The sequence below is a fragment of the Rhinolophus ferrumequinum genome, chromosome 2, assembly GCF_004115265.2.
Source record: "Rhinolophus ferrumequinum isolate MPI-CBG mRhiFer1 chromosome 2, mRhiFer1_v1.p, whole genome shotgun sequence".
NCBI classification, from domain to species: Eukaryota; Metazoa; Chordata; class Mammalia; order Chiroptera; family Rhinolophidae; genus Rhinolophus; species Rhinolophus ferrumequinum.
In genome coordinates this window covers 71,911,627-72,055,805 of record NC_046285.1, presented here as the reverse complement: position 1 = coordinate 72,055,805, position 144,179 = coordinate 71,911,627, and the positions used below count along the sequence as shown (strand labels likewise).

Here is a 144,179-nt window from a genome sequence, read left to right as displayed (position 1 = left end):
AAGAAAACAAAAACACAACTCAAAAAGATATCTGCACCATGTTCTTTTAGCATTGTTTACAATTGCCAAGACATGGAAACAACCTAAGTGTCCATTAATGGTTGAATGGATAAAGAAAATATGATATGTATATATGTACATATGTATATATATATACATATATATATACACACACACATATATATATACATATATATGTATATATGTGTGTGTGTGTGTGTGTATATATATATATGTAAATACACACACAAAAGAATATTATTCAGCCATTAAAAAATATCCTGCAATTTGTGACAATGTGAATGGACCTAAGGACTTTAGGCTAAATGAAATAAGTCAGAGAAAGGCAAATACCCTATGATTGCCCTTACAGTGGAATCTAAAACACAAACACAAAACAGAACAAAACAAGCCAAACTCACAGATACAGAGAACAGATTGGTGGTTGCTAGAGGTGAAGGGTGGAGGGTGGAAGAAATTAGTAAAGGTGGTGAAAAGGTACAAACTTCCAGAGACAAGATTAGTCCTGGGGATGTAATGCACAGCATGATGATTAGAGCTCATACTGTATTACATATTTGAAAGTGGCTAAGAGAGTAAATCTTTAAAGTGTTCATCACAAGAAAAAAAATTTGTAACTGTGTAGTGATGGATGTTAACTGGACTTATTGTGGTGATAATTTTGCAAAATATGTCGAATCATGTTGTACACCTGAAACTAATATTATATGTCTTTTATATGTCAATTAAAAGAAGAAAGAAAGGAAGGAAGGAAGGAAGGAAGGAAGGAAGGAAGGAAGGAAGGAAGGAAGGAAGGAAGAAAGGAAGGAAAGAAATCCCCCAGGACATCCCCCTTAGGTTCTGTTTCAATTGATCTGGGATACCCTCCCACTACCACCAAAATAGCTTATAAAAAGCTCCTCAGTGATTCCTATGTGTAGTCAGAGCTAAAAGCCACCAGTGTCTGTATTGATAGGTGAAATAAAATTCTAAAACTTCATGAAATTAACACACTTTTAAGTAATTATTTCTCAAACATTTCAGGATTCCAGGCATTTAGAATGCTCATTTAGAATAATAGAATGAAAAAGTTAAAAAAATGAAATTAAGAAAACAATTCCATTTATAATAGCATCAAAAAGAATAAAATACTTAGGAATAATTTTAACAAAAGAAATGCAAATCACACTATGCAAACCACAAAGCATTGTTGAAAGAAATTAAAGATCTAAATAAATGGAAAAGACATTATGTGTTCATGGCTTGGAAGGCTATATATACGGTTGATATGACAATACTCCACACGCTGCTCTACAGGTTCAACACAACCCCTATCAAAATCCCAACTGACTAGTTTGAAGTAATTGACAAATCGATCCTAAAATTTATACGGAAATGTAAGAGACCCAGAATAGTCAAAACGATCTTAAAAAAGATAAAGTTGTAAAACTCAAATTTCTCTGTTTAAAATTTACTACAAAACTACAGTAATGAAAACTGTGATTTTTGTATTAGGGATAGCTATATAGATCAATGGAATAGAATCAAAGAGTTCAGAAATAAACGCTTACATTTTGGTCAATTGATTTTTGACAAGGGTGCAAGACAATTACATGGGGAAAGAATAGGCTTTTCAACAAATGGCACTGGGATAACTGGATATCCATATGCAAAGAAATGAATCTGGACCACTTATATTACACACAAAAATTAACTCAATATGGATCATAAACCTAAACATAAGAGTTTAAACTATAAAAGTCTTAGAAGAAAACTCATTGTAAAATCTTCATGACCTTCGGTTAGTCAAAGCCTTTTTAGACACGACACAGAAAGCATAAGCAGCAACAACAAAATAGATACATCTGACTTCATCAAAATTAAAAACTATCGTGCTGCAGATGATACACTCAAGAAAATGGAAAAACAATGCACAGAATAGATAATATTTGCAATCATCTAAAAAGGGACTTATTTCCACAATATATAGAGAACTCTTACAACTCAATAAAAAGACATAGGGCACCCAACTTAAAAATGGCCAAAGGATTTAAATAGACATTTCTCCAAAGGAAATATACAAATGGACAATAAAAAATGAAAAGATTCAACATCGTTAATCATTAAGGAAATGCAAATCAAAATCACAATGAGATACCACTTTCACAACCACTGGGGTGGTTATAACAAAGAACACAGTCCATAACAAGTGTTGGTGAGGATGTAAAGAAATTGGACCCCTCATACAAGGCTAGTACAAATGTAAAATGGTGCGGTCACTTTGGAAAACAGTTTGGCATTCCCTTAAGATATTAAACATAGAGCCACCGTATGACTCAGCAATTCTACTCTTACGTATATGCCCAAGAGAATTAAAAACATATTTCACACAAAAACTTATATATGAATGTTCATAGCATCGTTAATGTAGAATGTTTATACAATGAAATAGTATTTAGCCACATATGGGAATGCAGAACTGATATATGATACAACATGGATGAATCTCGAAAACATTAAGCTAAGCTAAAGAAGCCAGACACAAAAGTCCACACATTGTATGATTCCATTTATATGAAACGGCCAGAATAGAAAAATCCGTAGCGACAAGAAATACACTAGTGGTTACCAGAGGCTAAAGAGAGTGGGGAGTTACTGCTAATGAATGTATAGTTTCCTTTTGGGGGGATGGAAATGGTCTGATATTAGATAGTGGAGATGATTGCATAACTTTGTGAATACACTAAAAATTATTGAATTATATACTTTGAATGGACAACTTGTATGGTATGTGAATTATACCTCAATAATGCTGTTAAAAAATTATGGTCATGCTTTGCTTGATAATCACAACTAAAAGCTTTCATCATTCAGAAAAAGAAAACTTATTTATATGGTGGGATGAAGCAAACTATAAATATTTATAGATTCTTTTTGACGACAAAGTAAACAATAAGCCTTTTCTGAGAGAATGGTTACCTTCAAAGGATGCTATAAGGCCAATGATAAAGGATTTTTCAAACTGCTAAGGAATCAGTATCCAAAATAAAACGGTTTCATGCCTTACCTTTCTAAAGTCTCACTTCCCATATAGCAAAAATTTCCTTTTTTAGAGCATATAATGTTTAAAATTTCATAATGTCACAAGCATACCAACTTTTCCATTAGTCCAACTAAAATTTCACAATCTCATTTTAGAAATAGTTTATATTTCATAGCTAACTGATTCATATTTAATATGCTGATGGAGGTCCCCAAGTGCCAAAAATCCTGTTACCAAGGGAGAATTTCAGTGGGGACTTTTATTAAGAGCATATAATCCAAGTTTGTAGCAGTTGAAGAACATTATACCAGGTTAACTGTCACAAATATCTCTGATGAGTCAATCCCATAAGCCTATTTTATCATAGCAAAGACAGTTATTTCGTTAATTATTCCACCCTTTTAGCATGGGTTGGTACCAAGACTGACGCAGGGGCTGGATTCATGCTACGTCTAATTGCAGTGTGTGATGGAGCCAAGACCAGTGGAAAGGCAGGGACTACGCTACAAGGATAGATTTTTTATAATCCTTGGTTAGCCTGTGTTAACAGAAACAATGCTGATGGATGGATGGATGGATGGATGGCCGCAGGCATAAATATTCATCGTACACTTGTTCCATGCAATGGCAACATACAAGGGCGCAGATATGGGGGCCACGAAGGAAGAAAAATCAGTCTTCCATCGCATCTTCTGGTTGAGTTTCCACCTTTATTACATTTGTTACATTATTTAATTGTTTCCATAAAAGAGTCTATGCTAAACAGGTAACCAAATTTGTATTGCCAAAAAAGGCATTGTATAATTGAGATGATTTATGCAATTGGAAGGGAGAATTCATCAGAGAACAAAGTCTAGATCGTGACGAAGCCCAGTCATTTCCAGTGACCTCAGATGCCCAAGCTGGATTCAGGATTTCCACGCCAACAGTTCCTGGGGCGCAACCTGGAGACACTGTCAGAGAGAAGGCGGGGCGTTCCATACGTAAGGAACCTCAAGTCCCAGAATCCCCCGGGGACTCCAAATCCCAGAAACCCACACAGCAAATCTAGCCGAATCCCAAATCGGCTGGCCGCGGACGCGACCAAGTTAGGAAACTGGGGTGAGATGCCGCAGCACTTGTCCCCTACCATTTTCCCTATAGGGAGGGGGCTTTTTACAGAACTATAGTTACTCGAACCGTCGCATTCTCTCAGTCACAGATTCCACGAAAACCTCCCTCCCGGCGTATTTGATGTGAGCATCAGCGTCTCCCATTCTCTCTCCCCCTTTTTCCTTGCCCTCCGTAAGAATGGTTCAGCCGGGCATTGAGGCTCCTTGAGTTGGATAGGTGGTAGTGCCCGCCCTCCCGCGGAATGTGGGCCTTTGGAGCGAGCGAGGTGGGAGGGCCGGAGGCAGGGAGGCGTGCTGGGCCCGGGCGGCTGTAGAGGCGGTGGCGGCTGTGGGCAGTGGGAGGAGCCGCGCGGTTCCGGCTGCCCGGGCGAGGCGACCCTTGGGTCGGCGCCGCGGGCGAGGAGAACAGGTAGGGGAGCGGACTGCCGCGGCTCTGGGAGAGGCTCGAGCAGCGGAGCCCCCCGGCGCGCCCCAGGCACCCTCGGCCTCCGGCGTTGAGGCGGGGGAGTAAGGAGATGCCGACCCAGAGAGACAGCACTACCATGTCTCACCCGATCACAGGCGGCGGCAGCGGGGACCATTCTCACCAGGTCCGGGTGAAAGCTTACTACCGCGGGTGAGTGTCTGGGGGTACGGGTAGGAGGGGAGGGGGAGGGCCAGCTGGATTTGGCCTGGCGGAGGGGTGGGTGAGGGAGAGATGTTGTGGAGGGTTGATCTGAGAGGGCGACTCTGAGGACTCGGGATGGGTGACCGAGTGGTCGGGGGAGGAGCATGGGGCGCTGGATCGGGGCACCCCCAAGGTGTGGTGCAGGGCACCCGGGAATCGCGTGGCTGACTGTCCAGAGTAGAGTCCGCAGGAGGAGCCTTGAAATAGAGTAGGTCCACCTGGTGGGTTCGCGAGACTCGCCTACTAAGAAATTTACAAGGGTTTACGTCATTAGGTCTGGATGTATTTGGGGTTGTGAGAGTTGATTCCAAGTGATGCCTCAGTTAACTTAAGTTGCTATGGGCTTAAACGGCAGGACTGCTTCAGTTTGCTGCCCTTTTGATTTCCAGCAGGCCTAAAGCCTTGGGTTCTCCAAGTCAGGTTTATCTTCATCACCTGTAAGAATTCACGAAGTGTATCTGGACTGTGGTCAAGCTGCCAGTAAATTAGACATACGAGTTACTATTTAAGAGTGAAGTTGATGTGTTTTCAGGGATGTACCTTACGTACTTATGTTTCTCCAAGATTAGATGTGTACGTGTAAAGTAAAATTTTGTGAATACTTCTTTGTCATTGTGGCTTCAAGGATGGTCCCATAGGGTGAGATAATGCAAGGTGAGAAGAGGATGAGCCTAGGCAAAGCTTGAAAATCTGTGATCTTTACTCATGTTATTTATTGCCTAAGTTATAACTCTTGTGGTTACCAGAAATAATCCAGTCCTGAGATCATTATGTTCAGTCATATTCCATGATCAGTGAAGTGCCCCCCTTCCCTTGAATTCAGTTGTGGTTTGAAATTTCTTTGGGGTAATTATATTTAGGAGCATTAGAACAGTGAAATGCTATTGTGAGCCTAAAAGTTTGAAACTAAGGGTTAACAGAAAACCCAACAGCTTTGGCCTGTCTTAGTGCTTGTCGAAGCAGAAGTAAATTGCTTTAAAAAAAAACTCAAGCACTAGGAGGTTGAAACTGCAATGCATACTTTTACATTCCTGAGAGTATCAGTGAAGATAGCAAACTTTCAAAATGCCTCTGTTTTTGATTTCAAAGAAAATATAAGTCCCTAAATGTCGTATTGATTTGATGTAAGGACATACTGGTTTAGTGTGTTTGCTCCATGAAGCCTCTGACCTCTGTGTTAGCTTGACTGCATTCAGGAGTAGTTTACAGGAGATCTTTTGGACAGTATCAGTGATTTTGCTTAAATTGGTCAAGGAGGTCTTGATTTTAAAACAGTACCAAGAAGTGTGTGTAGGTTTTTAAAAAGTTTGTAGTTGTCACAGAGCTGTTTTGATTAAGGATGGTAAGCTATGAACTTTGCACTATGGGGAAAAAAGCTTTCCTCCCTTTAGCTTAACTTTTATTTGATAGATGAGATATTTCACTTTAGAATATGTTCCATTTTATAAAGTTGACAGTCCATGAGTTGTTAGGTACAGAGAATGAAATACAGTACATGTTCTTTTTTTTCTTTTTTTAAAGTGTCTGATTATTGACAATTTAAAAACTAGATTGAAAAATGAATATACGTGTACACAGATGGTAGGAAAGTGCAAATTGTACAGAGGTATAAAATAAAAAGTATTCCCCACCTCATCCTCCCAAACTCCAGAGGTAACTACTATTGACAGTTTATTTCTGGTTCTTCTGGAGGTTGCCTTTATTACTTTAAAAGTTATACTTCTGTTTTGTGATATATCAACTTTAGATAGTATCTGTTGATACTCTGAAAGATGAGAAATTGGGTGCACACAGCCTTTTGCTTTTTCTCCTCCTGGTGCCTCTCAATTTTTGATTGTTAAGCTATTATTTTTAGTTTTCCAGTTTACCTTCATGACTTTAAGTAATATAAATTCTTGACTTATTAAATTTAGATAGTTTCTAGTGATTCCAACTATGAAAGATGAAGAAACTAGTGCCTCTTTGTTTTGTTCCCATTTTTATTAATTTGACAATTGTAAATAGGCCTAATTAATAAATTAAAATCATTGTAAGTTTCTCCTTTGGAAAGAAATCAAAGCCTGGTATATTTCAGGAATGCATTATCATATTTTCTTGGCTCATTGCTCCAATTATTTAAAAAGGAATAAGGAGATAATAACCCTTTTAGTGCTTGACTAAAATTTCTCCAAGACATTAAAGTTAACATTTTCTTTGTTTTTTAAAACCTATGAATTTTTGCTAAGGAATGAAAGAACCCCTTGCTCTGTAGTGCCTTTAATTCAATGAAAGCTTTCTAATAGTGCCTTCATCTCGGGCCTCACTTAAAGACAGCATCAGCACTCTAAATTGTACCAATTTCTGTCCTCTGAAATTAGATCTGTTAAGATTATATGTTTATTAACAGTGGTCTAAACTGATGGGTACGATATGACACAGTCAGCTGCTCATTACTGCAGATGAAACTAAAATGAGTCACCAGTGAGGATAGTGAATAAACAGGTTGGCTAACTAGAACACCTACCTGATTTTAAAATAGAAAATCTTTCCTTTACATCAAGTAATGGAAGGACAGTCTGCGTTGGAAAAAGTTTCTTTTCGTTAGCTCTTCTGAATGGCCATTATCAGAGAGCTTTCTCCTTATACACTGCTAACAATATTTCTTTCCAGTGAATGTTGAACCTCGGAATAGCAGCATTTTTTAGTGAATAAATTGCCTTCTCCTTTCAAAGATGTGTATAAAGTTATATTTCTGTTAAATTTGTTTTTATTGCAAATGTGGTGTCTCCCTAGGTATAGCAGACATTTAATTAGATTTTTTTCCTAGTTTTTTAGTAGGAGTTTAATACTCGCACTGAGGATCTGATTTTATTGGAGACCGTCTAAGAGTGCCTTTGTCACAGCCTGTACCCCTCTTTCCTCGCCACGGTAGCTTGTCAGTGAGCGGCCTTCCTTCTTCAATCATTACCTAGTCGTGTTAGTTTGGAGGAAGAGAAACAAGTTTTGTTGGTTCCTGATAGATTGCCATTGTGTGTGATTATCCTTATATAAAGTTGCTTAATATTATGGGATAGAATTTAACAAATGTCTCAACTACTCATTTCTTTACATTGTAAGTGTATGGGAAATTTTGCAGAAAGCTTGTAAAAAAATGCTTTTTAAACCAAGGCTGTTGAGCAATTATAGCAACCCAGAGGATTTTTTCTGTGCAAACGTACAAATAAAAACATTAACTCCTGCACATTTGGAATGTATAGCTGGTTCAGTGAAGAAATATTTAGGCAGGATTTTTTTTTTTCACTGTTAACAAGTCTTGGCAAGACTTGTTTTTAAAAGCATTGCAAAATAATTTTAGTGATATACTTTAGTAATGGTTCTAAGGAAATACAAATAATATATTGAGTTGAGAATTGGGGGAATGTTAGTTATTGGTGCTAGAGCTTCTGACATAGCACCTAACCACAGGGCACTGATCCATAGCTTTAGCGGAGAGAAAGGGCATTGTGGCCTTGTGCTAAAAACCAAACCAAAACAGCCCTCTTAGAAATCTGAATGGGATAATATGGAGATAAATTGCTTGTTAGCTGTGAGGACTGAAGCTGAAGAGTTGAGGGAGAAGCTGGTAAGGCCAGGACCGCCCCTGTGCAGAGGGAAGGTCTGAGGACGCGGAGGAGAAAGAAGTAGCTAGCTCTCCACGGAAAAATTCTCCTCAGAGGTCCGGGATAGCTTTCAACTCCCAGCCCGCTTTTTAAGATAACTTGAGTGTCCGTTTTTCTGTGGTTGACATGAGCCTAATTAAAACATGAATTTTTAAAATTCCAGTCTTGCTTAGGCTATCACATATTACTTAAGTGTGTTTAAACTCAGTTTAATAAATATTGTTGAACACCTACGACAGGCCAGGCACTTGGTGCTGGGGTGGGTACAGAGGGTGTGGAGGTGGATTAATAGAAGGCTCTGCCCTTGAGGATGTAAGAGATTTGTAGGAGCAAAGACATGGAAGAGTTAATAAAGGTAGAGAGGTGTGTGTGTGTGCGCGTGTGCGTGTGTGTCAGTGTCACTGCAGGGATGGATACTGGAGAGAAGGGGTGAGGGAAGCCTTCCTGGAGGATGAAATGTCTGAGGCCTTTTAGAGGATAAGTAGGTTTGTTGGTGGGGGTGGTGTTGGGTGGGGCATGGTTCCAGGCCTTGCACAGCTGTGTGTTCTGTTTGGGGAATTAAAATCAGTTTAGTTGTTTAGACCCATGTGCATTCCTTATTAGTACATAAGCATGAAGTGGGCACTGATGAGAAGTGAGGTATTAAGAAGGTTCACAGGCACTAGTCTTTGAAGACTCTTGCTTCAGACTTTTTTCTTTGGTGAAGGTTTTAAGTAAGAGACAGACAGATTTTCATTTCAGACAGATCGCTCTTGGAACCAGTATGGCAATTGAATTGGTGATGGATGACACTAATTTGGAGGCTTTGGAAGTAGTCCAGGTGAGAGATTATGAGGGGGATAGAAAAGAGGACATGGATTCAGTGGCAATGAATTACAGACCGATTTCCAATGGGAAGGGGTGCGGAAATGACAACTCATTGGTGTCTTGTTTGAGAGACTAGGAAATATAGAAGAAAGAGATGTGTAGGAGAAGGTACACATCTGGATTACCTGGAACAAATAACTGACTTTTGAGCTCAAGGTGCTTTGGGGACATCAAGGTGGAAATGTCCAGAATTAACCGAACAATCACTGTGTGCTGGCTCTATATCCCAAGCACTGTGCCTAACAGCTAACCTATGTAGGAATGTGGATGAGAAGGATGATAGAAACAAAAATGCCACCAGTGGACTAATACAGATCACAGGGCAAGGAACTAAAGCTAAAAATTTAAAATACAGAAATACATAAAGTTGAAAGTTCCCCATCCCTATAGTCTTTCACCCACACCTCCTAGGGGTAGCCACTGTTAATAGTTTGGGATATTCTACGTCATATCAGTATATCTATCTGTAAGTATAGATATGTGTATATACATACACACAGACAGACCATTTTATTTTTCCAATAAATGAGTTCATAGTTTTACACACGTTTCTGCAACTTGAATTTTTTCATTTATGGTCATCTTTGTCATCATGTCAGGATAGACAGATAGATAAATGGATAGATACTTACATAGAGATAGAGTGATCTATCTTTTTCTTTATAATTGGTACATAGTGTTCCACAGTATTATTATGCCATAATGTATTTAACCTTTTTTTCTGATTTAAACACATAAAGTTGCTTCAAATCATTCTTTCAAATCATGCTGAAGGAACAGCCTTATATTTAATATATATTCTTGCAAACATGGTCAAAGATACGCCTAGTTTTAAAACTTGATGTTATCCTCCAAAAGCTTATGAATTTGCATTCTCAACGACTCTATGGATGAAGCTTTCCTTATGCTCCTATTGCATGTTATCAGTCTTTTAAATTATTGCCAATAAGATTGGCAAAAAAACGCTAACTTTTTTTTTTACAAGTATCTTTTTATACATTATTGATCATTTGTGTTGCCTTTGTGGGTTGTATATTCATGTCTTTTGCCCATTTTTCTCTTCGATTCTTTTTTTTTATTTATATATTAATTTGTTTGAAGAGACATTGATATTTTGTTTAAAAAGTTGCCAGCATTTCTGTAACTTGTTGCCTGTCTGGAGTTTTTCATTTTTATTTAATCACATCTGTCCTTTTCTTTATGGCTCTGGGTTTGTTTTCTTAGGTAGACGTGTTTCTCACCTAAAAATACTCTTATTTTTTCTGTTATTAATTGTGCAGCTTTTAAAATGATCTTTTCAATAAATCTGGCATTTGGGGGATTAGTTATTTGTGGGGTACTGATACACCTTAATTTTTTTCAAAATGTATTCTACTGATACCAGTATTGAATAGGTTGAAAAGAAAATTTTGTTACATACTGAGCTCAGATGTGCATAAGTACTTTCTATTCTTTTTCTGTTGCTTTGTGAAGAGAAATCTACTTTTACATCTACCATCATTGGTTTAATTATTGTAATATTGTAGTTAATTTTGATATATGTTATGGAAAGGCCCATTTCATTAATTCTCTATTTCCAGTTTTTCTTGGCTATTCTTGTATGTTTTCTCTTACAGATGAATTTTTTAAGGTTTTTATAGGTTCCAAAGGAAAAAAAAATCTTATTGGCATTTTGATTTAGAATTGCATTGAATTTATGGATTAATTTGAGAACTGATAGTTTTATAATAAGCCTTGCCTTACAAGTGTGTGGTATAATACCTACTTACTAAGTTATTTCATGTTTTTCAGTAAGGTTCCTGTCTCATAGGTCTTATACATTTCCTGTTAAGTTTATTCTAAGATATTTTATAATTATGTTGCTTTTATAAATGGGATCTTTTATTCTCGTAGGCTTATTATATACTATCTATTTTTGTATGTTTAAGTTGAACTGGCCACCTTTTTAGTTCTAATAACTTCTTAGTTAACTGTCTTAGAATTTATAGGTAGATAAAGACATCTTCAAATAATAGTTTTGCCTCTTCTTTTCTATGTAGCTCATTTATTTTTCTTATCTTAACCATTTGGCTAAGTTTTGCAGACAGTGTTATATTTTAGCAGTGATCAGTTATCTAATGAAATATGATCAATAGTTAGAAAAATTTCATAAATTATCTTCAAAGATACCCAGTCTTCTTTCTCCCTTTGAAGTATGTTAAAGAGCATAGAAATGAACTTTTATAATGTACCCACATATTCCAAGAACTGTAATAAGTGGCACTTATTTTTATTTAATCTTCACAATAGTATTCAGAGGTAGAGATCATTATCTCCATTTTATGGATGATAGCGTTGGGGTTTAGTAAGCAACAATACAAGGCTGAGTCTTACTCTTCAGAGAAATATTTCTTTTCCTTTTTTCTATATTGAAGCGGCTTTTTAAGATTACTTTTTGGTTTATTGTCATTCATTTTTCAGTTATTTTTTTTGAGTCAATTTTCTGTCTCCTTGATAAAGAAGATTAAAAAATGGAAGTTGCTTTATTATTTTTTATAATTAATATTTAATTTAAGGGGTGATACTGTAAGAATGTATGAATATTCTACTCCTCCAAAACCTTTCACCCAATAGTTTTTACCATCGATGGATAATCCTGCCTAAATCTACTACATTGGTGATAATAAACAGAATTTTTTTTCTGATTATACATTTAATTTAGAAGACAAGGTTATGTTGAGATAACGGAAGGGCTGAATGTGATTCTTTTTCAGGTTTATTTCTAAAAGCTATTAGCCCTAAGGAAAAACTTTAGATTCTGTATTTTAGAACATAGTAACATAATGAATGCTTGAAGCAGTTTGTCTTCTGAAATCCAACAGCAAAATTAAAAATGCTTTTTCCCCCTTTTTTAAAAATAAAATCCAGCCAAAACTATATCTAAATTTGTCATTTTGGGAATCTTTGTGGTGAAGCCAACTATAGTCTGTTGAAGACCAGTGGTAAGGTAATTTATGCTAACAGTGAAGTTAAAACCAGAAAAAAAATCTTTCTTGCATAACTTGTTTTATACCTTTAAAATGTAATATCTTTATTTTGCAGCTCATTTTTAGCTCTGGTACTATAATAAGGATCTGGTGATTGTGTAGTGTGTGAACATGATATTTTCCCAATTACTTAGAGAAGTGTTTATATAAAACTCCCTTAAATGTTTTAGTTCCTGGAACTTAAGGAGTGGCAGTTGATAAAGCATGAGTCCTTCATTGAGTCTCTTTAGGAAGAATGTACTTAACGTTGTTTAAGGATTACACAGATGTTTAAAAAATATTTATATGTTCTGATAAATATTTTTAACTCTTGAAAAGTAAGATTTCTGAAAAATCCCTGTTGTTTCTAGACATGCTTACGTATGCGTCAATTGTAACTCCATGCGGACCTTAATAAGGAAGTCATAGTTTGAGGGTGTCTGATCATACTAATTTTTTTCCCCTTGCACTCAAAAATGATAATGTCACGTTTGTTCTTTGCCAGAGAAAGTCTGTGGGAGCCTTTTTTCCTTCTAATTCTAAAATACATTCCTCCCAACCCTTACCCCCTTGTACTAGTAACCTCAGGGTATTTTGAAAGAAAAATTGATTTAAGATAAGCAGGTTCCCTTAATGTCATTAGAAGAAAAGAACTGTTTTCTGTTTTTATTTTTCAATAAAAACTTTAAATATTGAAAACAATTTTATTTATAGAAGTCATTCAAAATTTGTTTCATATTTTATTAGAGAGTAAATTTTATAATCATAACCTTTACATGGCAAAAACGTTAATAATCTATGCCATTCAGAAGGATCCAAGTACAGAGTACACCTTTCCGTCTGTAATCTTACTCCAATCCCCAGTTCTACCACCCAGAGTTAACTACTTTTGAAGTTTTGTTTTGTTTTGATCAAGATGAAAGATGAGAAATTTAGCACTTCTTTATTGCCTCCTCTCCTATTTTTACTTCTCTTGTGGTTAAACATATAATTTCAATGATACACCTTCTCCTGCTTTTCTTTTTTCTTTGTAATTGTGATAGAAACAAAACTATTAAATTTAGTTACCATCCTCACCATTTTAAAGTGTACACTTCAGTAGTGTTAACTGCATTCATATTGTAGTGCAACGTATCTCCAGAACTTTGCATTTTGCAAAACTGAAACTCTATACCTATTGAACAGCTCCCCGATACCCTCCCCCCAACACCTGGCAACTACTGTTCTACTTTCTGTTTCTATGAATTTGACTACTCTGGATACCTTATATAAGTGGAATCACATTGTATTACATTTGTCTTTTTTGACTGGCCTTTTTCACTTAGCATCTCTTTAAGATTCATTTCATGTTGTAGCGTGTGTCAGAATTTCCTTTTTAAAGCTGAATAATCCTTTGTGTTCATATATCACATTTGTTTATCCATTCGTCTTTGATGGACACTTGGGTCGCTTCCACCTTTTGGTTATTGTGAATAATGCTGCCATGAACATCGGTGTCCAAATAGCCATTGGAGTCTTTGCTTTCAGTTCTGTTGGATACATACCCAGAAGTGGACTGGCTGGATCATATGGAAATCCTGTTTTCACATTCCCACCGACAGTGCACAAGGCTCCTGTTTCTCCACCTCATTGTTAACATTTGTTATTCTGGTTTTTTTGGTAGTAGCCGTCCTAATGGGGATTAGGTGATATTTCATTATGATCTTGATTTGCTTTGTCCTAATCATTACGGATGTTGAACATCTTTTCCTAAGCTTGTTGGCCATTTGTATATCATCTTTGGAGAAATGTCTGTTCAAGTCCTTTGCCCATTTTTTACTTGGGTTATTTGCTTTTTCTTGTTCCCTGCTTTAATTTTAAAATTAATTAATTTTCGATAGAGCATTAACTCGTCACTAGGAAAAGAAACATTTTTGAATTTACACTTCCTTTCATTTTCTCCACATCTTGATTTTTTTCTTAGTAATTTTTATATTGTAAAGGTTTATAACATTATTCTATTCTTTAATTGTAATTTTTTCTTTAAAGCGATTTAAAAAGGCATTTATATTGAATGCTTATGTTAAGTGTCAATGCACTTGATAAGCCGAGTGGTGTGATTAGCTACTTGGAGAAGGAAAAGTAATCTTGGGTTAATTAAACTTCTCTTTTTAAAAGGTTCCTTTTAACTTTTTTTTGTTTGGGGCTGGTATGTTTCTTGGGTCAATTTTAACCCATCTGTTTTCAATAATCTAAGACTTTCTCATACTTTCTGGTCTGATGCTGGTACCTTTTTTGTTTTCTAAGACTTCAATAATTTGTCATTATCGAATGCCCTTAGGATGAAAGGATATAGATGTGCATTCCTTAAACCAGAAGCATCTGTGTGTTACTTTTAGAAGGTTGGATTATTTTTACTCTCTAATGAGGTTTCACTTCTATTTACAGTATTATATGAATATATAATGTTTTAAAAAAATTTAAAGCACATATAGAGTATATATGCTAGACACTATTCTAAGTGTTATAAATATTAATTCACCTAATCCATTAAATCCTTGTCATACCACATGAGATATTATTATTCCTAATTTATAGATGAGGAAATTGAGCCATGCAGAAGTTAAGTAATTCACCTAAGGTTACATAGCTGGTAAGTAAGTGATGGAGCCAGTATTCAAACCCAAGCATCCCAGCTTTAACTGTCATGGTCTTAACCATTATACTGTGGCTGCCTCTTACATGCCATTCCTTCTTTCTGGAATGCTTGTTATTTTTCACATTCCCCATGCTGTCATTAGAGTCCAACATGTGACACCTCCATTCACCTAATTTACTCACAGAATGTCCACTCTGGGCCAGATAGTGCTTCAGGTATTGGTGATACAGCAATGAGCAAAATAAAGCGCCTCTTCTCATGGATTTTACACTTAGTCTGGGGAGACAGACTTAAAATACGTGTAATTTATATATCCTGGCAGTGTATTTTCTCTAAACAAATAAAAAAATTAACTAGCTTCATGTACTATAATGTAGACTAATTTAGTCTCTAAAATAAGGATTACATTTACATATCATTAGTCAATCTCTTAAAAGGGAGATTGACTGTTCGTATCGATTATGTTTTTTTTGTCAAAAAATATCATCTGATAATAGCTATGCATTGTGTGCACGCTGCTGTGGAAAGTGGTATCTCAGATTAGCGTGCAGGAGGTTTATTCAGGAGTGCTCCTGGGATGGACAGCTGTGGAAGGGAAGGGAAAAGAAATGAAGGGAAGGAAGCAAGCTTAGGTAGGAAAACATCAAGATGCCCTGAAGTCTTAACAGAAACCTCAGTGGACCCTCCAGGGAGTTCTGAAGATGAGTTGACACTTCAGAGCTTTCCAGAGTCACATCTAGGACCTTTATACCCCCACATTGAATCAGTCATTGGTTGTGAGCAGCTCTAGGAAGGGGGTGTGACCATACTGAGGAGTCAAATCTCTGAAGGAGGCTGACAACTGGAGATTGTCTGCTGGTACAGCTCCCGTCAGTTGGTATAATAAATACTTCATTGCCAATGGTGGCTTTTGGGGGTGGGGGGGTGAGAGGGAGAAGGTCAGATTACAGCGCCCACCACTGGAGTCATTAGATTTGGATTTGAATTCATATTCTATTCTCCAATTGTGAGACTGGGGCAAATATTCCAGAGGTAAAAGTGTTTCGCTTTTTAAATCTGTGAAATAGGATTAGTGTATCTAGTTTGATGGTTAATTTGAAGATTATGTAAGATGAAGTTTGTTTAAATACCTGGAACATACTAAGTATTCCATAAATGTTTACAGGCAAAGGAAATATAAACAGTGATATTTTCTTGTCAAAAGTGCATTTTCTGGAAGATTGGTTTTTCCTAGAAAGTATTTCTTCTAAATTCAATTAAATATTTGAGTCCCAATTATGTTAATAGTTATATGAATATATTAAAAGGCCAAGAATTTTTGTCTTCCAGTTGTTTACAACTTAGTTGAGGATGCGTTATCAGTATATAATTAGTTGAATAACAAAAGATGAAACATAACATGTTGAACAGGTTTAGAAGTATAGACCATTGGACTTGTGTGATTGAAAAAGTTTTAATGGAAGTTGGTGTTGAAGTGCCTGTTAAAGGTTGATCCCCACCTTCACAAATGGCGCCTTAAACTAAGACAACATCAGGATTAAAGCTTGGATCATCAAGGTCTTATGTGTGGGGGTAAACCAGCTGTCTGTAGTGGAGTGTTTGTGTTGGGAATGGTAGGATGAAGTTGAGAAGAGCCATTACAACCAGATTCTCCAGAGTCTTAAATACCACACAGAGAGCTGGAATTACAGATTTAGGGGTCGCCTACATAGTGATAATAGTTACAACATTGGATGTGAATTAGGTTTCAGAGAGAAAGAGTGAGAGACAGAGAATGAATATGAGAGCCAGTGTAAAGAATGTCTTGTAATTGAAGGCAAAGGGAGACTTAAGTGTTCAGAATAATAGGAAGAGAACCAGGGAAACATACTGTTACCAAAGCCAGGCAAGAGGGTTCTAGGAGAAAGGGGCAGAAAGGGATGAGGTGCTTAGGAAGAGAATGATTATCAAGAAAAGGTCGTTCAGTTTTTCTGCTTGACTCTCCGCTAAACTCAATAGCCCCTAAGACTGCAGTTTTAACTCTTTACAGGTGGCTAAAATTTTTAATTTCTTCTTTACTGCTCTACATTCCAACACCCATGTTTCTTCCTAACAATGTCATTTCCTTCTTTTCATCAACATTTACTGAGTACCTATTCTGTACTACGCACTGCGTTTGGCCGCTAGGAATATAATGAACAAGACAAAAGCCCTACTTTCACTGAGCTTACATTCTAGCAGGGGTAGGTGGTGGGCTATAAACACTGGTTTGTCTGCCAAGTGGTAGAACAGATAGGTCAGAGAGGTAGCCAGGGCCGGTTCACACAGGGTCTTATAGACTGCTAGGGACTTCGGATTTTACATGAGAGACGAAAGGTTGAAAAGGTTAAAACAGGAAAGACATGAACATCGGTTTTGTAAAACCTTTAGAGCAGGGGTGTCCAAACTGCGGCCCGCGGGCCAACTGCGCCCACGATCCATTGTTAATTGGCCCGCAGCAAATTCCAAAAATACATTTAGTTTACTTAAATAAACCAGGTGAGGCAATGCGTACTTCACCTCGAGTGAGTGGCCCGGCTGTTTGTGTATTTTATCGCATATGGCCGTTGGTGAAAAACGTTGAAAAAAGTTTGGATACCCCTGCTTTAGAGTCTGACACATAGAGATCATTATAAAGTGTTTGTTAAATTAGAGTCATCTGTTTATTTGACCTACTTTTGGAAGGATGTCTGTGGCAAGCTACTGTGTGATTAGATCATAGGGAGCCTTCTCATAGCTCCTTGGAGGAAACCCCAGGCTTCTGCTCTAAAACATTTTGTCGCAGTTTTAAGTTTTATAGTGAATAGCTCCTAGGTGGACTTGTTTAAATACAGTTGCTTACACATTTATGTCTATTCCTGTGTTTTGGGGGTTATCTACCTCAAAATATGAATCATTTTAAAAGCAGTTTTGGCAAATGGGAATTCTTTTTGGAAAAGGTGAAAATGAAGGTGTGAGATCTAAAAAGCATCCCATACAAAGAATGGTTGACAGTCTCATGGGTGGTAATCTGTGGAAGTTAGGGCTGGTGAAGAGGGCATGGCAGATCCTTGTCAAATTGTTGAAGGCCCATCTCTTGGACAAAGGGTAGATTTTTTGTGGAGGGGAGACCTGGGACTAGTGATTGGAACAGTTTTCCATTAAATATAAGGCAGAAGCTTATCAATAATAGAGCTATTCATCTGTGGAGTGCAATGCTTTACAAAAGAGTCATCTTCTGATAACTACTATTGAAGCGAAGGTGGCACTACCATCAGAGCACTTAGGGTGGACTTGCTGAGTGAGGAGGGGGAATTGAATTAAGGGGTTTCACAAATCCACTATTTCTTTAAAGCTTTATTTAACGTGGATTTTTTTTGACACTGGAAGCAACACGTGTTGATGCACGCACAAAATAGCTGAAGTCCATCAAATTGTCAGGCATTCAGTCATGTGTAGAGCATTATTAGTTTTAGTCACTGTCAAACTTACAATTCCCTTTCTTTTTCAGGGATATCATGATAACACATTTTGAACCATCAATCTCCTTTGAGGGCCTTTGCAATGAGGTTCGGGACATGTGTTCTTTTGACAATGAACAGCTCTTCACCATGAAATGGATAGATGAAGAAGGTGAGTGGTGAAGAGTGGACTGCTGTGGAAGTGTTCAATTTAAGATGCTATTTCGTCATTTGTTTTTAAAATATAATAAAAATCCTAATTAAGGGAGGAAAGGTATATTAGAAATTTGATGCCATTCTTATTTTTCTTCAAGTATTTAAATTGAAAGAGTACAATCTCTGTTTCGCCCTTTCTACCCTAAAATAGAGTGAAATTAACATGACTTTTCCCCAGCACTAGTAACCATCTCATTTTTTAAAGATATTTTTTAAAGTTTCTCTAAAGTAACCTATGTTCACTATTTTGGGGGAAAAAATGTAGTAACAGAACTTTAAAACGAAGTCTTTTGTTTGCTCTTTCTCTTCTCTTTCACCAATCCCAGTCCTAAGAGAGGAAACCACTGGTAACAGCTTATATAGTCTAGAAATTTTCAATACATATACAAACATTCTTGCTTCCATATGTTATTTATGACAAGCACAGAAAAGAATTATATACAAACTGTTAAGCAATATATTCCTTTTACATTGTATGTTGGACATTTTTTCATTTCAAGGTGTATCGATTTGCATCATTACCTTTTTTTAACACTGCATAGTATTCCATAGTGTAGATATTTCATGATTGATTGATTTATGTAATCCCTTATTGATGTACATTTGGACTATCTCCAGTTTTACACTACTATGAACAGAATATAATGAACATTTTTATGTGTAATCTTGTGCTATTGTACGGGACTCTGTTGAGCAAATTCACAGAACGTGCACATCATTAATTTGGTAGCTAGTGACAATTTGCTGTCAAAAAAAGTTAAACCAACTTATGGTACAACTACATTGAATGAGAACATCTCTTCACTTTTGCCCTCACCATCCTCAGGTGTTACGAGTCCTTGACATTTTTTGAAATCTAATGAGTGAAATGCTAGCTTGGTATTTTTTATATTTTGTATTATTTAAGAGAAAGACTGCATATCTTTATTTATTCAACCACTTTTTGACCTATCACAAGGTTAGTTTACGTATTTTTAATTATAAATGGTGTAGGTGTCTCACATTATGTCTTTAGCCTGAAAATGAGGCTATTAAGCATAGTGCATAGAATATAGTTGGCATCAGTAACTGCATCTCATCATGAACTGATTTATTTTCATTTTAATCCTGATCATTTCATGCTATTTATTTGCCATTTAAGGTTTTTGCAATCAGTGGTTTTCCAACTAGAGTGCACATAGGAGTCACTAGATAATTCATTTTATTGAAAGAAATTGGTTTAGAGACATTCCACTAAAAAATGTTATAGTACTGTTATATTTTGTATTATCTTTGCCTGGAGAATTCTGTTCCCAGATTGTCACATGGCTGTCTCTTGTCATTCAGGTGTTAACTGAAACGTCACATCCTCCAAAGCTTTCACCCCATTCACTTTATATCTTACTTGCACGGTAGAATGTAAGCTCCTTGAGAGCAGAAATCTTGTCTTTCACCAGGGACCTCCAGTGCTTGAAGCAGTACTCAATAATAGTATGCACAAAAATACTGTGAATTGTACAAAAGGCTAATAGCAAGCCTTTCCACAAAATAGTTTTTTTAATGTCTGTTATTGAAGATTTAAGTATTGGCAGTTGTGGTTTATTCTGTTTTTTCTTAACAATAGCATATTTTAATTAACGATTCACATAATAAATTAAATTAATTATCTGATGAAACAGTCATATCTTTTTATAATGTAATTCCTGGTTCTTTCCCTTTAAGTAGCTATTAAGTGTCCTAATTTTCTGGGTGAAAACAAAACTGTAGCCTTTGCCTCATTTAAGTAAAATGTTAAACTTTCCATTAAAGTCTGTTGATTCCCATGTGATCCTTCTTACCTTGGTTAATTCTGATACCAGCCTTTTCTTAATTTTAGACAGTAGTAATTATTTTTAAGTTCCTTACAATTATTTTTTTCAGTTGTAATTTTGTCACCTTTATTTTTAGCCATATAGACATTAAGGCATGCTTATCTGGAGAAAAAATTTTCTCTAGAATCGGAAGACAACTGTAATTTCAATTCTCTGGTTTATGAGAAACACTATTCTAGAAGCTAAACATGTAATTGTGGGATTTTTATATTAGAGCAAATAAGGATCATAAGCTTACTTCATTCCTTTAAACAGATTTCATGACCACCGCCCTTTTTCTTGTGTTCAAAACCAGTTCTACTGATTTATTTTGATGTGCATGTGGAAAAACTGGTTTGCTTAATGTAACTAAAGATTTTAGAGTGAATAGTAATTTTGTAGCAATCATATTCCCCTATTTACAACCTAATAGTATTTTCTGAATTTCTGTTTTACAAATTTCTAATTTTTTGGGGGTCTGATTACCTGGTTTAGATTTAACCATGTTCCTTTTCTGTCATTTCTCTTCTGCTATAAAGTAGCCTTTGGATCTTTTGTTTCTTATTAAATTTTTTATTAAGAATAGTACATGTTTTTTACAAAAATAATTGATTTTATTTGAAGGAAAAAAATATCTCTGGGAATCCTCAGATCCCCAGCAATAGCTGCTATAAAGAAACTGATGATGTCTTTTTCTATGAATATACAACTAGAAGGACAGGGTAACAGTTTTTTCCTTAAAAATAGACTGATGTTGTACAGGCTGTTATTTAATCTGCTTTATCACTTAACGTCTTGTGGACATTTTTCTATATCAGTGCATGTAGATTGTCTTGTTCCTTTTATATGTTGTGTGGTGTCATGTAACATGGTTGTACCCTAATTTATTTAACAAATTCCCCTTTGATGGATATTTGGATTGTTTGCAGTTTATCAAAAATATTGATGCAGAGAATACCTTTGTGTGTGTATTTTTTTGGCCATCTGTACTGTATTATCTGGAAGGTAAATTCCCTGAAATGAAATGTATCTGATGATAGGTGGTACCAAATTGACCTCCAAAAATACTGTATCTTTTGTTATATTTTCACCAATAGCACATGTGAATTATTTTTTTTTTTACATTCTGTAAAAGTCTGAGAGAAAAAATTGATAGTGTATGTAATTTGCAGATAGTGGGAGAAGGTATTATTTAGATATAGTTCTTTAATTCATGTCCTGTTGGTTTCAATAAGTGAGATTCATGGAAATTTAAGGTGACCATAAGCCTTCTTTGACATAAAGAGTATGGAGTGTTTCTGAATTCTGGGAGGTTAACCTTCTTCCTGACTTGTGTTATAAAATCTGATATGTTATAGGGGGGCAAATTGAGTGCTAATATGTGACAAAGCCATACGTAGGATGGTAAGAAACATACTTCTCTTATGTGATCTTTTCCAAACATCTGTAGTCTGATGTAATTTTAGTTGGTGTGTTACGAACTAAAGTAGCCAATCATTCTTCATACTTTTTCTTTATCCCCCAACACTATGTACTAACCATGGTAATCATGTCAGAAGAAACAGAAGGGGAAAACTTTTTGACTGAATGTATGTGTATTCAGCATTATTTCAGTTGCTTAAATAGCAGCATTATGGCTCGAAACCTGAAAATTTAAAAATGAAAATCAACATCAATAAGAAAAAAAATCTAAGTACCTCTGAGCAGTTCTCATTTTATAACTGGTATTTTTTTTCTGCTTGGAGAACTTCCTTTAACATGTCTTGTGGTGGAGGTTTGCTGGTGATGATTTCTTTCAGCTTTTTCATGTCTTTATTTCACCTTTTTTTAAAAATGGCTTTATTGAGGTATAATTGACATACAACAAATGATACATATTGAAAGTATACAATTTGATGAGTTTTGACACTCAGGGAACCATCACCACAATCAAGATAGAGAACATATCCGTTACTCCCAAAGTTTCCTTGTGCTTTATAATTCCCTCCATCCCAGGCAACTACTGATTTGCTGTCACTGTAGATTAGTTTGCATTTTCTAGAGTTTTATAGGAATGGAATCATATAGCACGTTCTCTCTCTCTTTTTGGTCTTGCTTCTTTTATTCATCATAATTATTGATATATGCGTTGTGTGTATTGGTTTATTTCTTTTTATTGTTGAGTGGTATTTCATTGTGGATGTACCACAATTTGTTAATCATTCATCTGTTGATGGACATTGAGGTTGTTTCCAGTTTGGGGCTATTACAAATAAAAGTGCTATGGTATTCACGTACAAGTCTTCGTATGGATATATGTATAAGGGGTGCCATTTCAGGGGTGCCAAAGGAATACACATTTTAAGAGATGTCGTCTTAAAATGTGTATACATTTTTTTGTCACCCTCTGTATTATAGAAGTAGAACATATAGCATATGCTTGGGGTTTTTTAAAATATAAAATAGGAAAAGAAAAATTTGGAAAAGGTGAGGTGGGGTGCTGCATCCCAGGCACATTCTCAGGCAGATGGTTTTTAGGAAGGAGTTTATATGGAAGTAAAGGATCTGGAAATTGATACTTTTTTAAAACTCTCTATATGTGGTGGTCCCTGGAAAGTCTTTGTGCACGCCCAGACACAAGAGTACCCCATGTAGAAGACAACTGATTTAGAAGACAACAAGTACTTCTCTGAGTTCTGACCTCTGCCCTTCCGCTGTGCTGCAGACATTCTGCCTAGTCATTTCTGGCCACTACCATTTATACGGCTGTGTAGGCTGTGTAGATGCCTGAGAGGCAAAGGGATTGGGCTGGGGCCCACCTGGGAGAAACCCCTTGCAGTGGTGTGGTGGGGGTGGGTGGAGAGGTGAGGCAAGAGCCGCCACAGGAGCCTGATGGGACACCAGGGCTCCCAGATTCCAGCTTACGCTCTGGTTTCTGGGAAGGTCCTCGTTGTCTCCCTATCTCCAATTGCATTGTATTCCTTCCCTCTCTAAGAGGCAACTATCATCATAGGGTAAATTTATAATCCAAACTATTCTCTCACTCTCATCCTTTCATCCCCAGCCAACCACTGATCTGCTTTCTGTCATTATTCCATGTATATAAATGGCGAAGTGTAGTGTTTTTATGTGCTTTTAAATTCATATAACTGGCATTATTCACATAATTCTGAAAGTTCCTTTTTTTCACTGGGGATTATGTTTTGAGTTCTATTCATGTGAAATAAGAATTAGTATACTCCCTTTAATATTTTTTTGTTGTGGTGGTAACATACTTACAAGTAGAATCATACTCATACAACATTTGCCTTTTTGTGACTGGCTTATTTCTTTTAGAATAATGGCTTTAAGGGCCATCCACGTTGTAGCATGTGTCAGAATTTACTTTTGAAGGCTGAATATTCCTTTGTATGTAGATACTGCATTTTGTTTATCCATTTATCTGTCGATGGATGCTTGGGTTGCTTCTGTGTTTTGGTGATTGTGAATAATGGTGCCATGAACAGGGGTGTACAAATATCTGTTGGAATCTCTGCTTTCAATTCTTTTGGATATATATGCAGAAGTGGACTTGCTGATCATATAGAAATTCTATTTTAACATTCCCACCAACAGTGCACTAGAGTTCCAATTTTTCAATGTCTTCACCGACACTTATTTTCTGTTTTTTTCAATAATAGCCATCCTTATAGGTATGAAGTGGTATTTCATTGATTTGCATTTTCCTAATGATTAGTGATATTGAGCATCTTTTCATGTGCTTACTGGCCCTTTTCATATCTTTGGAGAAGAAATGTCCTTTGCTCTTTATTTAATTTTTTTGTCATCATTTTTGATGAGTTGTAGGAATTCTTTATGTATTCCGGCTATTAATCCCTTATCAGATACATGATTTGCAAATATGTTCTCCCATGGGTTAACTTTTCACTGTGTTGATAGTGTCCTTTGATGTACAGAAGTTTTTAATTTTGACACATACTAATTTATCAGTTTTTTTCTTACCTGTGCTTTTGGTGTCATCTCCAGGAAATCATGGCCAAATTCAGTGTCCTGAAGCTTTTTCCCTATGTTTTCTTCCAGGAGTTTCATAGTTTTTGCTCTTACGTTTAGGTCTTTGATCTGTTTTGAGTTAATTTGTGCTTATGGTATAAGATAAAGGTTTAATTTCATTCTTTTGCACATGGTTATGTTTGGATATTTTATAGTGAGTTTTTATTAGTTTTTATAGGTTTATATAATGATATTGTGATTATATTAAGGAATTTTTATCTAGAGTTACAGGGCTATGCTCACAATGATCTGGTGGAGGAAAATCAGTGAGTGGGTATGCAGGTGACACAAGATTTTGTAACATGTTTGAAAACTTCCAAAATAAAAAAAGGAAGAATTGGTAAACTAGGAAAAATGGTGTTTTAGAAACGTTTACACAGTTTCTATAATCAGTGGGCAACTTTGTTACATGCTACGAAGAAGTCAGCTAGACTAAAGGCAGAAAAGATGCCACTGATTTCAGCAGCTGTTTTAGTTGAGTGTTTGGACTAAAACCTGATAGCAGAATTTTGAGAAATACATGGAAGATAGGCATATGGAGAAAGCAGGGTGGGATCACTTTTGATATTAAAAAACTTATTTCTAATATGTCTAATAGGTTATAAATCTTTTAGGTGATTTAAAAAGTACAGAAGTATGAAGCAAAAAATCAAGGACCCTCTGTCCCTTTTTCTTTCTCATCTCACTCGCTCCTTCCAGTTTGAGTCTACAATTTACTCTTGAGATGTGTGGCTACTGAATGAATACAATGACCACTTGAGCAGGAGAGAGATTTTTGAGAGAGAAACTCAAACATGCCTTTGCCTGAGAAGAGCTAGTGGAAGGAAAGCAAAAATGAAAATGAAACTGAGGACTCATGGAATAATAGAAGATAGAGAAGATGGAAGGAAGCAGGGATTCAGTGGCCACGTTGGAGAAAAGAATAGAGGCACTCATTTCTCTGAGACAACAGGAAAGGAGATGACTTCATTTTTCTCAAATAGTAGACCAAGTTCTCTGTGGAGAATGGTTGAGGTTTGAACAAGGTTGGTGGCATGTAGTGGGGGGTAACATTTGGTGTAACCACAGGAATGAGCAAAAGAATGGAGTTGTGGAGGACACAGCTCAGGCTCTAGCTATGTTCAAAATAACTTTCATTGAGGAATGCCATCCTCCTGAGAGATGTGTCATCTCACTGATTGCCAAGGATGAGTCAGTGCTTTGGCTGGTTGACTAAGCGAGGGATTTCTTCCTTTCTCTCTCTGTGTGTAAGTTTACTAAACTATACATTTATATTGAAAAGAAGCTCAAATAGGACTAGCTCTTCAATCCAGAGTACTTTATTCGCCATGCTTCCTCTCCGTGAGTCTCTTGAACAGGCTCTCAGGTGAAGGGAGAATTTGACAAAATGGTTACATGGAGATCTCTAACAGACTATATTGTGGCAATGGAACTACTTTCACTTCCTCTGTTAAAGAAACAGGTCACAGAAAGCTTGTCCCTGGCCATTAGTCATATTGCAGTGACAGTCGAAAATGTGGTCAATGATAGATTGTGTTTGCTATATTTTGAATACATACATTATTGAGAATTATGATTTTATATGTGTAAAATTTAGTATCTGTGAACCCCATAATATTTTGTAGAAATAGAAATGGAAATTATATTGCCTACTTTAGAAAATAGAGTTGTCTAAATAAATATCTCAAGATTTGTTTTTGTCAGATATTTCTCTATGTGTATATGTATGTAATTTTTTTCTCAAGCTTTTATGTAATGGAAATTGTTTACTAACCATCACGTTTAGAGGATTTTAAAAGTGAGCTTTACTTTTATGTTTTGTAGGAGACCCGTGTACAGTATCATCTCAGTTGGAGTTAGAAGAAGCCTTTAGGCTTTATGAGCTGAACAAGGATTCTGAACTCTTGATTCACGGTAAAGGAGCAGTCATTTATTATTTTGTGAAGTAACCCTATACTCTTGACCATTGTAAAATATAATCGTGATGTCATTCTCTTAATTTCTATCGCTCGTCACTATGTAATTGTCCTTACTCAGTAGTTTTTCAATTGCTAGAGAAGATAAAATCAATCAGCTTCTTATAATCTTAGGAAATTTGTTACTTGTATATGCCTTCTTGGATATTAAATTGTGATCATTGCTCAGTGTTTCACAGCAGAGTTTAGGATAGAATTTCAGAATCGAAAGCCTAGTTGAACCTAAGTCATCCCCATGCAGTTTTGCAATGTATGCAAATAATGAGCTCCAAAGGTAAGGTACCTTCAATGTACTTTCTTTTGTTGAAGGGGTTAACAGTGAAACTATTTACAGAATTATTATAGACATTAGTGTGTTAAAGGTCCACAAGCCTGAGAGGGGGACAATAGTATAGAAGGAGAAAACCTAAACTCAGCCATCATGTAACTTGCACAGTGTAGGTCTGGGTTGTAAATTTAGGTATTCCGATTTAATCTGGTTCTTTTCATTTTACCATGCTGCCCCTCAAATTTTTATGCCTTGTAGAACCCGCTTAATGGATTGCATTTAATTGCAGTGCTTTGGCAATATTTTATGTAACATTTTTCGAAGCTTTATGAGACCAGACCTAGGGAACTCTTTAAAACTTGAAACAGATATAAATATTCCCTCAGTATAATGAATCATTTCAATACCTCCTTATAACTCCCTGTACTTTTCTATACAGTGTGTTTTTTTAAAAAACAACAATTTCATTTTTTTTCTACCTTTACAATTTGACATAGTGACTCCCAAGGGATCAGTAATCCAGCAGAACTTTACAAGTCTTCCGTTTTGGGGGTCATCTCTTTCTAGAATAAAACTACAATGACTGCTCCATAGTAGTACTAAACCGTTTCTTTTAAATTTTATTGCTTTTTGTACCTATATTGCAGTTCTGTTTTCAGAAGTTAGCTTATATTTCAACTTTTAAAAATGTATTAGGAACTGTGCTTCCCATGCTCCGTGCTCTTGTAGAGAGTCCTTTTGTACATGTCCTTTTGTACATCACAGACTACAGATAGTTGACTAGATATTCATAAACATACTATTTCTTTATAAAAATGGTCTGAATTCGCTTGTTTGTAAATATATAGTTCCTAAGATAAAACTTACATTTTGGAATTGGGTACTGTTTCTGGTGTTAATTTATTACTAAGTTTAGTATACATCTTTTAAAAACGATAATGGTTTATGTTCATATTTGTATACATTCTTATAATTTAATTCTTCATTGCAATAAACTTGTCACTACAACAAGGATTTAATTTAAGTAAATAGTACCAATGACTTCTCTAAAGACAAAAAAGACATAACGGGCTAGAATGAGTAATTTGAGCCTCTAATGCCTTATTTATGTTCACGTTCATAAAAATTCCTTTAAATAGCCTTGGTAAAATGGATCTTTTTAAAAAATAATACTGATCATATCGTATGCTAAGTATCTTGTGTCAAGAGAGGGTCAGGTTGAAATTTGGGTCAATTTTTTTGATATTTGAGTTTAAAATTCTATTTAGTTTGCATGTTTTAAATATGCTATATTAATTTTAGTTTATTTCTTTTTAGTATTTCCTTGTGTACCAGAACGTCCTGGAATGCCCTGTCCAGGAGAAGATAGTGAGTGTTTATATACTTGATACTTTTTAATAAAGTTATTTATCATATAATGGCACAAGTGAAAGGAAATCAGAAATGGAACTTTTAATTCATTTGATTTCTTTTCCATGTTTTATTCTAAGTTAGCATATGTTAGCAACTGCCTAAACTCTACTTTGCCAGATCAAAATCAGGCAGTTCTTATTTACAACTTACTGACATAATTGTCTATTATGTATTTTAAAGGAAAATTAAGTTAATTTTAAGACATGTGTCTTCCTGGTTTTTAATTTTGGAAATTTTCAAACCTAAAGAGAAGTTGAAACAACATTGAAAACAAAGATACCCATATATCCTTTGCCTAGATTCACCAATTTTTAGTATTTTCTGTTTGCTTTCACTCTATATCTGTATGTGTGCACTCATATGCATGCATGTGTATACATAACAAACACACTTGTTTTATTTTTATTTTATTTTTTTTGCTGTGCTGTTTGAGGGAAAGTAACTGTTATGACACTTCACCTCTAAATACTTCAGTGTGCATCCTTAGGAATTGTTACAGGATTTTCTTTTGAATGTCTATGTAAGCTAGTGGTTACCATTAATGAATGAACTGAAAGAGTCAAACAGCTATTTGGTTTGATGTAATTTAAATATGAAACTTACGGATGATCATAAGTTACTGCTTTTGATATACGGTATAATAGTTGTGGATATTAAGCAAATCATTTTCATTTGTAGTTTCTGCACATATCCACGATGTTGGAAGGAATTGTGGTAAATGTTTTGCTTTGAATTAAGTGAAAGAGTTCTACACTTTTAATTCTGTGGTTCTTCACACACCTTGGTGAAAAGGAAAAATTAAAGAACTGTGGGTTTGTCTATAGAGTTGAATGGGGGCCATGTGCTATATAGGAAGATGGGGAAATACAAGGACTAGGAGAACTCTGAAGCAGTAGCGAAAACTTTAGGTTTGGATTCAGCGAGGAGTATTTTGCTGGCATTCCAATGGCAGATGGATTAAAGTCAGTGTAGGCTGCCTTCACAGAGCTGTTGGAGAAGCAGCTATTCTCTCTTCGGCCAAGTCAAAGTTTTGAAAGACTTGCCATTGTAGCAGATATTGGCTCAAGTCCCGTCTCCAAATCTATCATGAGTCTGTAGCACACTTCCCAGGTAAAATATTATTTCCTAATTTTTCACTATATTTCATGCTCACTTTCCCTCTATAAAAATTGCTGGTGGAGATTTCTTTCCCCAGTATGATAAATATTACTAAACTAGAGCATGGAAGAAAATTAATAACCATGAATGTGGTCTGGGCTCTTTTAAGTCCTAGGCAACATTAACACATTTAAATTTAAGATACATCAAGTTGTAGTTCATGAAAGCTTCTGAAATAGGATGTTCTTTTAGGTTAACAGTACCTTTCTGCTTTGTTCACTCCTAACAGAATAAATAATTAAAAATAAAAGCATCTATGTTTAGTTCTGTATTATACTATCTTAAGATTTATAATTTAGAGCATTTCAACTATTCTTTTCGATTTTCATTTTGAGTAGCAAACCCAGTGCTACATTTGCTTTAACATGAGTTTAGAAACCTAATTGGAATCTTTCCACAGTATTAACTATTACTGTGGAATATTACTATTAATGACTAATAGACTATATATATATACACATAGATATAGATATAGATACATGTATATGTATGTGTGTGTGTGATTGACATAACCAAAATTACACAGGTAGTCTACAGTTAATTTTTGTGGAACCTCTTTGTTTAGGAAAAGTATTAATATAAAAACGATTGGATGTAAGATTGTTGGGGAAGAGAATATTCTTGTGGTTACCAAATGTCCCTTAGACATTTGTAAAAGTATTTACAAAAAGGAAAATGTACCTTTACAATGAAGAAAACTAGCAATCACTGCCTTTAACAGAGTAAACACCAGTAGTGGGAGTCACCAATCTGACATTTATGTATCTCTGGATGTGATGCAATAAGAAATACATATCACCTATATATTATTTTTGCCAAAGTGCTTAATACTGACTAATGAGGAAACAGACCAGTCCAGAATGTAGAACATAAAACAACTGCCTACATTCTTCTTTTTTTTTAAAGTTGCTTTTTAAAAAAATAAACAACAACAAGTAAGGCAGAGTGAATGTTTTAGCATACATTAAAGAGACAAAAAAGGTTTAGCCCCAAAATACAATGCCTGAGTCTTGATTGGATCCTCTGGAGAAAAAGAAAACTATGAAAGACACTTGGAAGGCAAAAATGAAAATTTGCATATGAACTGTATATTAGGTAATACTGAATTAATGTTAATTGTCTAAGACATGGTAATGGCATTGTGCTTACGTAAAATTAGTGGGAATGTCCTTAATCTCAGGCAATGGATACCTAGGTATTTATGGGTGAAGTGTTACAATGTCTGCAACTTACCTTTATTTTTATTTTTTTTGCCACTTTCAACTCTGATCTAGTTTAGTTTCAATTTAAAAGATCAATGATTGGACACATATTTTTCCATCGTTTTTATCACTGTCATCATTATTATTAAGTTAATGTTTCAAAATACATTCTGTATCAGACATTATTTTAGCATTTAATCCTCTCCCCAAGTTGAAGAGGTCTGGAGTAGTGGCTGTTGCAGCAATACTCATATTATGCAAAATGTCTGCAACTTACTTTTAAATGATTCAGAAAAAAAGTGTATGTGTAAAAAGAGGGGACAGCAAAACTGTGGCAAAATGTTAGTAATTGGTAAATCTTGGTAAAGGATGCAGCTGTTCTATTCTTTCAACTTTTCTGTGGGCTTAAAAATTTTCCAAAATTAAAAGTTGGGGGGAAATGAAAAAACAGAAATGCAATAATAGTTACTCAAACATTTATACTCCATGGGCTTTATTTTCACCTAGTCCCTTGATGGATGTTTTTTTTTTTTTTTTTACTTTCAGGTTTTTATCAGGATGGTTTTTTTCTTGCAATGAATATCATGAAAACACCACAGACTTAATTATAATAAAATGACTTTTATTCACACATGCTCTTTTTTTAATTTTTAATCTCTCTTCAGAATCCATCTACCGCAGAGGTGCACGCCGCTGGAGAAAGCTTTATTGTGCAAATGGCCACACTTTTCAAGCCAAGCGTTTCAACAGGGTAAACTTTGGTTTGTTGAATGTTGATAATATGAGACCTCTATTTTGTTCCTCTCTACTATGAAGAAAGGGAGTCTTGTTATTCCCTTTTAAAGGAGTAAGTAGGGTTACCTAACATTCCCAGTTACCTGTTTTCTTGAGGTAATTTTTAATAGTGTTTCCTTTCACTCTTAAAAATGTTCCAATTGCATTCATTATATGGTTGCCCTAGCTATAAGAAAGTTGGATTTTTTAATATCATTCAAGACAAAAAAAAAAAAAAAAAGCACTCCTAGAAACTTGGAATAAAAAGGAACTTAATTCAATTAAGAGTGGCTTGAGTAAAAATCAATTTAAATGGAGAAACATTACAAATATTCCTTTTTAAAGTAAGTACAATACAATATACAGATAATGTATTATAGAATTGTACACTTGAAACCTATATGATTTTATTAACCAATGTCACCGCAATAAATTTAATTTAAAAAAATGTATCATTGAAGACAGCCAGAAAATAAGCTAGGTTTATTTTGCAAACCATTTAATATTGTAATTAAAATTTTTCACTGTTTAGAAAATAATTGCAAACACTTATCTAGCTTATACTGTGTACCAGGCACCTTTCCAAATGTTTGACATATTGATTCATTTAATCCTTACACCAACCTTGTGAGATAGGTACAACCTATTTCCATTTTATAAATGAAGAAACTGAGGTACAGGGCAGAGAAATAGCTTGCCCAAGGTGACACAGCTAGTAAGTGACGGAATCAAGGTTTGAAAGCAGTCTTTATCCAGAAATTCATGTTTTTGATTACTCTTGATAACTATAAATTCATGGACTCCCATTTCCATTCTAAAACTAGTACCATGCTCTGAATTCATTAATGTAAATGGAAGCCACCACCCGAGGTTCCTAAACTCTTGTTCCCAATAGTACTGATACTTAAAAAACTTTGAAATGAAATGTCACTTTAGATATTGCTCTGTAAGAGAGCAGGGCTTTGGTTTGACCTCTGAACAGTCTGGAAGGTTTATTTTTGCTTAGGAATCCTTATACAACTTTTTCTCCCATACGTTTTTCAAATCACTTTTCCTATTTTTATTACTCTCAACCTAATTATGTGAAGACTGAAACTTCTTGGACTTATCACAGAAAACAACATGGTTGTAAATTTCACTGTCTCTTTAAAATACGTTCTCTTTTCTGTTAATTTTTGCCTGATTCTCATAGCCTTGGAAAAGTTATGTATAATGAAAAAAATTGAGTTGGAGAAGAAAGCCACTTGTAATGTAGGAGTCAACTGTTGGGAAATGAGTATGACCTTTTTTGTTGTTGTTACTCAATTCTGTTGAATTACTCTTTCCAGCGTGCCCACTGTGCCATCTGCACTGACCGAATCTGGGGACTTGGACGCCAGGGATATAAGTGTATCAACTGCAAACTCCTAGTTCATAAGAAGTGCCACAAACTTGTCACAATTGAATGTGGACGGCATTCTTTGCCACCGGTAAGACACACTTGTCTATTTGTTTTTAATAGAGGCTTTTTGATACTACTACTAGAACAGAGGGCTAAAATAGGGTGGTGGTCAAGAATCACAGCAGCGTTGTTACAGGATGTGGGTAGGAATACGTTACAGTCCTGTCAACGTATTGTGAATTTTTGAATTATGACAAATTTGTTTGTAAGATACAGTTGATGCTTTTGTTCTACCTGCTACAAAATCCTCTGGTGTAAATGAGGAGGATGGAGGGAGAACCATTTAAGAGGTTTTTTTTCTCTTCTTTAAGCTAAACTCGGTTTGTAGCTCCCATTCTTCTCACATCTACATTAAGCAGAGATCCGGTAAGAGTCAGAGGCTTTTTAAAGTGTCGGATTACTGGGGACATTTTGCATTTAAAATTTTTATTTTTCACTTTTTATTTTAAATATGTAATTGAAACATGTTCATTATAGAAAAAATAGAGAATACAGATGAATAAAGAAAAATTAATAAAAATCCCCCACCAAATCTTTCCTCCAAAGGTAATTGTCATTTGTGTATATCCTTCCAGAACTTTTTCAGTGCAAATTTATACGTATGTAGAAAAATTTTAAACACATATAAGAGAAGATGGAACAGTATAATGAACTTCCATATACCAATAAGTCACCCTGCTCCAACAGTTATCAACTCATGACCAATTTTGTTTCATCTGTACCCCCCACCCATTTAACCTGCCCTCACCCTGTATTATTTTGAAAGAAATCCCAGACATATTTCAGTGTGTACCTCTAAATGGTAGGGACTCTTTAAGAAACAGATTCCTTATAACTAATATCCATACAGGCAATGTTCAAAATTTCAGTTGTCTCATAAATGTTATGATTTTGTTTTTACAGTTTTCGTTATGAATCAGGATCCCATGAAGTCCATATTGTTGATTTGTGTCTTAGATATTTTTTAATTTAAGATTCCTCCCTACCCTCCTTGCTCTTTCATTCTCTTTTTTCCCTTACAATTTAATTATAGAAGAAACTGCATTGTCATTTAAAGTGTTGCTGAATTTTTCTCTTTGCTTTTCCATGGTTATGTCCTTTTTATTTTCTGTATGTTATAGTTGGATCTGGAAGTTTGATTGGATTCTGGTTTTTATTTTTTTGAGGGTTTTTGAGACTACTTCTTAGAAGGCACATCAGTTTGGTTATGTCTCATTCTTTTACATACTTCTTAACAAAAGTGAGATCATATATGTACTTTTCCTAACCCATTTTTCTTACTCAACAATGTATTTTGGTCATCTTTCTATATCCAGCTATCTATATCTTTATAATTTTTTAGCATAATATTTACATGTCTATACCATAATTTTTTCAATGTGGTGCCCATAACTGAACATTTGTTTTCTAAATTTTTCTATAAAGAAAATCATAATGAACTTTCTGGTAAATAAATCGTATTATTTCCTTAAGGATCCAGAAGTACTTGGTTAAAGAATATGCGTTTTTAAAAAGATCTGGATGGATCTTCCTAAATTGTGTTCTAGAATGATTATACCATGTTTACTCATTAGTAGTATCTTCTTTGGACATTATGAAAGTAGGTTGTTACTGGTGGCTCTTTGGTATTAGTTCATATAAGCTTAGAAATGGGTTTGTACTTAAAGAGGTGAAAATCCAATCTTAAGGAAAAACAGAAGGCCAAAAATTGTGAACATAATTTATCTAGGTTACTGTTGATATTCATGAGTATTCTTAGGTGATGGATGACTTGTATGAGTTTATAAATTAGCAGAAAAGAGGAACATGGTTAACGGTTATATTTAGGATGGGTGCTAAGCACATTGAAGAGGCAGCCTTAAAATTGTAATTGTATAATTAATGCGCCTTCTCAAGTTTACCCTTTCTTGCTGGTATTCTAAACTTGGTTCCAAGATCAACGAATTAGTAACATTTTGGTTTGAATTAGCTTTATCCTGAGGTTTTAGACAGTTGGTTAAGTAAGTTTCTAGAAGGTATTTCTTTTTCGGGTCACTGACACCTTTGAGAAACTTCAGAGAAATGGGAAGTCCACAAAATTTTATATATAATTTCAAGAGGTTTATAGACATCTTGAAGTCTATCTCTGGACTTCAGCTAAAGTCAAATACTAGAGACTCTTGCCAGAGACTTAAAATGAGTATATGGAGCTCAAACAAAGAATAGATAGTGTAGAAGAGAAAAAAATAACAGTTTAATTTGATTTATAATTGATGGTCTGAAATAAGTTTTGTGTTCTGTTATCTGTAAAATGTGACTATCATTACCTCATTCACAGGAATATTATATTGGTTTCATATAATAAAATTAAAAGTAAATGTAGGAATACAATTCTCACTTATTAAGTGTATTCTTTCAAATTTAAATTTTAATATGCTGTGTCTCATCACAATAACGTTGCTTCTGGATTTATAGAGGTATTGGGATTTAAAACGAATCCACTGAGTTACCATTTCTTTGGAAATGTTTGTAGGAACCAATGATGCACATGGATCAGTCATCCATGCACTCAGACCATGCACAGACAGGTAAGAATGTCACTCACCATCGTTCATTAACAATAATAAAGGATCATGTAAAGACTTCTTTAGGTCATTTTTTCACCCAAGTTTAAAAACATTTATGCCCTTCCCAAATAAAAGTTAGGAAACCATATTTTGTAGTGATAATATCGTCACAGTACTTAACATATATGTTTGGCATTTTAAAAGGACAACTATATAAACTACAACAAATGACTGTTGTCTCTAATTTAGATAATTTGTTTTGAGACCCCTTTAAATTCAGCAAACTTAGTTTTTTTCAGTAATGAAAACATACTGATTTTGCGGGCCATGTCAACTATGTTAAAGTGACCTGTTTTTATTAAATCTTTATTATCAGACTTAGAAAGTACGTCTGTAAAAGATACAGAGATACAGTATAGAAAATTCAAAAAAAGACCTTGTGAGTTCAAGTGTTAAATAGATACAAAGCCTTAAGTATATATCTGGGAAATGTAAAGAGCAATTAAATGCGATAGAGCTGCCTGATCTGGGATGAATCAGGAAAGGCAAAGAGTTTTTCTGAAAGGACAGAATGCAGGCTCTTGTTCATGGAAGAAGCTGGTTATATGAAATGTAGACTTTTCTTTTTTTGCTTCAAATAACTTCAAGGAATAGAAGCCTAGAGTCCAATCTTTGTAAGTTCTTAACTTATGTGGTATGGAGGTCAGGAACATTTTGAGTATGAAGGAAGTGAGGAGTGAAAATCAGAGACCCTCTATCTCCATGCCTCAGTCATACTAAAATAATTAAATAGAGTTTATAGAGTCACTGTTACAGAAGGAACTGATTAATTTGTAAAGAAAAGAAATATTTTTAAAATAGCAAAAATGTCATTTAAAATCAATACTTGGCTACTGATTGGTTCTTGCTCTCTTTATCCTCATTAAAAATTAGGATTTAACTCATATTTACATACAACGTGTTATTAGTAGGACAGATCTTTACTTTGATGAAGACTTAGTCAGAAATAAAAACAAACAAAAAAATCAAGAAAATTTTAAGTGAAACTCAGTTAATGAATGCTGTGTTTTTCTTCTTTTTGTTTTGTTTGCAATTGGGTTTTTAGTAATTCCATATAATCCTTCAAGTCATGAGAGTTTGGACCAAGTTGGTGAAGAAAAAGAGGTAAGATAATTAGTCTTATTGTACATTATGCCATTAACTTTTTAATACGACTTGACAGTGTAAAAATATGACAAATTGACTTGCCTAGATTTAGATCATAATGGTAAAATGCAGAAATGATTTTTAATGATTCTAGAGTTTTATTCTGATTTAATCTAATAATTAATTACTAATTTCTTTAAAATAAGAAATAATCTGGTAGAATAACTTACTTTCATTTATAAAATAGCATAATCTAAAAATTATAAAGTACTTAATTAAGAATGATGTTTAGAATACTTGGCAGTGTTTTTTAAAATAGAGATCCTTCCATTTTTATAGGCTAATTGTTATTTAAAGTATAAATGATTAAGGGTCTTAACTGCCACTATTTTTTCCTGACTATTAAACATTTTATCACTTATTAAAACAAAATAAAATTTTACTTAAAAATATTTAATTGAAATGATAACCAATTCTTTTAAAACAGCTTGTAGTAAAATATTTATCATTCCTCATACCTTCTGCTTCCACTTTGACTTCTGAGAGGCAACTCTTTGATCATTTCTAGTTGTGTCCATAATGTTTATACTTATGTTTTGCAGTATTTCAACTTTATATATTTCTGGGCATGAAAGGTTTAGTTCATACTACCTCCTGCTTTTCCCTTCTCTTTCTAATGTTTAATAATTTATTATGTATTATTCTTGGTTACCTTTAAAAAAAACAACTTTTTGTTATGGAAAATTTCAAACAAATAGAAGAAAACAAAATAGTATAACAAAGCCCCTGTTCCATTACCCAGTTAAAACAATGATGAGTACGTGGCCAGTGATGTTTTGTAATTATATTTAAGCTAATTACTGATCTGTGTTTAAATCTACCATTTTACTATGTTTTCCATATCTCATCTATTTCTTTTAATTTTTGTGCCTTCTTTTGGGTTATTTATTATTCCTTTTTCATTTCTTTTAGCTTGTTTGAGATGCCTTTCTATTCTATTACTGGTTCTAGAGATTGTCTTACCGTGTTTCCCCGAACATAAGACCAGGTCTTATATATTAAGGTTTGCTCCAAAAGATGCATTAGGGCTTATTTATGTTCAGGGGATGTCATCCTGAAAATTCATGCCAGGGCTTATTTTCCAGTTAGGTCTTATTTTCGGGGAAACACAGTACATCTTTAACTTACTTAAATTCAATACAAATTATTAATACTTTTACCATTTCTCATAATATGCAAGGACCTTAGAACACTTTAAATTCATACACTTTCCCTTCCTGCCTTTGGTGCTATTTTTGTAATATTTTAAAATGCTGTGTGTGTGTGTGTGTATTCGTGTTTTTAAAGTCAGTTCTTAGGTTTATCTACATTTTCCTCTTTTTGTCCTACATTCCTTTCTGTGTGTCTGCCCTTCCATATTAAATTATCTTTCTTCTTAAAGGACTCAATATTTCCTTTAGTGAGAATCGACTAGTGATGAATTTCCTTAGTTTTTGTTTGTCAAAAAAAATGTTTTTATTTTGCTTTTATTTTGAAGGCTAATTTTGTGGGATATAAAAGTGTAGGTCAGCAGGGGGGTTTTCAGGCTCCGTTTTCTGGATTCTGTCACTTCACTCAATCTTCTTATTGTTTTTGTGAAGGTACTGTGCTTTTGTTCCATTTGATTCTTTTATAGTTTCCAGTGAACCACATTTAAAGCTTGTACATTGCCTTATCTTCTAATCATTCTCTGCTTTTTTAATCTACCCTAATCTGATATATTTTCATTTATCCTTGGTACCAAATTATATAATTTAGAAAATTTATTTCTAAATTTTCATGTATGACCCTTCTTTTGAATAATCATTTTTTCAGTTTTCACAATGCCTTTTTTTTTCTGTTTTGTGCTTATTAATTTATCTTTCCCAAAATTTGCTCTTTGCTTTCCTTGATATTTTTCACTTCAGAAAATTCATGCTTAATTCTCATGGGTACATCTATTGATTGTATGCTGAGGATTTTGCAGCTATCTAATAAAAGATAATGTTTAGTCTTCTGTGTAAATTACCAGAAGCCTAAGTTTTTAGTTAATGAATTATAAGGCTGAGTTTATCGTTCTAAAGGAGCCTTGGTATTGTGTAGAAAATAATGTTTTCCATTAGCTGAACTGTCTCATGCTTCTTTTCTGCCTATAGCTTCCAAGACTATTTCTGAATGTGTCCTTTCATTAGTTCAGATTTCACATATCAAGCTTCTAGCAGACCCTTCCATCTTGCTATCCCATTGTAACTTTAACTTCAAAATGAAAAACCAAGCTCATTATCTCAACAACTCTGTCAATATTATCCTATCAGTGGTATCTCCAATCTCCCAGTCACCAAAGTTAGTGTCGTTTTTAATTCATGCATCTCCGTTGCCTTCATACCCAAAAGTGATCAGATCGTTTTTAAGACTTTTTTTTAACATTTCTCAAATTTCAACTCCCTCTCCATTCTTGTCACCCCCCTCTACTGCAACTCATGAATTCATCCTACCTCTTGAGTAGTTAGATGGTGTCATTTGGAATGATGTTAGAAAAGAATTGTTAAGAACTTAAATCAGAAAATATTTTTTAAATCATCATAAGTATAACTAGGTGCTAGAAATATAATTGTTATGCAAAATACTTCTAGGTATAATTCTTTGATATAAATGTTCTCAACAGGCAATGAACACTAGGGAAAGTGGCAAAGCTTCATCCAGTCTAGGTCTTCAGGATTTTGATTTGCTTCGGGTAATAGGAAGAGGAAGTTATGCCAAAGTACTATTGGTGCGACTAAAAAAAACAGATCGGATTTATGCAATGAAAGTTGTGAAAAAAGAGCTTGTCAATGATGATGAGGTAAGCACAATGATGTTAAATTGGCTTAAGTGCACCAGTTCAGTTCAGATAAAACCACAATATTTGTACCTTATTACTTCAGTCTACTTTTCTAAATATATGCCTCGAACAGATTTATATAGGATATATTTAAAGGAAGCTGATGGTTAGATTTTTTAAAAATAAAAAACTATATTATCAAGGGAAAATACTTGGTTAAGCTTTGTTAAATTTTTCTAGATTATTTAATAACATTGAAAGATTTACTGGTGATGTTTTTCCCTTTGTATATAAATTGTTTCATGATTATCAATGCTTTTGATATTTCGCCTAGTTCATAATTGCATTTGTGATCTTTGAATTGCTAAGAACAGATTTATCATAGTTTTGATATAATTTTAGTGTGACATAGATTTTTTTTCATATTTTAAAATAGGACATTGATTGGGTACAGACAGAGAAGCATGTTTTTGAGCAGGCATCCAATCATCCTTTTCTTGTTGGGCTGCATTCTTGCTTTCAGACAGAAAGCAGGTAAGATTGAAAGATAATTAATGGAATGATTACTGGGCTTTACACACTTTGGTACATTACACAATAAGAACCCTTCCTATTATAATTCCTGAAATGGAAGTCTTGGAGACAGACACAATAGTATTATGCTTATGATTTCCTGACACTCATACGCCAATCAATGATACCAATTTGGATCAACATGAGGAAATTACCTGCTTAAAAAAAATAGCCAGGTCGTAATTATGGTAATAGAAATCCAACCTTTTAAATTCCCTAAGATTTTGGTTTTAGGACTTAAAGTTTCCCAGAGTTTGAGTAGGGGGAGAAATCCTAACTTCTCACAGTTGAAAATGACTTGAAAATGCTAAAATTGGGGTGGGATGATAGGCTCTGGATTGCAAGTGGTACTACATTAGAAGTAACAGATTGCAGAATTGTTATGCTGTTTTACTTTCTTGTATCTTCTGTGATTAAAGAGCTTTCTACTCCAAGTACCCTTTGTTTCCACCAAATTCCTGAGATTTTTGTTAAGGGTAAATCATATAGAGCGCGTTCTCTGTTTTGACTGGTGTCTCCAGTGTTCAAAATGCAGAATCACACTGCCTTGTTTTGGATGTTGGTTTCATGTGTGCTCTCCTGTGTTTAGATTGTTCTTTGTCATCGAGTATGTAAATGGAGGAGACCTAATGTTTCATATGCAGCGACAAAGAAAACTTCCTGAAGAACATGCCAGGTAAGTTTTTAGTTTATTGTTTGTTTGTGTTGGATTTTGGTGGGGGAGCTGTGGGATTTTTTATGTTCCAGTGGTTGAAAATAATAGATAAAGTATTTATTTTGATACTGGTTAATTCTTTGTAAGTCATGTGGAGGCTAAGCTAAAAGTTAGTTTACGTTATAATATATAACATTAATATATATAATATATTGCATATATATTGGTATAATTAGAAGCAATTGGAAAATATAAACAGCATTAAAGAGGAAACTGTTAGTCTACTAAACCCAATTATTTTCATCAGCCTCTGAAATTGATAAATTTACAAACACTTATTAATCTTACCGAGTTTATAGTGATCTCTGACAGTTTTTCATTAGAAGATTACTATTCTAGTAATAAAATGATTCCTTTTAAGCTATTATGTAATTCTGTCTGTTCTTGTCATTTTAATTTCTGAATCGTTCTGCTGTTGACTTTTTTCCCTTTCGTACCATACATGTTGATGAGTAAGAGCAAATTTTATTTATTTGTTTGTTTAGTGCCCTTACTTTGATATTATTATACAAATTGTAAGTTGTTTATGTTGGTGGAATTAGGTAGGGAAGGGTCATGGCCTTGGATAAGAAGTTTAATTCATCAATGCCATGTTTTATTACTCATAGTTAGCAGTAATTCTCACCCTTTTGTACTTCATAAGAATAATGCCAAAACAAAGGATATGAAATTGTACATGTCTGTAACAAAGGTTAGAGATTTTATTTTTTTAAGAATAAATTATTTAGTGGAAATCTTGCTAGTTTATTGATTTTTTTTTTTCCTTGTCAAAAAGAGAACTATCCTTCAATTTCATAAGAAGGTATAAATTGTACTAATCTAATCTCAGGGCCAAACTGTTTTTTTTAAATTTAGCATATGTTCATTGTTTATTTAGGCTTTATCAAATGGTCTTTATTTAGGCTCTTCATAGCAAAGCCAAAGACGATATTTTGTTTTTTTGTGGTTTTTTTTTTTTGAGATTTGTATTAAAATATAGATAATGTACAATATTAGTTTCAGGGGTACATTATAGCTATTCAACATTTATATACCTAAAGAAGTGATCACCATGATAAGTCCAGCAACCATCTGACACTGTACCATGCTATCACAGTATCATTGACTATATTGCCTAGCTGTATATTACATCCCTGTGATTTACTTGTTTTCATCTGGAAATTTAAACTTATTCCCCTTCACCTTTTCCCCCCTTTTTTAAATTTTTCAATTGACATTCAATATTAATTTCAGTTGTACAGCATAGTAGTTAGACATTTATATAATTTAAGAAGTGATCCCCCTGACTAGTACCCACCTGACACCATATATAGTTATTACAATATCATTGACTACATTTCTTATGCTATAACCTACATCCCGTGACTACTTTGTAATAACCAATTTGGACTTCTTAGTCCCTTCCCCTTTGTTACATACCTGCTAACTCGCCTCTCATCTGGCAATCATCAAAATGTTCTCTGTATCTATTGAGTTTCTTTCTGTTTCATTTGTTTATTTTGTTTTTTAGATTCCACATACAAGCAAAATCAGATTGCATCTGTCTTTCTCTGTCTTACATACTCCACTCAGTGTAATACCCTCCAGGTCCATCCATGCTGCTCAGATGGCAAGAACCCATTCCCTTCCATGGCCCAGCAATATTCCAATGTATATGTGTACCACCTCTTCTTTATCTATTTATCCATCGACAAACACCCAGGCTGCCTCCACATCTTGACCATTGTAAACAATGCTGTAATGAACATATGGATGCCCACATCTCCTTGAAGTAGCGTTTTGGGTTTCTTTGGATAAATGCCCAGAAGTGGGATTACTGGGTACTTCTTTGTCTTTTATTATAGCCTTTGTTTTGAAGTCTATTTTGTCTGGTATAAGTATTGCTACCCCTGATTTTGTTTGTTTGTTTCCATTTTTATGGAATATCTTTTCCATCCCTTTACTTTCAGTCTGTGTGTGCCTTTGCATCTGAAGTGAGTCTCTTGTAGGCAGCATATGTAAGGGTTTTGTTTTCTTATCCATTCAGCCACCCTGTGTCTTTTGATTGGCACATTTAAAGTAATTGTTGATAGACGTGTAGTTATTGCCATTTTATTATTGATATTTTTTATCTTTTTTTTTTTTTTTTAGTGTTAAGTCCCTCTAACATTCCTTGTAATACTGGTTTGGTGGTGATGAACTCCTTTAGCTTTTTCTTGTGTAGTAAACTCTTTATCTATCTTTTGATTCTAAATTTGGCCGTCACAGGCCAAATTCAGCTGCAGCCTGTGCCCTGCCCAGGGCCACCTTGCATGAGCCACAAAGCAGTCCACAGATGGCCGCCACCCACACTGGACTTGGAGGTGCCTTAGTTCCAGACTTAGGGCTGGTCAGCAATACCTACGGGACACTCTGAAGCCAGATGCTACTTGTTTTGGTTTTGTGATCCTTTGAGAGATTTTAGGAAAGTCTGTAGTATGAGCCAAGACAGGCCATTTGTACAGAAAAGCCACTGGAAGTGGCTTGGGTGGGCCCACAAGTTAGGTAGGGAAGGGTCTAAGGAAACCTTAGAGTTTCCTTAGAGTCTTCATGGAGACTCAGATATGGTGGCCGCCAGTGTTTAGACAGGGAGAGAGGAGGGCTCAACAAAGAAACAATGGATTCTACCAGCACTTCTTTCTGGGAGAAATCTGCCCCCTCCAGCCCTCATCCTAAAGTCAGGCAACTTAGTTCCTCCGCATATGTCCTTGGCACCTTTCAAGCTGCTGCCCCAGCACTGGAGCTCAGAGTGAATGAGTCCATCAGCAAGTAAGTCCATGTGTGGGCGCTTTAAGAGGATTGCCTGGCATTCTAGCTGCCCTCTGTCTCACTCAGCAGCAAACTCCACTGGTTTTCTTTCACAGCCAGAGTTATGGGGACTTCTCTCCCTGGCACTGGAACCCTGGGTTCGGGAGCCTGGTGTGGGGCTGAGACCCCCTCGCTCTTCCAAGGGGACCGCCACAGCTGAGATATACCTCCTGATTTTTAATGGTCACATGCAAGTGTGGGACCAGCCTGTTCCACACCTCTGCCCTTCCTCAAAGAACTCGTTTGAGACTTTCAAATTAATGACTTTGTGAGAAGTGTGAGTTTAATTTATACTGGAACTTTTATAATTGTGTTTCGGGTTCAGATATTTTAAAGTGGTACTTCAATTCGTGTTTGGTATTATTCCTGAAAACATTGGGAGAAAAAAAATTTTTTGACATGATTTTGATGTTTTTGTTTGCAGATGAGAGTAGGACTTAAATACCTTCCTCTAGAAACTTATCACAATTTAAAAATTTGAATCAAATGAGTTATTTTTCATTTTATTTTAGATTTTACTCTGCAGAAATCAGTCTAGCATTAAATTATCTTCATGAACGAGGGATAATTTATAGAGATTTGAAATTGGACAATGTATTGCTGGATTCGGAAGGACACATTAAACTCACTGACTACGGCATGTGTAAGGTGAGAGAATTTTCTAGTTCTTCATAAGGTGTCAGTAGCTCATAAAACCGTTTTGGTAAAATAGCTTCATATTTAAAGAGGGGGAAATGATTTTACTTTGTTTAGGGTACTTTTTGGAATTCTAGCACACACACATATGTACTTATTTCCTAACCATTTATGAAATTCCATATTTTCTATGAATGTTATATGTGCTATAATGAGTTAATTTCTGTTTATTGTTTGCGGCTTTTTGTCTTGAAAGTTGTGACACTATTACAAATTTAGAAATAAAAATCGTCTACAGTCCCACAACTTTAGTACAACTATTTGTATGTAACCATACAGTTTTTTTGCCATTTAATTGTAACTCTTAATAATACATTTTTAAAAATAAAATAAATATTAATGCATAAAAGTAATGCATTAAAGATTTTCCTAGGAATGCTAACTTTTTTTTATATTTAAAATGTAAATATCTGACATAAAGTACAATAGAACAAAAGAAGAATTTTAGTTATTCTCAGGACATGTTCTTTATTTCTTGGTGTTTTATTCTTTTTGTAACAGTGTTTCGTTTAAAGGCCCAATTTTTCCCCACAAAATGTGTAGGGAGCTATATTCCTTGTTAAATTATTAGGGACAGAATTATTCTCACACAGAAATATGGCAACAAGTATGTAAATGTGTGAATTGCATTCCCCCATTCACCTGAGAGAAGTGCCTCCAGAGCCTGGAGATTATTTAAATGCTAACATGAAGTAAGACAGTCTAATAGGACTGCAGATTTAACCTTATTATTTGTTCATCAACATTAGAAAAGAAAATCTTCACATAAGGATTTTTGCTTTGATGTACAAAATTGAGACATTTATCTTTTCTTATATTAAATTTTTATTCCTTACATTTTTCTATTATACAAATTTTGATCATAAAGAAGAAGAGATCTAGTAGGTGATCTTGTGTATCCATCACTCATATTTGTGATACCTTTTGATCTCTATTGTTTTTTCCCCCAGTGGATTATTTTTTCTCATTTCAAAAGAAAAATGACAGCGGGATCTTGGCAGTATTTGGGGGTACAAGGACTCTATTCAAAGTCTTTACTGACAGTACTTTGTCTCTTTTCTCACTAACACATTTACACACTTGTGATGTTAAACCTTATGGGAAATGAGTCCCCCAGAAATAGGAATGTTCTTATCTTAGGACTTAGAGTCAGTATTTAAACTTACCTAAAGTCGGACCTCTGGCAAATACTGGATGAATTTCTTTTCCTTATAACATTTCCTTGGGAAATTTAAAACACTAAACTTTTTTTCATAGTTTCTCCAGAGTATTTCCTTGAGGTTTAATTAATTTCCTCAGTTTCTCACTAGATGCTTTTATATAAAGAGTACATAAGATAGTGAAGACTGGAAGAATATAAAAACGTCAGTTAATATCTTCAGGTTTATGTTTGAAATATTTTATGAACATTGATTTTATTGACTGAAGAACTGGCCATTTTATGAATTGATGTGCCTTTAATTCTTTTTTTTTTTAATCAGGGAAATTTTAATAATAACATCTCCGTTACACTGTACACAATTTAGCTACGTTCAGATATTCAGTCAACAAGTGAATGATTTAGCATAGCTGTTACAAGTTAACAAACTACATCCCTTGCTTCTGACTCTTGCGGTGAAAGTATATGTCATTTATCATTAGACTGTATGTCAAGCCATTGCTAATAATACAACTTAAGTGACAGTAATGTTTCTTGTATACAAAAGTAATTTATATATCACTATTAGGAATCACACAAAAAAATCCTTGGAGTCATAACATATTACTAAATATAGATGTGTTACATATAATAAAGTTAAAAGAAAAATATATACACCATGCCCAAAATATCTCTGGAGGGACACATAAGAACCTCATAACAGTGGTTGCCTCTAGGGATTTGGAACTGGATGTGTCAGGGACAGGAATGGGAAGAAGGTTTGATTTGCATGTACGAGTATATCTCCCCCCATTTTTTTTTTTTTTAATTTTATAACATATAATTTAACGATAGGGAAATGGTTAAATATTAGGTACATATGTTCAGTTGAATTTTGTATACTCAATAATAACAAGTCTTTATGTAGAAAATTGCATGCTTATAAAGTAAAAAAAGCAGATGGTTAATTGTATATTTAATATTCAGCTTGTTTTTATACTACCTTTTATTGTTTATTTCTTACTTAATTGCCTTGTGACTAGAGAATGGTCTGAATAATACTGGTTTTTTGAAATGTATAGAGATTTCCTTTGTGACTTAGTATTTGGTCAATATCTCATGTGTACTTATAAATAAGGGTGTATAATCTGTATTTTGCATACAAGGAGTCTCTATCTTTCACACACTCTCTCTCCCACCCTCTCTCCTCCTTCCTTTTCTCACACACACACACACACACTCACGCACACATACACATATTCTCTATGTATATAACTTACATATTATTTTAGCTCTAGATTTTGTCCAAATCTTTCTCTGCTTACTAATTTTTGTCTGTACGACCTATCATTTTCTGATGTAAATGTGTTAAAATCACCTGTCATGATTGAAGATTGTATTATCAATTTGGGCTTTGAAAACAAGGTACTATAGACAAGGTGGCTTCAAAAACAAACATTTATTTCTCATGGTTCTGGAGACTGGGAAGTCCAAGATCAAGGTACCCTGAGATCCAGTGTCTGGTAAAGACACTCTTCAGGGTTTGCAGATGGTTGTCTTCTTGTATCCTCACATGGCAGGGAGAGAATGAGGGCTAGTTCTCTTTCTTTTCTTATAAGGACACTAATTTCATCATGGGGACCAGACTCGTGACCTAATTACCTCCCAAAGGCCCCACCTCCCAGTGCCATCAAGTTAGGGCTTCAACATGAATTTGGGGCACACATCCATTCAGTCCATAGCAGGAATTGTGAAATTCTCATAATAATTTTGTGTATTTTTACTCTTTGTATTTTGAGGCTGTGTTGTTAGGCGCATAAAAGTTTGTTATAACTTTTTGGTGATTGTTCCATTTGTTATTGTGCAGTTTCTCTATTTTTAGGTATTACTGTGTTTCGCCTTAATTTGCTCCATCCTGTAGCTATTATAATGCAAAATCAAAAAAATGTGTGTCTTAGGAAACAACCAGAAGGGAAACATAATGCCAACAGTGGTTGTATTAGGTGGGATTTAAAGTGCTGCTTTTCCTCATAAACTATGATTCCTTTTACTCATATAATTAAAATTTTTCTATTAAATTTTTACTTGAATATAAATTATTTTCATTGTAATTTTTATCTTAATTGAGCTGACTCTTTACCAACATCTAATGAGGACAGGTTTTCTTTAAGCTATTTAGTGGCAATCCATAATTTGAATAATAAAGGCAACTATGCTAGTGATATTTTATTTAAGCTTAATGTATTACCTACAGTTGGCTGAGCTTACATGATAGATGAAATAAAAGAGGTGAATTTAAAACAGAATTTTGGTATTTATTATTTCTTTCTTTCTTTTTTTTCTTTCTTTCTTTCTTCCTTTTTCTTTTTTTTATAAAAGGAAGGATTACGGCCAGGAGATACAACCAGCACTTTCTGTGGTACTCCCAATTACATTGCTCCTGAAATTTTAAGAGGAGAAGATTATGGTAATAACTTATAGGTGGTATTTTAGTTATATGCTAGAAGGGTGGTTAAATGTGGTGCAAATTGCATTTTAGTACACTGTAGTATTTCATTACTGATCTTATTAATATAAATTTCCCCTCATCCCCTTAAAACCTACATGAAAACTCCAAACTCTGAAGTCAGAGACAGTGGGACCTTTGCAGTATTTGGGGGTACAAATTTTAATATTTTATTAGTGACAAGCACTAAAGAGCACTAGGCACGATTCTAAGCAGTTTACATATATTATCTAAGTTCATTCTCTCAATAATCCTAGTAAGCATTGTTAATTCTCATTTTATAGATGAGGAAACTACTGTGTAGAAAGTTTGAATAACTTCCCCCAAGTCATACCACTAGAATATGGCAGACAGAGTAGCGCTTTAAACCTCAGCCATGTAACTCCAGAGTCATAAACCTCTAGAAAGCTGTTCAGATTTCCTGGGATATTTCCCCCAGGAATGTTGAAAGATGGTGGAAAGGTTGATTGCTTGTCAGGAACCAGAGGATATGTTTATCTTAAGAAAACATGACTGCTTGGGTTCTGGCGCTCTGATTTCAGCAGGCATAAAGGAGGATGGGTCCTTCTGATAGCTGCTAATAATCTGATTCCTTCAAGGATCTTTGATCAGCTAATAGAAGATCAAGTTTTTGGATCAAGGAAAGTTATTCTCCAATGCAATTTAACTGTATCCCCAAAACAAAATATTAGCTACAGGCCATGAACATGAAATTACAGATTTATTTGGGGAAAAAAACCTAGGTTTCATTTTTCATATTTTACTTTTAAAGTTACCTTTTAGGTACCTCCCTTGTTGATAAATAAAATATTCCTATAATCCTCAGTGCCTACTATGAGAGTTATAAAATACATTTAGAGTTCACTTTTTCATTGTTTATGTTTTCATTATGTAATGAAATGAATCAGATTACTGGCTTTCAAGACTGCAGATTGGGTAATTTGTTCTTTGAAATTTGTTTTTTGTAGGTTTTAGTGTCGACTGGTGGGCTCTTGGAGTACTAATGTTTGAGATGATGGCAGGAAGGTCTCCTTTTGATATTGTGGGAAGCTCTGATAACCCTGATCAAAACACAGAGGATTATCTCTTCCAAGGTAATCTGCAGTATTTTACAGAGATTGTCTATAAATAATGTATTCTAAAGCACGAATGAGGACAGCACAAGTTATTACTTTAAGAAAGAGGAAAATTCTGGACAACACACTTCTTAATATGTAAGGCTTTAATTTTTTGGAATACATCCTTTCTACCTTTGTAGTCTTCAGTCCCATTTCCAGTTCTCTTCTCATTCTCAAAAACAAAGAGGTTCCTTCAGATTGTATATTACAAACAGGCCCTGTGGCTAGGGAGGATAATCTTTTTCACGTGGACCCGAGGCTGAGTGCTTAAATTCAGGAACATTATGGGGAAAAAGTAGAGTACAGGAAGATAAGAGGAATCAAAAGGTGAAAAAAAATAAAAGCCCCACAATTGGGAATACAAAGAATTGAACAGAACAGAAACAAGTAGATAAGCACTGGGACCCTAACACACAGTCCAAAGAAGTATGAAGATTGCCATTAAATTCCACATTTAATAATCAAGGCCATCCCAGAAAATGAATAGATATTTCATGTAATAGGAAATCCAAATGGACATGGAATATTGGAAAGATGTTCAACCTCACTAGTAAGTAAGGGTATACACGTTAAAACATTAGTGAGCTACTACTTTATATCCATCCATTTGGCAAAAATTTTGAAGTCTGATAATACCACTGCTGTTGAGGATGTGGGGTAACTGGAACTCGCTTAGACTGCTGGGGGGAGTGAAAATTGATACAACATCTTTGGAGAATAATTTGGAAATGTCCAATAAAATCTAATACAGTAATATATGCTACACATTTTCTAGATATTAACTCATTTAAACCTGAAAACAACCTTATGAAGCACGTATTATTTTTATTCTATTTTTATAGATGAGGAAACTAAGGTACAATAAGGTACTCAAAGAATAATATGCATATAAATGATAAAAACTGGTGTTCAGATGAGACGCTATTTCTGAGAAGGAAGGAGAGGAATAGGACTGGAAAAGTACACGTGATACTTAAGTAATGTCTGTAATGATTAATTTTTTCCTGCTAAAATACTTTAAATATCTCAATAAACATGTAAAGATGAAAGCCATGTAAAAGTTACATATAATGCCATTAATTTTATCTTTTTAGTTATTTTGGAAAAACAAATTCGCATACCACGTTCTCTGTCTGTTAAAGCTGCAAGTGTCCTGAAGAGTTTTCTCAACAAGGTATAAATCGTGTGTAAAAATCTTTAGTGTTTATCTCTATAAAAGTAAAACTGGTAAGTACAGGTTCAAGCAACGTAAAATTCCAAAATATCAGAGGATGTAATTTTTTTCAGTTAGATCTGGAATTTGTCTCTTCACCAACGAGTAATTTAACAACATTAGATTCTGAGATGAATTGTCCATTCCATTTTGCCAATATAATTTATTTCCAGTTACATATTACATATGATGTTCTTAATATAAATTACGTATATACCATATATTTAATTAGGGAAAAATTGCATTTTTAGAGATAGTCTCGATTATACTTTCAGCTCTAATTTTCAATTTTGTTTGGATTATTATTCATAGAATCTCTTTGCTTACTGAGCAATTGGGGCACTAGTGCTCTTTACAAAGTCTCATATCAAAAACCCTATAATTAACTACAATTCAGAAGATATGCAATGCTTTCAGTGGCTCTTAACGCTTTGAACGTCATTCAATTTGTTGCAGTTGGTACGCTAGCATAGTGTTAGAATCTACCTAAAGTTACGATTCTGAACTGTTTATACTCATAACATTTCTAACACCAAATGGATCGGGTTTTTCCATACCACCAACCAGTTCTCCATCTCTCCAGACACCAACTGGGTGTCCTACATTTCAGTTCATTTCTGACGCTGACCACCGGGAGCTCGCATCGGGCTCCACAGGTTTCAGGGCCCAGTTCCACGAGACTGCCCTCCCTTTGGACACCAGTCACAAGTATTAGGAACCCACACTTCTGTCTGACTTGGCTACAAAGTGGGGGCTTCCAACAACCCCTCTCCTCACTTCAGGTTCAATAATTTGCTAGAATGGCTCACAGAATTTAGAAAAGTTCCTATTATCAGTGGTTTATTGTAAAGGATGTAAATGAACAGTCAGATGGAGAGGTACATTGGGTGAGGTCCAAAAGGTTCCCGAGCTCAGGAGCTTCTGTCCCTATGGAGTTGGGATGTGCCCCCCTCCCAGCACATGGATGTGTTCACCAACCAGAAGCTCTCTGACCCCCATGGTTTACAGGATTTTATGGAGGTACCATTACATAAGCATGATTCGTTACATCATTGGCCATTGGTGATTGAACTCAATTTCCAACCCCTCTGGAAATGAGACTGAAAGTTCCAATCCTTTCATCACACGGTTCCTCAGGCAACCAGGCCCCATCGTCCAACTATCTAGAGGCTCACCAAGAGTCACCTTATTCGCATAAACTCAGGGATGATGGAAAGGGACTTGTCATGAGTAACGAAAGACACTCCTGTCACTCAGGAAATTACACGGGTTTTAGAAACTCTCTGTCAGGAACCTGGGCCAAAGACCAAATATGTAATTTTATTGGATCACAATGGGCTTGGCATCCATAAACCTTATTTTAAATAAATGGTAGGTTAGAATGTAGGTGGAACAGGGTAAATACATAACATAATGATGTATTTAAGTAAAATGAATTGAAGCTTGTTTTAAATGAGTACTTCATATGAGGAAAGATTTTAACTGGAAACTTAAGCTTTAACAGTGGAAAATGAAGGTAAGAGGTATTAATATGCAAAATAAATTGCCTTTTATTGGAAAGAAAAATAGGAACCTGTTCTCATCCACAGTAATGAATAAGCCAAGACTTTTTACAAGTTGCAGGCCCTTTCCCAATCCAGTGATTCAGATAATGGTTGTGTCATTATTGTACACAGATTAGGGATTGTTTCTGTAATTGAGCATAGGGCTTTTAAATTAAGCTCAGAAATTTGTGAAGGTTGGGGGTTTGCATATTTTGACTGTCTCTCTAATCCATGCCAAAGAAGTAGCTAGATGCTGCTCAAATGATTCTGTTCTCTTTATCTTCCCATTTTTCTTTAGCAAGGAGTGGTGACATAGCTCCACTTTAATTACAAGATTGCTAGAGAAAGAGCCATGGGGCAATCTTGTCACAAGCTTCAGATACTCATTTGAGTCTAGTGTTGTACCTTCTAGAAATGGAAGGTAGACCATTCTGATTTCAGACATAAAGGTATCACGTAATAGGTACAGAACACAGGTCACAAAGATGATGTATTCTAAGCATAATATTCACCCAGTTTTTGAAACATTTCTTTCCACCATAGGACCCTAAAGAACGATTGGGTTGTCATCCTCAAACAGGATTTGCTGATATTCAGGGACACCCATTCTTCAAAAATGTTGATTGGGATATGGTATGTAAATTTTGATTGTTTTCTAAATTACGTTTCATTAGAATCTTGGGCCAAATTTTATTATCTCAAAAGAATGTTGGAAATATAGTATATCACAGCTTAAATTACTTAAAACCAGTCTCTAAAGTGCTTTTCAAAGCTTTTAAAACAATCAGTTTAGAACACTGGGCAGCTGGGTGGCTCGATTAGAGCACAAGCTCTGAACAACAGGGTTGCCAGTTCGATTCCCTCATGGGCCAGTGAGCTGTACCTCCTGCAACTAAGATTGAAGGCAACGAGCTGCTGCTGTGGTTCCAGAGGGGCAGCCTGATGGCTCAGTTGGTTAGAGCGCAAGCTCTCAACAGCAAGGTCACTGGTTCAATTCCCACATGGGATGGTGGGCTGCACCCCCTGCAACTAAAGATTGAAAATGGCAACTGGACTTGGAGCTGAGCTGCGCCCTCCACAACTAGATTGAAGGACCGTGACTTGGAGCTGATGGGCCCTGGAGAAACACACTGCTCCCCAATATTCCCCAATAAAATTAAAAAAAAAAATCCCAGAACACTAATTTAGTGGAGCAGATTGTAATATTATTGAGACCTGTATCAGTGTTCAGATTTGTAGGTTATTTCCATCATTGTGAATATTGTAGAACCTTGCCTAGGGAGCTCACTTTAATAAGACTGGAAAACACCTGAGGGCAGAGGAGAAATGTAGAGGTGGACTTTTCTAAGAATGCAGCCTGAGCTGTCATCTAATATGTCTTTCTAGATGGAGCAAAAGCAGGTGGTACCTCCCTTTAAACCAAATATTTCTGGGGAATTTGGTTTGGACAACTTTGATTCTCAGTTTACTAATGAACCTGTCCAGCTCACTCCAGATGATGAGTAAGTAATTCTATAGACTGAAATATTTCTGAAGTTCTTCAGAAGTCCCATTTTTAGTGGTTATACAATGTCTCATTATCAGGTCACACTTTATCTAACCATTCAGTTACAGGATATTTGAATCTATTATACTATTAAAAATTCTAACAATAACTGCCATTTTCTACTTTGATTTACATGCAATTATCTCTAATTCTCACAGCAACCTAATAATTGTCATCAACCTAGTTATTGCCATCTTCGTTTTACAGGTAAGAAAATCGAGGCTCAGAGAGGTTAAGCAAAGTTGCACAGGTATCAGGTGGCAGAGGCAGGATTTGGACCCCAATCTGAGTGACTAAGGCCTGTGTTCTTTCCACTGCTGCACTGTTTTCCATCTTGGTGATGACCCTCTGTCTGAGTTTCCTGAGTGTTACCTTGAGATAGAGTCCTAGAAAGGGAATCAGGTCAAAGGGTGTGAAATGTTAAAGCTCTCCATATGCATTGCCAAATTGCTTTTTTAAAAGATTACGTCAACATACCAAGTCCAGCCAGCAGTGATGCGACATATCTTTTGTGTTTATGTTACATCTTTTAAAAATGTGGTTTGGAATAATTTGGGGATATTTTGATCATTTACCTGTCATTACAGATTTATTCTCTCATCTCAAGGAGGCTCTTACTGCTTGGCAGTCATTTACGTCTTGTTAATTCTTATCCCATTCCTCACAGCCGCTGTTCCAAACTGTGTACATTTCAGCAGCCTTCAATCCTGTCCCGACCCCCATCCCTCTTCTTGGATTAAACTTGCCATCACGTGACTGCAGGGACGACACCTCCGTGGTGTGAGCCTGCAACCTTGTCACCACTCCACCCCGCATCTCAGAATCACTAACTCTTCTCAAACTTTTTCTTCCCTGTGCGTGGAAGGCTGTCCTTCTTTTGCAGGGTGCGCCCTCCTATTTTCCTAGTCCTGTTCCCTTATTTCCTCCAGGATTTTATTTTGTCACTTGCCCTCTTGCAACACCTTGAATTCCTCTTTCTCAGCTTCTTTCCCTCTGCATGCTCAGTTATTCTATTTTTCCCCCTGAATCTTAGCACTTCTTTGAGCTACATTTTTTTCTCATTTTCATCATCGAGCTTTCAAAAAAGTAGTTAACAGGTGCCCGTGGTAAAAGAAAAATAAGTAAACACTATCTCTATCAAATGCCTTTAGAGTAGCGAACATTGATTGTAGTCAACCTTGATTGCTATGGCCAATACTTCAACCTCGTACAATTTAACCTGCTCCTTCAGCTTTTGAAGGTGGAATGACTTCTTAATTTCTAAATTTTCAGGCATTTTTTGATCAATTCCCATCTCCCCTGATGCCTGTAAAGCATTTGATACTCCTGGCTTTGCTTTGGTTGGCACTATCCATCCTGGTTTTACTTTCTCTCTCTGACCACTTATCATCTTTTTTCCCTGGCCCCTTGAATCTAGGATGCTCTGTGGTTCTGCGCATGACAGCCATCTCTTTGCTGAATGCAGTGTGCACCTTGGAGATTTCAGCCAGCCCTGTAGTGTAGATACCAGCTATTTAAGTGACTCCCAGTTAAACGGGCAAACAATTAGTGAGCAAAAGACACTATGCTAAGTACTAGACATTCAAAGATGATCGAGACAGAGCCAATTTTGCAAAAAGCTCACTGTCTGCTAGAGAAGAGAGAGATGGACCAAAATCATTATTTCAGACTGCATCATGTATGAGAGAGCATTGGATTTAATCAAAAGATAGGAATTTGAATCCAGACACCATCTCTTACCAGCTGGGTAACCTGAGTGTGAATTGCATAACTTCTCTGAGCCTATTTCTTCTTGTATTGCCTACCTCATGACGTTGCTGTGAAGAATAAATGAACGATGGTTTCTAAAGCCCCAACCTCGGTATCTGCCCTGAACTGCATTTCTATGTTTGTCAGACAACATCTCCCCTAGCTTGTCATAGAAGCACCTCAAACAGATGAAGTCTGAAATCAAAGTAATGACCCCTTATGTTCTTTTTCTGTTGTTCTCTACCAGTTCCTTATTTTTATTTACCTTTTTCTGTTCATTGCATTACCATGTATTTCTACATTCAGATTCCAAATATCAGTGACTGTTGAATCCTCCTTTTCCTTAACAAACTATATGTAATACCTTTAGCTGCCAAGATCGGTCTCTTTTCTCTTTATTTCATCATTTGCATCAGATCCTTCTTTTCCTTTTGCATTTACGTAAGCCCAGTTCAAACCTCTTTCAAATCATACCTAGAATATTACACCATCCTCCTAACTGGGCTCCTTCTTTACTCTGCAGCCCATTTCGTACACCTCATGAAACCTTTAGTAACACCTACATTGCCTAGAAGATAAAATCTACTGTCTTGACTAGCTTTCAGACCTCTCACCGTCTGCTCCAGCCTGACTTTCTAGCCATAGCTGTCCCTATTCATTAACACGTACGCTGTGTTCTGATCAGTCTCAGTTACTCAGCCTTCCCAGATAGTGTGCTGTTAAACTTTGCTCATGCCATTTCCCCTAGATTCCTCCTTCATTTTTATCTGTTGAAACTGTCCGCATTTTTCAGAACTATCTCCAATGCAACCTGATCTTCGATGGATCAAGGTGAAACTCCTTAGTGTAGACATTGCTGGATTCTTTGAGCTTCCATTGCCTTCCTTCCAGCATCATCTGCCACTCACCACCCTTTTATTCCTGTACTCCAACTCTAGTAAATTACGTGCTTTTCCCCAGACCTAACAAAACCTTTCAGAATTCCATTCAGTAAGAGTTTGAATGCATGCAGCCTTTTTTGATTTCTCCAACTAGAAGTCGCCCTTTTCTTTAGAACTGTAGTGAGAACAGGACTTAGCTTGTCCTGTCTGAAACTTAGCAGGTACTGCTTTCTCTGGTAGCTTTGTTACATGAGCTACCTTCCCTCCTTGAGTGAAGGATCTGTTATATCCTGTGTAACTTTATGTATACCTTTAAGTATTAAAACACTCGATAGTACTACTCACTCTCATCATGTATTAACTAGAAGCCATGTAACAGGATGTCAGCCTCTCCTCTCTCCACCTGTGACCCATCACCTGTCTGTGGGGTCTCTCCTTATTCCAGGTCTCTCAGTGTATTTGTCCTATTGCCTGTTCCTTTTGGTTAACTTCTGGGCCTTTTCTTCATCATAATCCATCTGGCTGTTGAGGTGACTACTAAATTAATACGAATTCTGACCTGGATGTTTACCTGTAATTACGAATGTTGTTCAGGTCAAAAGTTCAGATAAACTAGAATTGTGACAACTTTTGCCTTTTTCATTCCTAGTCTTCAGTTTTGGACTACCTTTTGGTGTAAACTTGCTTATGAGTTTATTAGTCTTTTTTTTACTTTGCAGTACTTTTGATTCCTCTAGAAAATGCTTTGGCATTAATTTAAAAGCTTGTAAAAGCTTTCCCCATAATTTATATAAATTAGCCTTATTTTTTGTTTCTTAATCTTATTTTACCGTTTAAATTAAAAATTGAAGAAATCTTGATTATGAAAATTAATTTTTTCCCCAACAGTGATATTGTGAGGAAGATTGATCAGTCTGAATTTGAAGGTTTTGAGTATATCAATCCTCTTTTGATGTCAGCAGAAGAATGCGTCTGATCCTCGTTTTGGTTGTATTGCCATTGAATGCATGGAAAAGTTGTTATCAGCCTGGATACAATGAACCATTTTATATTTGCCACCTACAAAAAAGCACTTCAATATCTTCTGTTTTTGACTGTAAGAGTCAATTATTACATCTAAGTTTAACTATGAAAAAAAAATTAAGACTGGTTTCCAGATAATCGTGTCAAAATTTCGTTATTCTGGTAATCTAGCAGCCTACTGATGAGTAATGAAGTTGTCTTTTTTGTTTGAAGGAAATACCACTGCTTCTAAAAAGAGTGTCTGTTGCTTAAGGCACATGGTGGGATTACATCACAAACCTCCCATGATTTCATCATTCTTAAGTCATTTATGTGTTTTATTTTGGAATAAAAGATTAATTCAAAATATGACAACTTGTTATATTACCTTTTTCTGAATTCTTTGTGTTTAAAAATTCAGCTGTAAATTTTATCATTGCCTTAGATAATTATATTATTGATTTTTAAGGCAACAGTTACAAAATTGGTAGTGAAAGGTGTTGCTTGCTTAGAATTGAGAACACAGATTCTTCTTGAGGAAAAAAAAATAGGCATATTTTATTAAGAATTAGATTCCAAATCATTAGCTATTTTTTAAAAAACTGATGATACAAGTGATTTCTTTAAAATGCTAAGGGGTTGTCTTCTAAGCTTGTCTGTTTAGCCAGAACTTTAACTGGAATGTTAACAAATGTAATTCAAAGGACTCAGGATGCAGTTGAATGAAAAATTTCTCAGTATGTAGAAAGGAAAAAAATGGAAATTTAAAACAGATACAGAAAAGTGCAATGGTAATATTTATTTCTTACAGGAAAGTAAATCCCGCAGTTGCCTTTTGTGATTTGATTTAAATAATAAGGCACTCACTTGTTATCAGACTTGTAAAAGCATTCCATTTATCCAGTGGAGACAGAATGTATGCTATTTTTTCCTTATAATTTAGTACACAGGAAAAGAACTTGTCTTCCACACAATGTGTTAACCATGCTTATCTCTTCCCCCAAACCACATTATCTATACTTTTGGACCATGTTTATGGAGTCTTCAATGAAATCCAAGAAAAATAATAAGCATGAATAAATGTCCAGGACATGCACATACGCGTACATTCACACACTTCACAGTTCCAGCTCCTTAAGTGAGTGGGTTGTTAAGTAGGTAACACTTGTAATACAGAGTACGATACATTTCAAGGACAGATTTTTTTCAGATGATTTTTTGGTTAATATTAGTGTTTAGCAATGCATTATTTAACGGGATGCCAGACATAGCATCCTTCTACTGTTTAAATATTTTTTTTATGAAAAGGGACTTAAAAAGTAACGATAACCATCTAAATTACTTATAATTGCCCAATCTTAGTAAAATTTAATCTTGGGGAAAGCTATCTAGTCTTAAACTTAGAGTGATTTAAAATTTGTAAGCATTTAATAAACTATCTTTTTTTTTGCATGCTACATTTCATTAGAAATGTAATTTTTTCCAAAGTTTCTGACCATATACTCTCTTTTCTTCAAATAACTAAGTCTGAAAGCAATGAAAACCTTAAATGAAAATGTTTATATACATTCACATTTATTTAAGAGGTATATATGTTTCTTTTAATACCTGAAACTTGTTTTAAAAGAAAAAAACAGTATTCACTTCAAGTCATAAACTTACAGAAAATTCTGATCTCTTATGTCAGAATATGTTTATGATCTTGCTTTTAAGTGTTGCTGTTTTCCCTAGGGCATTCGTTCTAAAATTTTAGAATGGAATAATCAATCACCCAGGAATTTTGTTTAAAAAGCACATTACTGTCCCACCTTAGAATTCCACTGGGTCCTTGAATGAATCACATTTCAAGAAACCCTTTGGAGTTGCGCTTTTATTTTGTCCTGTAGTTAAATATTAGAAAGAATATTCACAATAAAACATTTTGAGAAGGGGTAGGCAGTGAGTTACTAACTTACCTACAATTTTAAATAAATTTTGAACAGTTGACTTCTTCAAGTTAGATATCTTCTCAAAAGAAAAAAATCCTTAGTTTTTTATATTACAAATGAGCATTTTTGTGGGATGAGGCTTTAACCATTATTCAGGGTGGTCTTTTGTTTTTAAACCTTTTTTTTTAACAAGATTTACTGTGTATATTTTATACAGAATTGCATTACAAATATTTTTAATTGTGTTCTGTTTTTTGTAGTCTTTAAGTGCCATGCCAATTCTTTTTATATTATATAGAAGTCTTCTCAAAATACTCACCAGGGGAATAAGGCAGTTGATAGAATGGTTGGAATTTTGGTGTTCTAAAAAAAAAAATTTTTATTTTGTATAAGCAAGTGGTCAGATCATTTTACGTGTACACAGCCTGAATTGGATATCAGATATTTTGCTTTGTACATTTACTTTTTAATTTTTGTTTTGACTTTTGTCATGTAGAATACTGCCTTGTAATTCTGTATTTGTGTACCTTTTTTTTAACTTTACAATCTTTAAATAAAATGTTTAATACCCATCAAGATTGGAACCTATTTAATATGTTAACATCAGAAATTTGTTTAAGGTGTATCAAAATTTGTTTAAAAAGGAAAATGAGAATTTTAGTTTGGAATTTTGCTGTACATAAAGCAGCAGTCTGGTAGTACTACTGACGTCATATTATAGACATTCACTCATAAAATATTCAGTATATTTTTAAACTTGCCCTTATTACATGAATCTCTTCTATTGGAAAACAAAGTAGTGAAAAAATCAGCTGAACATAGAGCATTTTGACTTCTTTTAAAACTGAAGCAAATTTAAACGGAATCAAAACAGATTATTTCCAAATTATGTTCTGTAGTGATCTAAAGTTCTAGAATTATCCTTTCTTGCTTGTAGTTAGTACCCATATCTAAACAAAGGTGAGCCTGGTGTCCCATATTTATAGCCCTCTTTAGCATAACTTAATGTCCCCTTCACAAGGAGAATTAAATCTTTAGTACCTTTACTTCTTTCTTAATTGACTTGTCAGAGAGCTAGAACCTGATCTCCTGTGTCTGTTATTTTCTCCTAAGTTCAAACCTTGCTCAAAATGGAGTTAAAGGCAGTGTGACTGAAGTACTGTCCAGGCAATCCCCTGTACCGAATCATAAATTTGGTTGTTTTCTTTGAGTTAGTAAAATCCCAAAACAGAGTCCAAAGAGGAGTTTGAAGCTTTTGGGAAATTTTGTGTTGGGCATTTAGTCACTGGGGCAACCACTTTCTCCCTGAAAGGGAAAGCCAGTCTCCTCTCTATAAAATTCAACAGGGTGGTTTCTGGACAACACCTAACAGTGAGTCATTTGGTGTATTTGATGGTCTTCCTACATAGATTTCCCCTTCCCTGCCTTAGGACTTCAGGGATCAGTTAGAACCATGAGTTTGAGTAGTTTATATCCATAGTTCGTTTCAGAATATACTGGAATTTACTATGCCTGGTGCTAAATAAGGCTAACAAAAAGACAAAACCTCTACCCCTGACATTCAGTATGGAAAACACATACTAAAAAAGATGTTCACCTCCACAAAAAATAGTCCAGTGATAAAAGCAAAAAAAATGCAGCAAAACATACATGATATGGTCATGATAGTTTATCAGCTTCACCAATGAAACATGAGTTTTACTTGACATGTAATAGATCTATGCTAGACATTTTTAAAGTTTATGGTAGATTCCACAAAGCTTGCAGAATTCATATATGCCCAATAAGAATAAAATCTTAGATACCTATATATACATAGTACATAATATACACTATGTATATACATATATATTTTTTTTGGCTTTTGAGCTCAGGAATATGAATTGGACTTTACATGGGAATAGGAAAGAAAATTGTCAGATGCTTCTGCTTCGATTAGATTTTGTACAATCCATCATTGAAATTTTGTTTAAAATGAATCCAGCTCAGAATTTGAGAGTGATTTTTGAATGTTAAATGTGGCAGTACAATTTACCTTCATGTAGCAATTTGTACCTTACAGGCATTAACTGTCTTTTTACTCCAATTACTATTTTTAATGTTTTTATTGAAGAAAATGAAATTACAAGTATCTAAGAATTAAGCGTTTATTCATTATGACCCTTCACAGGATATCTGAAAGTTATAACCCAAGACAAATGTATTCGCTAGACTCGAGAGCTTTAGCTTAAATTTTCACCAACAGTTTAGCTCGTCAAAAGGAAATTCAAATTGTGTAAAAAAAAGCCCATTGAAACACCCTAGCAAAATCCTTGAAAAAATTAGATGCTTTGGGTTTTTTCCATAAAAGAGACGTGCTGCATTTCTAGAGGTAGTGCCATGGAACCAGATTTAACACTTACGTAATATAAACTATCTGCAATGTGGGTGACTATGCTTGGTGACATTTTACATTATTCATAATATATTTAGGAGTAAAATCATGTAAAGGTAGTTAAGTGCAAGAACCTAATTCTAAAACACGTCTCACGGCCTTTTACAGAAAGTTGTTTTCTGAGTGAAATTTTTTCTAGGAACTCTAGACTTTTTTTTGAAAATCAGATTTAGAAATTTAAAGATCATGAAAGGATATATGCTTTTGTGAACGGTGACTCAAGTTTACCCAGTTTGAAGTAATATTTTAATGAGGAAATCTAAATCAGTACGCCAAATACTTGCTAGTTTGTGAAATTATTCTTTCTTTAAGGTAATATTTTTAATTCATGTATTTATTGGAGGCTTTACAATGTGTGTAGCACTATGTTGATTCTGCAGGATTTAGAAAAGTTCTATCGTAAGGAATTATTTTATGATACAGAGAATAAATTCATTTCAGGGAAGTTGGCTTAAGTTTAAAACAAAAGTCTGTGTGAATGTTATCCCTTTAGGTAGGGGATATATTCTATGATTGAAATAAATATTAACATTCTTCCCCAACTAGTGATGTCTGAAAAACAGGGAAATGGGGGAAGACAGCAGTGTATCTGGTTCTCTCTCAGAATGGTGATTCTATCCGCTTCACCACCACCAGGGGCCAGTCTTGCTGTAAGGAAGGTCCGAGTTGCCTGTACCTTAGCCCTCTGGAGGAGGTAGTTACTACCTATATTCACTACAGGCTGATTGCCAAGAGGTTCCAAGATTTTACCAGTGCTGATCATGTGTATTTTGATTTTACGGAACTATTAAAAATCAATGTACCACTTGAATTGCTCATCTGAAGGAAATCTCAAATGTGTCATCTGAGAGGGTGGCAAGTTTTCATAAAATTGCCTGGTTTATTTTGTTTTCTTTTTCAAGGAGCATGCAGCTCACAGTGGCCCATGAGGGGATCGAACCGGCAACCTTGGTGTTATTAGCACCAAACTAACCAACTCAGCTAACCAGCCACCCCAGGAGAATTGCCTGCTTTAACGATCCTGGGTGTTAGACCTTCCATATTTATTCATCGCAAATGAGAACCTACCGTGTGTGTGATCTACACTGGGGATAAAGCAAGCAAGAGTCCAGTCATGTCAGATTTCATGCTGTCTGGGCACTTTTCCATCTATGAAGGATACCTTTAGCTGAAAATAAAACAAGGGCTTATGCTGATCATTTTGATACAGAGGTATTCAATTTAAACAAAGCCTAAGAGATTGTCCACATTCTTTAGTTGTGGGACTTTTATATTAAATGTTGCATTCCATTTAAAAGTGTCATTCACACATTTAACCCACGAACATTTGTAGACACTCAGCTTATCCATTAAAAACATGATTTCAGAAATTGGGACTTTTGTGTTTGAGGTAATAGTTTAAAGCATCAGTTTGCCAAGGAAAGACATTTTCCTGGTAATCCCATTAAAAATTAATTTCAACCATGCCTGAATTCCAGGCAGTTATTTGTTTCATTGCCCAAAATAACTGATTGTACAATGTGCCAGTAAGTTGCATTAAACAACTTCACACCTTCTCCTTCACAGGTTTTTCATCAACAACTTTTTTAGATTTGTTGTGTTGTTGACACCACTTTATCATCCACACATTGTAACTAGGTAGTAAGAGTAACTAGGAAGTATGAAAGCTGTCCATTTACAAAGTATTCTTAAAATTATAAGAATTGCTTTTTGTGTTTTGAAATAGAAGGGTAAGCTTTGATGTTTAGTGATGCCAAAGGACATTAAGTTTCCCAAAGAAAGTGGCTCCTGGGTGTTAGGTCCACCCATAGAGAGATGATTTGTGAATTTCAATGGCCGACGGGGGCCAGGCACGTGCTACACATTCTCATGTCACCCTAGCCATCCTCTGACATTGTCTCCCACTGCAGAGCTGCTGAACTGAAATCTCTGTAGGTGGGACCTCAGACTAGCATCTCAGGCTAGTCTCAAGTTAAAATTTGAGAACCACTAACCTGTATTAACATGTACGATCAGCACCGTTCAACAGATGCAACAAAAGGAGATTTAGGGAAGTTAAGTAATTTACTTAAGGTCCATGGGGCTGCAGTGCCTACTGCCTCTCAAGACTGTGTATATAAAGTTTGCTCTAAAATCTCAGTCTCCTTTTGCGAAATTACACACAACGCCCTGTTTTTCAAACTTAGCCTTTCTAACTAAATCCTTGATGGCCATCTCTGTGGGTCTGTTTTGTTCCCTTCTCTGCAACTGTCTGTTTTGACTCAACCCTCTCAGCCTTTTTCTATGATGTCACACTCTGTGTTTCCATGGTTTGAGCCTCCTGTTTCATAGACTTATGAAATACACTTTTTTGGACAGCCCAGGACCTAATTCTTTCAAGCACTCAGAATTGTGTGGTAGCTCGTCAGAAACTGTTCCTATGTCTAACATTTGGTGTGAGCCTGCCCAGTGAAGTAATCCTGTGGCTTGTCTCCCCGCCTAACACAAGGACTCCCTCAGACCCAAAAGTCCAGGATGCTACTGATTTCCAGGAGACTAAGGTGTCCTCCACCACACACACACACACACACACACACACACACACACACACACACACACACACACACACACACCTCTCATCCACTGAGTGACTGTTGGGGTTAGTTCCTACAGACATCTTGGAGTTAGGCATACCCATATGCCGCTTATCTGTGGTGACCATGCTGATGTGACTCCAGGAAGGTAGCCTCCCATTCTTCTTTGTTCTCACCTTCCCCAGCTCAGCCTTCCCTCTACTCCTTTTAACATTTCTCCTGTGCTTGCTGGGACACGCCTTCCTGGGTAAAGGAGCACCAGTGTTCTCAGTCTATTCATTGCACGTGCCTCCCCTTCTGACTAGCCCCTGAGCACATTGCTTTTCCTGCCACCCTCTCACGTGGAGGCTGCACGTTCTCCTGATGGTTCCCAGGATTTAGACTTCTCCTGGTCCCTTAATGGCCCCGCATAATGAGACTCCTACCTATGTATGAAAACCCTACTCCGTCAGGGTTCATGCTATGTGGCTCGGCCTCTTTGTCATTTAACATACTTTCATTTCATCTAAGGAAGATTTGGCACCAGGCTCACTGCTCTACCCTAAGGCCTGACTCCATGACAGCTTCAGTGTCTCAGTGGCCCAGAGATCCAACGTCCAATCAAACACCACAGCTTGTTCTTTCCTATCAGTCTTTTCCCTGCCCCATGTCTGAACCACTCGCCCCTCTCCTCCCCCTTCCGCACGGTGGGCACCTGAGAGCCTTCAGGCATGGTGGCCACTTCCACAAAAAAGACACCCTAAGGACACGTTATCTAGTGGGTCTCTCCACTATTCTCCATCATTGCACTTTATTTTTTTTCTTCACAGCATCTCTCACAATGTACAATTATGTATCCGCCGGTTTATTTTATCATCATCTGTCTCTTCCACCAATCTGTATGTTCCATGAGGACAGGGGACCTGTCAATTTCATTTACTATCACAGTCCCAGCACCTAGGATAATGCTTGGCACACAGATGCTCCAGAAATATTTATTAAACGAATAAATAAATAAATGAATGAACAACTGTTAGTTCTGTACTTTGGAAAGAGAGAGTTCCCACTGGCTTGTGGTTTCTCCATGAGTAGAGGTTGGCAAGGAAACTTTCGCTGCTTCAGCAGAGCTGGGTCTAAGGGAACCAGTATCGTGAACAGACCACGTAGATCATTTTTATGCTTTAATAAAGTTAGGAAAACAGTACTTAGGAAAGGCCTTCACCCACACACTGAATGCTGACCTAAGGCTAGAGAAACTTTGTGCTGCAGTCAGGAAGGTGAATCATACTGGGGTTTTGTGGGATTCCCCAGCACTGATGCAAGCTTTTAGAGAAGCTTTCAGAGAAGGGCCCCAATTGCTCAGGTGATAAACGGAAACCAAGGGAAAGGAAACTCCTGAAATATTGTAGAGACTGAAAAACATAGATTAATTTTAATTGATTATTAGTTTTCTGTTCAATAAGAGGAATTTAGGACAGGAGAATTTCAGATTCTCTTAAAGACAAAGGCAATTCTTAGATTGCCTCTGTTGCCTTAACCAGGGGAATACTATTGAAAATCCTCAATGGCAGCACATTTCATACTTTGAAGAAGGATTTGGTTCTCAGAGATACTCAAATACCACCGGAGTCAAGTTTAATCTAGGTGGCAAGTCTGGGAAATATTGTTCTGGAATTATGGACCTTAATCCCCCTTTCTCCCACCCCCCAAGGAGGAGCCCATGAAGGGATGACTTCTCAGGATGACTTCTGGCGGTAAACAGGACATTTTGCACCTTCTCTCTGGCCCACAGAGGGAGACTTCACTTCTTCATTTTTTCTCTACCACCTTGATTCCTAAGTGCTGTGTCCTTTGTCTCTGCATCGAGCTCCCTGGAGGTAACTTGGGTGCTTGCTGTGGGCCAGGGATGTGGAGAGTCTAGTTCTAAAGCTCTTTCAAAGCTTCCAAGAACCCAGAAGAATATTCAACTAGTTTTGTCCTCTAGGCTCCTCATGATAAGAATGGAGGGATGGCGACGAAAAGAGGGGCATTACACCTGTAGTTTCCAATCCTTATCCCTGGAAGCTCATACAACTGCAGGGGTTCACCCACCAGGCCTTTGGGTGTCCTCATGTGGGGGCTAAAATAGCAGAGAATGTCCTACCCAGAATCCCCCTTCCTCTCTCCCCACCAACCCTCTCCCCACTTCCATTACCACATAAGTCCCTGCTATTCTTACCTCATACCCCACCTCTGCTGCTAAGATGGGTAAGGGAAACACAGGCATTCTGGGATTGGAGGAGGGGAGGAGAGTATTGCAATTGCCTTGCTTTTGTTTTCTGTTTGTTTTGTTTTTTAATTTGTTGACTTCTAGGTGTTTTTTTTTAATCCGACATCTTGAGGATTAATCGTGAGGATTAATATCCTACGGCTACATCTCTGGGTCTACATTTCAGATTGATACTCTTCCTGCTAGTATGATTTGTGGGCCGTTGGGACCTAACAGAGCATCTGTCTCCTTTTAAAACCTGGAGTCATATTACAATGTCCCTGTTTATTAATTTGACTTGACACAAGTCATGTATGATTTCCCCTTCCCAATTTCCTATTTTTCTCCCCCTCTGACATCAGGCAAAGACATGTAATAAATGATGGTAGACTGTACTAAACCATTGCTTTTGGTAGGTTAAGTAGGTGTAGGTGTGAAGACCTGACTGTCATTTCTCACACCACCTATATGAAAGAGCTATGCATCTATAGAAGCATCTTCTATGTTCCAAACAAAGGACAGATATGCAAACTAGTGGTCCTAGTGTTACCATGGAGACAGTCTCCGTGTGTACGCTTCGGTGGTCATACACATCATACACATAAAGGCGATGGCCTGGGGCATTCTCTCTATAATAACTCTGGGAATCTCTGGCCACACTGTGTATCACCTAGGGTAGACTACATTGATCTAACAAATAGGCCGGTAAGGTGATGGGAGTTTCTATCATCCTCTCCTAACAGTCCAGGACAGATGCCCCAGGGCCAGAACTGGGAGGGAATCGGCTGTGGTGGCTCCACAATCTTCAAAGTACAGGAAGGGGAAAGGCTGGGAGGCCTCCTTGTGGGAGATGTTACAGCCCAGGCATGGAAGGGACTTGCCTCACATAGGCTCACATTGTTTTGGCCAGAACTCGGTCCTGTGGCCTTCCCTAAAGCAAAGGAAGCTGCGGAATGTCAGCCAGCTGCGCACCCAGGAAGAAGAGGCAAATAAATTTTGGTGGCCTGCCAGCAGCCTCCACCATGCTATGGCAGAGTTTCTTTCAGACTGAGTCGAGTCAGATGAGAAGCTCTGAACTGACCCTTGGAGCAGCATCAGCATACGCGTATGTTTCAGGCTGCGATGGATCAGGTGGGAAGTCCTGAACTGACACTCAGTCACTGGCACAACTCCCTCTTGGTTCTTGGCGGCTGCAGCTGCTGTGTCCTGCTTTGACCACCCTCCGTGATTCCGGGCTCAGCTGGACTCCAGCTCCTTCCGCTGGTCTCCCCCTGTGCCCTACTCCCAGTCAGGATGGCCCTGTCTCAGGCTCACGGTCACTCCTTACTACCAGGATCTGCCAACCGAATTTCCTGGTTCCTTATTCAGCTGAGTGCTGGACTCCTTGCCTTTTGGCTCATGTGTCTCGTGAGTCCTCTTCTGTTTCTCCTACTGTGGACAACAGCACGGGGGCTCTGAGCCCTTGTCCTGATGCCCAGGCCCAGGCCAAGGCCACTGCCATTTATGGTCTCCCCTTGGCTTTAACACTTTTGTCTCTTCTTTTGTTCTCTCGTCTCCATCTGACCTCACTCCTGGTTGACTGCTGGTGTGGCCTCCTTGAAGCTGTGCCGTTCACACTTGAAGACACTCAACTTTGGGCTTCCCCAAACTCGAGACTGCACCTGCATTAGGGGCCTGGGGCGTCACCCTCTCATCTCACTTTCTCTTCCTTGGGAGGAGCTCCCCAGCTGGAAATCTCCTGTGGCTCAGACAATTCCGAAAACATATAGACATAAAATACACTCAGTCAAAATTCTTCAGTTGTCACTTAACACATATGTCAACAGCCTTGTAATGGTGGAAATTTGTACGGAGGTGATCTGGCACCCTTTCCCCACCCCAGTTGGAAACCCTTGGTCTATATTTAATGAATATCTTATTATGTCCTAAGTATTGTGGCACATATATACTTCCTGGTTTACGCCACAGTACCTAGCAGAAACTAATAAGCACTCACTAAGTTCTATCAATACTAGACTTTCCTTCATCTGTTTGTTATTTTAAGGGAAAATTTAATAGTGAAGATTTAGATGATTCAAAATGTTGGCTACTCAGCCCTTAAAAAAATATTACAGATGAAGCAATGATAGACAGTAAAGAAAAAAGCGGAATATATAGCACTACTGAGGAAGATCATATCAAAAACTAAAGAGAAACGCAGTGTAAAGACTAATATTCCAGAACAATGTAAAGCTAGATATTTACGATGCTATTCTGAAGTTTGCTTTGTCATTGTACTTATAATGTGGCTTGGCCATGTTTTTAACAGCAATATAATTACATTTTGAAGTGAGGATCTGTTTTGATAAAAATATGGTAGCTATAAAGAGAAATATCATGTATGTAGGCTAAAAGTTGGCCTGACCAAGAAATTCTTTAGATACTCATTTATTTATATCTTTTGGCTAAATGGACCCGGAGAAGGAATTGTAAGTTATGGAATTATAGTCAAAATTTGAAGAGGAAGATCTGTTAGGTAGGAAATAGATTCTTCTTTACAGAACCCAACTTAGTTGAAATAAGGGAAGAAAACTGATGGATGTTTTAAAAGGAAATGTTTGACTGAAGCCTGCCTGCTGTACCCATAGCTACCTGCCCACAAGAATGTAGCTCCCTGGTGACGGCTGCACTAATTATAGAAAAACAAGTTGACTGGAAGATGAATTATGTAAATTTGCATTGACTGAGGATCCTGTTGGAGCATTGAGGAATTTTGATTGTTAAAAATAAACCTAGAATTTTCTTACATTTAAAAGCAATTAAAAGATGGATAATTTGCTATAGTCTTAGAATGATATCTGGATCAGCCAAAATAACTTATTAACGTTACTGTAAATTACTTGCAAGTAATAGCCATTTTGTGGATTTGGGAGGAAGTATAAAGTGTGTTTTAAACTGTAAGTTTATATTTTATTTTTTATTTATAAAAAGAATGAAAGTTACCAGATATGACACATTTTTCATAAATCCTCACTGTTAAAACAGAAGCTTGAAACTTTCTCTGCTCTGTTTCTAGCAGTTTTCTTATTTTAGAATATAAACCTAGCTTAAAGGCAGAGGATTATAAAACAATAAAGACTGGAAAGCCACTCATTCTTCTAAAAGAAAAGCTTTTTGTTTGTGTTCAAAGATGGGCCACTGACATCAATACCTTAATAACAATGCTTAACATGATTTGTTACAAATTTAGAAATTTGATAAACTCAGATTTAGTGACTATGTTAGTGAAAGCAAATGAAACTTGTATTTAAAATGTTTCTTAGTGAGACATTTACTCTACACTTAATTTAGCATGCTATAATTTTAAATGAATCTTTTTCCCTACTCAGACACATTGGGAATGCAGCTAAATTGTTTCAGTCGCCCACTCACTAAACAACAACAACAAAATGACTGATTACTTGCAACATATCAGGAAGATGAAGGGTCTACCACTAAGGCAGCACAATTCACAGGGAGAGTTCCTTTCTTGCCAGCATCACAGCACTTGGAATAAGTGGGGAAAGCACTGTTCTGTTAGGATCAGAAACCTGTGTGAATATAAAATGCCCTGTGTTTATTACCACTCTTAATTCCCAAGTATGGTATATGTTAATAATGTACAAGGTAGAGGGGAATACCCAAGTCTTTTCCCAAATTCAGATCTCTCACAATTTGTATGTATTAAAAACCCCTGTGCAAACAGACAAAGGACAGCTTGAGGATACCCGAGTGTTCATATTTAGCACTAACACAGCACTTGCATCTGTAACGTGCCTTACAAACATTACCTAATTAAGAGGAACAACACCCCTGCAAGGTATTTTAGCAGGATGCAAAAATGAAAACCTGCAAGCAAGACTGCCAGTATGCATAAATCATGAAGTGTTAAATCAACATGACCTGAAAACCAGCAGGACTCCCTTCCCCATTTTCTTGCCCTGTCTTTTGGGAAAAGCAGAAGTTAGATTTTATGCTAAGTGATAGTGGCTTTTCCGGGTGGGGTGATGTCTGGGTGGGAGTGGGTGACAGGATAGTGATAAAAGTTCTAAGTATCACATTTACAAAGGGGAAATGTTCTACTAACTCAGAGAAGGGACTTCAAGAATACAACCCTTTTAGAAGTACCTCAGAGAATAGAAAATCAATACAGTGTTTAATTAAGCTACTGCAGATTGACTTCACATAAATGAGCCTCAACCAGGGAAGTGCCACGCTGGGAAATCTGACAGTGCACAGCTGGAGAGTCTAGGAGGGCAGCCAGTGGCCTGAAATAAAATCTGCATTTTTGGCTCTTTTAGGGGTTGGGGAGAGCATCGTGACTGCCCTGTGATCTGACTGCACAGGCTTTGTTCACTTGCTCTGTGAAAGCAGTCTCGACAGGTAATGGCATTACACAACAGAGAGTGGAATCAATTCAGAAGCTTTTAGAAGACGAAATGGCCTGTGGGTCCGAAGAATCTTGCGTTCAGGGCTTTGGATGAAGAAGACTGCTGTTCTAACTAATTCTGTAATCCAAGTCTCTGTTTCTTCATCTTTATTTGGTTTAGTAATCTCTATCTCAAAGAGGTGCTAGAAAATGAAATGAAATAGACATACAAGTGCTTAAGTGTGGAGTAAGATACTCAGTAAACTGGGTAGTTCTCTTCTTAACCACCTCAGGTGTGCTGCAGATATGAAGCAGGTCCAGTTCTGTGTCAACCCCTGGATGTCTGCCACTGTTCAAAGCAGTTCTAAAGTCAGGGTGCATCTCAGATGCCCTCTAATACCCTGAGTTGCACTGTCCAACCCGGAGGCCATGAGCCATGTGTACTATTGAGAACTCGCAATGTACTAGTTCAAATTGAGATGAGCTGTCCCTGTAAACCACACACCAGATTTTGAAGATTTAGTTTAAAAAAAAAAAAGACATGTAAAATATTTTATTAATAATTTTTATATTTATTACATATTGAGATGAGAATATTTTAAACATATTGGATTAAATAAAATATATTAAATTTAATTCTACCTCTTCTTACATTTTAAAATTGTGGCCATGGACGACCTAAAGTAACATATGGAGCTCACATTTGTGGTTCACATTTATGTTTATTTCTTTAAAAATAAATAAATAAAAGCTTATGTTTTTAATTACAAAAAAATCAATTTGGCAATCATAGGAAAAAACAAAGTCCCGTCCATGTCTATTAGTAGAATTTAAAAGACTTCTTAGCAAGATTATTCATCAGTATTAACAAAATTAGTGGTCTTCACAGGATGAAATCGTTAATGTTCAAAGTTAGTGGTGAGCCACATCTCCTTAGATTCTGACTACTCAGTGAAAAGGATTTAAGTAAGAAAGGATATAGACATCATACGTGTTTTCCTAAAGAGTCTTACCTTCCTGCAAATCCTACTCCTTCATCGTGACTGGACGTCACCCATATTTATGTTTCTATTGGACAGTGTTGTCCTAGAACGAATGCAATTGTCAAATATCTCAGATCACATACTTTATCAATTTTAAAAAGTTTGAGAACGCACCCCCAAAATATGTAAGTTTTTTGTTTATAAGTATACTTTCTATACATTAGAGAACACTCAAAAATAAAAGCAAACATATGAATAGAAGTCCTCGTATCTTCTTCCCTCTCCCCAATTTCCCTCACCCATGTGTACTCCTGGGATGTGCACATACATGTACCTCTGGAAACTGCTACCTTACAATTGGCTCTCAATAGGCAAAGGGTCCATTTATCACACTCTTTTAGGGAGTAAGGGAACTGGGTGATTATAATTGGATAGAAACAAAATTACCATAAATATTGTAACAATACACAGATTACACAAGTACAACCAGAAGTGAAATATTACAATGTAACACCGTGAGTAAGAAAAAAAGGCCAACAGTCGGCTGTCCTGAGTTGCAGCGGCAGAATTTTGTTGGAGGGTGGGCAGTGGAGGAGGGGCCATGGGAGAGGCAATGAGCTCTAGTCCGGAGGCTAGATCTCTTCACAGAGTTTACAGAACGTTGGAAGATATCAACTGTTTGAATCAAAGGCGATGAGGGAGGGCCTGCATCACGCCCTAGGTGCTCTTTGGTACGGTCTCTCACCACCACCACCTACAGGAAAGAGGGACAGGCTCTGGGTTTCTAAACGTTTATAAGAGAATGGGGAAAGGAAAGCGCCAGGAAAAAAAGGAAGTGGAGAAAGAGCCCTTACCTATGTTTTCAGATTCTGCGAACAGTGGCGTGGAGTCCACTCCATGTGGGGCCCCAAGAGGTGACAAGACCTTTCTGATGAGAGGTGTTGAGAGATGCGAAGATCTGAGGGCAGCAATGAAAGACTCCTCTGCCCAGGTTTGGTCCAAGAACTGAAGACTGTGGGCTTGGGCAAGGTGTGGGGGCCTACATGCATCAGAGACCAGAGGACCCTCTCCATATATTCTGGAACACACGAGACCATCTGGATCTCTTGCATGACCTTCGGGAGGGGGAGAAATCCAAATCATGACTGAGATTCATTTCCTGGCAGCAGAATTATTTGAATTAGAGAGACATAGAAATGTGACAAGTTTTAATAAAACATTTCTTAATAAATGTACATAGATACATCATTTAAAACATCAAATAGAAATGAAAATCAAAGCCTTTGTCCCACCTCACACTCCAGATTCCCACTTCCCAGGAACAACCACCTTCAACTTTTTAAGCTGTTTCTTCTCACACATACCCCCATAATTCTAAATAAGGTATTCTTACTATTTCTGATGTTTTTGAGTTTTATATATTATCTGAGGACTTCTTACTATGCAAGACTAAAGTTCAACTCTCTCTCTCTCTCTCTCACACATACACATACTTTACCCCCCCTTCACTATAGTTAGATCACAATTTTGGTTATTAATAGAGTATGTGCATTACTATGACTATGGCAATTTTATTCACGCAGAGCCAGGTAAGGTATGATTTTCCTTTCTTAAATAACTTTGTTTTTTTTAGAGTTAATAAGTACCTTAAAATTTTTTTGTTTATTTTTTTATTTACCTATTTATAGCTCATTCTTCTTCAGACTTTCTCACTGCACAGTAAGACTCTCTCAATGTGTTCAGACATTAGGAAGTGTGTCGTTTTTCTGTCCTTTCTCATCCTCCTGCACTAATCTGGACTGAAACATGTCCATCAGCCTGGGGCTTCCCTTTCCAAACTGCCTTGCATTTTCCTCTGTCCTTGTCTCTTGCAATTTTTTTCTTCTTGTGGGTTCATGATTACTTTATTCATTTACTTCCCTTTTTATGAGGGTTAAGGAAGGTATAGATGTTATTTTTTAGGAGGGCTGCATATTGGGTAGTGGGAACATGACATTTTCTAACCTCAGTCTTGTAGAATAAAAGTCATAGCGGCCTCATATTAGGAATAGCAGCATCCGAAAACCATGACCAGGGCAACACCAATGACAAGCTGAAGAGAAATGCCTCTACCACTTGGAGCTGACTCCCACTACCTACATGACACTTGGACGTCAGGGTAGAATGTAGAGTCCTCTTAAACTCTAGTCACAACATTAATTTTATGCTCTAAAATACCAGACTTAAGTAACTCAGAAAAATCATTTTGTAAGTTCTGGAAAGTGGCTCCTAGTCATATGGGAAAGTAAACACTTATGTGATTATGGGTCATTCATCGCCAAGATCCAAAGCAATGCCTATTGCCAAAAGTGGAACATTTGAGCATAAACAAACTATAATGGATTGAGATATGGAAAATATGCTTAAGTCCTTGAGTTCATAAAGACACACACACACACACAAAAACAAAACAAAACAAAACAAAACTCCGTGATAGTCTTTGGAGGATGCTCACTATTCTGAAAACTGGTAAATAAAAGTAAAGAATCAAACATCCTGCCTTTTCCGAAAAAACAAAACAAAACAAAACGACTGTAACTCAAGGTAACCAATAGATGGTAAGGGAGAGTTCTTTTTGAAAAAAAAAAAAAAAAAAGATTTCCAGCTAATAAATGAGGAAGGAATAAATTATATTGCAACCCCTAATGAAATAATGGATCTAGACAATGATCATCAATGGCTATTGAAAACTTTTGCTGAAAATTGACAAGAAACTTTATAATAGATAGATCAGGCTGACAACACCTGAAAACACTGACCAATCTTAATATTACAAAAAAGAGAAACAAGTAGACATTGTGTATCCTATGTGATATAAATAGGAAGTATACAACACTGCTAATAAAATACTCTTGCCAACAAATCACACATGATCTGATCAAGTCTCTAGATTTTACTACCACACAAAGAAAAATAGAGGGAGCAGCAACATGGTAAATTGACATTATGGAGATGCAGTCAACAAAATCATCAAAAATCCGACTATAGGAAATTCTACAGGACAAATGACACCGTTTCTTCCACAAATACCTTGCAAGGAAAAAGGAGTAACTACAGATTAAGAGAGTCCAGAAACACACCCAAGTATAGAAAGTAGATTTTGATTCAAGCACACCAACTATAAAAACAAGCAAAACTTTATGAGACAACTGACTAAACTTGATGTGAACACTGATTAAGTATTTGATAATATTAAAGAATTATTATTAATTGTTTAAGATATGACACTGCTTTGTGATTGTGTCTTAAAAAGACTTCTTGTTGTTTGGAGACATATTCCAAAGTAAAGAGAGGCTTGCTTCACCTGCCTTCTTTGTCCCACAAACTGTTATCCCAACACGGTTGGTTGGCTCTCTTTACAACAGTCAGAAAGCTAGTGGAGGTGCCTGCTCTGTGTGGGCTCTTGAAGTCAACCTAGGTCATCAGAGCCAAAGAAGATCCAAGGGAGCTGGCCACTATGAATAGTTGTAACTACTGAGTGTGAAAATGTGTGCCACAGCCAGTGACAGGGAGTGGTGAGGTCATGGTAAATTGAAGAACACATGCTCTATCTGAAGGCATTCAAATTCAATGATAAGGGGGTGGGGAGGGCGGAAGCTAGTGAACCCTGGACACCAAAGCGAGCACAGCTCCAGGCTATATCTTTTAGCCAAATTCATGATCCCTGCAGTAGATCTAAACCTATACATGAGCTAAATCTAGACTTTTCTTGGAAGCACAACTTTTGGCCATATCGATTACTATCTGTAGAGAATTCCAGTACCTAGTCAGAGTGGATTAAGAAATGTGTATCAAACTGACAAAGCAAGAATGTGTAGGAAATGCACTACCAGGAAAAAGGCAGTCCCTTGGGGAGCCTGACTGTTGACTTAATGATAAGAATCTGTACACCACGGGTGTCAGCCGCTCAGGAAACACATCCTACTGGAGAGTCAGAAGTGCCCCAGTCAGGACTATGGTCACATCGATTGGCTCCAAAGGGCATCCTGTATACCTCCAGGCAAAGGGCATTGCTAGACTTCCCAGTCACCAGAGACTTTCCTGGACACTGAAAGGGAATGAAGGGGTGGGGCTTTAGGGCCTAAGAAAGAGGCAAGAAACCTAGTTCTTCTGTCCTCCCTGTGATTGGTTGATTTTTATTCAATTTAAAAATAATTCTGAGATCCTTCCTAAATACTAGAGAAAGTATCAGAATGTGGTAGGAAACTGTTACCAAAAAACAGGATTTTTGCTGTGTTGCAGTATCTTGTTCACCAGATAGGATTATTCATTTATTTGGAGGCAGGAAGGCTGACAGCATCAACTTCTGCATTGCCAAGAACAAATACTTATTGGGAATACTACATAAAGAAACTCTATACCAAGCCCTGTGCGGGACATAGACTCTAATAAGATGCACTTCCTGCCCTACCAGATCTTGCAATACGGATGAAGATCTAAGACCATAAAATTACATCCTGGGACATAATGTATAAGATTTTAAAAGGCTGAGATAAACACAGCATTGCAGAAGATCTGGGAATTGACTCCAGCTTGGGAAGGGTGACCTGAAATTCAGTAGGTCTTAAGGGGATAGAGAGCCTTCTTTCTATCTAATTCTTTCATGGTTTATTAGTTGTTTCCAGTGCCTGTTTGTCTGCATTCCCTCCAAAAAACCGCCTCGCTCAAAGTCTCTTCTAGGCAGTCATGTTTTAATGTCCACAACCCCCTGTTGCAGCAGGTTAGGCAAGAGGTGGTTACCTGACCCACGATTGTTTACCCAGGTGTGGCCTGGTCAGCATAGTCTGGCTTAAAAAGACATTCTGAGCACATGAGAGTCTCCTTCCTCACAATTTAAATGTAGAAACAGGGAAAGAGCTCACGTGAGAGGATGCCACATGTAAGTCAAAGTTATGAAGAAGGAGGTATCAGGCTACCTAGGAGCGAGAGAGGACTTTCTGGTTCTGGTTACAGGTCTTCCTATAATCTTTCACCTCTAAGTGACTTGATGTAGATGGAATGGATATCTGTTCCTTAACCAAGTTATCTAATTAAATTATATGGGCGTAATGAATGGAAATAGTAACGGGTCTTGTTTCTCTCTCTCTCTCTCTCTCTCAACTCTGACACTCTTGAAAGTCACCTTAGTGTTTATAAGGTGGTTATTGATTGCCCTTACTTGTAAGAGGAATCAACAAATGGCATAAGTTAACTAGAACTTCCAGTTTCTGTTTTTCTTACCTCCAACTTTCTCCCTCCCTCCCTCTCTTCCTCTCTCCTTCCCTCCCTCTTTGTGTCATGGATGAAATGAAAGCAATGAGAAATTAAAGATGGGAAATAAAATCAAACTAGGCATAGGTAGAGTCAACACACAACTGTAGCTGGAGATAATCTACAAATTTGATTCTGAATTCTTAAGGAGCTGGGGGAAAACATGGTTAGTAACAACTTTTTAGTATTTGCAAGACAGAGGAAAAGCAGTTGTTACCCAACAGAAAATTCTCTCTTGTGTCCTCATAAAACATTGCTATATGATATGTAGTAAAGTTATTAATAGAGTAAATCCTAAGAAGAATTTTTTTCCTTTATTCTTTTGTTCTTATTGTATCTATATGAGAAGATAAATAAATGTTAGTTGAATCTATTGTGGTAATCATTTCACAATATATACAAATCGAACCATATGCTCTATGCATTAAACTTACATATTTCAATTATTTCTCAATAAAACTGAAAACAGTTTTTTTAAAGTTAGTTGTAGGATTTAAGGGTCACTAAAGATTCTATCTGCCCTGCTATCTTTCTGACATAGTGTTTGAAATTCCCATATTTTATTTCCATTAATATCCAGGTTAAAGTGAAAATGTATTATTTAGATAGGAATAAACATTATTATTATTATTATTATCATTATCATCATTATTAATCTCTAAACCTCACAACAGTGCCTCAAGTTAGACAATATTATCCCCATTTATCAGATGAGAAAACTGATATTCTGGGTTTATCTGAAAACTTTGCTACAGATTGTTCATCTAGCAGAATCCTATTATAATCATACACAAGATAAAAAAACTCTGATTTAAGGAGGATGTAGAAGTAGAGTGTATTCATTGTACAGCTCAGAGTGGGAAAGCTCAGGTAAAGGACCAATGTAGGTTGGACTGGGCCACCAAATGGTAGAGTGAGAATTGTAGTGGCCTCCCGTGGGTTTGGCTGCCCGGCTCTGTGTCTTTTCCTGGCTCCGGTCCCACCCTCTGAACCACAACGGCCACAGCAGCAAGGCTTCATGCAGCTGTGTTTGACTTTGCCCCAACTCACAGCCAGTTGGACCAGGAATAGACACCTGAGCCAAGCTGGGCCAATGAGCACTTCCTAAAAATGTTTGGAATGAGCACGGAAAGAGTCTAGTCTCAGCCTGACTAGTGTATTGAATGGAGGAAATATGATCTCAGGAGCTAGTGGTGGTCATACTTGCTGTACCTTGGAGTGGAAAAGCAGTATAAGCCAGTCTGCAGAGAGAAACCAAAATGAGGCAGATGCAAAGAGTGGAGCAGAGAAGTGCTGATAAGACTCAAGTCTTACGTTCCAGTTAGCTCCCAGGCTCAGCTGTATTCCTGTCCTTCGATTCTCCTGCAACCTTGAACTAGACAAGGTTGACTTAGCTTGAGCTAGTCAGAGTGGGTTTCTGTTACTTGCCACCAAAAGAGTCAGGAAGAAGTGGAAGGATGGGGTAGTAGCAGAAAGACCTGCCCACTTCAATTTTACATATCACTTGACTTAGGTATAACTGACAAATCTCACTGGCATTGGATTTCTCAACCAAAAACAAAAACAAAAACAAAAACAAAATAAAACTCAGTTAAACTCCCCATCTTTTTTTGTCTTTGACATGTAAAATATTTAAGGATCCTCTCGCTTGCTTTAAATATAGCTGTCTCTAGGCCCGTGTTGTTCAATAAAACTCTCTACAATGATAGATTTGTTCTACATCTATGTTATCCAATAGGAAGCCCCTAGCTACCTGTGGCTGTTGAGCACTTGCAAGGTGGCTAGCGCAACTAAGAAACCAACTTTTAAATTTTATTTAACTTTAATAGATTTAAATTTAAAAAGCCACCATATGTGGCTCGTCACTACCATATTGGACAGCAGATCTGTCTAATCATTGAAACTAGGTTTTCTTATGTGACAAGATACAAATAGTAAAACTGGTTTGCAGTGTTACGATGAGAATCACAAGAACACTGGGAGTAGTGCAAAAACACTAGGGAGCATCTATAAAGTGCCTGACGCAGTCATTGTAAACTATCTCCCTACCTCCCACTCACTGCAATAATTTTGGAAAAGTGTATTCAGATGGATCAAGAATAATAAGAATTACCTGTAAAATAAACAAAAAGAAAGAAAGGAACAAAGAAGGGAAGGAAGAAAGGAGATATAATGCAGGGTCTCAGCTCCCACTCCCCACACAAGAATGCAGGATATGGTGAGGCCAAAAAGGAACAACAATGGAGCCATAGATAGGGGAGTCATACTACTATATTCTCGATGGCGGCCGGTGGAGACACAGGAAGCAAACATCCAGTACCCCAACAAGGGGTCTTCCTCCACCACAGTCTCGCTGGCGGCCGGGCGAGACACAGGAAATAGGATCAACATGATCCACAATCCGCTGTCCACTTCTCTGCCAACCAACACCCCCCCTCCCCCCACCAGCGTAGCCACGGCAGTTATATTAGTGGCTAATGGCTAACTGGTTACAGCTGATGGCCATCTCATCACAACTGACAACCGTCTGCAACCTGAGCCAGCGCCTTTCTACGGGAGGTCGAGAGCCTGGAAACTGCTCTCTGAGACTCCGTCCCTATAGAGGAAAGCAGGAAGAGGCAAAGTGACTTTGAAGAAATAAAATGCTTCTCTGGTCAGAGTAAAATTTAACTGATTGCATTAACAAGTCTACAAAATACATGTGTTCCTCAGAAGGCATAACTTATCAGCAAGATTAGCAAGGCTATTTCCATTGTAGAGATGAAATGAATCAGCCACAAGGTATTCAGTAAGCAAATTATGTATTTAACCTCCCCATGCTGATTTTTTATCCATGAAAACGCACAGCATGCTCGTCGTAGTGCACACAGGTGCTGTGAGTTTGGTTAAACTGAACCTGCTCATAGACTAGATCTGATCTTATTTGTTGACAAAATCAAGTGTTGGAACCTTCAAGGCAAAGAGCCAGTTCCTAACTAACTCAGATAACATCAGCCTATCAGTTCCTGGCAGACAGTCAAATGACCTCCCCACACACTCTCTGACCTGTCCCAGGAATTTGTCTGCAAAATACTAATTCCTAAAGTAGGATCAGGAAAAACTCTAGGGCTCCTCCCTGGATTCTGGCAGGGCCCAATAAGAAGAGAAGGACCAGAGGGGTTAGGAATGGAAGACTCTGAGACAAATGGAGTTAATTTAAAACGATGGCTAGTAGGGCCGGCCCGGTGGCTCAGGCTGTTAGAGCTCCATGCTCCTAACTCCGAAGGCTGCCGGTTCGATTCCCACATGGACCAGTGGGCTCTCAACCACAAGGTTGCCAGTTCGAATGGTGGGCTGCGCCCCCTGCAGCTAGCAACTGGACCTGGAGCTGAACTGTGCCCTCCATAACTAAGATTGAAAGGACAACAACTTGACTTGGAAAAAAGTCCTGGAAGTACACACTGTTCCCCAGTAAAATCCCCAATAAAGTCCTGTTACCCTTCCCCAATAAAAAATCTAAAAAGAAAAAAAAGAAAAAAACGATGGATAGTGGAAAAAAGCAAGGGCCAGTAGCATTCTTGTTTGGGTAGTATAAGGGAGATAGAGTGCCTACAGTATCCTTTAAGAAAGCTGTCTGATGAGACCCAGAACTGACTTACTGAAACAAAGAGTAGTACAACCAATTTTTTATAGAAAAATATTTTTTTAAATAGGAAACTTTTAATTTTGATTTCCTGCCATCCCAAAAGTACCCACGAAGTCCCCAAAGTAATGTTTCTCAAAGTGGGATTCACCAAGTATCTACATCAGTTATCTGAGGAGTTTGTTAAAAACATAAATTCTTGGGTCCCAGAGCTACCAGATTAGAATCTCAGGGGCTGGAGTGCAGGAATCTGAACTTTGAATAAATTTGCAGCTACTTCTTTGCTTTCTCACATTTGAGAAGCTCGACCCCAAGGGAAGTATAAAGAAAAGGGAGAAGGAAGAATTCTCCTAGCTGAGTGACTCGGAACTATGCCAGCAGGATCACTCAGACCAGTCACTTGGGCAGGCAGGACAGAGCACAAATGCAGACTTTCTTGAGAGAACAACTTTGTCAGCTGTTCCACCACCCTGAGAGCAGTTTGTTTTTTTAAAAAAAATCTTTATAAAATTTGCAAAATTAAGTAAAAAAGAGCCCCTGGAATTCTCTCTCTCTCTCTCTCTCTCTCTCTCTCTCTCTCTCTCTCTCTCTCTCCTTCCAGCCTCTCTAGCAGCAGTCAAGCTGTCCTAACTTTTTCTTGAAGTCAAAAGAGATATGAATATTTCCCAAAATAGAATTAAAATTCTTTCATAAACGATTTCACAGAAAACCAAGGAAAAGAACAAGGTTGTAAGGCTCAACTAATTTTGTGAGCTGATTACAGAAGTGAAACTTTTATTTCTTATATATTAACACACATGAAAAGAGGGAGTATTATATTCTTGGTGTTCAACAAGTGAAATCTTAAGAGACTAAGAGGAATATAATGGTAAAATCATGAACGTATAAGTAGCAAAATTAAAAATTTTCCTACTCTTTGACTCAACATTTACTCTTCTAGAAATTCATCCTAACAAAGTTAGTGGACAAATGCAAAAATATGTAAAACAAGGATGTACATCAGTGTTGTTTACAATACAGAAAGATTGGAAACTTCTAATACGAAACACCTCAATCATGATGCATGCAACTCCTTCATCGTCTTCTAATAGAAGCCATGCTGCTCACGGTTCCTTGCTATATCCTTCTACTACTCCTTGAGCAAAAGGTAGTCATGGAATGCATCAGGAATGGGGATCTGAACCATATGTCAGCCAACAACCTAGACAGAGCATGACCCAAAGAGTCTGGCCCAGAGGGGTTGATACTAATTAATTAGGCCAAAGAGACTTTCTCCTTTTACAGTTTATCAGAAAAATACAGAATTGGCCAATTGGAATTGACATATACATTTTTCCTTATGAATAAATTATAAAGTTATATATTAAAACCTCAGGAAGTAAAATGATTATTAGCAAATATGTCTAATACAAATATAAAAGTCATTTTCCTAAGAAAAATATTAACAACACTGTTGTTTTATCCATTAATGTTTCAACCATTTACTAGTTAAATTAGTTACAGTAGGTGGTCAACATATTCTTTCAATTGACAGCATGGGTAATAAGAGTTGATAATAAAGTCTTATATTCACAAAGGTAAATATCTTGGAATTTAAAGCTTACTAGAATTGGCCTCTGTGGGATATGAATATTGGCTCTGTTACGAAAATCAGAGACTGGATTTCTAATGAATAGATTTTCTTTACACAGGTAATATAGATTTTAAAGAAACCACATGGGCTCATTAAAGGTTAATATGAATGTGAAATTACTGCCCTGAAGTTCCATTAACCACTTTGTTGATTTTTAAATAAATCAGCTTGTCATATAAAGCTCTATATAACATTTTCCTCATGCGTTTTAGTCACTTACTCCTGGATGGACAAGTGCCAGGCATTCAGTATGTTTTCACATTTAAAAATAAATAAAATAAACACTGTATTACCATAATTGTAGGAAAATGGAGACCAACATGCCAATAAATGTTACAAAATTTCTTAGTTGTCAACAATCACTCACACTGAAATAGACTCCTAAGACCCACCATGAAACATACTGCAGAGATCACGGTGAGACAAAAGAAATAAGAAAAAGGAGTCCAGTATCCCACCGGCCTCTGTGACTCCACCAGTAGCCCCACACCTGCTTGGAGACCTCTACCTAAACTGGAAGATCTGGTGTCACCTCTATTGGTTTGGCTCTTTGCTTCCAAAAAATGATGCCAACCATAACACCTGTTCCATTGATTGTCTGCATATCAAAATATCAGAAATGTGCACAGCTGTATCTAATTTCTGCCCTTCAGGATATAACCTCTCTGCTCTAATTCTTATCAAAGCACAGTTGTGAGGAAGGCAATTCACCAAAGATTGACTAGAGACCTAGAAGGCCATCCACTCTTCTAGGCTTGTGATATTTCTTCCCCCTTTTTCCTTAGATCATATCAAAGCATCAGCAATGTTCATACTTAAGGAGAGTTCCCTTCCTTAGGAAGATTCTGGCACTATACTCTCCATCTGTGTAAGAGATTCTCTAAGAAAGAGCACCCTGTCATTTGTTGGCTGAGGATGTTGAGCATCTTTTTATGTACCTGTTGGCCTTTTGTATATCTTCATTGGAGAAATGTCTATTGAGGTCCTTTACCCATTTTTCAATTTGGTTCTTTGTTTTATTGCTATTGAGTTCCTTATGTTTGGAGATTAACCCCTTATCAGATATATGGTTCTCAAATATCTTTCCCATTCTGTAGATTTTTTCACTTTGTTGATGGTTTCTTTTGCTGTGCAGAAGCTTTAGTTTGATGTAGTTCCACTTGTTTATTTTTGATTTTGTTGCTTATGCTTTAGATGTCATATCCAAAAACAAAAAAATTATTCCCAAAACCCATGTCACAGAGCTTTGTGCTTCTATTTTTCTTCTAGAAGTTTCATTGTTTCAGGTGTTACATTTAAGTTTTTAATCCATTTTGAGTTACTTTGTGTGAATAGTATAAGATATGGGTCCAGTTTTATTCTTTCACATGTAACTATCCAATTATCCCAGCACCATTTATTGAAGAGGCTGTCTTTTCTCTGTTAAGTGTTCTTAGCTCCCTTGTCAAATACTAGTTGACTGAATGTTTATATACTTATTTCTGGGCTCTCCATTTTGTTCCATTGGTCTATTTGTCTGTTTTTATGCCAGTAACATAATGTTTTGATTACTATAGCTTTATAGTATAGCTTGAAATCAGAAAGTATGATACTTCCTGCTTTGTTCTTCTTTCTTATGATTTCTTTGGCTACTTGGGGTCTTTAATAACATAAACTTTAATCCTACTTCTTTACATCCAGATTGAGCCAACATAGAATTCAGATTTGAATATCATGTGTAATATTTTTCACAATTCAATGGGAAGGATTTATTTAGCTATGTAACCTTGAGCACAACTGCACCAGTTTCTTCACTTGTAAAATGGGGTAATAATAGCCACTACTTCATAGGGTTGTTGTGAGGATTAAATGAGTTTTTACATGTGAAGTGCTTAGAATAGAGCTAAATAGTAACCACTATATAAATGTTAACATTATTATTTTTTCATGCATTGTTTCTTAAACTGTAGGCTGCAATGCATTAGTAGTGAATTGAAATACAAAAACACAGGATGGAGCAGGATAAAGTATCAGAGGGCACTGCACATAGTAAGGATAAGTATTACTGTGGGTTGTGATAAATATACCACAATGCTTGGTACAATGCTACCTATATATTTCAATATTTGCTCTGTTTTGGCTAATCTGAATCAGTCCTTATAGCTTATTTGAATGAACACAAAGAGCAGTGAGGAAATGAAGAATGGAAATTTCACTGAGGTGGGTCAAATGTACTTGGGTCTAACGCCTGTTCTGCAGCTGATCAGCAAAGTGGTTTGGCATGCAACCTAAGCCCGCCTCTACTCTTTTGTTGAAAAGGGAATTTCTTGTATGTATCTCATAGGAAAGAGTGAAGCACTTTGAGCTACTTATAGTCCTGCACTATATATTTGACAACACCTTCAACTTGCAGGTTTCGAATCAGGCTTGGCAACATCAGAGCTAATTATGACTCCTCCCCTTTATTTTTGGAAAAAAAAGCAACAGAGGAAATGTCCCTGATTTGCAATAAATCAAACTATGCCAAACTTTCTAAACACTCATGAAATTCCTAGAATTGACAATGAAATACACTTAATGTGTCTGTTAATTGATTTTACAGTTTATTGCAATTTAAACATTGAAAATTCAGTGATTTCTAACATGATCTTTCTCTATTTTACCATTTCTGGCTATTCTTTTCTTCTTACTTCCCTTCTAATATCACAGAGCCCAAGTTAAAACCTGAAAAACAGTTGTGTGGCACTATTCAGGAAGAGGAGGTTAGTAGTTTTTAAGCATCTGTTTCTCATCTTATTTAAAGCATGAAAATGGGAATTGGGATCTTGTAGTTCCAGTATTGACTTGGCAGCTAAGAGGAGAAGAAGCCCCGATGAGAAAGCCTAGTCTGTGATGAAAAAGGGACTTTGCACTAGCAGGCACAATAGCATTAAACTAATATGGGGAGTAAAGTGCACTGGGAAAAGGATAGGTAAGAAAAAGATTAAAATGCTATGAGGAAGTTAAAAAGCGTCATCATCATCATCATCATCATCAGCATTATAATTCTGACAAGTAGAAATAGATGAAAAGCTACAAAAGAAAATGAGATGGAAAAGGAAATAGTTGAGATTCTTCTGTGAAATTAAAGGACTTTGTAGCATCTGACTTGCTGCTAAAAAAGTTTTTCAAAAAGGTAGTTTTTGTTGAGGATCAAGGAAAGGGGGAGGAGAAGCACTAGAACCATCAAGTGACAACTGGTTTCTCTTCCTTGGAAAAGAGCATAAGGTGTAAACAAAAACACAAGCCGGTAACTGTATGCTAGATTAACATTTATTTGACTTTTTCTTTCCCCTCCTTCATAAATATAAAAATACTTTGTTTTTTTTAAAGCTGTCAATCAACTTGCAATCCTTGCATTTGAGTGGCAAGTTCTTTTTTTTTTTTTAAGATTTTTATTGGGGAAGGGGAACAGGACTTTATTGGGGAACAGTGTGTACTTCCAAGACTTTTTTCCAAGTCAAGTTGTTGTCTTTCAATCTTAGTTATGGAGGGTGCCGTTCAGCTTTAAGTTGTCATTTCAGTCTTAGTTGTGGTGGGCGCAGCTCAGCTCCAGGTCCAGTTGCCCTTGCTAGTTGCAGGGGGCGCAGCCCACCATCCCTTGTGGGACTCGAGGAGTTGAACCGGCCCACTGGCCCATGTGGGAATCGAACCGGCAGCCTTCGGAGTTAGGAGCATGGAGCTCTAACCGCCTGAGTCACCAGGCCGGCCCCACTTTATCTTTTTTTGGTTGCTCTTTATCCTATCCTTTTTGTTTTCATATTCATTATTAATATTAGGTCATTATCAACAGATCAGTAAATGGGGCCAAGAAGAAAGCATTTGCTCCAAATCATTTGCCCTAAATAAACCATTTCTCAGGTCACAGGGCAGAACTGGTCTTGGAATTTATAACCTCTAAATTCTTGGTTTCTATTATTACCAGATGGCCATAACTACTGAAGAAGAAATTCTAGACCACCTAGTACCAGTTAGTTTGGATCTTTTATTTGTACTGCTTAATGGAAGATGAGACAATGGGTAGGGAGGGTCCCTTTACCCTCCAACTCTTTTGCACACAGGCCCACCCTCTCACAGTGGCTTTGCTCAGAATCTGTCGGCAAGTCAAGAAAGTGTGGTCAGAGTCTATGTGAAACTCATCTAATAGCTATTTACTAACCAATACTTAGGTTGACTTCTCAACACCGATGAAGACCATCAGTATGTGGAAATTACAATATGCATTACCTCACAGTGCGTATTGTTTCAAAGGACTGTATTCTCTGAGTCCATTCAGTTCTGTTTCTGAGATAAAGAACCATTATCATTTGTTTCAGTGTTTTAAAGTCACATTACATACACAATCAATTTTACTGAAAATTTCTGAAAACCCTTAAGTAGGTCTGCAAAAATGTGTGAGCATCCCCATATGCATACGATCTATGTAAATGAATCCTGTTTAGTTTCACTTGCTTCAAACTTGTACCTTTGAGGCCAAGACCTTGGGAATTCAAGGGCAAAGTGAATTTTAATTTGGTACATTTTGTACTTTGATGAATAATGAAAAAAAAAATGCCCTCAAAGCTTGATTGGTTCTAGCCACATTTACCTGTCATTATTTCTCAAACCATTGTACGTGAAATCACTGGCACAAAAGATCTTTCAAAAAAACAGATTCCTGGGGAAAGCAAATCAAAAGAACAGGTCAGGGAATAATGTGTTTGATTTCTTAAAAGTCTATTTACTATCAATTTATTTTGGTCTTTAGGCCTTTGGACATGCTAGCAAGTAATTATTTTCATCGCTGATAAAATGAGTACTAAACATGTATTATTAATTGCAGTTTGGAATCACTTTTTAAAAAAAATTTGTCATTTTGGTTTCTAAAAATTGTTTCTTCTCACTAGACATTAGTCACTTGCCAAGAGTTGACCTGATGCCAAGTCCCAGGACTGTCCAGTCTTCCACATCAGAGCTTCAGCAGGGCCTTCTGAATATTCTCGCGGTTAGAAAATCTATCCCCCAGACTCGCAGATGCTGTTCTCTCCCCACTAGCTCTGCACACAACATCATTATCTTTGCCGAGCTTCTGTCTCTATGGCAATAACAGATGGGAAGTGCTGCGGAATTATTCATGTTCAGGAAAGGAGGCAGTCAAGAAGCAGGGGAAGGGGGTGGGTGGGTAGGAGAGGGGGCACGACCTCGGAGCACTGCGATGGGGGCGTTAAGGAGAGAAACTTGGGATTGGGGGTAATGAGAGGCTTGTGAGCCTTTGGTAGGTACGTTGGGAGGAAAACGGGGGGGGGAACTACGGCAGGCTCCAAATGTGGACCCTCGAAGCAGTAAAACCCGGAGAAATTGTTCGAAAATGGGCAAAAAGAAAAAAAGGGACAAAGCTCGACTCTTCTGAATTCTGTGCATTGCGACGTGGTGGACTATTTCAGTTCCTGATCTTGCGGTGGGGTGGAGAAAAGGGGATTTCTTGGTGTTTCGAAATATGACGGAGCAGATCGGCAGAGTTCTATATGCTAATTGCCTATCCTGGGGACACAGACAGGGAGGGTCACAGACCTGGAGGACCACCCTGAGGGTCAGAGCCGGAAGCTCTTACGTCGTATCTTTCCTCGTCACATCTTGTGTTCCCCTCCAAAACGAAAAACAAAAAACCCTCAGTATACACTGTAGAAACATGTAATTTCTACCTTTTGGAACTGAGAGAGCAGTCTGATAAGGAGGGAGGCTGAGAAGTAGGGACAAAAATGTTTTCTCCCGGTTTCGCCGGAACTTTGGCCAGCCCTCCGGCCTGGCCCGAAGGCGGATGGAGGTCAGTCGGGGGAAGGCGTCTGGGCGGAGGCTGCCCAGGCAAGGCGGGGGCCGCCAGGGTGGGGCGAAGCGCAGGCAGCTGGCTGGGCGGTCCGCAGGCGGGAGGCCCTGCGGGGGCGGGGGGGGTGCAGCCCGGACTCGCAGGGCCCACAAGGGGGGCGCCGCAGGGCGGCCGCTACCCGGCTGCCTCCGGGGCGGGGCGGCCCAGCTGCGGCCCTGCGGGGGGAGGGTCGCCCGTGCCTGACCTCGGGCGGCAGCGCTCGGCCCGGCGGGCCCTGCCTCCGCCCAGCCGGCTGCTGGGGTCGTGCACAGTGCACGGCGCGGCTGCCCTGCCCCCTCTCTCCCTGTCGCTCGGCGGCCGAGCGGCCAGGGCGCCCCCGGGTCTGGCCCGTCACCACAGAGCAGCGGGTGGGGCGGGGGCGGGGCGGTGGCGGCCCCAGACAGCCGGCTGGGCGACTCGAGGAAGGAAGGAGAGAGGGCGACGGTGGGGGTGGGGCGGGGAGGGAACATCCTGTCTGCGCCGGGTGCACCGCAGACAGCGCCGCGCGCCAGCCGCCCAGACGGCGCGCGGGGCCAGGAGCGCCGGGCGCGCGCCTGGGGGGGAGGGGCGCGCGCGCAAGACGACGGGGCGGGGGGAGCCCTGAGGAGCCACAATAGGCCAGACGGCGCGCGCGTTCCCGAGGAACTGGAAGCCGTGAGGCGACGGTGGCAGGCCCGCGCGCGCGGTGCCGCCGCTGGCTCCGTTCCCCTCCCCTCCTCCTCCCCGCCGCCCTCGCTCTCCCCCGGGCGGCCGGAGACGGCGGCGGCGTCTGCGGGAAGCCGTGTGTCTCCGCAGTGACGTGGGCGGGCCGAGGGCTCGGTGACGTCAGAGGGCTGTGTGTAGCGATGTGTGTGGGGTTCGGAGCGGCGCCGGCACAGCCGAGGGAGCAGGCGAGCGGCGGCGGCGGCGGCGGGCACAGGTGCGGCCCTGGCTTGCTGTGGGGACGCGGCGGGAGGCAGGGGGCGCGCGGCCCCCGGGGAGCCCGACGGCAGCGACGGGGGTAGTGGGGAGTTAACAAAGCTCGTCGAGCTTCCCCGGGCGTGGAGGCCGGAGTCGGGGGTCCGGATGCGCGGGTCCCGGGTGGGGTCGGGGCCAAGGGGGGCGCGGGGGCGGGTGTCCTACGGCGGATCCTGCCTCGCTGACTCCGGCCGGTGGGCGTGGGCCGGAGAAGGGCTCTGCACTTGACCCGAGCCGTCGGGACCCCGGAGACTGGGACACCCGTCAACACCGCCCTCCCCCCACCCCCGGTCACCCCGCAACGAGTCTGCGCTCCGCGGGGATGCCCCGGGCTAGACCGGGTTGGTCGGCGCTCCACCCGCTCGCTGACCCTTCTCCCTCTGGCCCCCGACGGGCGGAGGTGTAGCCTTAGGGGTGCTGGGGTGACACCCGAGAACTTCCCTGGCAGAGGGTGCACGGGGGATTTCCACAGTCCTCCCCGCGGCCTCCACAGTGGGGCCGGGGTAGGATGGCACTTGGGGTTTCCTGAGACCGCGAGTGGGGGTTGGGGGACTGCACTTCCACCACTTCCCACTAGTCCCTTGCACACCCCAAGGCGTCCCGGGTCCCTGTCTTCCACTCCTCCTCCTCCCCCTCGGGTTTGAAACGGGTGGGTGGCTTTGCGTGGGCGGAGGATTTCAGGGTTTGGGGGACTCCCCCATTCTAGGTCATGCCTCCTGCCCTCTTCCCTTGGTTTGCGTTGGCTGAGGTGTTCCTGTGGTGGGCGAGAGTCAGTCAGTACGTTGACTAGTGGCCTTGGTCCTTCATCTTTTGGATTTGTTTTAAGATAAATTTCTGGGAGTTTGGGAGGCAAAATTTTCTATTTATTGGTTTTCTTTTGGATTTTCTCTCAGGAGAGAAGTAGAAGAAGAATCTTTTTCCTTCCTCCATTTTCATTCTTTGTGAGGTCTGTCTGCCTTGTGCTTTCTGTCCCGGATTAGTCTTCTTCAAGGATGGAGATGCCCAGGCGTGGAGGCTATAACTTTTGGCTTCCATTAAGCAAATTCACTAACCTTTTAAAGGAAAGTTAATTTTTATCTCCAGTCCTTCCAGAAAAAGAGCACACTGACTAGATGAATCAATGCACTTAAGCTTGTAAGTTAATTGCATACGGTAGATATGTTAATTCGTATCTGATATTTTGGGGGGAGGAAATTGGTGTTTTTTTTTTTTTTAAGTTAAGCGATGAAGTATTGCCTTGTTTTAGTTAAAATGGCATAACTGAGAAGCCTCTGGTACTGAGTTTTGGCTGAGATGATATGTTTAAGGTTCTTCCGGTTCTGAGTTGGAGTACTCCTCTTCCTTTTGAGGGTATTATTGCTCCCTTTACCCGTTCTCCGAATTGTTTTTCTATTTAAATGAAAGTTCTCATTAACTGGTGTTAGATTTAAAGAAATCACTCAAGTGTCACCTTTGGAAAAGTGAACTCAGTTTAAGATTAAGAAACTGGTTTCAAACTGACCCTTTGGCCTCTGGAGCAAATTCAAATGTAACTCTTCCCCCATCCCCCTTCTCTTTCAGAGTAATTAAAAGAAGAATGAACGTAATCCTTGAAGATAACTGGGCAATTTTTCTTTAAATCACCTTTAATTATAGAAGTACAAGTGGAGTCAGAGGCTCTTCTTACTGGTGTGACAATTTATGCAAGCCTTCAGTTTGTCAACACAGAATGACAGATCATCATTTTTAGAGAAGATACTTTTTCCTTTTTTGGTGTCCTTGGTGCCAGAAGTTAAATTTGGGTGCATCATTTTGACTTGTTTTTGTGTCTAGGTTTGGATGACACAAGTAATTGCATAAACTTTTCACTTGTTTTGCTTAAAACCAAACCAAACCATTGCATTGAACCTGGAAATCTTGAATTGAGAGAATTGGTAACTTTTAATACATATCTGAAGAATTAAAAAGAAAGAAAGGCTTCCTCAGAGGTGTGCCTCTTTAAATTTATATTTGGAGACAAGAAATTTTATAGCACTTGGAGTGAAATTATACTAGAGTATAAGAACCAAAACAAAGTTGCAAAGTCTATTGAGTAATTTAGGGAGATCTCTTTTTGGAAATTCAAATTTTCTCTGAGAGTAAGCTATCATAAGTATTGGTATACATTTCTTTGTGCAAATAAGCAGCTAACAATGCAAATCTCACATTTACTTATTTAACATAATAGTTTTTAGCAATGGAAAACCTACAAACAAAATTTTCCTTGGTTCAGGGCTCAAATAAAAAAATGAATGGGATGGAAGATGATGGCAGCCCTCCAGTGAAAAAAATGATGACAGACAGACATGCCAATGGAAAAATGATGATAAACAAGATGCCCACAGTAAAGAAGGAACACCTGGAGGACTATGAAGCGCCAATGGAAACTGACGGAGAGCATGTCAAGCGAAGCTGTACCTCTGTGCCTGAGCCTTTACACTTAAATCCCAGTTTGAAACACACTCTGGCACAATTCCACTTAAGTAGTCAGAGCTCTCTGGGTGGACCGGCAGCATTTTCTGCTCGCTATTCCCAAGAAAGCATGTCGCCTACTGTATTTCTGCCTCTTCCATCTCCTCAAGTTCTTCCTGGTCCACTGCTCATCCCTTCTGATAGCTCCACAGAACTCACCCAGACCGTGTTGGAAGGGGAGTCCATTTCTTGTTTTCAGGTTGGAGGAGAAAAGAGACTCTGTTTGCCCCAAGTCTTAAATTCTGTTCTCCGAGAATTTTCACTCCAGCAAATAAATACAGTGTGCGACGAGTTGTACATCTATTGTTCCAGGTGTACGTCAGACCAGCTTCATATTTTAAAAGTCCTGGGAATACTTCCATTCAATGCCCCATCCTGTGGGCTGATCACATTAACTGATGCACAGAGACTGTGTAATGCTTTATTGCGGCCACGCACTTTTCCTCAAAATGGTAGCATACTTCCCGCTAAAAACTCTTTGGCTCAATTAAAGGAAACTGGCAGTGCCTTTGAAGTGGAACATGAATGCTTGGGCAAATGTCAGGGTCTTTTTGCACCCCAGTTTTATGTCCAGCCTGATGCTCCCTGTATTCAGTGTCTGGAGTGCTGTGGAATGTTTGCGCCCCAGACATTTGTGATGCATTCTCACAGGTCACCTGACAAAAGGACTTGCCACTGGGGCTTTGAATCAGCCAAATGGCATTGCTATCTTCACGTGAACCAAAAATACTTAGGGACACCTGAAGAAAAGAAACTGAAGATAGTTTTAGAAGAAATGAAGGAGAAATTTAGCATGAGAAATGGAAAGAGAACTCAATCCAAGGCAAGTTTTTTTGTTTTTGTTTTTTTTTAATAGCAATTTGGAATAACAGTAACGGTTTACTTTGAGATCAAAAGTATTTATTTAGAATATAACTTGTGGGTTGAGAAACTTACTGCTCATGGAACAACCAAAAATACTGATCAATATAATAAGTATCACACTGGGCTACAAAGTACTTTCCTGTGTGTGTTCTTTGAGTTTCTAAACAACCTAGTGAGAGAAGTAGGATCATTCCCATTTTACAGATAAAGAGAACAAGGCTCAGAGATCAAGTGGCCCTCCCAAGATTATCTAGCCAAGGAGTGGAGGATTGGGGACTTCTTTTTCAAGTCATATTCTCTTTCATACATCTTGCTTTTTAATGACTAAATCTGTTGTTTTCCTAGGATTTAAGGTAGTTTACACTTAGGTGTTACCTCCATTTGCAAATGGTTTCATAGCTAGTCAAAACAGCATTTTTCAAAGGCACATCTAGGATTTCTGACATTGTTTATATACTTGGGTATTCAGGCTTGATGAGTATTGGACACAAATGGACAAGAAAGATTTATTTGAAGAATTTGTGATTCTAGGGACCAAGATTTTTTTTTAAAGAAAGGAATAATTAAAAAGTAATGACAGAATAAAAGATTGTTTTAGACTAAATGTTAAATTAACATAAAAACCTATTAGCAAAGAGATCTTAAACTTATTTTTCCCACTGGATTATTTGATATGCTAAACTAATATCTTCATTCTAAGAGTTTGCCTGGATAATAGACAAGATTTAGGTTATTAAATATTCAGTTTGTTGGTCTGGTTTTTAAATACATTTTTCTACTTGATTAAAATCAGTATAGTAGCTAACACTAAGGGTTTGGAAATGTGGCAAGCATTGTTCTTGAGCTTTTGTACTTTTTTGATTTGTACAACAAAAGATTGACCATGTTTCATTTTAGAAATCTAATTTTTCCAATATTAGTTTTTATTCCTTGAAATAGTCTCTGTCTTTCTACTTCACAGAAGAAATGAATGAAATGATGGAAGGTTATTTACAGCAACATTAGAATGTGGGCTAGAATAGAATCTTAAGATTTGGTATCCTGTGCTTTATTATGGTACCTTAAGGTTTTGAGGGAAATTTAGTTTCCCTCAAAATGCAGTGTAGTTTTAAGACAGTGATTTGCTTCTGAAGCCCCATGAAGATAGTGTTAAACTCTAATTCAGGGTACTTTGCTACTTGCTGCTTCCACAGGGTCAGCCCGCTGTTGAAATTCCTTGCCTGTGGCTACTAGATAAGTTCATATTGTTCAGGTGCAGTTATAACAGATTTTGAAGCAGGGTTGACTTCAATCCAGTTCTCACCTTGCTGGACTTGCTTACAGCTGGACTGTTCCCATGCTGAAGCTTGTGCTTAGAGATTATCTATATTCTGAAAATGTGGAATGCCCCTTTTGATATTTATGATGTCTTCCCTCAAGCTGTTTATGGGCTCTACCTTTACATGGCCATAGGTGGCACACTATTTGCCAGATACTGCTCCAACCTTTGTTGCTCTGACATCAGCATTTTTAGGATAAACTACTTTGCCTAATGTTCTTGCTCTGTTTATGAAAAGAAATACCTGTGAACCATGATAAAGGTTTTAAAAAAAGATGATGGATTTACTTAACTGAAACTGAAGGTGCTAGGGTTTGGATAAAATTGAAATCATCCTTCATCTGGATATAGTCTTTCATTGTCTCAAAATTTATTCATTTGAATTCATTTTTTATTGGGGGAAGATGTGAGATTTTTTTTTCCATCTTTCTGCTGTTATTTTTTGCAGTATTTGCTATAGTGTTTCGGTATTGTTTTTTAGTATTGTTTCCAATTGTATATGAATTTTAAGCCATTTAAGGGAACTTAAGAAAATGTCCAGCAAACGAACCTTTAGTAAAGGAGAGTTTTTTTGGGTTCACATGTAATACATACTTGAGTGATGGTTTTGCTATGCTTGCCACTTGACATTTTAAAAATTCACTCCTCAAAAGAAAATGTCCAGCAAACAAACCTTTCGTAAAGGAGAGTTTTTTTGGGTTCACATGTAATACATACTTGAGTGGTGGTTTTGTTATGCTTGCCGCTTGACATTTTAAAAATTCACTCCTCAAAACTTTGTGAGGTAGTTTTTTTTTGAAGGTCTGTTGAACAAGGTGTTTCTCAGATGAGAAACCAGTCTCAGATGGGTCACATGCTTCTGGTTGTATAACTGGTAGGTGGTAGACTCAGGAGTTGAAATCAGGTCTTCTGACTTGAAGTCTAGTAATTTTAACTACTTTTCCCTAAAGCAAATTTAGTAGCAGAAACTGAAATGTTGAGAATCATTAACTTTTTAAAATCAGTTTCACTTCATATAATGGTTCTTAAACTCTGTTAACTTGTAATAGACTAAGGTATTTAACTGGGAATGGGGCAAGGAGATAGCTCTTGACTGGGGAGCGTTTTTCATTATCTTCTGTGAGTCAGTGAGTTGGTTGCCAGACAAACCAAATAGACCCAGAGGAAGCTCATGTTAAAAAGTTGACAGTCTTTTATTTTTTTTTAAGTGAAAATATACTAAATATTAACTTCATATAAAAGACTCATTGTTTAGTGTGAATACTAATGTAATTTTATGTGTTTATGTAGTCAAATATTGTTTTTGGATTAGGAAAAAACCCCTGAAACTCAACAGGCAATTGAAATGTTGAAGCTGTCAATTATTTCTGCGGATGGTAGTTATATTAGTAATGATCACCAAACTATTGGCATAGCTAATAGCTATATTTAATTTGCAAAGTTAGCTATAGATGGAAGAAGTAAGTGTTACAAGGTCAGTGCTCTAGTACTGACTGTATTCTTTGTAGAAATTAAAGGTGTATTTTGAACTTTCTTAGGTCACCACAAGAAAAATACTTGAGTTTAGGTGTGCCTAGTTTGCTTTGCAAAGTGGTGTTATTAAATTGTTTATTTCTTCATATCGTTTGAGCTTTTTGTGCTTTTTACTAGAAAAGTGGTTATTTTACAGTGCACAAATATATACAAGAATATCATATTCCTGATTCTTCTCCAAATCCTCAATAGGTATTTATTTGATTTAATTCTGATTTTGTTGAATCTTACATTTCTGTCTATGGTAAAAGGTCATTAAGCAAATTGATCATTTGTAAATAAAATTTGAAGGGTGATATTTGCCTAAGATTATTTTCAAGCATATTAGAAAAGCCCATTTGTAGTCAATTGATAAGATAATTATAGGTGATTCTTTACTGTTACAGCATATGGCTGACAGTCTTCACCAAGTTAAAGATGATATATGTCCTTAAAAGTATATATGTTTTAAAATTAAAATTTATATTTCTAATATTTAGACTTCATTACTCTTAAGTAAGAAAAATAAGGTAGTTTTTTTTTTCAAATTCTGCTTAGTGGGGAAAAAACTGTATAATGATCTATGATGCAAATACAGCTGGTGCCAAAAAAAAATGTATGTATACACATTTTAAGAAAAGAAGAAACTATTAAAAATGTAAAACTCAATATATACATATAATAAAAGATGAATACAAGTCATGTGTATACATTTTTTTGGCTCCCCACCCCCGAAGATAACCTAAAGATACCAACTAAAAATTTTCCCTCTAAAGCTTATTAAATATTTCACTATTTTTAGTTTTGTATTTTCCTTTATGTTCATAATTTCTGTAGAGGTCATTGGAATAATAATAATTACAGAAAATTTCTCCTCTCTTTTAAACTATTATGCTTTTGTTTAGGAAGTAAATACGCTTCCTTGTTTTGGAAGTAAGGAAATAACACTAGAGAGAATGGGCAACTACAAAGAGGAGTGTTGGGGCAAAATGTGTTCCAGTAACAATTGTGGAGGATTTTATAATAATTTGTACATCAGTGGTATAGTTTGCATTTTGTTATTAGTATCAATTTTGATCAAGTGGGGATAAGTCAGAGTCACATGAAGTATTTGTGCTCATATAAAAGGTCGGTACGAATATTTTTGTGTAACTTTCTAAAATTAATAGCTGGCTTCACGAGTTTAGAGATAATCTTTTTCCTATTTTCCCACAACATAGTTTACTATACCTGGCACGTCACAGGCACTCTGAAATCTTTTTTTTGTTTTCACTGAATACATTTTTGGAAAAGAACACTTTTATTAGACTATTTGGAATTTTTTGAAAAGTGATGGTTTAATCTTCAGTAAACATAATTTGCATATAAACTGTAGAGTAGGATAACTGATCAAATGAGAGAATGAGTGTGAAGTATTTTGGAAGAGTCTTGAAATGCAGGATGCTACTTTGAACTATTGAAGTAGTTCCTAATACGTATTTGGGGATTTTTTTTTTTCCCTTTCTGCAAACATCTTGACTTACCTAGAATTATGTGAAGATATTTCTAAGACAAATAAGATAACTAAGTATTAGGTTCAAATTTATCTCTTTTTTAGTTGTTTGTACAAAGTAATTACCCTAGTTGGATATTTGTTTACTTACTGAAATGAAATGTGCAAGAAGAAAGTGCAAAACAGATTGTTAAGAATTATGTTATAGGACAAATACTTCAATGAAATCTTTAGAATGGCTTTGGCAATAGTGCCCCCTTATGGTTTGGGAAATACAGAGTGTATATTTATATTCATTTTACCATTAAAACATGGCAAAACATTTAAAAATGTTAATATATTTTTAAAAGTTTATGATTAAAAAACTAGAAATTTATTCTTTTGTTCTGAAAATAAGAAACTTCAAGGAAAAAAAGAAAAAGGATAGTCTTGAATCAATATATAGTGTTCTCATAGCTAGGCATACATGATAATTTATGCCATTGGGAGAACAAGGAAGTAATCAAGAATTGGGTTCATTTGACGAATTCTGGGAGTGGAAAGTGATTGTGGAGCTGGAACTCAATTTGTTCAAGTAAAGAGGTAGAACTAGTGTATTAGGTTGGTGCAAAAGTAATTGTGGTTTTAAAGGTTAAAAAATAATTGCAAAAACCACAATTACTTTTGCACCAACCTAATAAAATAATTTAAGGATTTTATTAGAAGACAAAAACCAAAAGAATATATAATTAAACCATAAACCTTTTTAAAAGTATTTTTTTTTCCTATAACTAAGATATTACAGCATCATGGTAGACACAGGAATGAATAGGAAAGATACACAATTAATTTAAAAGTCATTTGGATTTCTAGGCTTATAAGTGGATCACAAAAATATAGAGGGTGCCAAGTAAATGTATACACATTTTAAGAAAGGAAATAACTATTAAAATCATAATACGCAATATATACGGATAACAAAAGATGAATAAAAGTCATGTGCATACATTGTTTTGGTACCCTTTTCCGTACAGAGACTTGATGGAGGTGCCCTACGGCAGGAATTCTTCTAGATTCTGAATCTGGAATGTGGTAGATGCTTAATCAAGGTTTGGATAACTGAATGAAAAATCTTAATAGTTCTATAAATTTACCAGTGATTTTTGAGGAGGAAGATAGAATTAAAGTACAGATTTTTTTATTTGTGATATTGAATTTATTTTGAGATTTCAAATAGCATTAAAAGTGCATATTTTGTTTATCTTACGGGAAAAAGGAATAAAAGTTTAAGAGACTTACGAAAGACCATTTTGGTAAATAATACTAGGGCTTTTATTCCATGTTAAAAAAGTTTGGTGTGGGCGGCCAGATGGCTCCGTTGGTTAGAGCACAAGCTCTGAACAACAGGGTTGCCCGTTTGATTCCCACATGGGCCAGTGAGCTGCGCCCTCCACAACTAGATTGAAGGCAACGACTTGAAGCTGATGGGCCCTAGAGAAACACACTGTTCCCCAGTATTCCCCAATTAAAAAAAAAAAAAAGTTTGGTGTGATTATGAAAGCAATATAGGTCCATTGTAGTCCAAGAAGAAAAAAATTTCCTCCTCATTTCACAATGGAGTGATGATTAACTATGGGAATTTATTCCTTTGCATAGGTAATGCTTTGTAAATATGTGCAAAAGCATCTATAGAACGCGCAAGTGTTACTGATACAGGACTAGTTGTTGAAATAATAGTGTTTTTGGACCAATTTTAAGACAGTTCACTTAGAGCAGTGTTTTTCAAATTGCAGTGTAACCCATGTAGTCTTTCTCATCCGGGGTCCATGAGAGGAGAAAGAAGCCCTACAGAGAATATTTGAGTGACGGTTTGTCATTTCTCCCCAGGATGGTATATAATACCATTTTAAATGCTTTTGGAGAAGAGAAGTTAATTAATTGTATATAATGGATGCCTGGGGGCATTTGGGCTTTAATTCTCTTGAGAACCCCAGTTGAGAAAGGGCCCCGAGGGTCATGAAATCAATTTAGTGGGTCACCAGCAAAAACAAACAAAAAACCGTGAAATAGAGTAAAAAAGCGTACATTGTACATAGTACATTAATGTGCATTTTGCTATTCAATTTACAAGAGTTGAAGGCCAAAATAGGCCAACATCATACTTTTTTTAAAGCATCTATGCTGAAATGGGATAGAAAAAGCAAAACCATAGATTTATACAGATTGAAATTTGGCGACAAACATTTTAGTGAAATATGTATATGACATGGAGATTTCCAGGTAATTGCAATGTTCAAAGGTTTGGACACCACAGAATTCCAATATAAAAATTTTATTTTTTAAAGTTCCAGGAGTTAACAAGATTTTATCATCAGTTTGTTCCTTTTCCTTCAAGTTGTAAAAGGAGTAATATCATACTACTGACTTCACATGGCTTTGTGTCCATGAAGGATTTAAGATAACAACAGTTGCACATTATAAGAACGTAGCCTTTACTTTTCCTGTGAGCATTTTAAGCACTTCAAATGTAAAATTGGCTTTGTGCGGTAGGTGGTATGATCTTTCAGAGTGGGGGAACAGCAGACATTGCTGTAGCTCCTGAAGATCTGTCTTTGATGAGTTAGTGGAGATGCTTAGATCAGATTGTTCCAGTTTTGCCTTAGGTTGATATATTCTAATAATTACAATGAAATGAGGCTCAAGACTAAGCCTTAAAATCCCTTAAGTAGCTATTTGCTACCTTGTAACACTATTCCTGTTTCAGTTGTTGAAACACACTCATTCATAACATGTTGGAAGTACTGAGGAAACCTGATCCTATACTGAGAGATTCAATTTCTTTCAGTAAGAGTTGTTGGCAGCTGTTTGGTAGGGTGTCTTGTGTTCTTCTGAAATCATTTATTGACTACTTGAATATCTTACTACTATACTCAGTAAAAAGATTCTGACAGGTATATTTACTTTATACATAGTTGTTGATTAACTACTGTTTAGTCATGTGTTTAGTAAGGTTGTTAGTGATTTATGTTATAATGTTATGTATATTTAATACTCATTACATTTAAATTCTTGTTTAATAACACCATTAGGATAGACTTAAATTTAGCAACTGATTATTCTTTCTTATGCGTACTGTCTCATGGACACCAAAATGTATAATCTTTTATATTTTTAAAATAAACTTTTTAACATTTTAAAAAGTTTTCTTATTTTGGGGTGATTTTGGAAATCCCACCAATATTTTGAAGCATCGTCTTGATTTCTTTAGTTCATCAATGTTTGCCTTTCCAACTTAATTAAAGGCCATAAATATTAATCTGTTACTGTAACTAAAAACGAGTGCCACCTAAAAGCAAAGTTTATTACTGAAATTAGTCTAGGAATTTAAAGGTTTTTTTTTTTTTTTTTTTTTTTTTTTTAATACAAATGGAATGTTTGTGTATGAACAGTGCTGAGTGGGTGAGATTGCTTTTGTATATCTAGGAAGTGGTGACAAAAATGCTTATTGGTTTTTTTATAAATGAAATCAAGTTCTCTAAATTATTTCATTGTTAGACTAGTAAGTATTATACTACCAAAACACAACAGTTCTTTATTAGGAAATCTGATTATCAAGAGGTTATGTATACATAACACAGTAAGATGAAATTTACAGACATTTTCATAAAACAATCCCTAAGTTTTACTTATTTAAAATTACCTCTTCCATACATTTTGGGATTGTTTGTATTTTTCTTTCATAAACACTGTTGTTTTATGACTTAGAGAAAGAACCTTCAGAATGAAATAATGTCTGAAATTTTTCTTAGGTGTTTCAGTTGAGGATTTCATCTATTCATTTTGTGGTAGAAATGGTGGGGAAGTTGGGTGATAAAAGCGTTTAAAAATGTTAAAGGCTCTAACTTAAGCTACTAAGTGATCTACTGCTCTGCTTTGCCAAGTCATGGAATGTATTTTAATGTTTAAATACACAAAGGGAATAAATTATTCCCATATTGAAAGGTAAGATAAAAGGCAATAGATGTTCTCATCTCTTGGTATCTTAATTTTTATTCCTGACCAATAAAATGGCACTGCTGTCCCATTTAATTATATTGTTCTTTTGAAGACCTAACTTGTATGTTGACACAAATGCAGAATAGATGAAGGCATGCCTGTGAATGTTCTGTTGTATAATGTGTTCTTTTCTTAATTATTATTATTTTTTTAGCAGTTTTTTTTTTTTTTTTTTTTTAAATTGGGGAATGTTGGCGAACAGTGTGTTTTTTCCAGGGCCCATCGGCTCCAAGTTGTTGTCCTTCAATCTAGTCGTGGAGGGCGCAGCTCAGCTCCAGGTCCAGTTGCTGTTTTCAGTCTTTAGTTGTAGGGGGCACAGCCCACCATCCCATGCGGGAATTGAACTGGCAACCTTGTTGTTAAGAGCTGGCGCTCTAACCAACTGAGCCATCTGGCTGCCCCACCAGCATCTGCTTGTCTTCAGTCTAGTTGTGGAGGGTGCAGCTCACTGACCCATGTGGGAATTGAACCAGCAATCCTGTTGTTCAGAGTTTACGTTCTACCCAACTGAACCATCCAGCCACCCCTTAATTGTTTTTAACGTGCAGTTAGGATAATTTGTTATAAATGTGTTTATGGCTTAGCACAGCATATTAGGTAAAATTAAAGCTCAACATTTTATTATTAACTCCTCTTTAGGCTGTCAGCTGTCACCTGGTAACTATCATTTAGTATTTTGGTTGCCAGCAGTGAGTTCCCTTTCTAATTTACTGGTAGACCTAAGATGTAGGCTAGGAAACTATGTAAAGAAGGGATTGATTTACTTTATTAATAAGTAGTTGATTTTGTCTCAGATTCTGAACTTTGGAATATTTGATCAGGATTGAGAGATTTAAAAAAAAATTTTACTCTTATATAGAGTCTAGAGGCCCTCATTGAATACTCAACTCTTTTTTTAAATTATTGGGGTGACAGTGGTTAGTAAAATTACACAGGTTTCAAGTGTACAATTCTAAAATATATCATCCTCATATCACATTGTGTGCTCACCACCCAGAGTCACTTCTCCTTCCATCACGATATATTTGACCCCCTTTACCCTCTCCTTCCATCCCTCTCCCCCTTTACCCTTTGGTAACCACTAAACTGTTGTGTCTATGAGTTTTTGAATACTCAACTCTTAAATCCTTTTGAAATAATATTCTTTTCCCTGTCATCCCTGTGGTCTTGTTAGTCTTTCAAATTCCTTGCCCAGTAATTCTTAACAAAAATGTCGAACACCTACCAATACAAGTTGCCATATTTTTGTTTGTGGCTTTTACTTGGCCTTAAATTATCTATTCTAATTGGTCAAGTCATGTAATATGTGCTCCAAAAGCTTTCTATTTTCAGCCTGTCGAGTTGGGGCAGTGGGCCACTTGTCAGGCCGCTCCTGAGTGGCTTCAGTCCTCGTTGGTTTCCTCCATCAGCAGGATCGCCCTCATCAAACCATGGACAGTTTAGGAATTGGTTTTGCTGTAATCACAACTGCTTAGCATCTGGGGAGATGTTTCCATTCCATTTTACTTAGTTTCTTGGTTCTGTACTGGATTATTAGGACGTCAGGCAAAATAGTTTTCCTAATTTCTTGGTATTTGGTGGCTGTCTCCTGAGTGGGCATTTATGTGTTATCTAATAATGTCATTCTCCATACACCTTACTTAGTTGCAGAAGGGAGTGGAGCCTCTCGGAATCAGGGTCAGAAGAATATCAGCTCTCCTTTTTGTCTCATCCTTTCTTTATCTCATTCCCAATTCCCTTCTCACTCACTCCACTGGGTTTGTCTGTTAACCTCCTCTTTGTTGACCACCTGAACCATGCCTCCTTTCAGCTCATTTTCCCCTCCTCCATTATTGCGTATTGCCCTCTTTTAAGGTACCCTTTTCCAAAAAGAGCAGGTAATTACTATAATATGAAGTATACGTGTGTAGGAGGAGGGGTAACAAAGTATAAAGTAGACCAAAGTAAGGGAGAAGTTAGTGACAGGTTATTCTTTTTTTTCTCTGTTTCTGAACCTCAGTTTTCTATTTGTACAATAGAGATAATGCTATCTACATAATGAGGTATTTGTTAGAATTTAAGCAGGTTGTATAAAGTTCTTATCAGTAGATGCTCATTAAGTGGCTGGGTACTTTCTCCTTTCCTTTATTTACAGGTACAGCTTATGAGGAAACATGGTTTACTGATAAATGTTAGCAAAGAGGTTTCACATTTTGTTTGGCAAAGTATATTAGTGTTATCTAATACTCTAACAAATACTGTATGGATGGGGTGTATTCTAGCTGATCATAGCAGAATGAAGAAGAATCAGAACTCAACCAATGCTGTACATTTGCAGAGTGCTATTATTTAAAATGGATTTTAAAAACAGATTCCATAAGTATGAAATTGGATGAAATCATTTCTGGTTAATCCATGTTAACATGAATACTGAAACTGTTCTTGTGATGGGGATAGTTCATGTAATAGTCTTTGAGTTTCCAGTGACTACACATGGTACTTTAAGGAAAGACTGCCTTATTAGATGATGAATTTTAAATTAATGTAACTCTGTCAGGGTTTTCCAGAGATACCCTATGGCGCTGTCAAATGGACGCATTAAAATTTTAACCATCATCACATCTTCTCTCAATAAACTTTTTCCTTCTACATTTTTCTACAGATAGATACACCATCAGGAATGGAATTACCATCATGGTATCCTGTTATAAAGCAGGAAAGTGACCATGTCTCTCAGACACATTCATTTTTACACCCCAGGTGAGTGGATATTAACTTGTTAGTTCGTTCGTTTGTTCATTCATTCATTCAACGAACATCTGTATGTCAGGTACTATACTAGGCCCTGGAACTTCATTATTTAGCTTTAGGCTTTCTTATTAATCAATGAAATCAGTTGTTAACTGTGTTGAATATTTAAGGTAACTTTTTCTGTGTTTCTATGTTTTTTCCCTAGAAACCAGTCATTTCTTTTTTGCCTTGAAGTAAAAAATGAAAAATTTTTTTTTCATTTCTTTACTTCCTTTCAAGAGGTAAACCAACTCTTCAGGAGTTTGGTGTGCAACTTTGATATTTTAGAAAGAAGTCTTTTTGAAATTTAGAAGCTATCATAGTAACCATACTCCTCAAAGTCGTTTTCATATATATATATATATATATATATATATATATATATATATATATTTTAATTGGGGAAGGGGAATATTATTGGGGAAGGACTTTATTGGGGAAGAGTGTGTACTTCCAGGACTTTTTTCCAAGTCAAGTTGTTGTCCTTTTAATCTTAGTTGTGGAGGGTGCCGTTCAGCTTCAAGTTGTTGTCCTTTCAGTCTTAGTTGTGGAGGGCGCAGCTCAGCTCCAGGTCCAGTTGCCGTTGCTAGTTGCAGGGGGCGCAGCCCACCATCCCTTGCGGGAGTCGAACCAGCAACCTTGTGGTTGAGAGCCCACTGGCCCATGTGGGAATCGAACCGGTGGCCTTCGGAGTTAGGAGCACGGAGCTCCAACTGCTAAAGCCACTGGCCGGCCCCATATTTTCAATAAAGATGCGTCTTGGATTATAAACTTACTTATTCAGTCCTAACTTTTTATCTGTTACTGTAAATATGTATTCCCCCCAAGCATGGTGATGAGGAATCTCAGTCTTACTTACATTTGCACAGTTCCTACATTCCTATTGGATTTGAAGTAAGTGTTCGAGCAATAGTAAACCTGTCAGTTTTCTTAGCAGACTATTATTGAGTTTTCATCTTCAGAATTTATGTGATTTGTAAAGAGGAACAAAATAGATGTGTCTTGTACAAAGAAAATGAGATGTAAGAAGAGAGTATTTAGGATTTAGTGGATAAAGTGTTATATCAGTTAAATGGTTGCATCTTTTGGCTGAAGGTTATGCAGATTATAGTTAATATATGGTACTTGAATATCTAGCTCATATCTATTCCATGAATCTCTGAGATAATCTACTGAACAATTTTCTGTGAACTTGGAACAAAATTGGTAGATATCCCTTTGATCTTAGTTTTGCACGATTTATTATCGCTGTTTTATGAAATACATAGGAAGTACTAAAATATTTTCGGAAGCTTGCTCTGTGGAGTTTGATACAAGGAGCACTGTGCAAGTGGCTGGACAGCATTCAGAGCCTATGTTCTTCTTGAGCTGTGTAAGCAGGAAGGGCCCTGGGCGCTCTCCCTGGGCCTGTGGTGACCAAGGCCATGGCTATGCAGTGTGGCCTCACCACAACAGCAAGGATGCCTTGCTTTGGAGGGTGGTAGGCAGGACGAGTCCTCCAAAGTAGCATATAGTCTGTTTTCCTTCTGGCAGAAACCTACCTACTTAAAGCTGTTAAACAGCTCTGTAAAGTGCTTCATGATTTTAGTTCTCAGGTGGTTTTGAAGGAAGGAGAAGAGACTGTGATTTTCCCAGTGAGTATCTTTTTAGTGCTTAGAAATTACTGTTTGCAAAAATAGCAAAAATCTCTCATAATTTTGCTCTAATTGCCTAAAGTACTGACTTTTTCAAGAATTTTTTTCTGTGACTCTTATTTTCTGAGTCGTTATGTTGTCTGTTTTGGTATAAAAATTATTTAACCATAGAAATACATTTTGCTTTTTACCTAAATGTAATGTGTGTCTTATTATGTCTTTCTTTGTTTTCAGCTACTACTTATACATGTGTGATAAAGTGGTTGCCCCAAATGTGTCCCTTACATCTGCTGTATCCCAGTCTAAAGAGGTCACAAAGACAGAGACAAGTAGATCCATACCAAGACAGTCAGAGAAGCCTCACAGGAGTGGGAAACATCAGAAAACAGTATCTTATCCAGATGTCTCACTGGAGGAACAGGAGAAAATGGATTTAAAAACCAGTAGAGAATTATGTAGCCATTTAGGTAAGTATTCAGAAATTATCTTTTTAAAATAAAATATCTAATAAACACATTTATCCATAATTTTCAAAGAGGATTTCTGTTTAAGAGAACTTTTCAGGTAATTGAAGCTTTTCTAAAAAATTCCACCTTTCAAAACTCTGAGTGACTGTAAGAACCTCCATTGCTGTACTTTCCTAGGATGGCTATAGAGGCTAATGAGATGGATGTATGGGCTATATGGCTTCACATTGCAAGTGATTTTTGTCTGAGCATTTTTTCACCTTCCTGCCTTTTCTTTCCTGTCAGATTTCTTTAGAAATCCTTATTATTCTTTCTAGTTTGCTGTGAACTGAGAAACCATTTAACTAATAATGCTAAGAAGTATATGTAATAGTACTTAGGTATAGGACTCAAGGAAACTTAGTCATGGAATAAGGAAGGATTGAAAATTCATAGCTGTGGGAGCCAGACAGATGGCAAACATGCAGAATGCCGACTGGACATCTAAAAAAAAAAAAGCTGCCTAGTTACAGTGCCTTTTATAATACTGTGGACCAAACAAGTATATTCCCTTAAGTGCTGCCTGTGTTACCCTTCACGTAGCAGCAGAACTCTGCTTACAGCTGAGGCAAGTGTGACAGCTATTTCAGCTTTCTGGGAAGAGTTGAAGAGTCTTCTAGTGATTAAACTGTTTTTATAAATAATTGAGATTCTTGAGTGGTTTTCTGTACTTTAATTTTGAGAATTTTAAAACTCCGTTTTCTTTGGATTTAAATATGGTAAATAATTACTAATGTACTATTTGCATTATATTTTATTTCCCAAACTAATTCTAGTGACTTTTAAAAAAAATGTTATAATTCATTTACCTTAAAATATGTACAATTCAGTGACTTTTAGTAAATTCACAAAGTTGTACAATGATCACAAATACTTAATTTCAGAACATTTTCATCCCCCCAAAAGAAACCCTGTATTCCATTAGAAGTTACTCTCTGTTCTCCCCTTTCCCCCACCTCTGTCAACCACTAATCTATTTTCTGTCTTTGTGGATTTACCTTTCCTGGACATTTTGTATAAAAGGAATAATACAATATGTGGCCTTATGTCTGACTTTTTTCACTAAGCATATTTCTCGGTTCATGTTGTAGCATGTATTCGTACTTCTTTCCTTTTGATGGCTTAATAATGTTCTGTTGTGTGGATGAACATACACCACATTTTGTTCATTCATCAACTGATGGACATTTGGATTGTGTCCAGTTTTTGGCTGTTGTGGACACTTATACAAAAGTTTTAATGTGGACATATGTTTTCATTTCTCTTGGGTATATATTTAGGAGTGGAATTGTTGGTTCATGTGGTAACTTGGTGTTTAACATAGATTGCCAAACTGTTTTTTCAAAGCAGCTGCACCGTTTTCGTTCCCACCAGCAGCTTAGGAGGGTTCCAATTTCTGCATCTTTGCCAACTCTTGTTGTTGTCTCTCTTGATTATATCCATCCTACTGGTTGTGAAGTGGTATTTTATGGTTTTGATTTGCAGTTCTCCAATGACTAATGATATTGAGTGTCTTTTCATGTTTTTATTGGATATTGCAAATCTTCTGTGGAGAAATATCTATTTAGGCCCTTTGCCTATTTTAAAATTGTGTTGTCTCTTTACTATTGAGTTGTAAGAGTTCTTTATATATACTGGATACTAGATCCTTCCCTTATCATTTGTCATTTTGCCAGTTGTCTTTTCACTTTCCTGTTACTGTCCTTCGAAGCACAAAAGTTTTAAATTTTGATGAAGTACAATTTTGTTTTTTAAAGAGAGAAATTTTTCTTAAAACTTTTATTTATTTTAAGTGTTTTTCCACATCCCATCAGCTCCAAGTCAAGTAGTTGTTTCAATCTGGTTGTGGAGGGCACAGCTCTTAGTGGCCCATGTGGGGATCGAACCGACAACCTTGTTAACAGCTCTGCACTCTAACCAACTGAGCTAACTGGCTGCCCCCCAATTTGTTTTTTTCTTTGGTTGCTCACTTTATATGTCATATCTAAGAAGCCAAGATCACAAAGATTTGCATTCAAGAGTTTTAGCTCTTACATTTATGTCTTTTATGTATTTGGATCTGATTTTTATATATGGTACCAGGTTCAACTTCATTCTTTGTATGTGGATATAGTTATCTCAACACTATTGAAAAGACTGTTCTCTCCTGACTGAATTGTCTTGGTGCCTTTGTTGAAAACCTGTTGTCCATAAAAGTATGGGTTTATTTCTGGACTTAATCCTTATGCCAGGACTACACACAGTCTTGATTTCTGTAACTTTGTAATAAGCTTTGAAATTGGGGATTGTGAGTCCTGAACTCTGTTACTCCTTTTCAGATTGTTTAGCTATTTTGGATTCCTTGTATTTCCATATGAATTTTAGAATCAGCCTGTCAATTTCTGCCACAAAACCAGCTAGGATTTTGATAATTATTTTATTGGAAAAAGTAGATTAATTTGGTGAGTATCGCCAGCTATCTTAGTCCCTTTGGGCTGCTATGACAAAACTACTACAGACTGAGTGGCTTATACTACAAACAGTTATTTGTCACAGTTCTGGTGGCTAGGAAGTCAAAGGTCAGGGCATCTGTAGGTTTGGTGTTTGGCAAGGACCTGCTTCCTGGTTCATAGATAGCGATCCCTCACTGGGTCCTCACATGGTAGGAAGGAGGAGAGCTCCCTGGAGTGTTTAAGTCTTCTAGTTCATGAACGTGAGATGATGTCTTTCCATTTATTTAGGGCTTTAATTTCTTTCAGTGATATTTTGTAGTTTTCATTGTTTTAAGTGTTGTACTGCTTTTGTTAAATTTATTCCTAAGTATTTTATTCTTTTTTATTTCATTTGTAAATAGAATTGTTAATTTCATTTATGGACTGTTCGGGTGACTTTTTAACAGTGATATTCATATGTTGTTATTTCATTTATGCCTCTTACAGATCCATCAATTTCAAATAATTCTATAAGTAAAAAGAAACCCGAGTCTGCCACTTGCAATTTAGTCAGAGACACAAACAAGGTGGGAATTGACCATGATGCTGCAGCTTCATCTCCACTTTTTGTCAAAGATGTCGTTTGTGAGGATGATAAGGGAAAAATCATGGAAGAAGTAATGAGAACTTATGTAAAACAACAGGAAAAATTGAACTCAATTTTGCAGAAGAAACAACAGCTTCAGCTGGTAAAATTATTATCTAAGTAATAGCCCATTATGAAAAGATACTTTTGCACATTCTTAAGAAAAGTCAAAATGAGATGCTGCAAATGTATTTAAGATTTCAGTTTTACACTCAGAAGCAATTTTAGTATACTTTTAAATTTTTAGAGAAAATAGTTTTTCCAGATAATTACTTCTACATAGAACTGATATGATAGTGGACTTTTAGATATTGTATGTCCTACTTTTTCCTGAATTAAAATTTTTATCATGATGGAAATAAAGTAAAAATTGTATTGTGATTCTTTATATTGTAGGAAGTTGAAATGTTGAGTAGTTCAAAAGCTATGAAGGAACTCACTGAAGAACAGCTGAATTTACAGAAAGAGCTCGAATCTTTGCAGAATGAACATGCTCAAAGAATGGAAGAATTTTATGTTGAGCAGAAAGACTTAGAGAAAAAATTAGAGCAGGTAATGAAGCAAAAATGTACCTGTGACTCAAATTTAGAAAAAGACAAAGAGGCTGAATATGCGACACAGGTAAGAACTACTCAGTTTATATATAATGTTGTCCTTTCAGCCAAGATGGTTTTTTGACTTGGATTGCTTTATTACTTTAAACTTTTGGTGGGTTTCTGTAGTTTAGTTGCCCAGATTGCTAATCTCTAGCTATCTGAATATCAAGTGTTATATTATTTTAATGTAGTATATTGGCTTTCAAACCAACAAATTAACAAACATGAACTGTTGTCCACTATGTTCAAACACACTGGAGCAAAAATGAATAGGAAGTAGGTTACAACTTGGGGCAGGTGAGCAAATAACACTTAACATGAGCAGGCTGGGATGATGGAGAGGTATGTATGCTAAAGCACAGGGCATGATGAAAGTGCTCCAGGGGTTCCGTTCTCTTGGCGCTTTGTTTTCCTCAATTCGTCGTCATGTCAAAAACAGATTAATAGTATTAGATATTCAAGAGATTGTAGTGTGCATGAAATAGTTCACTTTGTAAAGATTAATTGGAAGGTAGATGATCTTTGCCAATTGATTAAATGGAAACACAAAACTGACTGAAAACTGACACAGTCTTTTAAATCACACAGTTGGCAGAACTCAGACAGAGATTGGACCATGCTGAGGCTGATAGGCAAGAACTCCAAGATGAACTCAGACAAGAACGAGAGGCAAGACAGAAGTTAGAGATGATGATAAAAGAGCTAAAACTGCAAATTTTGAAATCAAAGACTGCTAAAGAATAGAAACCTTTAAAGAGATTCATCTGTGTTATCCCCAACAGAGTTTATTTTTGTTTGTTTGTTTGCTTTGCTAATTGAATTCTGAACAGCTTACCTGCATGAAGATAACTAGGCGTTCTATCCATTTGTAGATCACAGAAAGTGAACAGATTATATATTAGTACATAAATTCTTACATTTTCCGAGTGAATGAATATGTATGTTTCTTTGTACTTTTTTCCAACCAGCTTAGTGACAGTACTCTATGGTTTGAACTATTAGATAATCTGCTTATATTTCTAATGCAAGTTTAACAGTTGTATACTTTTTAAAAGCTGCTTTGTGTGATGGAAAGTAGTTGTGGTCAATTTTGTTATCCATATTTCAGACTCAATTTTAGATACAATGATGACATCATATTTCAGATATATAGAGCTACTCAAGGGGTTGCATCTCCATTTTTTTATTAACACAATCTCCTTTCTAAGTTGATACACTATGATTACTATATACAAAATTTTGCTTTTATTTTGTTCATATCCTGGAATGAATTTCCATCAGTTCTCTTCTTTTTAATGTCTCCTAAAAAACATTTTGTCAGGAGAGGAATTTCATTGATGAGGTTATAGCACACCCCATGAGCATACTGGGGAAGAATAATATGCTTTATTGTAATCCTGCTGCTAAACACAAGAAGCAGTTGTAATTTGTTTTTTGGTTGAAATGTGGTTATATTTAGGGTTTTTTTTTTTTTTTTATTTTTTTAAATGCAGCAACTTCAGGAGAGGGAATAAAATGTAAAATTCCTGAACTTTTGTTTATGTTGTTAATAGTGGTGTGAAATGTTAATGTTTTTGAGAAAAACTGGTATCATTAATGTACATCAGCTTCTATACAATCCATAATCTTCCTCTACAGTTTTTATATGTAGTTATGGGTCTTACTGAAATTTATATAATGGATTTGTTTTCCTTTGTGGATTTGTTTTTCTTTAAATTGTAAAATATTAAATGTCTTGAAGGTTATGTTGGGCTTCTGTATGTTTATATATTAAGTCTTATCAAGATTAGCATGAATGGACCATTTTAATTACTACTTAATATCAAAATCAGGAATTTACAGTCAACTGGTTAGTGTGTGAAAGGTTAATAGGGAAGTTTAGTTATCTGCTACTAAAAGGTTTTTAGATATTTTTTAGAAGACAGGAATTCTATAGTTTGGGGGAGGGGCAAGATTTTCTGCACTTTTTATTTTTTCCTGCACAGAAAAGTCTGTCATTCTTTAATGACAAATTTCATATTAGTTGTTGCTTGGCTTAAAAGATACAAGGTTAAATTCTTAGTATGCATTTCTTTAAAGAACGTTTCCTGAGCTACTATTAATACATTCTTATCCCATGAATTTAATGTTTCTCATGTTCTCACATAAGGTACTGAATGAAATTACTTAAGAGCTAAATTTATTTTTAAAATAAATCAGCTAGGGTTAAGGTTATATACTGTTCCCAGCATAGACGATAGCTACTCTAATGGTATAGAACTTCAACAATCGGTAGGTTATCATTTAACCAGTTATTTTTATAGTTTGCTTAATGGTACTAATGTATCCTAAATGAATTTGTGTACTTCCCAAAGTATAATTTCTTCACTAGAGTGTGATCTAAATGTGTATTTTGTTTTCCATTTAAACTTTACTGTATTAATCCTGCAATTAAATTTGTTGATTTTTGGAGTTTCCTCAAGGAGGAACAAATGTTAAAATGATTTATCCTCTAATACCTTTTATTTAGGTCTGGAGAAAGTAAAATCACAGGTATTTTATGATATAGTTTTATTTTAGTTGTGAATTAGTTGTGTCACAGCTAAACTTTTTTTGGGAGACAAACTCAAGCCCTTATAATTTCATTTATTTTTGTAATTCATTAAAAATCTTTGTTTATGTTACATTATAAATGATAAGCTTACTTAAGTTTCAACCCAAAACTTCTAAAATAAACTGCTTAGTCTTTGAAATATGTTACTGTAAAATTCTAAGCAGTGCTTAAACACCTTTAAATTATCATATCCTCTTAATTTACACTTGAGTGAAGAAATATTTTTTTTCTAGTTCCTCACATAATGAAAACTTGTCACATGAAATTATATAGTCTTCATTTTCCCGAAGATAAATCAATGTGCCATAGGTTTCTGTCTAACTTCCTTGAAAATAGTTTTTTAGTCAATTGTAAATATTACATTATTCTAGTTAAAAGTAATTTTAAGTTAAATTGCACCACATAGCTTGAAAATATAGGGATTTTGTAATACTTTAAAAGTGGCCTCTGCTAAAATATCTTACCATATAAACTTATTCTTCTATTCTTTGCATGCTCATTTTGTGTGTTGATTACTAGCTTAAAGTTTGTTTTGGTGTTGTTTTTGCGTGCCAATTCCTTAGGCAAGCAGATTTTGCCTCAGATTTTGTAATATTCTTTTTAGGAAAAATGCAAAAATATTTACTTTAAAAAGCTGCATTAGAGGAACGGCTCATCAAAAGTGTTAGAACATCCTTAGAAGGAAGAAAAGATAGAATATTAGCTTCCTGGGTGATGGGTGATCTTTAATTTGGTGATGATAGTTTATGCACCCTAAACTTTATGAGAAAAAGGTACCAAATCTATAAAGGTAGTAAATGTAAAATCTGCTGTCATTGAGGAAGCTTGAAACCACCCTAATTTCACAAATGGAACTCGTAACACTATGAAAGGATTTGACCAACATAAGTTTGGCTTACGCTTTAGTTTTGTAAAGCATATTCTTTTGCTTGAATTTCTATGTCCATGAGAATTATGCTTCTTGAACTAATTTTATAGCATATTTAATATATTACCAGTTGAGCTATAAAATCATTTGTACATATTGAATTAAAAATCAGTTACTAAAGTAGTTGAAATAGAGTACAATGATATTTGCAGGTTATCCATATATTTTAGAAGTCATGACAGAACAACTAATTCATTTGCACATCTGTGGCTTCTGTTTGAAGGAAAATAAAATGATAAGGAAACTTGAGTAATATGAAACATGTTCAAGGTATTTCCCTAAAATTAATTGTGAAGCTGGTGCTAAAGGTTTTTGATCAGCTTCTAAAATTTTCTTCTCAATGAAAGACTTACATTTTGATTGTTTAGGGCAGAATCCTCATTTTTATTTGTTTTATGCATTTAATCCACACAATGGGACATTAAAAATTAGTGAAAAGTTGTGCTCATACTGTACATCTATTTCTGTGCTTGGAACTACTTGTTAATAGTTTTTATTGAAGCTGTCAGCAATAAGGGATTCATTACTGCTGTATTATACATTGTGGGACTGAATAATTTAAACAGCTTAATTTTTTCTAGTATAGAATACTTAAACATTTCCATTATTGGAAAAATTCACATAGGTATTCTTTCTTGCATCTTGTTTAAAAGGACAGTCTTTTTTTTTTGTAAAATATTTTCATTTTAAATGGCTTTAAACTACATAATGCAATTTGGGGCCTGTTTTTTTTTTTAGTAATAGAATTAAATGTCTTATATAGTGCTACTGTTTTTGAATTAGAAAATTATCACATGTAAAAACAAATTTAAAAATGAAGCCCAGATAACAAAATAGTATATTAAATTAGTTGAATGTAAAAGAAATTTATAAGATTTTTTTCTTCAATATAGATACCTCATTTGAAAATAAAGCACAGCGTACTAAAGTAGTTCTAGTAAAAAGTCCTACTAAAAGAATTGCTAAATCTAGGACACCTTTTCGGGAACTATAGTTGGGGAGAAATAAAATATACTTGCTTTCAACCATTCTGTTAGAGGTATTTGTTTATCCTAATAATTTTAAGCCAACACAGTAGTCTTAAATCATTTCTGAGTTTTGAATCTGTGAAGGCAGTAAATGAAATACCTGTTCTGTAACTGTTGAAACAAATTGTTGACTACCTTGACCATAATTCAATTTTTAACATTTTGCCAATGATGTACAGTTTTATGGTTAAAATTGCTGTGGTTGGTTGCATTACATGATACACAAAACTGTCCTCTACCTCACGTGAAATAAATATTTTATATGGTTTTACTATGAAACAAGACTCATCTATCTGGTTACTTAGTTTACAAATTTTGAATTATATTTATTGAAACATGACATACTGTGCTCTTAGCTTATACCTCAATTGTATTTTGTGCTGTTTTCCATTTTCATGCCTTGTAAATAAATTGTATAGATTGTGGATTAAATTCCAAATAAAAACTTTTAATGCCAATAAAATTGATTCAAGCCATCTTAGTATCCTGTGTGAGCTCTACTTGTGCCTTGATATTGACGTTTTCTCCTTTTGTTATTTTAAAGTCTGTTATTCATTACATACTAAGTGATTGAGTTGAGAAACCTTTTTTCTTATAAAATGTGAAATTTTATGCAATATTTCAGGTGATGAACATACTGGTGTTTAGTAATTATTCTCTTTCATGACACTTGGACTCTTGCTTTAACAAGAGTTATCCCCCACCCCCTAACTCTGGTATTACCTATTACTGTATAACATTATTCCAAAATTTAGTAGCTTAAAATAAATATCACATAGTATTGAAAAGGCAGAAATCCAGGAGCAGGTTAGCTGAGTGTGATGACTCGAACTCTCAGAAGGGTGCAGTTATATGTGTGTGTGTATTTTCCACATTCTGTTTATCCATTCATCTGCTGATGGACATTTTGGGTTGTTTGCACATTTTAGCTATTGTAAAAATGCTACTAGGAACATTGGTTTACAAATACCTGTTTAAGTCTCTGCTTTTAATTCTTGGGTCTACACCCAGAAGTGGAATTGCTGGATCATGGTAATTCTATATTTAACTTTTTGAGGAATCACCAAACTTTGTCATAGCAGCTACTTCATTTTATATTCCCATCAGAAATGCACACGTTTTCTAATTTTTTAATATCCTGGCCAAAACTTGTTTTCCATTTTATTGAAAACAGCCATCCTAATGAATGTGAAGTGTTATTTCATTGTGGTTGGATTTGCGTTTCCCTCGTGACTAATGACATTGAACACCTTTTCATGTACTTATTGGTCATTTGTGTATCTTCTTGAAGAAATGTCTATTCAAGTCCTTTGCCCATTTTTTGTTGACTTGTAGGAGTTCTTTATATATTCGGGATATTAATTCCATATCAGATACATGATTTGCAAATATTTTTTTGTCATTCTGTGGGTATCTTTTCACTCTTAGTAGTTTCCTTTGATGCACAAAAGTTTAAAATTTTGAGGAAGTCCAGTTTATTTTTTCTTTTGTTATCTGTGCTTTTGGTGTCAAATCCAAGAAATCATTGCCAAATTCAGTGTCATGAAGCTTTCCCCCCTATGTTTTCTTTTAAGAGTTTTATATTTTTAGCTTTTACATTTAGTTCTTTGATCCATTTTGAGTTAATTTTGTATATGGTGTAAGGTAATGTTTCCAATTTCATTCTTTTGCATTTGGTTATCCAGTTAACACCATTTGTTGTTGAAAACTATCCTTCCCTTGAATGGTTTTGACACCTTTGTTCAAAATCATTGACCATGTATGTAAGGGTTTATTTCTGGGTTGTTTTATTTCACTGGTCTATATATCTGTTTCTATGCTAATAGCACACTTTTTTTTTTAACTTTTATTTTAAGTGTGTTTTTCCAGGACCCATCAGCTCCAAGTCAAGTAGTTGTTTCAATCTAGTTGTGGAGGGCGCAGCTCACAGTGGCCCATGTGGGAATCGAACCGGCAACCTTGTTAAGAGCACTGGTCTCTAACCAACAGAGCTAACCAGCCACCTGCCCGCCACACTTTTGATTATGATAGCTTTGTAGTAAGTTTTGAAATGAGGAAGTGTGAGTCCTCCAGATTTTTTTTTTAAAGATTGTTTTGGCTATTTGGGGTCCCTGAGATTCCATATAAATTTTAGTATGGATTTTTCTATTTTTAAAAAAACACCATTGCAATTCTGATAGGGATTGCACTGAATCTATAGGTCACTTTGGATAGAATTGTTATCTTCACAATGTTGTCTTACAAAGTTGGTCCCGACAGTTCCCCCATGTCGATCTTTCTGAGACAATGAGAGCTTGCAGCTTCCCAGTTAACCATTTTGCTTACAACCCTCCTATTTAGCCACAGTCTTTTTTTAACCTGACCTTACAAGTGATACACCATTGCTTCTCTCCTATGCTGTTGTTCATACAGACTCACCCTGGAGCAATATGGGAGGGCACTACAAAGGACTGAATACCAGGAGGTGGGGATCGCTGGGGGTCATCTTAGAGGTTGCTTACCACAGAATAGGACCAGAATTTCCCTCCAAATGATCTTGATTGAAACCATGGAGTTTTATACATTAAAGCTAGAACTTTAGTTTGGACATTTTAAGGGAAGGTGTTTAGCTCCAATGACAGTGATTACTGTTTGCCCTGGCCTGACACTGACACTCTGCGAGATACTGGACTTTCCAGAACGAGCCAGGCACAGCTTCTGCCTTTGACGAACTCCCAGACACCTAGAACAGATCATTTCAAAGCAGTGTGGCAAAGCTCTTCCCAGAGGGCTAGGGGAACGTGAGAAGTATAAATAGCTCAACCTGGAGGGTGAGAAGTATTCCTGTTCCAAATGACACCTGAACAGAACTTGGAGAGATTTGAGCTGGCGGGAGAGGAGAGCGGTGTCTGTTGGAAAGCATGTGAGGCAGAAGGAACTGCGTGAGTATAGGTTGGAGATTAGTAATGAATGCAGTATTATACTTTCTAAGCACTAACCTTCTGAAAACAAGTCACAAGATTGATTGTAAACTAAACAGTATAATATGGATAATTCATATTTTGATAAAAGGATGCAGAAGGCACTACCAGAACCCATCAGAACTTCATAAAAAGACACAGTTAAGTCCTGTCATAGGAGCTTCTTGGGTTAATTCTGGGTGACTAGAAAGTAGCTGGGTGGAAAAGGTTATTTCCTGCAGGATGAAGGGCGGTGGAAAGCATAGGGAATGAGAAAGTGTGGCATTCTTCTATGAGGAATTACCAAGAAGTTCATTATGACGGGTGTGGACATTGCTTGGGGTAGAGACTGCGCAATGGAGGGGAGAGGGTGCTGTGAGAATTGTGCAATAAAAGCCTGTGTGACCTTGTATCCTAAGGCATTTGAAGTATGTTCTGTAGGTGAAGAGGATAGCCAATGACATAATCATCAGGATGGTCACACAGTGTGTAGGGACATGAGTGCTACTTTTTATAGACCCTTATGATAATGAATACTTTAAAATATAGAAAATATTTTAAATTTAGTTATTAAAAACTTCCAATTATAAAATTAACTCATATTCATTATGGAAAATGGGAAAATGAGTAGAGAACAAGAGAGAAAAACCCTCAATCTCTACCCAAAGGAACTGCTTATTAACATTTCTGTGTATATTTTCCAAATACATTTATATATTTCAAAACCAGTCTCCAACTGTACAAATATTTTGAAATAATATTTAGCAATTTGTATTTTAAAATTTGTGTTTTAGAACACATCATCTTGTTAATTGAATACTTAATTAAAATGTAAACGAAAAAACATGAACACTTTAATAATAGATTTTCTTAGACTTTTAGAAGCTGGATCAAAGATATACGTATTTTAAACCCTTTTGTTATGTATTGCTGAATTACTTTTGAAAAGGAGCGTATCAGTATGCTATGGTATTTTGTAATGTTCATTCTTTGTGTTATTTTTATTGAATCACTTTTACATAGCATTAATGAGAGGCTGTGAGAGCCCTCCAGTGGCCAAGCTAATTTCTGCAAAAAACATTATCAGTGAAATTAAAAAGGAATTGTATCTAGTTGTTAAATCTTAATGGCAAAAGGAGAGGAGTGACTGAAAATATCTTAGCTGTTAAAAAGGCCTTATCCTATAGTTAGAGGAAAGATGCCATTTGCTTTCCTTTGAAGTTCTTCTCCATCTGCTACCAGATTATGAAATGTTTCTGAATTTCATTGCTGTGTAATATGAAGGTTAAGATTACATTGGTTTCAAGTAGGCTTACGAACAACTGATTAACTACTTTGGTATAAAAGCTAATATTTATTGAGACCTTACTATGTTGTTCAAGATTTTTACGTATAGCAATGCATTTAATTCACATGGTTATTATGAAATAATTACTATTTTTAATACCATTTTACTGGCAGGAAATGGCATATTGGTTACTTAAACAGAGTTACTTAACAAAAATATTGAATAGCTTGCCCAAGGTCACACAACTAGTAAGTAATGGAGACAGGATTCCAACCCAGTGCCCTAACCGTCCTGCTCTAATGTCTTCCTTGAATCTTGGTGTCCAAGAATGTTTCAGGATAATTTCTTAAAGTAGAATCATTATTTATGTAAGAAACAAGCAAAGGAAAGGATTGATAGGATTGAGACATAGGTTTCTCTTCTAGCCATTTTTTAATGGAGCAGTATTACGCATGGAATGAATAACGAGGGCACATGATAGTTTTAATCGCTTTATAATTCATGCATTTTTAGCAAAAGAGTTAAAGTTGGACAGATTGTTCTGTATTTTGATGTCCTAGGTAGCTAAATGGAAAGAGCTGCTCTTAATTTCTAAGCTAATTGAATGGTGTGGCTTTCTAGTTCATTTTCTTCTTTTTTCCTTTCAGTCCTGACATACTTTATTACTATTATGTTTTTAGAAAATGTGATCTCCAATTTGGCTGAAAATAAGAACTTTTACTGTTCTTCAGAGAGTATGATTTAATAGGTTGAATGAAACACGATATCATCCAGTGTATTCTGAAACTTCTGGTAGAGAAACAGATAAATAGAATTGGCTGTTTGAAGGCAGAAGAGAGAAAACATTCTGGAAAGGACTTAAACCTAACAGTCCAGGTATAAACTTTTCATTATTTTGCTTTATCTCCAAGTTGAAGGAAGGGATTAAAAGGAACGGTATTATAATTGCACCATGAAAGCCAAGAAATGGGACCTTGAAAGGCAATTTTTTTCCCCTAGTAGCTGAATTTGAAATTCTATGTGGAAGTAATTTGTGAAGGTGCTGCTCTTTTCTTGATGGAGATACTATGATAAATGCCAGCATCTCTAGGTGATTAGGGTTTTCTGCTTGAGGCCCGAGCAGCATACATCCCTTCTATTATAGATGGCTCCACTGTACTAAGGACGACAGGTGGGTACCTGAGACAACCAATCAACTTCACTCTGTCTCTTGCCCACTCCCAGACCAGTTTTCATCCCACCTTCTGATTTCTTCTGCAGCTTGTCTTCAGATTCCCATCTGCTATGGACTGAATATTTGTGTCTCCCCCGAAATTCACGTGTTGACATCTAATCTCCTATGTGATGGTGCTTGGAGGTGTGGTTTTGGGAGCTGAGTAGGTCATAAGGATGGAGCCCTCATGAATGGCATTAGTGCCTCTAAAAGAGGCCCCAGAGATCTCCTTGTCCCTTCCATCGCATGAGGACACAGAAGATTGCTGTCTATGATCCGGGAGGAGGACTCTTCCCAGACACTGAATCTGCTGGTCTGTGCCTTGATCTTGGACTTCCGCCTCCAAAGCTGTGAGAAATAAGTTTCTGTTGCCTATAAACCACCCAGTCTGAGGTATTCTGTTATTGCAGCCCTAATTGACTAAGACTGCATTGTAGTCAAACTTGGAGGCTTGCAAATTCAATCTCTCTTCTTTAGAACTCTTCTATTCAGCTCCATTGAACACGTATATTGAGTGGGTTTATGTTTGTTAGGCACTGTGCCACATGCAAAATAGACAAAACCCCAAAACTCACAGGGCATGCATTTTTCTAAGTCTCTGTTTGATACGTTTGTTTACACTATGAATTTGTACTACAATGTTTCTAAAAATGTGCGTATGTAAAATTTTTGTATTATCAAATATTTTTTATCCACCTTTATCCTTTAAATAGAGGTCTTATTAAAAGTATTTTTAAATGAATAATCTCACCTAAGTCATTTCATACATGTCCTCTGTTTTCATGTTTGGTTTCCTAAACTGATGTATCTTTTTTAATATCTGAAGGACGTTTTCATAGAGCAATGTACACTTCATTTGAGTCTAATGATCACATGTTTGGAATGTGGGAAGTTGCAGTTTAATCATGTTTCTCTACCAGTCATGGGCCCCTCCACACAGAAAATGTTTTACCAGCCATGCAATGGTAAAAGACAACCACTAGCAGTCACTGCGAGCCCACTCCTTTAGTCCAAGCTTTGCTTTCAATGTGGGCTTCAGATGCTTGTCAGCAAACACATTTGCCAGTGCGACATGGATTAGCACTATAACTGAAGCCCATGTTAAGTTTTAGACGTAAACAGTAGAAAAACTGTTAACCGGGCTTTGTCCTTTTTCAGAACACATCTGGGGTTTAGGGCACTAATTGGCCCTCTACTCCTCCCCTTGACATGTCTTCAAATAAGAATAAGATTAAGGAAGTTATACTCAAGCCATAGGAAAGACTTACATTTTTCATAATGGAAAGAGTATGGGACCTAAGGTTGAAAGACCTGGAATCGTGTATCAGGAAGAACCTGGAATTGCTTGTTCTGTTATATACTGTAGAAATGTGAAAAGATGGCAACATTTTCTGAGAGAAAATTACTGGAAAGGCCTTTGGAAGGTCTGGGGACACATTGTTGACATTTATCTGGGGTGACTGTACCCTGAAAGTCTGAATCTCACAACTGACAGAGTGCCTGGGATGGTGGTAGACCTGGGATGTCAGGTGGTTAAGTTATGCTATACGGGAAGTCAGATTCTCATCGCAAGGAGGGCTTGGGGAATCAAGTCACAGCCAAGGAATGTGGACCACATCCTTGGAGTCTGTGGGCCACCATACCATCACCTGGGGCTAAGAGAGGGTTCCTATGGCTGCTGTCTGCTTGTCTCCCAGCTCCTTGTGCTTCCCTGGCTGCTCCACTTACTTTTCAATGGACACCGCCTGTCTTTACTTATGGTTAATTCATTCTAACAGGTTATGCTTTGCTGGCCTCCTTTGACTGGCCTTTTGTACATCTGTGCCAGGAGTGTTCATAATTTCAATTGCTCTACATTGTCTATGAATAATACTAACAGTAGTTAACATTTATGAAGGCCCATCAATGCTCGGGACTTTGTATAAGTTATCTCACTTAATCCTCGCAATAACCCTATGGGGGCATCTGCTATTCTCCCTTTATAGATGAAGAAGCCGAGAGTCACGTAAATTAAGGGTAGCCCAAGTGAAGAAGTCAGAATATGAACTCAGGAGGTTCCGTTCCAAGATCTTAACAACTCTTTCTACCACTCAGTGCCTGAGTTCCGAAATCTGGCTTTATAAATAACTCTATGTGTGTGACCTGTGGATGATCTGGACATGGTTGAATTCTGATTGGTTGAATTTTTATCATTAGAATATCAAATGCTAACAGAGGCATAGGAGTACAGATTTTATAACTGCTTTTTCAATGAAATGGTGTTGCTTGGGTTTATATATATATATATTAAAGATTTTATTGGGGAAGGGGAACAGGACTTCATTGGGGAACAGCGTGTACTTCCAGGACTTTTCCAAGTCAAGTTGTTGTCCTTTCAATCTTAGCTGTGGAGGGCGCAGCTCAGTTCCAAGTCCAGTTGCCATTTTTAGTTGTGGGGGGCGCAGCCCACCATCCCTTGCGGGAGTCAAACCCAGCAACCTTGTGGTTGAGAGCCCGCACAATACCCAACTGAGCAACCTGTTCGTCCCGGATTTTTATATTTTATATTGTATTAATATAAAGCTGCCTTTAAAAAAAATGTTGTAGGGAAGTATCTGAAAACATGCAGATCAATAGACCTTGGTGATAAAATGCCCCCAAACACAATGACTCACTCATAAAAGGGACATATTCCTATAACACAATTTCCACAAATCAAACTTGTATGAATACAGGAAGAACACATAAGAGGACAAAAGAAAGAGTTTTGAACCATCATATTATAATAACACTAACCCAGGTTTATGGAGGACTTATTTTATACCAGACATTGTTTTAAGCTCTATATGTATGTTAACTCACATAATCATCAGGAAACCTATGAGGTAGGCACTATTTTTATCCCCATTTTTACAATCAGAAAATTGAGGTCCAGAAAAATGTAGTAACTTGGTCCCATATCTAGTTAAGTGGTGGGGCCAGGATTTGAATCCAGGCAGCCGGGTCTTCCTTCTTAACCACTGCTCTCCTGGGTGATTATGGTGGCTTCTGTGATTGCAAAAACCACAATTACTTTTGTACCAACCTAATACTTGACACTCTGTCATCTATTACAGAGCCTTTTCTTTTTATGTACTTGATTTCTTTGGGGTCTCCCCCAGGTCATTCTTCCCTGGAAAACGTGGTGATTTGCCCTGACTCTCAGCCTTAGGGACAGCTACGAGAAAGCTCAGTACCTATGATTTATGATCCACATCTTAGATTTAGAGCGTTGAGTAGGAAGTTTTTGTGCTTGGTGAAATCCTTCACACCTTTACATCTCATGACTGGTGATCGAGGGATATAATGAGATAAGCCAATTGTATAAAAGGAGTTAAAACTGTTTAATGTCAATGTAGGAGGACTTCTCTACATGAGAAAAAGAGGCAATAATAGGTCTTGATGGAATTGCCGGAGAGAAGGTGGATTAATGATGTTGAGGACGATGATAGCTCCCACTACAGAGCACTCTCAGCCAGGTGGTGTTCTCAGTGGAGTGCAGATACTAACTTATTACAGGGCGCCTGGAGCAGTCAGCCTTGCTTTTAATGTGTCACAAATGGGATTCATGAGCCCTTTAGTAATTTTCAGGAAGTGGTAATCAGGACAGGTTCCCAGGGTGGGTGGTGAGATGGGCCCATGGAGTGTACCCCTTACCAGCTGTGTGAACTTGGGAAACTTAACTTCTCTCATGCTGTTCTTAGCTCATCAGTTACAATCCTGGGCCGTGGAGGCACTGTATCAGGCGCCCGTGGGAGTACGGCTGTCCCTGTTCTCACCTGGAAAGGAGCGAGTGGGAAGAAGTTGAGGTGGGATGGAGCATAGCGGAGACCCGGAGACAGAGATGAAAGGGGCAACGGGAAGAGACATAATTCCCAGCAAGATAGAACTCTTGCCTGACGTGAGCCCTCTTGACGCTCTGCATTTCTTGGACCTGGAGAGAATTAGGTGAATTATTTTACTTTCCAACCCTGACCGTGCGACTCCGGCGGGGCCCGGCTCCCTCATCCCGCTCCCCTCCACACCCGACTTGGGACCCGGCTCTGCGATTGGTCGGCTCGACCCAGGGCCGTTGCCGATTGGCGCTCGTCGGCGGAGACTACAGGGTTTAAAGCGGGGGGCGGGGGTTCGCTGCCCAGCCGCATCGCTGTCCCCTCCGTGAGCCCATCGCTGTCCCAGCCGTGCGCCCGTCGCGCTGTCCCAGCCGGACTCGCAGCCTCTCGTGGCCGGCCGCCGCCTCGAGCGTCCCGCCTCGGGCCCTCGCTGGACAGCGGCTCGCGCGCGCGGGACAGGGGGGACCAGGGCAGGAGCCGTCCAGCCCGGTGCGCGGGCACAGTTAGTGAGGAGCGAGGTGCGGGGACGCGGGGGAAGCTATGATGGTGGCCACGTGCCTGCAGGTAGTGGGCTTCGTCACGAGCTTCGTGGGTTGGATCGGCATCATCGTCACCACGTCCACCAATGACTGGGTGGTGACTTGCGGCTACACCATCCCTACCTGCCGCAAGCTGGACGAACTGGGCTCCAAGGGGCTGTGGGCTGACTGCGTCATGGCCACCGGGCTGTATCACTGCAAGCCCCTGGTCGACATCCTCATCCTGCCCGGTAAGGACCCCCGCCTTGCAAGTGGCTGCTCCCAAACCCTTGACAGAGAGGGGGGCACGAGAGAAAACATTTTGAGGGTTTGAAGACTGTTGAGCACATTTTTTGACACTTTGAGTCCCACCTTGTTGTAGAGGAATTAGGCAGCAACGAACTTAACCTCTCTCAGCCTCAGTTTTCTTACCTGGAATTTGGGAGGATAGTAGTGGCCGCTGGCCGAGTCACTCTGACAACTTAATGATCTGAGACTTAGATACACAGAAGGAACTCAGCCCATGTAATTACCGTCGCCCCACCTGCCCCTCGATCCCACTGTACTTAATTCCCCCGCCCGGCCTCCGTGCGCAGGTGCCGTTTTCCCGTTAGATTCCACCCGCGGAGGTGACGAGAGAGGAAAACTCAAGCATTCCAGTGAGTTTCCCCTGTTCTCGTGGGACGAGGGACGGGCGAGGCGTCTTGGCCAATTTAGGGCCCTCCTAGCTCCGCCAGGTGGGTTCCCGCAGGCTCCGGAGCGGGTCTTATTTCTCCCACCCCGGGCCCCCGCCGTGGCCGCGGGGGTCTGCCCAGCCAACCCTCCCCGCCTCCGCTCCGCTCCCGGCGCCCTGCGAAGAACAGGCGCCCCTGGACGGCCGACTCCACCTCTGGAGAAGGCGCGCCACCAAAGGTCGCCCACTCCCCGCCAGCGGTGTCTCCGAGTGGGTACAGAAGGAAGTGGCCAGCCTCTACCTTCCCCGAGGTCGGCCGAGGGGCTCCTCTTCACTTGCTGCCCTGTTGAAAAAGTCTGGTCAACAGTTCCAATTCAGATGTAAACCTCGAGCGAGTTGGGTGATTGGCGAGGTCGCGGGCGCCCATTGGGCTTTCTGTTTGGCATCCCTGTCCTGCCCGGCGGGTTTATTGGCCCTGGCCTATATCGTACATGATTGTCTTTGTCCCCTGGTCTTTGTGGGTTGTGCACATTTAAAGACATTTCCCAATTTTCTTAACAAGCGAAGTAACTTGGGCCCCCCGAGGCCGTCAGTCTGGGAGCCGGTCCCTTTGTGCCGCCCCCGCCCCCCGACTTTCTGCTCCCCCTTTGAGCCTCTCCTTAAGTGCCTCCTATTAGTCCTTGTAGTCAGACTCAATCTCCCACCCCTATCTCATGGCTTCCCTGGTATTGGCTCTTACCACCATTAGGGCACTTTTCTGCTTGTTTTTTGTTCATTGTTCGTAAGTCCACTTCTACTGCATTTTCAATTCCACTAAGATGTTGATGGTGTCCTACCTTCCTGCATCTTTTCCTGGACTTAGCACTGCCACCCGCACACAGGAGGTATGCACACTGCAAGTTAGTCCTGTGTTTTCCCAATCCTTTTCTCCATTTTAGACTTTTAGAATGACAGAGGTCCTGGACCCAGCTTCACGGAATGCTGGCATTGGTAGGTCTTTGTCAGGCTTTCAGGTCCCCTGCTCACAGTTTGGGTGATTTGGACAAGTTACTAACCTCTATGAACCCCAGTTGTCTTCTTTTGAAAATTAAAATCAATCCCCTATCTTTCAGGGTTACTTTGGGGATTAAATGAGATGAGAAATGTGAACCTCTTTTGGTGTAGTAGATGCTCCAGTAGTAGATGTAAGTGGTAGCTATAATTTTTTTATCAAAAACCAGGCAAGATATTTGTAGGAACCTTTGACTGAAGCGTAAAAGTATTCTCTGCTTCCTTTCCCTGACATTAAGTTTATGAAGCATTCAGTGCCAAGCAGTTTATTTTTAAAAAACATAGACCACCTGACAGAAGGGAGTGCATTTTAGGGAAGGCCTAATCCTTCTTGCTCTCCCTGTCCCTCACACTTTGGGTGGGGATGTGGACAGATTTCAGTCTTCATCTTTTGATTTCCAGACGTGGCCTTGACACCCAGCACGTGGACAGCCTGCGTCATGCATTTCAGAAGCTCGGTTTCTAGTTGACTGTCTCCACTGTGCCAGCTCCAGCTGTCCTACAAGCCAGAGGGGCACAGGGCTATGGTCAGAGGTCTGCCTCAGACTGTGGGTCTCTCTGGGGATCTTCAAGGCAATAGATACTCGATTGATTGATTACCCTTAGTTCTGAAGAAGCTAGATGGGCGATGGTCAGAAGAGCACTCTTACAGAGTTTGAATTCTGGCAAAGCATATGTAGCTTGCTAAGAGAGTGTTGCAGTCGGGTGTTGGTGCGCAGGGCAGCCTGGCCAGCTTTGGTATGAGGGTCCTGGTGTGTGAGGCAGGAGCTGGGGCTCGTTTTTTGGTTTTGTCATTAACTGCCTCGCCCAGGCCATGCCACTAGCTCTAATTCACTCTAAGCCAAAAGGGAGAGTAATAAATACAACCCCCCCCCTTTTGGTTTTGGAGGAGGGAGAGTGTTTCAGTGAGAAACAATATATTTAAGGTTGTCATATTCTCCCAGTATCTTATCAGATTTATTTTACATAAATATTGTACATATTGTAAGCTGTTTCTTAATAAAATTGTTACCTGGCATTTTATTTGACAGTGTAAAGTTCGAGTTTTACTCTGCGCTTATTATTCAACTTGCTTATTCCTCCATTCATAATTGTACTATGTTTGCATCATCTGTTGTGGGCATTGTGTTACCTCCAGGTGTCTTCCCTCTAGGAATCTCTGGCGCTAGAGGGATACCTTTGACGCAATGACAATGGAATACTAACACCAGTAATAATCGCCAACCTTTTTAGAGTACTTAGCAGGTGCTAGGCACTGTTCTAAGCGCTGCATGAATTCACTAGCTTGATCTTAGTTGAATTCTATTAGAGAGACATAGGTACTATGATTATTTTTACTCTATACGTGAGGAAAGTGTCAAGACACAGTAGTTCCATAACTTGCCCAAGAGTCTGTCAACAACCGACTATCAACAGCCCATCCATCAGGGCAGACTTCTTGGAAGATTGGAGTTTTGTTCTGAATATTTCCAAGGTGATGTCATAATGTAATCGGACTCGTGGCCCCTTCATCCTGGAAGCTTGGACACATGGTCTAGACCAGGGATCCCCATTCAGTCTCTCCAGCCCTCAACCTCCCTTTTTTTGGCACTGTGTCACTTTAAACATGTGAAGCGATCACGGGCAACATTTAACACATCCTAAGTCCTGAAATGGGCAAGAGGGAGGAAGACAAGTGGTGCTGAATTCCCGTGAGGCAGTGTTGAGGATCCAAGGGGAGCCTTGGTCTAACCCACCCTGTCTGCTCTCTTGCTTCCAGGCTATGTGCAGGCCTGCCGGGCCCTGATGATTGCAGCCTCCGTCCTGGGCCTACCGGCCATTCTCCTGCTGCTGACGGTCCTCCCCTGCATCCGAATGGGCCATGAGCCTGGCGTGGCCAAGTACAGGCGGGCTCAGCTAGCTGGTGTTATGCTCATTCTGCTGGGTAAGACAGCTTTCTGTATGGTGCCCAATTCTGAGTAAACCTGATGAGTGTCAGCTCTTGCTGCTGCTTCATCCAGCTCAAGAGACATGTGCAAGGAAGCCAAGTGAATCCTCTGCGGAATAGACCGCCCCCACCCCCCCATGTATATCCCTTTGTGTTTCATGAGCAGTTCACACAGAGGGATAAGTCATGTCTGCGGGGGGTGGGTCACTGAACATGAACATAAGTTAACAAACAAAAGGATTTTGAGGGTAATACCTAAGGGAGAGACCAGAAGGATGGAAAAAAATTACGCAGTAGCTCTCTATTCAGGCTTCACGATGGAATTCCCTTTTGAAAACACCAGTCCCCAGGTCCCAGAGCAGGTCAACTGAGTCAGAATGTCTGGTTATTAGCCCAGACAGAGATATTTTTTGAAAGCTTCCCAGGTGACTCTTACGTGTAGTCAGGGTTGAAAACTTCAGTTAATGTATAAAGAAGAATAGAGAAAGAGGAGGGCAAGAGCAAAGTAAGATGTTGAGGGTGGTAAACCACTAGGTGATGATTCAGCCTTTCATTTAATAAGCATTCATTGAGCGCTTTCTGAGTGCTAAGCATCACGGTAGCACTGGGGCTGCTGGAAAGAAGGCAGTGTCTGCTTTGAGTGTACTTGGGCATCTTGATAGAGTGTGGCATATGCTCATCTTAAAAAGCAACACAAGCTGTGTACACATGTAGCAAGGCACCTACACCAGACTGGAGGACCCAGAGCAGAAGAGGACCCCAGAGAGTTGGAGGGAAGGTGATCAGGTTACGGATTAGAGGGAGGGACAGTCCTCACGCAGAAAATGGCATGGATTCATTCTCTTTTCCTGATTACTCCCTCACACCGAGGGCTTGATTTAACCACCCAGGGATGGTCTGTCTAGCTCTGTTCTCTTCAGTGATTTCATATCTATTTTTTTTCTTGAATGCTAATCCCATCAGTACATTCTGAATGCTGTCTAGACATAAATAAGAACAGCAGCTCTTGTTGCAAAGTGCACTGATATATCAGTGAGGAGAACTGGGTTAGATATAAAGTAAGTTCTCCTGGGACAAGGAATTCCTATCCCCAAACTGGTATCAGGCCATGTGCTTGAGGGATAAAGGGAAGGGATCAAGGTTCTGTTTGGGTCATTGCCACTTAGTGATGGTCAGCAACCGTGACAGCAGGGAGGTGAGGGGATGTGAGCGGTAGGGGCACCATTTCACAAGGTGGCAAAGCGATGAAGGTTTTCAGGGACTTGTGAAGCCTCGGAGAATTCAGTGTGGGTTTGTGTGCATGTGTGTGCGGGCGCTCGCGGTGAGAGGAGTGAAAAGACCAGAAAACCACTGTAATTTCCAGAGAAGAATGTGGGCATGGACATTTTGGTTCCAGCCACAAAGAATTTGTGTGGGAGGGACGCACAGAATACAGAATCAGCCTCAAGTGCTTCGTCTAACTCACGGGGGTCCCCTCTTGTGGTACTTTTGCTGGTCAGAACTTTGTATCCAAATTCTCTTTCCAGTGGGTAGACTGAAGTTCTACAAGTAAACTGGTTTGTAGAATCCAGAGAAATCCTTCTTATCCTAAACATTTGCTGTTGTTTGTGACTTTTCACTCGTTCTTACAGAAGCCCCAGAAGGTTCTCTCTTGGGATCTGAGGATACAAAGCTGAAGGATGAGTCTGTTGTGTTAGGTGTTCATCTTTAGAAATTCTGGTCTACAATATAAGAGTCACAGAATATCCACAAGGAAGAGAATACATTTAAAACACCCCACAAAACCAAACTCAAACCCTGTGGAACATAAAGATATAAAGGCAAAGCACATATAGACAAGTTGGTATATAACACCCCCCCAAAAAAAATAAACAACACCTGAATCGTCTAGTTAAATAAGAAGGGTTATTAAAAAAATAGCAACCAGTTGTTTGAAACTTCCTACCTGAATTAAATAAAGTTTTATCTTTTTCAAATGGGTGGGTGGATGTGGACAGTCATGGAAAGGAAAGTGAGGTGGGACTGGGTAATGATATGAGTTCCTCAGTCCGTTTGCTGCCTGGAGTAAAACAACAGCGGGGCTGTTGAGAGAGGCTGCAGCTTTCTGGTCACTGGCTGTTAGGACTGCACGGAGGGCACTGCTCCTTGCCCTCTTTGTATCGTTGCATTTCCAGGGTTACCTGCTTCCTCTTTGGTGACTCCTGTCTGGATTTATTTCTCAGGGGGTGGCCCCTTGCCTTTGGGTTGGATATTATTTTGACTGGAACGAGCTAGCTCTGGAAATGTAAAGCTTATTGTCTCAAGTGTAGCACCTGCTGGTCTCCTCTAGGTTTCTCCCCATGGAGCCAGAGAGCCTTGTTTGCCCTGTTGGCAGAGGGCGGGAGGAGCTAGAGAGAGTGAAGGCTCCCTTTGTGTTACTCTGGATTGGTTTCTGCCACTCTCCCTCTCCAGGAGAAGCCAGTGCTGGGATTGCGCTGGGTCCCTGAGGTCACCGATGGTGCTCCAGCTGAGGTGTGGTCGCTCACCAAAGGGACCAGACAGCACCGGGCTTTGGGGACCTGGAAACTGGAAATAGTGTTGAAGCTCATCTTGGTATGGAAACTAGAAGCACTATTAGTTAAAATCAGTTCTTCCTGACCCTGAAAATCTTTAATTTTTTTTTTGAAAGCTTAAAAACATTATGTCTGTTGTACAACAGCTTTATATTCTCGGCAGTCTAAGTTGAGTGGTGTGAGGATTTGGGTCCTGCTGTGGGGGAACGAATGGGGGCCTGATGCTGCTGGCTGCTTAAACCAGACGAGTAGCTCAAGGAGCAGCAGGCTGCTCAGATTGGAATGGATCTGAGACAAATCTAATCTGTGGTTTTTCAAAAGCCTCTGCTGAGGCAGGAGGTGTCTATGCCCCAAATTGCTTTATTTTATTTGGAGTCAGACCAACTGTACTGAATCTTGGATTTACCACTTTCTAGCTGTGTGAACTGGAGCATTACTTAATGTCTCTGAGACTTTATATAAAATGAGGACAATAATACCTCCTTCTGAGGTTGGTAAAAATGGTGAAATGATATATGCAAATGATTTAGCAGGGTGTCTGGCACGTAGTACATGCTCAACAAATGGCTGCTATTGTTATTGCTGTTGTTGATTAGAGGAAATAGAGATCTACTCCAGAGGGCAATTGGGAATTCTTCTATCATGTCTAATTTCTGCAGGGTAATAATCTCCCCATGTGGAACTGGTAAGGAGAGACAGTGAACTCCTGGAAACACTAAGTGTAATCCTAGTCTAATAGAAATATTTCCTTTGCTTACTTTGTAGAAATGTGCGTAGGGATCAATAGTTGGAGTTTTTTTATTCCATTATAAAAAGCCACCTTAAGCTACCTGATTGAAAATGCTCAAGCTTAGTTTTGATTCAGTCTGAGTCTCACCTCACTATAAGTTAGAAAGTACTTGTTTTGGGTATTTCTTGGGGAGATGGGGTGGGGAATGGAAGGAAAGGAAATGCATTTTCCTTCCTAAGTGGAATGCTTTCATCTTCCCTCCTCCTTTAAAAAAATATGGCCCCAGGAATACTATGTGTATTGGAAAAAAGTGTTTTAAGTTGGAACTAACAGGTTAATGAAATTGCAGTAAAATAAAGGGTGTACACAAATGTGGCACAAATTGAGCTTGTCATGCACACAGAGTCAGATGTCCTACAGGGAACAGGATCCTTGGGTGTGGAATAAACAGTGATGCCCTTTATCTGGGGGTCTTAATTAGAATAGTTAGAAGAGGTCTTCCTCCAAATTCATCAGCTTTATACAAACAAGTCCTTAATCTAAATCAAATGGCATCTTAATATAGTTGTGGCTTAAAATGACCTTATCAGTAAAGTTGGAAGAATTCACTGCTTTATGAGGTCTCTCCAGTCTCTAAATTCTGTGCTATGAAAAAAAACGAAACAAACAAACAAAAACAACACAACCGTGAGATTGGTTTCGTAAAAAGGACATAGGAAAAAATATATAATGATGTGTGGAATAGAAATAAAGGGAAAAAATGTTGAAAGCAGGCCAGGAAATGTACTCAAATATTCCATTGAATTGATGGTTGTGGTATATGTTAGATCTTCATAAAAGTCATTGTGTAAGAGGTCTACGTCCTTTGGCAGCTATGTTATCCTAAGTCAAAATTTAGAGAATGATAAATGAAAAGAACTTTTTTTTCTAATTTCAAATTATAAGGGAACAACAAATAAATATAACTCCAACCAACAGCTCGTTAGAAATCTCATTACTTGTTGCCTTGAGTTAACTGGCTTCTTTGTGAAAAGCTAAAGCTAACTGCTATTTAGATCGTATGTGATAACAGTATAGATTGTAGAGGACATTGTGAAATGTTAAATGGCGGGGGGGAATTTTTTAAAAGAGGATTTATTATGGAAAATTTCAAACATACCCAAGGTAGAAAGAATAGTCTAATGAACCCCACAAACCCAAACTCATTCTCAATAATGATCAAGTCATGGCCCATCTGCTTCATCTGTCTGCTTCTCCTTTCCTTCCAGTCCCCAGATTTTTTTTTTTAAAGCAAATCTCAGACGTAATATCAAGGAAGATTATTTTTAGTAATCTTAATATAAATCAGATTAACTTAAGTGATTTTAATGAAAATATCGCTTTGTGTTAGAAATGATGCTTTTAAAAGTCCTTTCAGTGCTTCATACTGAAAGTGACAAAGCCTGAAAACAGAGGTGCTCATTGGAGAAAGGAAAAAATGTTGGTTTGATGCTCTCTTGCCTTGCTGGGCTTCTTTGTCTGTCTCTCTTTCTCTAAGTTGTTACCTCCAAACACACCTGTGCCAATTTTAACTTCATCACATTTATTTAACTCCATATATTGCCATATGTTATCTAGTCCCTAAAGGTATTAAAAACTACATTTACATTTCATTGCTCTAAAATTGCCTTTCCAAATATTCTGTGTTTGGCTACATCGAGATCATTGGTAACTTTTAATAAGGGTGTATTCTATCAACTAAAGAATACATTATATTACATTATTTGAAAACTTACCAAAAGAGGCAAACAATTTTATTCAATGAAGAGCAAGGAATTCTACTTGTAGAGGACAAAGCCAGATGAATCTATACGTGCACAACGAAGCTTTCTTCTGCCCTTCTCTCCTTCTTTTGTTTTTTAAGCTAAGACTAGCCTCAATTTTCACTGTCTTTCCCTCCACAGATGACAGAATTTTCCCACTTGTGCAGTAAACTATTGCATCTTCTGAAGGTAGAAAGGAGAAACAGATTGAAAATCTGAGTGTTAAAATTCTCCTGTCCTATTTTTAGAGATTTAATTTAAAAATAAATTCTGATGACATAAAACCAATGAAAATTCCCCTATCTTTCTTCAATTTTCTTTATCTTACAGGTAACGGTGACTTTTTAAGAAAAACATTAAAAAAAAAATTCCTTAAATAGCGGAGGGGACGATTACAATCAATCAATCAATCAATCAATCAATCTCTCTCTCTCTTCAAATAGAAATAAATGTAACACGTCTTCTATGTCTTTAAGAAAGCCAAAAATTAGGCTCAAATAAACTCTTACAAAAGTTTAAAGAAAAAACCAAAAATCATTGCCAGTGCTATTAATATTTCACGTTTTAGTTGAGTTTTGACTTTCATTTTTAACTTTATTGATTAAAACATCCCCTTTTCCTTTCAAATCACTGCTGAAGTTGAGTAAATTCTCCCTTTTTAGTTTATAAAAATTCTTCCTTGTGAGTTCAATTGAAGGTCACTTTCCAGTGAACCTCTCATTTCCCTTCATGTTGTGTGGCGGTCTGTCATCCTGTAGTGGTTTTGATGTGGTTGGTCTTTGAGAGCCACAGGAATTCCACTCAGAGCTCATTTATCTACTAGGAAATAAAGACTCTGCTGGTGCTCATTTGTCTTGTTTTGCATGGATTATAAAAGAAGGCAATCTTTAATGAGGTAAATCATGAGCTTGTAACTTAATGTGTGTTAAAGTCACGTGAAGGTTTTATGATTTTGGAAGTCACTTTTGGTGGGTGTGAAGTAGAAAGTAGACTTGAAATGAGACCACCTCTCCTCCCCCCTTCCATATATGTGTCTATCCACCCATTCACTCCTCCAGTCCTTTAGGTTCATTATTTAAATATTTAGATGTTTTTATGATTTTTCCTTTTTCTAGTGAATTATACTGGAAGAAAATCTAACAAAATCCCTAAAACACTCAACATCAAGATTGATGATTACTTTTGGAATACTGAGCCTGATTCTTTCCTTATGTGAAGATAATCTTGTTTTATTAGTTTGCTTATTAAACTAATAAGGGGAAGAATTAAATGAAGTCAGAAGTAATTTCTAATCTTATTCTATAAAATCTAAACCAAATCTGAAAGTTCAGTTAGGTTTATGTGACATGTGAGAAATGCTTTTGTGTGTTGTATGTGTAAATACAAAGAATTGAAAAATATAAAACTTAATTTAACCGTAAGCTGTTTTGAAACCAGTTAATTGTTTATAGGAAAGATCAGTTGGATTGAACCAAATCATTTGTTTCGGAATCAAAACTTCTTTCCTCTGTGGAATTCAGCTTTACATTCCCCAATTTTTCCCTCTGTTAAGCTTGGGTGTTTGGAATCCATTGCTAGATTGCTGTTTTTGCCATAGCAGACACATTCCCACTTTTGGGGTCTAGGGGTGTTTAGCTGGAGTGTGTATTGATACAAAGAATCTAGAGCAGTTATCTCTGGCTGAAACACTGGCTAAGAGGTTTCAGTCCCTTGTCCTGAAAGAGAAAAAGGCTTTTTTCTGTGCCTCCCTGTGAGTATGACTACGGTAATAGCGAAGCACTTCTCCAAGAGTGCCAGATTTGGAACATTGGCAAGAGGAAGAAAAGAAAAAGACTTTTCCCTGTATCAGGTGTTCAAAGCCCTAGGCTGGACAGTGAAGATTCAATTCACACTGGTCTTCTGGAAGGCATTTTATTTACAGAAGGAAAATACATCTTCTCATATACAAATATTACAGAAGCTGGCATGATTGTAGTCATTCTTGAACAAAAATACAGCCATTAACATATGGATAGATTTTTAGCTTCTTAGATAATTTACATAAACTCCTTAAATACGTGAATAGTTCACAATTAACAGAGTGAATTCAGGCTCTTAGAAAGCCAATTTGAGCAATTCAAAGGCCCCAAATTCACTCTCTCCCTCTGACTTCCACTTGGGATCTATACATTTGTAGGATCGGAATCACATCTGTTGAGGTCTGTCTATTCCCAATTTGTGGGGCTGGACTTAGTCTTTTGTCAACAAAAGCCTATGTTACAAGCTACACAAATGCAATGAGATAGTTTAAAAGGCCTTTCAAAATGGTTAAGACAAATCTTTCCTTCAATTTCTAATGTACCAGGCTGTTAGATTTGAGGGCTTATGTTAAAGAAAAACTGTATTTCTTCTCTGTGAGCATAGAGGTAAGTTAGAAAATCACTCAGTATGAGTAGAAATCAGAAAAAGCTTGCTGAATTAAAAGTAACAAAGGTACTACAGGTAGGTAATGTTGCAATGCTCTGTCTTGAATTTATTGAAGTATTTATGGTTAATGATTGGAAACAGTATTAATATTATTATTATTGTTACTATTATTAGTCTGTGAACTTTAATGTGTTATCCCAGCTTCAAGTTTTAAAACTTCTCTTCTGCTTATAGTTGTGAGAAATCAGATGATAAAGGAAGTTATGGAGTTACTTTGTCTAGTGCTGTGTTGTTCAGCACAATAGCCAATATGATTAGGTAAATTTAAGTGAATTACAATTCAGCCTTTGGTTTTTCAGTCTCACAGGCTTCAGGAGAAACAGTTGATAACCCACGTAGCTTGTGGCTACACTATTTGACAGTGCTGATCTAGAGCTTTCTTTTTTTTTTTTCTTTATAAGCTGCTGCCTGCCCTTGTTTCATTCCTTTGTTAATGAGGAGGGGGAAAACTAGATGACATAGAGACTGTTTCTTATCGTAGTCTTTAAAATCTAAACCAGATCTGAAAGTTAGACTTGTTGGTACAAGACCGTACAGTGCTACCATCACGATCCCATCACAACAAATATCATCACCATAAAATCCTTGAATGGGTAAACTGTTTTACTCTAAGACTATTCATTTTTGTGTTGAGATTTTTGTGATTGTGAACAGCGTAACACAAGCTCAGACTCTTAGCTGATACTCCACTGATGTCTAGCAATACTTTACCACAGCAAGAGAATTTTCATAGCTTTCTCAGGTCTTTGTAATGTGAATTGACTAAACTGAAAAAATATAGTAGAAAATGGAAGTGGGCATTATCTTGTTTCTCATTTCTGAATAGCTCAGGTCATTCAGTTATTCAACTGACATGCATTGAGCACATACTGTGTGCTTTTCTGAACTACATGCTGACTTTACAAACATAGGTTAAGACATGACCCTTGCCTTCAAGGGACTTGGAACTCGGAATGGAAACTAGACATGTAAAGGGATAATTATTATACAATTAGGTAAGTGTGAAAATAAAATTATCACTTTGATATATAAAGATATATAAGTAAATACAAACACAATTTTTGGACTTAAATGATTTATTTCTATGTTTTCACATTGGACTTCTTTTGTCTCTGCCATCTGTTAGAAAAATAAGGACCTAGCAGTTTGACACAAGCTTTCAATCGGCTTATTGTACACATGCAAACATTTAGGTTCCGATTGCCCAGGGAGTAGAGCTGTGTGTATCGAGTTTTCCTGGAGTTGGTTGGAAGCCAGGGGTGTGTGCATGTGGAATGAAGGGTGGCTTGCTCACTGCACCTGGTGTATGATGGGTATACCCAGTCACAGCCTTCTTCGTGTCTCCCCAGCTCTCTGCGCCATTGTCGCCACCATCTGGTTCCCTGTGTGTGCCCATCGTGAGACCACCATCGTGAGCTTTGGGTACTCCCTGTACGCAGGCTGGATCGGCGCTGTGCTGTGTCTCGTGGGTGGCTGTGTCATCGTCTGCTGCGCTGGAGATGCCCAGGCATTTGGCGAAAACCGTTTCTACTACTCTTCGGGTTCCAGCTCCCCTACTCATGCCAAGAGCGCCCATGTATGAGAGGGTTGCCGGCCTGCCCATGGAGGTGCTGCAGGTGCTGGGCCCAGGGCCCTAGGTTTGCTTGCCACAGTTGTAGTGGGGGAGCCCACTCCTCTGTCTGGCTCCAAAGCCAAAGGTCTCGAAAAGCATCCTGTCTGGCATTTTGTAGTCTTAACAACCCCGCCCTGCCCATTTTGTTGTCTTAAATCTTTAGCTCAGATAATGCCCACACATTTTTCTCATGGTTTTGCCCACTATTAGCTCTCGGGCATTCGTTTGTTCATATATATATATATATATATATATATATATATATGATTTTTTATTTTATTTTTTTCCTCTTTCTCTTTCTACATTTTAAATACGTTGCAAACATTGCTGAACCGGGTGTGGGGGAGAGAAATACAAGACACTTTTCAAACTGTTACAGATGACAATGGGAGCCTCATAGAGATGCCTCTCTGTTCCCTCCCTCCTCTTCAGCTCTAAGGCCATTTAGTTATAAGCGATAGAAAAAGATAGACTTGGGGACGCGGGATGGGCGAGGGAGGGGAATCGTGGAACTTTCCCTTCATGGGAGTTTCCCTTTTGTAAGTTGAGGACAAGGGGTGGGGATATTGTTTAGTTTGTGATTTTACATTTATCTGTACATACTTTTTCAAGATTGTTCATTTTTATAACCATGGTTTTCCTGAAATTCTCAATTCATCAGTATGAAGGAAATGAACCAAATAGACTTTAATTATGTGATAAATAACAGTACAAGTGAGCATAACGCTAACTGACATTCCACAAAACATTTTTGATTTCCAGGTTTGTGTGATGTAGTTTTTAATCCTGCACTTGCATACGCTTCAACTTAACACATTTTAAAAGCTTTTTTTCCTTTTCTCTGTTTTCATTCTGTTAGCTATCTTGAAGTGATATTGTTTAACATAAATTGTACTGTTGAATTTGGCTTTACGGGTGTAAACACTGATGGTATATCAGTATCTGAGACCCCAAGCTCTCCAAATGTTGATGGTGCATTTTGTTCTTTAAGTGAAATCTGTGCAATAAAATAACAGACTGTCTGCAAAACTGGCCTTTAATATTCTGTGGTATCCAGAGGTATGACATATTGGTGTTAAGAAATTTCATTAATCTCTAGTAATTTATCGGGAACCCAATCATTGATGCAAGAAAACTCATTCCGCACTGCCCTGAATAATTAAAACATTATATTTTATTCATTATATTGTGGTGGTAATGTGTGGTCATAAAAGTATAACCTAGATGTTCTCTGGGTTTCTGAAGCATGGTGACATTATGGCATCTTTAAGTCACATATAAATGAGCGGCAATCAGAAACCACGTGTCAAGCATTACGCAGTTAAACTTTTAAAATCTACTTTGTAATTTAGTAAAATAATTGAGTAGGTATAAAAGAAACCCATTTTATTAAACCTTTAGGTAATAATATCTAAATGCATTATGTTCAAATGCATACATATAGATGTTTGAAAATTTTGGACAAAGACAGACACATTGAGTTGATTTTTGTTTGTTTTCCGTTCTAGAAACTGTCCAGTTATGATTCTGCTCTAAAAAAAAACAGATTACAATCTACTTTGGCAGTATTTTTCCAACAATACTAATTTCATTAGCTGATAGTATAATAATTGGCAAACATTTCCTCTTTGGAAATATCCACTTGGGCTGGCCATTTTGGTAGATATTTGTGTACATTAGGAGATTATAACCTGATGGAAACTATTTCTAAATTACTTACATAGAAAAGACAAACTTCACATTGGCCAAAATATTTGCTTAGTTATCATACAGTTTTGATAAGGACACAAATCATGTGATTATATGGGAGGACCCTCCCTACCTCATGAAAACTCAGCAGGTTATGACTGTGAACATGAATGAAGCAAAAGGGATTTGGTGGTGGGGGCTGGACAATTAAGGCTTTGGGTCCCCACATCCCCTCTCCTCCCAACCATGGGCTTGAATCAGAAGTGTCAAGTCCTTCTCCTCTTACGAATGTATATGCCCATTCACTTATCCCCTTCCCTACGGCTGCTGCTTGCTTTCTCACGTGCGAGGGTAAGCATGCTACATAAGCCCCATTTTTCCCTGCAGCAGAAGAAACACCCTAAATCTCTCCAAACTGACTGCTGCTGGCCTAATTAGGGAACTCCAATTTTTAGGTCCTAACTCCAGTATGCGGGAGATAAGGAGGGGTAGCTGTTCCTTTAGAATAGCACTGGCCAGTAGAAATATACTAGGAGCCACATAAGTCTTGTAAAATTTTCTAGGAGTCACCTTAAAAAGCTAAAAATAAATAAGTGGAATTAATTTTAAGATATTGCGTTTAATCCAATACATCTGAAATATTATTGTAATACTTAGGCAATTGTTAATGGACTATTTTACGTCCTTTTTTGGTATTAAGTCTTTGGATTCCAGTGTGTGTGGTACACTTACAGCCCATCTCAATTGTACTAGCCACGCTTTAAGTGCTCACTGGCCACGTAGGGCTGGTGGCCATTGGATTGGACAGCACAGCTACAGGACAACAGGTCTGGCCCAGAAACCATCAAGAGGGATTCAGTCTTGATGATTTTGACTGCTCTCCTTAGAGCTCCATTAGAACCTGGCAAGTAGTGTCAACAATTGTCACTGGGGGGGAAGACAATATTCCCCATCAGAGGTAACATGGCAGACCCAAAGTGCTCTACCCGAAAAACAGGGAAAAGGGAATTCGTGCTCTTGAAACCTGTTTGTGGCAGGAACTTCACACGTTTAATTCTTCGCCCAGTCCCCATTGTATAGATGAGGAAAATGAAATATGGAGTTCAGATTGTCAAGGTCAGATAGCCACTCTATAGAACTAAAGTTGGATTGAAGTCTAATTGTAAAACCCTAGTTCTCTAATTTAAAAATCACTACTAGGAAGTCAGGTGAAATGTGGATCCGCTGTCTTCACCCTCACAGACCCAACTCTGCTGGGTATCCCAAAATCTGTATTTTTATTGTGTACCTTCAGTGATTCTATGAGGTAGTCCCCATGCAATATAGTGAAGGGAAAGCCCTCTTTCTCATGCCTTTCTGGAGGTCAGCTAATCCCCTGTCTGTCCCTCTTTAATGGCCCTCAGAAGGGAAATTACTTTGAGAGCAACATCCAGAGTCCCCCTTACCCCCCACCCCCCCATACACCTTTGGCCTATTCTGAAAAGACTACATGCAGGGGATCTTTGGCCTGAAATGAACCCGTTTAGCTCATGCTTTCCAAGAATTTGATATAAACCAAATTAGAGATAGAATGTTTCAAAGAAATCTCTGAATGTAGGGATGCTAGTTACAAGACAGCAACAAAAAAGAGAAGGTTGTGTACTTAAAGAATACAAGTTACATATTTGTGCTGAATTGGTGGTGTGGAATAACAATAGAACAAAGTTTGGTTGTGTCTTGCCCTGTGTGTGTTTTTTCTTTTAAATTTCAACTTTGCGTGTCAGGGTCTCTCTATACAATGTACACAATGTGAACTGCAGCATCTTAAATGTTTGGCAGGACATTCATGCTCATGACATCACATGCTGGCAGGACAGGGAGGCCACTGTGGGGCTGGCCCCGGGAAGAGGCCGCATCAGTGCTGCCATTGAGATGTCCCCACAAAAGAGTGTGTGACAGCCAGATGTGCTGCTTAATGGAGACTGAACCAGAATTGTAAGTGGAGCGTTGGCACATGCTGCTTGTGGCTTGAATAGTAGCTCTTGAGGAATCTATATTTCTTTACCTCAACGCAGAATCTGAGAGCTCAGGCTTTGTGGTCGTGTGGCTGGGGGAGGGAATGGAGATGGAGGGACTTGTCACTGCTCCATGACCCACTGTTGAAATGAAAAACGTGGTAAGGTTAAACCATTTCTAGAGGACTGTGGAAGGTAAGAATTGCTTATGCTTTGTATCAAAATTACCTTTCAAGGAGAACCCAGTTGTCACAGAGCCCAGTCTGGGGCTTTCTTTAATTAAAATGGTTCTTTCTTTTATATTGAGTTCTATACAGCTTTGCTTTTCAAACTGTAATGTGCATACAGATCACCCGCGGATCTTGTTAAAATGCAGAGGCTGATCCTGCAGGTCTGGGGTAGGGCCTGGGATTCTGCATTTCTAACAGGGTCTCGGGATGCTGGCGCAGTTGATGTAGACTCAGACCTGGAGTAATATAGAAAATTGGATCCCATAGAAAAATACAAATCAGAAAATAAAAGTTGCCCATCATTACATCATTAGAATTTCTTTTGTATATATTCTTGGTCATCATTTTATTTTAAAACCAAAATCTACTAACTCTATGTATAGTTTTGTAACCTGCTTTAAAAAAAACAAAACATTATGTAGAGAACATTTTCTATCTCATGAAATGGTTTTCTAAAACGTTTATTGTTTTAATTTATTGGGGTGACAATTGTTAGTAAAATTACATAGATTTCAGGTATACAATTCTGTATTACATCATCTATAAATCCCATTGTGTATTCACCACCCGGAGTCAGTTCTCCTTCCATCACCATATATTTGATCCTCTTTACCCTCATCTCCCACCCCCCTCCCCCCTTACTCTCTGGTAACCACTAAACTACTGTCTGTGTCTATGAGTTTTTGTAAAACAACATTTTTAATATCTACATAATCTTCCATTGTGTACCATAATTTACTCAAGGAATTCCGAAGTATATCTTTGTTATTCCGATTCTTTTCTAATTTTTTCTAAGTAATTTTGCCATGAAGATCCTTAGATGTTTGCACATACACATGATGGTCTCTTTAAGATAAATTCCTAGAGAAGAATTGCTGGATCGAATATCCCAAAAGTGTTTTAAGAACCATTCATGTTTTTGCTAGAGAGGTGCCTAGTTTCCCCTAGCTCTTCTAACAGAATTTAGTATATCAATTTAATTTGCTGTTCTTTTAAAATTATTAGAAATAATTAAAATTCACTGATGTTTGATATGGAATTATATAATAAAATTACCTAAGAAAATACTTATTAAAAATAGTTAATGAAGACATTTCAATAGTATTTATGATGGGAGAAAAGGTGTGAAGAAGGGAGGCCGAGGGTCTGAAGTTCAGCCTGTTCTACGTTACAATTCTGCTTCAGTTGACTCTGGTCAAAAGGAGTCCAAACAGGAGCATTTATCTCCAGGAGACCTTGTGTTGAGGGACACTGATGCCAATAGCGTCAGAGTTATGAGGGGGCAGCTCTGGGGCTAATGTTAGCTAAATCATTGTTTTTTTATTTTATTTGCTCCCTCATAATCTATTAAGCATAATATATTGAGACAAAAACAAAACAGGGTAAAAAAAAAAAATGAATCTGTTGCTCTGTCCCCAACCCTTCTAGACATTAATTTTGTGTTTAAGATAGAAAGAAAATTTACCTGGGTTCTCTTGCAGTCTGTTTTTTTTTTTTTTTTTAAATTTATGTTTCAGCTAAGGGTCAGGAAAAATGCACACGAAGGAGTCCTTTCAGAGGCATGAGAAGGTCCAGGACTGTTGGAGATGAGAGCATTTGTACCACAAGGCAGACGGGCTTTCAGGTGTTGGCTTTGGCTTCCAGGAGCAGAGTAGAACCTTTGTCCGGTTGGGCCAGTCATTGTACCTCAATGCCCTGAGAGGACAGGGAATAGCCCCGGTGGCCAGCAGTTCCTCCATACTGGACCAGCCAGAGCCCATCCTTTACTGGAACTGTGGGTCAGAGCACATTCCTCTCTGATAGCAAAAGTGGGAAGAGGTTAGCTGGAGCTCTTAGCAGCTGTGGTTCCAGCCCTGTGGAAAACGTGAGTCTGGGAAAATGAGGCCAAATGCAGAGGGACATAGGGGCAAAAGAACAGAGAAAGGGCTTTATGGTTTATGAGGGCCTGGTTTCATCATTTCTGAGTCAGCCTCACACGTGATTTGTTTACACAAACCTTTACTTTTCCTCACTCACACCTTTACTTTTCCTAATCAAGTTTTGTCAGTTACAACCAATTCTGACTAGAGAGAGATTCTAGTTATAGGCATAGGTCCCACAGTGTCCTCTTCCTTTGGGGCATTGCACCTTCTCTTTCACCAGCTGCATGGTCTGAAGGGATCATGACCCTCCTCCTTTGCCACAGTGACAAGTTCAGAAGATGGATGTGTGATCCAATCAGTTCCAATAAAGTGACTCAATAAAGTTCTCTCCTGGCATTTTTCAAATTGATGTCAAAGAAGGAGACCGTTCTTGTCCAGTTAAGAGAGATTCCAGTATCCTTGTGATCTGTCAACCTCGTGAAGGAGCATATCTGTAAGAAGGGAGAGGACGGGCAGAAATAAGAGATGGAGAGCAGGGTGCCCAACAATATTCAGGACTCTACTTCTAGATGACCCTGGAGCCAACTCCATCATTTTTAGTCAAAGCTAGTCTGAGCTGGGGCACATTTAATCAAAAAAGTCTTCTTTAACAGAGGGCCACTTGAACCGTTTGGTTGAGACCTCAGGCCCGAGGCAGTCTCATATTTGGGCCACTGCTTGTGGTAAATTTATACAGGGCAGAAGGCCAAGGTTTCATAACTAATGTTTATCCTAACTGAAACCCATACATACCCTCTTCACCTCCACCACTGTTCCCTTGCCACCTGTCCCTTATATTAGCTGCTAAGTCAGAGTTTAGGTAAACGGAAACCACTTTAATGTTGCAAACGGAGAATTTAATACAGGGAATTGGTTGCAGATAATGGAATAGCTGAAAAGCCACAGAAGATGATGAAGTAAATCAGAGTTTGGCAATAGTAGAAACCCACTACCAAGCAATGGAGAGGCAATGAGAGGCCATGCCTTTAGAACCCAGAAACTGGGGTCATCTAGTGGGAGCTGGGACTATGGTGGGGCTGCCAGATGAGGGCTGAGACCACAGAGGGAGGGGTTGTCCTGTGGGATGTGGGACCATGGGATAGACTCAGCTCCTGCTGAGGGAGCTACCCAAAGCAGAGCAAAAGAGGGAGAAATACTCTGGTTTCTCCCCTCCTCCCACTCTCCAGAAGCAGCCAGAGGTCAAAGAAGCCTGGGGAATATAGATAGAAGAGTAGGAGAAGGGTAGGAAGTGGTTCTCAGAACAGACAGACAATTAAGTCTGAATATGGCAGAGCAGATCTAAGGATTAGGGAACCTCAAATCTGGTAGCTGCTGAGGCCTCAAGAGGGGTGGAATGGGGGCAGAATGGGGGCGGGAACCCTCGGAGAGCCTGCTGTTAAGTGCCTCCCAAATGAGTACTTCTGTACTTGTTTACGACATTGATTCAAAACTGATTCCAGTCCAGCATGGCGGCGCCCAGGGATGGTGAGAACTGTGAAGAGCTCGTGGAGTTCCAGGAATTACTCCAGGTGATAAGGAGATTGAGGACAGAATAGTACGTTTATTAAACACTACGTTTCCAACAGCTTTCTTTGCAGGGAAATTCATGCTAGCCAAACCCCTAAACAACCTGATGCGTCTTTGATGGCAGCTCACAGCAAGTAGACACAGTCGCAAAAAACCATACAGCTCAGATCTCATCAGTAATAGAAAACCTCCAAGAAGAGAGAGAAACGAATTTGGACAATTCAACATTATTAAAGCAAATTAGAAAAGAACAGTCAAAATCGAAATGGATGCAGTTAGAACTGAATGTTGAGGGAGTGGTAAATGACAGGAACCGGAAATGGGAATGTGTTTAATGAACGCTGCTGAATTCACTTCAAGCCTCCAAAGAATGAATAAAAAGATACTTTTCTCTTTTTTAAGGACCAGGTCATCTCATGAGAGCTCAGCATGACAGACATCAACAGGACAGGCTTCCTAGGATGATTTCTGAGTCAACACTCCAAGAGCTTTTGTTGATTTCAATCCCACTTAGCCAAGACATCAAGTATAAATTATTCTGATTCTGTAACACATCATGTATATATCACGCTGTGTGTTCACCACCCAGAGTCAGTTCTCCTTCCATCACCATATATTCGATCCCTTTTATCCTCATTACAGAATTGTACAACTGAAACCTGTGTAACTTTACTAACAATTGTCACCCCAATAAACTTTAATTAAAATAAATGAATAAATGAATAATTCT

The 144,179-nt window shown here is 37.6% G+C and overlaps 3 protein-coding genes and 1 pseudogene across 3 annotated transcripts; all 4 read left to right on the top strand.

The window, feature by feature from the left end:
- Positions 1-4,374: 4,374 nt before the first annotated feature.
- Positions 4,375-57,002, top strand: PRKCI (protein kinase C iota). The gene is made up of 18 exons (XM_033088873.1): positions 4,375-4,771; positions 18,479-18,600; positions 26,327-26,416; positions 28,064-28,114; positions 31,185-31,270; positions 32,622-32,762; positions 35,247-35,301; positions 36,386-36,444; positions 39,110-39,286; positions 39,702-39,799; positions 40,428-40,514; positions 43,892-44,027; positions 47,593-47,680; positions 48,688-48,813; positions 49,932-50,011; positions 52,138-52,227; positions 52,981-53,096; positions 56,659-57,002. The coding sequence occupies exons 1-18, from the start codon at positions 4,671-4,673 to the stop codon at positions 56,744-56,746; spliced, it is 1,791 nt and encodes a 596-aa protein (XP_032944764.1). The 5' UTR covers positions 4,375-4,670; the 3' UTR covers positions 56,747-57,002.
- A 31,285-nt stretch (positions 57,003-88,287) lies between these two features.
- On the top strand, positions 88,288-113,954 carry SKIL (SKI like proto-oncogene). The gene is made up of 7 exons (XM_033135584.1): positions 88,288-88,627; positions 90,226-91,978; positions 103,018-103,115; positions 105,014-105,246; positions 108,204-108,445; positions 108,739-108,963; positions 109,527-113,954. Exons 2-7 carry the CDS (start codon positions 90,881-90,883, stop codon positions 109,680-109,682), a joined length of 2,052 nt encoding a protein of 683 aa, XP_032991475.1. The 5' UTR covers positions 88,288-88,627; positions 90,226-90,880; the 3' UTR covers positions 109,683-113,954.
- A 9,133-nt stretch (positions 113,955-123,087) lies between these two features.
- CLDN11 (claudin 11) lies at positions 123,088-137,245 on the top strand. Its single transcript, XM_033091067.1, has 3 exons — positions 123,088-123,547; positions 126,779-126,943; positions 135,846-137,245. Exons 1-3 carry the CDS (start codon positions 123,319-123,321, stop codon positions 136,076-136,078), a joined length of 627 nt encoding a protein of 208 aa, XP_032946958.1. The 5' UTR covers positions 123,088-123,318; the 3' UTR covers positions 136,079-137,245.
- A 6,143-nt stretch (positions 137,246-143,388) lies between these two features.
- On the top strand, positions 143,389-143,827 carry LOC117013618 (coiled-coil domain-containing protein 58-like; annotated as a pseudogene).
- The last annotated feature ends 352 nt before the right edge of the window (positions 143,828-144,179 follow it).

What these genes read in the sequence shown, in the direction of transcription:
- CLDN11 (XM_033091067.1), top strand. Translation starts at nt 123,319, where the DNA reads ATGATGGTGGCCACGTGCCTGCAGGTAGTGGGCTTCGTCACGAGCTTC. An exon ending in CGACATCCTCATCCTGCCCG is followed by an intron (nt 123,548 to 126,778) that starts GTAAGGACCCCC and finishes TCTTGCTTCCAG; the next exon opens with GCTATGTGCAGGCCTGCCGG. An exon ending in TGTTATGCTCATTCTGCTGG is followed by an intron (nt 126,944 to 135,845) that starts GTAAGACAGCTT and finishes GTGTCTCCCCAG; the next exon opens with CTCTCTGCGCCATTGTCGCC.
- SKIL (XM_033135584.1), top strand. Translation starts at nt 90,881, where the DNA reads ATGGAAAACCTACAAACAAAATTTTCCTTGGTTCAGGGCTCAAATAAA. An exon ending in GAAAGAGAACTCAATCCAAG is followed by an intron (nt 91,979 to 103,017) that starts GCAAGTTTTTTT and finishes ATTTTTCTACAG; the next exon opens with ATAGATACACCATCAGGAAT. An exon ending in AGAAACAACAGCTTCAGCTG is followed by an intron (nt 108,446 to 108,738) that starts GTAAAATTATTA and finishes TTTATATTGTAG; the next exon opens with GAAGTTGAAATGTTGAGTAG.
- PRKCI (XM_033088873.1), top strand. Translation starts at nt 4,671, where the DNA reads ATGCCGACCCAGAGAGACAGCACTACCATGTCTCACCCGATCACAGGC. An exon ending in GAAATGGATAGATGAAGAAG is followed by an intron (nt 18,601 to 26,326) that starts GTGAGTGGTGAA and finishes TATGTTTTGTAG; the next exon opens with GAGACCCGTGTACAGTATCA. An exon ending in AAGCCAAGCGTTTCAACAGG is followed by an intron (nt 31,271 to 32,621) that starts GTAAACTTTGGT and finishes TACTCTTTCCAG; the next exon opens with CGTGCCCACTGTGCCATCTG.